The sequence below is a fragment of the Lepidochelys kempii genome, chromosome 1 (genome assembly GCF_965140265.1).
Source record: "Lepidochelys kempii isolate rLepKem1 chromosome 1, rLepKem1.hap2, whole genome shotgun sequence".
NCBI classification, from domain to species: Eukaryota; Metazoa; Chordata; order Testudines; family Cheloniidae; genus Lepidochelys; species Lepidochelys kempii.
The window spans coordinates 173,491,844-173,592,800 of NC_133256.1; the positions used below are offsets into that span (position 1 = coordinate 173,491,844).

The 100,957-nt window shown below is 40.0% G+C and overlaps 1 protein-coding gene across 1 annotated transcript; it reads left to right on the plus strand.

Annotated features, from left to right (window-relative positions):
* The first annotated feature begins 7,120 nt into the window (after positions 1-7,120).
* On the plus strand, positions 7,121-95,416 carry TMPRSS15 (transmembrane serine protease 15). Its single transcript, XM_073329227.1, is given in 24 exon segments — positions 7,121-7,345; positions 7,814-7,881; positions 12,123-12,319; positions 14,306-14,351; positions 20,516-20,643; positions 24,914-25,022; positions 31,686-31,795; positions 33,961-34,098; positions 35,238-35,387; positions 42,896-43,001; positions 47,780-47,930; positions 49,187-49,328; positions 63,489-63,578; positions 64,969-65,094; positions 65,577-65,717; positions 67,681-67,791; positions 70,641-70,773; positions 80,693-80,788; positions 85,371-85,420; positions 85,753-85,927; positions 89,502-89,683; positions 89,973-90,068; positions 93,572-93,711; positions 95,261-95,416. Coding segments are annotated over 24 exon segments (3,066 nt in total).
* The last annotated feature ends 5,541 nt before the right edge of the window (positions 95,417-100,957 follow it).

Consider the following 100,957-nt stretch of genomic DNA (forward strand, 5'->3'; position numbering starts at 1 on the left):
TCTTAAGTTTTTGTTAAATTGCAAGATTTGACATTTCTTTGAATCACATGGCCCTGTTCTCTCCTCTGATATATGTACCTAAGGGTATGTCTACACTATGAAATGAGGTTGAATTTATTGAAGTCAAATTTTTAGGAAGCGATTGTATACAGTCGATTGTGTGTGTCCCCACTTAAAACCATTAAGACCATTAAGTCGGCGGAGTGCGTCCACAGTACTGAGGCTAGCGTCGACTTCCGGAGCATTGCACTGTGGGTAGCTATCGCACAGTTCCCACTGTCTCCGCTGCCCATTGGAATTCTGGGTTGAGATCCCAATGCCTGATGGGGCAAAAAAGATTGTTGCAGGTGGTTCTGGGTACATGTCGTCAGGCCCCCCCTACCGCCCTCCCGACCTCCATGAAAGCAATGGCAGACAATCTTTCCGCGCCTTTTTTCCTGAGTTACCTGTGCAGATGCCATACCACGGCAAGCATGGAGCCCGCTCAGCTCACCGTCACCATACGTCTCCTGGGTGCTGGCAGACGTGGGACTGTATTGCTACACAGCAGCAGCTCATTGACTTGTGGCAGCAGATAGTGTGATACGACTAGTAGCCATCCTCATCGTCTCCTAGGTGCTCTTGGCCTGCCTCACTGAGGTTAGTTGGGATGCCTGGGCAGACATGGGTGCTTCTGGCAGACCTCAGTAAAATCTTTCAAGGGTGCCTGTACATTCAGGTCATTCTCTTCTTTAAGTTTTGTCTAATGGACATTCAGTCCTGCCTGGAATATTGGCAGGGGGATAGCTCAGTGGTTTGAGCATCGACCTGCTAAACCCAGGGTTGTGAGTTCAGTCTGCTGCCAGCCTACCCCTTGCTTCCCCCTCCCTTCCTCCATGAAAGCAATGGCTGACAATCGTTTCATGCCTTTTTCCGTGCAGGCGCCATATTGCTGTCAGCATTGTCATCCACCCGCCGCTTCCAGTGCCACTATGCTCTCCTGCTCATGCCATACCATGGCAAGCATGGAGCCCACTCACATTACTGTGGCAGTTGTGACTGCTCTAAACACCATGCGCATTATCCAGCAGTATATGCAGAACCAGAACCAGAACCTGCAAAAACAGACAAGTAGGCAATGGCTGTGCGGTGAGGAGAGTGATGAGGACATGGACACAGACTTCTCTCAAAGTACGGGCCTTGGCGATTTAGCCATCCTGGTGGCAATGGGGCAGGCTCATGCTGTGGAACGCCGATTCTGGGCCAGGGAAACAAGCACAGACAGGTGGGACCGCATAGTGTTGCACATCTGGGACGATTCCTAATGGCTGCGAAACTTTCGTATGCATAGGGCCACTTTTATGGAACTTTTTGACTTCTTTTCCCCTTCCCTGAAGCAGCAGAATACCAAGATGAGAGCAGCCCTCACAGTTCACAAGCGAGTGGCGATAGCCCTATGGAAGCTTGCAACGCCAGACAGTCAGTCAGGAATCAATTTGGAGTGGGCAAATCTACTGTTTGGGCTGCTGTGATGCAAGTAGTGAACGTGATCACTGAGATGCTGCTATCAAGGGTAGTGACTCTGGGAAATGTGCAGGTCGTCTCCAAGTGGGCTCTTTCCCTGTTCTTTGTTTAAAATGCTTGGTGGTGGCAGTATACTGTTCAAGGACAAGGCAAAGTTTGTACCTTGGGAAAGTTTTTAACCTAAACTGGTAAGAATAAGCTTAGGGGGTCTTTCATGCGGGTCTCCACATCTGTACCCTAGAGTTCAGAGTGGGGAAGGAACCTTGACACCACCTCTCCTCTCACTCATCCCTCCTGTCCTCTTGCTAGTCCCTCCTGTCCTCACATTCATTTTGTGCTTTCCTGGACTCTGACATTGTCTCCCTCCACGCATTGTGCTGGGCTCTTTCAGCGTGGGAGGACTGCATGAGTTCAGAGAACATTTCATCGTAAGTGCGGTTTTTTCAGCTTCTAATCTTTGATAGCCTCTGGGACGGAGATGATACGTGGAGCGATGAAACATTTGCAGCTATGGGAGGGAAAAAAGGGAGATTAGTCTTTAAAAAGAGACATTTTAGAGAACAATGGGTAGACTCTTTCATGGTTAACCAAGTTGTTAACATTACATAGCACATGTGCTTTCTTTACAAGGTCACATTTTGCCTCTTATATCGAGGGCCTGCCGGTATGGTGTGAGAGATTACACACGCAGGGCCGGCAGGCAACAGAATTTGGCTTGCAGGCAGACATGGTAAGCCACTGTCTTTTGGCTTCTTTAACCTTCCTAACATGTGGAAATGGTTTCAAAAAGCAGCGCCCTCATTTCACATACCAAGCACCTGTTGGGTTGGCCCTTTAAAATGGGTTGGCCATTTAAAAGGAGGTGCTGCAGTTTTCGGGTTAGCGTGCAGCACAAACCCAACTAACCACCCCACACACGCACACACACACCCCCAATTTCCTGGGATGATTGCTTCACCCCTCCCGCCACCGTGTGGCTAACAGCGGGGATGATTTCTGTTCAGCTACAGGCAAACAGCCCAGCAGGAACGGCCAGCTCTGAATGTCCCCTGAATAAAATTCCCCTATTTCAACCAGGTGACCATGAATGATATCACTCTCTTGAGGATAACACAGAGAGATAAAGAACGGCTGTTGCTTGAATGCCAGCAAACACCGGGACCATACGCTGCCATGCTTTGTTATGCAATGATTCCAGACTGCGTGCTTCTGGCCTGCCATGGTAAAGTGTCCTACCATGAAGGACGGAATAAGGCTGCCCTCCCCAGAAACCTTTTGCAAAGGCTTTGGGCGTACATCCATATATTTTTCAAATATTTTGGCATTTTGTCTTTTCGAACAGAGTTCTGATAGCACGGATTCATCTCCCCATACAGCGATCAGATCCAGTACCTCCCGTTCGGTCCATGCTGGAGCTCTTTTGCAATTCTGGGACCGCATGGTCACCTCTGCTGATGAGCTCTGAATGGTCACCTGTGCTGATCAGCTCATCACGCTGGCCAAACAGGAAATTAAATTCAAAAGTTCACAGGGCTTTTCCTGTCTACCTGTCCAGCGCATCTGAGTTGAAAGTGCTGTCCAGAGCGGTCACAATGGAGCATTCTGGGATAGCTCCCAGAGGCCAATACTATCCAATTGCATCCACACTACCCCAAATTGGACCCAGCAAGGTCGATTTCAGCCCTAATCCACTCATTGGGGAGGAGTACAGAAACCGGCTTTAGGAGCTCTTAAAGTCAGAAAAAATGGCTTTATAGTGTGGACGGGTTCAGGGCTAAACCTATCTAACGCTGCTAAATCCGACCTAAACTCATAGTGCAGACCAGGGCTAAGACAAATAGGGTATTGGCTGTGCTGCAAAGAAAACCATGACAATGAGTCTCAGAGCACAAGTCAAATGTTTGGGGTTCATGGGCCTTGAGCTGGAGGGCTAAAAATAGCATTATAGATGTTCCTGTTTGGGCTGGAGCCCGGGCTCTGAAACCCAACAAGGGTCTCAGAACCCCACTCCAGACCAAGTGGGAAAGTATATTTTTAGCTCCACCATCTGATCCCCATGCATAAGCACCGACTCCGTGGGTGCTCTGGGGCTGGAGCACCCACAAAGAAAAATTAGTGGGTGCTCTGAACCCACCACCAGCCAAGTTCCCTGCCCCACCCCTCCGCTCCACCTCCGCCTCCTCCCCTGACCGCACCACGTCCCAGCTCCTCCACTTCCATCCCAGCGCTTGCTGCTGCCAAACAGCACAAGCTCTGGGAGGGATGGAGGAGGAGCGGGAACCTGGCACGCTCACAGGAGGAGGCGGGGCTGGGGCGGAAATTTGGGGAAGGAGTCAAATAGGGGCAGGAAGGGGGCGGAATTGGGGCAGGGACTTTGGGGAAGAGGTTGGAATGGGGGCGGGACAGGGTGGGGCAGAGGTGTAGTCGGGGCAGGGCCGGTGGCAGAGGGGGGTTAAGCACCTACCGGCGTCATTAGAAGTCTGCGCCTATGGCCCCATGAGCCCAAGAGAATTGACCCGGGTTCTGAGAATTGGTGCCATGAGTTTTTCTTTGCAGTGTAGACATACCTTCAGATTCTAAATCTGATCTTTTATTGTCTGGCATGGGGTGGTGATAGATTAAAATAATTTTGGGCCTGATGTACAGTCCATTGAAATCCATAGGAGCCTTTCTATCAATTTAATAAGCTTTGGCTCTGGAGCATATAAAATCATTCATTTTTCTTGCACTTTCTTTGGGCTCCGCATTCCTTTTTATAAGTACTTTGGACATCTTAAAACATCCCCATGCAAAGTATTTCTTTTCAAACATCAACACTTATGAGACACAAACATCAGCTGCTCACACAACTTCTAGTAATTTAGTAATCCGATTTTAAATGATCGTTAATAGCCATGCTATTCTAAAGGGCTTTCCTTAAGTTAATGTACTAACAAAATTAGCATGGTTGTGAGATGCCTTTATACACCAGAGGGTTATGGACATCCTCCAAAATATTTTTGAGCAATATATATTACCCAAGACGGAGTTATCAGACACATATATATGAGTGCACCAAATCAATAAAAGTGTCCAGCAAAAAGGTTAATTAAAATAAAGATTAAAATATTGAAAAGATTAAAACTCATGAGATAATGAGGTGCTGAACACTCTTAACTCACGCTGATTTCAGTAGGAGTTGAGGATACTCAACCAGGAACAGGATTGGACCCTTAAAGTGACTGCCAACTGGATACTTTGGTTGTATTACTTATTGATGCAATGCTAAATTCAGTTTTATTTCTGGGTATTTACCCTAAAATAGTAAACCAAGCCGCAATAAACTATATTCGTAACATTTATTTTCAATTTAAAATTTGCAAATGACAGGTAATTATAAAGCTGATGATTAACATTTACAACTTTGGGTAGCTGTCTCCATAGATATTTTTTATCTTAGACATTATCATCTTCCTTAATGAGAGTTTTGTTTTCTGTTTATACCAGCATATACTGTACATTGATATAATCATTCAGGAATAATATAAAAACTACATCATACTGACTGAGTGTAAATGAAGATTAATGGTGCAATTAATTTACAAATATCTCCTATAAATATCTGTTCATGTGGATCGCTGCCCTCTTTGTCATGCTTATATGTTTCTTGCAGCAATTCTTAATTGATATAAACTTCCTAGCTGGAAATGAATCTGAAAAAATTGTTACCTAAGAGAAGTATCCCTCTTAGTGACTTTGAAATCTGTCTTGTTGTTTTGCTTACAATTTTTGTGTGTGTTTGTGCTGGATTAATTGCACTTGTATGGGTACAAAGCAAGGAGTTGCAACAAGGTAAGTAGTCAAGATTTAACCTTTAAAGGAGCTCTCTGGTAAGTGCTCAAACTTGGAAGCCAACTGTTGTTGTTATTGTAATTATTTTTCATGTTTCATGCTCTGCTGTGACCACTGTTGCTTTAAAAAGATTCATTACAAACAAGATATGCAAAAATTTAAACACTTCAGGCCTGATCCAAAGTTCATTGAAGTTGATGGGAAGACTCTTATTGTCTTCAGTGGGCTTTTGATCAGGCCCCTGGACTTTAATCTCAATAGTAAAGATTATAATATTTGATCAGATGTGTCAGAGGAAAAATTAAAAGCTACACTGGTTGGGGTATTTTTGTTTTCTTTTGTTTTTCATTAAAGTAGGCGGTATCATTTTTGTAAATGTCCTTTATCGAAATACCATTTTATTTGACAAGCTTCTGGCTTGGTCCTCTGAGGTACTGACTTCCATGTAGTGTTGCAGATTCTCCACGTGTCTTGGGATCACATTTTTTCAGAGACAAACAATATTACTAGTTTATGTAATACTTTGATTTCAAGTGCCATCCTGCACAGTACCTTCATCTCCCAACCTTGTGGATAGTGAGATGTGAGGGCACTCAGCTGGTAGTAGGAGGTTCTCGGCATATTGCACAGTCAAGCCCTTGATAGTCAAAGTAGGTTACTGTCACTGTCAATGCTAGTTAGTTTTTCATAGGAAAATGCACTTTCACTAAAATCAAAACAAGTCACAGGAATGTGTCAATTTCAATGACATTTCAAATGGGAAAGTGTAGAAATGAATCATTTTAACTTTCTTATTTCTTTTTAAAATACTTTTTGCAAAATCATTAGATGGGGTATGTGGCAGTGAACCTCTTTTTTTTTTTTTTTTTTTTTTAAAAAAGATAGGTGGGGAAACATCTAGTCTGAAGAGCCTGCTGAGACTTGGATGTGAGATAGGCACCTGGGTACCTAGACTGAGGCAGCTGTGCGCATGCTCACTAGTAGATTTGTAGGCACCGTGGGGACATGAATGGCAGAAATTTTGCTGCTCTAGAGGCTTTAGATGCCTACAGAGTTGGGCAGCATCTGGTCAGGGGGGTCAAGGACTTCACTGGTGCTGAAATGTTGGATTTAGGTGCATAAAGTGGCAGTGAGGTGTCTGTCCTTTTCTGAATCTAGCCTTTACTACCTACTTGCACATATTTTTTTTCATAGTTTATAAAGCCACAAGGGACCACTGTGATCTTCTAATCTGACCTTTTGCATACCACAGGCCATAGGATATTCCTTGAATTAATTCCTGTTTGAACTTGTTTTTTATAAACTCATCCACACAATCATGTATGTTCTGATAGAAAAGGTCAGTCACACATGTCATATAATAATTCGTTCAGTGAAAGCAGTATTTTCTCAAAGGGGTGTATGTGTATATAGAAGTTCACAGAGCTTTTACTTGTAGAAAGCCAACAGGGTGAGACTTGGTGCCTGCAGTCCAAGAACTTACAAACTTTTAATGGCTCATTGCCCACCATGCTTCCCTTGTATCAGTTAGTTGCTCTAGCTGGAGGAAGCTGACCAGTCATTGCCTCTTTCAGCAGGCAATATAGTGGTTCTAGGAAGCTCTGAAATGAAGATATAATTGAAAGTAATGGGATTATAAAAAAATAGCATGGATTTAAAGATGTTAGCATTGTGAAATAGTATCCTTTAAGCAGCAGAAAAGAATCTGACTTTTCTTTTGAAACCAGTGCAACACAAAGAAAAGCTCTGAATAGAATGTGAAAGGAGAGAGTAGCAATATTTTATGATGATCTTTATTGGAAAAGTCAAATGCAACCTCTTGCTTACATCTCTACATAATTCAACACTTCCACTGTTTTGTTTTTCTTTAAATAATCCAACTGAAGTATATGGAAACAGTCATGCAGCCACAGGAACATTTAAAATACTGTCAGGAGCATCATTCAGCCCTGGTTTACAAGACAACTCATCAGCTGACTTCAAGGCTCTTGCCTTTGATATTCAACAATTGGTAAGAGTCTGTGGTTAACTCAAGAGGATATAACAGATAACATGCCATTAACTGTATTGATTTCTTAAAGGCATCTAATATCGGTTATAACTTGTTGGGAAATTTCTGACAAAACATTTTTGGAAAATGCAGATTCATCAAATATGAGATGGTTCCATCGGAAACCTGCCTGGGGATTCAGCTAGACCAGGACACTGGGGATCCCTTGGTCCCTGTCCTCAATGCCATGGCCTGGCTATCTAGGAGCCCTGGCAGCTGGTGACTGAAATTGACATGATTCTTGTCCCTTTAACCACTGTTAATTGAATAGCAGCAGTGAAACTGACAAAAATGTCAATTTCAGTCACCTCAAGGAGCATATTTCATTTAGGAAGAAAAACATGTGTGGTGTTAAAATCATAATTGTAATGTGTAATTGTGTATATTTCTAACTTGTATTTCTTCAGAATTTTTCATATTTTTGTATAGATAAATGAAATCTATCAAGCAAGTCAGCTGAAGAATGAATATAAGAACTCTGAAGTTTTGCAGTTCAAGTGGGTATATACTGCAGTTCATAATTTTTAAATTTAAAAATCCTCATTAGATTATGAATCTCAACAGTGCCTAAAAAAGATTTTGTCTCTCAAAGGGGTCCATTGAGAACATTTCATCTCTCCCCTTCCTTTGATGAACACTATTGTGAGAAGCACAGTGTAGTTATATTCCTCCACAGTGTAGTTATATTCTTCTCAGAAGCTTTGGCCAAAGGGTGTCAAGCAATATACAGTAATTCTCTTCCACGGCCAGAAAATTGTCAAAATTTGAATGAAAAATAATTTTAAAAATCTGTAAATTTTTTCACAGAAAATGTGTTTGCCTTTTTTCAAGCTCTACTGAGCGTGCTTCATCCAGAGTGGTCCCAGACCCTGGCGGCTTAGAGAACTAGAGACAAGTTCAAGATTGAGGGACAGATCCTCAGCTGGTTTAAACTGACCTAGCACCAATGGAGATACCTCAATGTACGACAGTTTAGGATCAGCTCTTCTTGGTGGTGATAGAGATTAGGCTACTATTATAACCCAGACAGACCCACACCTCGTGCATTTTGAACAGTATAAAACATGTGGGGTATACTCTGTTTTATTAAAGGATGGTTAGCTTTATTTCCCTCATGCCAGTTATGCCACAAGCCTAACTAAACTTGAGTTCAGTCCAGTCTGCTCATGTTTCAGTGCGGCCCTGATTCAGCAGAGCATCTGCTCAGGACCATCCCTATTCACTAAACAACTTCAGGACATGCTCAAGTCCCAAACATTTCAATGTAGCTTCAAAGGTATACAGCAGAGCACTTGACCACATGCTTAGGGATGGATTGCTGAATCAGAGCCTGAGAGTTCAAAACAGGCTCAAAATCAGGTCATCAAACAATGTTCACTTGTACAGGGCAGGAGACATCAGTGCTATTGAAGCAGAAAGTAATGCTCCTGAACAATATTTGTAGGTGTACCATACATTCAGGGATTGTATCAGACAGACAGAGGAGTATGTAATTACTATGCCCCTAACAGTACTTTCTCCCACACAATCTTCCAAAATAATAAAATAAAGCATCTGATTCTCCATTACTCCGTTGCAGAGTGTGTGTACAACACTGCTTTTCTGATCTAGTAGCATCATAAACCCACTCTGCATTGGCATAAATGACTACAGAGAATCAGGCTTTCAGTAAAGAAAATAGAGGAAACCCAACACTGCATTTTCCTTTCTTTTAATACAACTGTGAGAGACTGAAATGAGACAAACAGAGAAAGAGAGAGAGAGAGGATACCAGAGCAGCACTATGAATATGTATTTAAAGAGTAGGGTATTCATATATTTGTAAAGAGCTGTTTTCTCCATTTATAAGCATACAGGAGGAGATGTTAGTGAGCATGAAATATTCTCCCACAACCATTTTCCTAATCATAGATGATTACATATCTAATATTATTTCTATTTTTATGAGCTTTAAAATAACATGGAGAGGTGTTTCATTATAGTTTCGGTCACTAACCATGGCTAGGCTATTATTTGCCAACGCTGGCTCAATCAAAGCTAGCACAGGTACATTTACCCAAGACAGAAATTACACCCCTGGAGCAATGTAGATTTACCCTAAGTGGGTTGATTTTCCTGAGGTTTGATGCTTCCTCTTCCCCTCCCCCCAATACACTCCTATTAACTTATGCCCTCTAGACATTTTATGGCAAAATAGATTTTTTTTTCCTTTTCTTTTCCTTTTGTACAGGTAAAGTGGGAGCCAAACCTCTGTGAAGTCACAGGGAGACTCCATTAACTTCAAAGGACTTTGTATCAGGCCCCTACATTCTTTGGAATAATCTCTATTCCTGTCCACTGTGCAAATACTTAAATTATTACTTTGACTCAGCAATTATTTTCTACTTGACTCTTCATAAAAAATTGTTTACCCTTTTGGGAAATCTGATTATTGTCTCACCCTTGGAACTCGGCTGAGTAACAAAGACAGCAATAAAAGCTTTTGTTTACTCAGCATGGCCTAGGGGTTATCAGAATCATTTAAGACATTAGTCTTTTAATATATTGCAAACTGTGCTCAGTGCAGTGATAAGATTAATCACCTCATATCAAAGAGTGCTGTTGAATCAGTGGCAGTCTGCTAGCACAAATACTTTGCAATAAGGGCGGTCACTGCTGTTTTTCAGCAGGGAGAGAAAATGTCCTTTTCTCCAATAAGCAACATTATATATTCAACTCAACCAAGATGTTGCTATAAGTATAGACCTGAATAACAGGGGTTACTAATAGAGCTGGGTGAATATATACATTTTCAGTTTGATAGCAGTTCTGAAAAATCAGAAGGAAATGGTTTGGGGCTGACTCGAAACTGAATTTGCGGGCAATTTTTGGTGAATCAAAAAGTCAGAAAAAATTGTTGCAGATTAAACTACACGTTGTTGTTTTTTTTCCGATTCCAGACAACTTTAAATGTTTCTTAATAAAAGCAAAAGAAATATAAGGGACTTAAGGCCACTCACAAAACAGAAGGAGGATGGGGTGCAGTCCTCCCTAATATCAAGGGCACTTACTTGGAGTGTTGGAAACTTGAGTTCATGTCTCCACTCTGGAGCAGGAATTTGAACCCAGGTCTCCTATACACCAGGTGACTGCCCTAACCACCTGGCTATTTAGTATCCCTTCAGTTTTGCCTCTTGAAGCTGTTCCACTTTGTATTCAATAGTGAACTATTCATTGGGCAAAAGAGAGAGAAAGAAACTCTCTATCTTGGTGATTAGAGTATTCACCTGGGAAGGGGGACACCCAGATTCCAGTTAATTTTTTTTTTTTGAAAGTGGGACAGCTTCAAGGGGAAAGACCCAGTATCTTGGTGGTAAGGACAGCTATCAGGGGATATAAGAGGCCTTGGTTCAAGTTTCATCTCCAGAGTGGGGATTCAAACCTGGGTTTCCTACAGTCCAGTTGAGTGTGATTGCTAGTGGTCTTAAGGGGATGCCACCACCACCTTCTGACTTATGGGAATGGCACCTAAGTCACCTTGTGAATCTAGCCCCCAGAATCAAACTTTCAGTTTGGACATGTCAAAATGAACCATTTTGAAATTTCTCATATTTTTTTCAAGTGAGACGATTTTCCAAAGTCGATAAAAATTCACCACGTTTTGGTTGTCACAAATCTCTATTTATTAGTGAAATAATGTTTCTGCAGAAAATTTTGCCCTGCTCTAATTACCAGGGCATCACTTTAAATGAAAGCCTGTCCCCAAAGAAATTAATGGAAGTTTTGCCATTGACTTCAGTGAAAACATGATTTCACCCTGTATTGTTTCATGCGAACAGCCCCAGTGCTTATTGAATCCACCTGTGACACAAACATACTTAACTTTGGGGTCACAAAAAGAAGTACTTTACATGATGTTTTATCATGTGGATATTTCAAGGCTATTGTCATTGTTATAAAGCCTAAAATGCGAGACCTAATCAAGACTCAGTGTGGGTTTAGCTAAACACAGGTCCTGATTCTCCTTTCATTTACACCGGTATAACACAATTGACTCCTTTGATTTAAATGGAGTTACTTTTGATTTACAGCAATGTAAGTGAAAGGACAATCAGGCTTCAAGTTTCTAAGGTGTTCAGTACTTTTTAAAAATTATCTCCCTTCACCATATCTCTAGTTGCTCATCCATTATACCCTGACAGTTTGAGTTTGGTGGATGGAACCTATTATTAGAATGAGATCCTCATTAGATTCATATATTCTATAGCCAACAGGGACCACTGTGATCATCTAGTCTAGGGATCAGCAATGTTTGGCAAGCGGCCCACCAGGGTAAGCCCACTGGCGGGCCAGGGCAGTTTGTTTACCTTCCATGTCCATTTACCTGCCACAGGTATCCCTCGGCCCATGCCACTTTCTGCAGCTCCCATTGGTCTGGAGCAGCAAACCATGGCCAGTGGGAGCTGTGATCGGCTGTACCTGTGGACGCAGCAGGTAAACAAACCGGCCCGGCCCACCAGGGGGCTTACCCTGGTGGGCCGCGTGCCAAACATTGCTGATCCCTGATCTAGTCTGATCTCTTATATAAACACAGGCAACAGAACTTCACCAAAATAATTCTTGTTTGAACTAGAGTATATATCTTTTAGAAAAAAAATGTAATCTTGATTTTAAAAAACAATATGTCAAATATGTTATTCACTTGGTATTTTGTGTAATTAACTTGTTTTTTTCTTCTGTGGTGTTTTCTGTTTGGCAGAAATGGCAGCATTATCGTAATATTCAACCTATACTTTGCACAGTGGGTATCTAATGAGAAAACAAAGAATGAACTCGTTTTAGGAACTAAAGCAAATAAAACTAGCCTTTTGCAGACTATTAACATTGATGTGAACAGCATAGAAATCACAGGTAACTATGAAAATTATTTGCTTTCTTTGAAACCTTGAAATGTAAGTCAATTGCAGACATTGGCACTCAATCCTGCAATGGCATATATGCAGGTATACAAATCCACCCATGAAAATTCCATTACAGGAGATTCCTTTACTAGCTGGCACAACAGAGGCTACATAAGTTGTAGGGAAGAAGGCCCAAATCCTCAGTGGGAGTTAGGTACCTAAATACTTTGGAAAATCTTGACCAATAGCCTGTGAGCTGTTCACAAGTGATCTCCTTTAGCCAACCTGGAAGGAGCATTCACAAACCACACTGGGAGCGATGCAGTCATCTTCACAGAAGGGTGTGTCAGTGTGATATATATGCTTTAAAAGGAAAACAAGAGGATAAAATAATGGTGGAAGCCCAGTGAAATTCCATAATATTAATCCTTTATTTATGGTGTCCATCATTTATGATACCTACCAATGTCCTTCAAGGTAACGTAATTAAGGCCCAACAATGTTATTTCATAAGTAAATGCAATTCTTTCTCCCAACATTTGGACCAAGGGTAGTGAGAGGTTCTAGTGTTCATAGAAAGTGAGATGTTCTGCTTTGCTTGTGAAGGCAGATAAGGGAAGGAAGTGGAATTTCATGTAAGTGGAAACAAACATTAAGAATGGAATTTAAAAGGATTTGATGATTCAGTTTCATTTAACCAGAAAGGAAAAACTCTGAGTTGTCAATAAGTGGATGAGGTGATTCTAAGCATCATAAATATGATTAAAAAGTGGTGGTGGGACCCTCGATACCCAGAGGGAAGAGGTGTATGAGTAATGGATAAGACCTGATCCAAAACCCAGTGAAATAAGTAGGAATATTCCCATTGACTTCAATGAGTTTCGGAACAGGCTGACAGTGAGGAAGAGAATAAAAAATTAATTTGAATCCCTTGAAGTGGAAGTTGATTAACTCACATTTTTAACCTTGTTTGAGACACTATTAAGTAGCTACTGATTGCCTTCATAAGGGGAGAGAGACATCTGGTGGATAAAGTTTCTTACACTCTATATACTAAAGGCACATTTCATGCTAGGTACTTTAGGTATTCAATGACTAAATTCAGAGCCATGACATCATTATTTATCTTGACTATTTGCACCATCTAGAAGTTTGTTTGTTTTTTTCTATAAAACAGCACATCATTGTGGAAAATGATTGACCACTATATCCCAGAAATTCTGTAGAAGAAAATTATGAACTGAAAGGGTGATATATCTACTTGTGAGCTTCGGAGTAGCCAAACTTTTGTTGCTGTGAGAGATTAACAGGTCTGACTTAAAATGAGATAACAGCTGTGTATTCCTCCAGGACTACTGCAACAATATGATATCAGTAATTGAACATCCAATTAATCATTAGAATGAAAATTGTACATAGCACTTTAACTTCCTAAAGCTCAACATACTATAGCAAGAAAAGTCTCATCTCCATTTTACAGATGAGGAAATTGAGGCACAGAGGTGAAGTGATTTGTCCATCATCCCACAGCTTCCATAGTGATAGAAAGTAACTTTCTTTTTGGAAAATTGCTGCCATACCACATTTTAATTTCAGCTCATTTAACTGATCCAAATATTGTCTTATGCGATGCAGGTGCCTCAAGGAGTACTGTGATATAAATGGTAATATGACTCAAGATGGCTGCTTGAAAAGATATGTCCCTTCTGACAGTCACAGATGAGTCCCCATGAGACCCCAGACACACATTCTCTATAAAATCCTTCTTGAAGAGGAGAAGGAATAGAGATTGAGGAGCCTGTGTGCATGAGAGAGAGTTGGGAGAAAGGGCTTGATGTGGAATGGTAATCCTTGGTGAGCTTGCAGAGTGGGAGGAAAAGCTGCAAGAGAGGTAGGATATTCACCAGGAGAGAACTGGAAAATTTCAGATGGCTCAGAGGAACATTCAAGTAAAAAATATTTGAGGTATTCCTACACTAATGTGAAACTCCAAAATACTTTATACAGAAAGTTTACACTTAACTTGATTTTGTTCCAACAGCTCCTGAAACTCTGACTACAAGCCCACCTCTATCATCATCAGGTCAGTACTTCTTGTAAATGAAAACTAGCTTGTGTGCCCAAGTAAGGTACAATAACAAATGTAGGGCCAGATATTCATCCTGTGTGAATTGGCATAGCTGCATTGACTTCATTGGAGATGCACTTCAGTACAGCAACTGGGGAGCTGGTCAATAAAGTGATATGTCACCTGAAGTAATACCCTAGATAATCTAAGACGCTTGGATTTGAACTCACCTATAATGAGGAGACAAACTTTTGTATTTTGTATGGAAGTCCTTGGAGTCTAGTGATTTAAACCAGTCTGGAAAAAAAATAAAAACAAGCATAAATCTTTGCCCACCCATTGACTCCAAACAAAAACTTTGTAAAGGTTCAGATTGGTTTAGATAAGGCCAGAGCTATCCATCCTTATGTTATGAGAGATGGTTAGTGCAACAACTTTCCTGAGCTTTGATTCCATTCTCAATGGAAATCTTATGGGGAAAGGCACACTTAGGTTTCGCTGGACACGGGGATGCTGCCACAGCTGCTGGGCCTTACAAATTTAGAATCAAAGGTGAGCAATTAAAGCCAGTTGGAAGAGGCTCAAAGGGAGAGACTGAGTTTCCAACACTGCATGCAATTGTAATGAGAGAAAATTGTACCCTAAATGATCAATCACTATGTACACACAAGCATCCTTGTTGTTAACTACACCACACACTTTGCACCTGATTTTCAACTCAGGTCTGTTCTTCCTCCAAAAACAAAGCCTCTATCTCTTGAGCTGAAAGATGCTCTTCATTGGCTGTGATAACACATCTTTTTTTGAGATGAGATGATCACACTGAGGTCTTGGCAATAGTACATACGCACAATAACCAATACCTTAATCAGCAGCCAAGGGCCTATGGTAGAGGAAGAAGGTGCTTTGGGAAGAGTTGGGTAAGAAGAAAAAAGTAGACTATTGTTAGAAAGGTTAGGAGGAAGGTGTTGATGGGATAACCAACAGATAAGCACCCAAACTTTTCAGATTTTTTTTGAGAACCATCAAAAAAGTAAATCTACACACTAGAGTGTTTACAGATATAGATTAGAACTAAACTAAGGGTTATCTCAACTATGTTTTGTTCTAGCAGAGCCTGCGAATCTCACTACAAGTCCCCTTCCATCAGCTTCAGGTCAGAACCTTTGCATATCATGAGAATACAAGATAATGCTATTGTTTGTTAATGGAAGAACCTGGTATCTACCTGAAGTCTCTCTCTCTCTCTCTCTCTCTCTCTCTCTCTCGCTCTCTCTCTCGGTTTGCATGCATACACAAATATATGATGAGATTAGCTTAATAAATCATGAGATTTAAAAATAACATATGTTGGATTATTTATGTTATGTTATGAATTGTTGACCTTTTAAAGTTAACATTTTCAAGCTTTTCTACAAAGCCAGGAGCAACAGAAACTTAACTATTTAGAAAATCAAAACTGAGATTCTCACCTGACTCCAGGAGCTGGAGTTTTGAGACTCATGAGAGTCGGTGGCTTTGCTTGACGCTGGACAATGTCAGAGTAGCAAATATGGGCTTCTTTAAAGCAATAATTAACACTTTTCCAATAGTGGGAAGATTTTTATTAGGCCTTTAAGGGATAGGAAAAGTGCTCCTGAAATGTTTTAATCTTGAGGTTGGTTTGTTTATATAAATTCAGAACCACTCACAACAAGCAAGTCTTCGGTTGGTAACTTAAATATAGTGAAAAGGTTGTTATTTTACATAGAAGACTTTGGTATCCATTCACTTGTACAAATTATGGGCCTGAGCCTACAAATACTTCATACATAGACTTTCCATTGACTGAAAAGGGAGAGCCATGCACAGAGCAGACCTTTCAAGATTGGGCCCTAAACACAAAGGATATTATATAGTATACGGTGTTGGATTAATAGAGCTATTTTTGCAAATCGTGGACTACAGGGGATATTTTGAAAAGCACAAATTACAGTCAGGTGCTTAATTCCCACTGGCTTTCAGTGGAAGTTTTGTACCTATCTGCCTGTAGCAGGGTGGTCACCCGCTCCTGCCTGGAAGGACTTAAAATGGTCCTGGGAGAGGGCCGGGGCTGGGAGCCTTAGGCTGGGCTGATTGGGAGGCAGCCTCAGATATGGCCACGCCCCAAACAGATTCAGCTGACCCTATAAAGGGGCTGCTGGGCTGAAGCTCAAGAGACTCTCTCTAGCTTCTGAGAGGGAGGGACATGGCTGCAGGGACCTAAGCAGAGTACCTAGATTAGAGCAGGGCTGGGGAAGGGCCTAAGGAACTAGGGAGCTCCAGCCAGAAAAGCCCCAGGCTGCGGCCTAGCATTAGGCCCAACAGGTACTGGGGCTTCAGGGGACAGCCCAAGGTGAGACAGAGGCAGCAGGTCCAAACTCAACCTTGCCTGTGATGAGTGGCTTATACTGCAGTCTGCCCCAGGGTGTTGGGGGCTAGCTGGTGACTGGCAGGAGCCTACGACTGAGGCGAGGTAGGGATAGGGGGTGGGAGGTCCCCCAGGGAGGGGAGACCCTGCAAGTGAGGGGTTACTGCCAGGGGTCAGCACCCCAGCATACAAGGGGCACCAGGTCCAGGAGGGACACGAGGGCCCGGTGTAAGCAGGACAACGGCCTGAAGAGGGCGCTCCAAGGCTGGAAGTGGAGCTAATTCCCAGGACACCAGCAGGAGGTGCCGCAGGGTTGAGTCCCACCTTTGAGCCATGTGTACCTTTGAAAATATTTCCCAGAATCATTAATTAGTGCAAAGTATGAGAAACACAAATGCATTTCAGATATGTCTAAGCATCTGCAATTTTTACATGTACAGTAGCAATTTATACTCCTCTATGGATTGTGATTTAGAGGTAATTTGTTTTTCAGTCTTAAAATAAAAAAAAGAAGCATTTTCAAACAAAATACCAGTTTTCTTATGCCCAGAAGATAGCAGTACAGTTTGTTTTTTTGAATAGGAATAAAAATGGAATTGAAGGTATCTTTTGTAAACACAACCCTCTTATTGCCTATTAATTTCACTCAAAGCATATCTCTGGATATTTGGTGTAGTTTTGTTCGTGTTTTTTTCATTGTGTCTAGAAATGTACTAAGTTCAAGCATCTCACCAAGGTTTGTGATCATTCCCTTTGCTGATAAGTCAGTGAAGAGTTAGAGTTGAATGGTATGTTTAAGGTTCTTCTACTTATCCTTGGTGGTTGTTGTGGAGAAAGTTGGAATTCCCATTTCACATTTGCAGTGCCCTGTCCAACATTCTTATTCTGCATAAAACAGGCTATGATATAAAGGCTATGAAGTGTATGGCCTATTGCTTGAGTGCAAATGGCAGATTTTCTTTCTTACACCTTCACTTTGTATTGCAAATATTTTATTTACAGGGTTGTTGCAAAGAAGCTAAATTAATTATTTGCAATTGGGCTTCACTGCAGAGGATGTAAGGATGATTCCTACACAGAAGTCATTCTTTTTTTAGATAACAAATCTGAGGAACTGTCTCAAACTGAGGTGTCAGTGGAGGAGGTTTTGAAACAAATTGATTATTTAAACAGTAATAAGTCACCAGGGTCAGATGGTATTAGGGTGACCAGATGTCCCGATTTTACAGGAACAGTCCTGATTTTGGGGTCTTTTTCTTATATAGGCTCCTATTACCTCCCACCCCCTGTCCAATTTTTTCACATATTCTGTCTGGTCACCCTAGATGGTATTCACCCAAGAGTTCTGAAGGAACTCCAATCTGGAATTGCAGAACTACTAACTGTGGTATATAGTCTATTGTTTAAATCAGTCTGTCTACCAGATGACTGGAGCAGGGCTAATATAACAGGTTTTTTTAAAAGGCTCCAGTTGCAATCCTGGCAATTACAGGCTGGTAAGCCTAACTTCAGTACCAGGCAAGCTGGTTGAAATTATAGTATAGAATAGAATTACCAGACACATGGGTGACAACAATATGTCAGGGAAGAGTAAATATGGCTTTTGTAAAGGGAAATCATGCTTCACCAGTCTATTAGAATTCTTCGAGGGTGTCAACAAGTATTCCGACAAGGGTGATCCAGTGTTATAGTGTACTTGGACTTTCAGAAAGCTTTTGACAACGTCCCTCACCAAAGGTTCTCAAGCAAAGTAAGCAGTCATGGCATAACAGGAAAGGTTCTTTTATGGATCAGTAACTAGAGATAAGAGATAGGAAACAAAGGGTAGAAATAAATGGTCAGTTTTCACAGCAGGGAGAGGTAAATAGCCAGGGCCCCCAAGGATCCATATTGGGACCCATGCTGTTCAACATGGTCATAAATAGTCTGGGAAAGGGGGTAAACTGTGAGGTGGCAAAGTTAGCAGACAATACAAAATTTCTCAAGATAGGGAAGTCCAAAGTGAAGATTTACAAAGTGATCTCAGAAAACTGGGTGACTGAGCAACAAAAGGTGAAATTCAGTGTTGATGAATGCAAAGTAATGCACATTGGGAAAAAAAACCCTAACTGTACACACAAAATGGTAGGTCTAAGTTAGCTGTTACCTCTCAAGAATAGTTCTGTGAAAACATCTGCTCAGAGTGCGGCAGCAGTCAAAAAAGCTAACAGATTGTTAAGAATCATCAGGAAAGGAATAGATTATAAAACAGAAAATACCATAATGCCACTATATAAATCAATAGTATACCCACACCTTGAATACTATGTGAAGTTCTGGTTTCTCCAGCTTAACTATATATAATTACAATTGCAAAAGTTGCAGAGAAGGGCAACAAAAATTATTAGAGGTATGGAATAGCTTCCAAATGAGGAGAGATTTAAAATGCTGGGACTTCATTTTAGAAAAGAGATGACTAAGAGGGGATATGATAGAGGTCTACAAAATCATGAATGGTGTGCAGAATGTGCATAATGAAGTGTTATTTACCCCTTCACATAACAAAATCACCAGGCGTCACCCAATGAAATTAATAGGCATCAGGTTTAAAACAAAGAAAAGGAAGTACTTCACTCAATGCATGGTCAACCAGTGGAACTCATTGCCAGATGTTGTGAAGACCAAAAGTATAACTGGGTTCAAACAAGAATTAAATTAATTCATGGATAGGTTCATCAATGGCTATTAGTCCAAAATAGTCAGGGATGCAACCCCTTACTCTGGGTTTCCTTAAACCTGTGATTCTCAGAAGGTGGAGGACAAGATAGATCACTGTCAAGATTATCAAGATAGATAATTGTTCTGTTCTGTTGATTCCCTCTGAAGCATCTGCCACCAGCCATGGTCAAAAGACAGGATACTGGGTTAGAGGGACCATATATCTGATCAAGTGTGGTCAGTCTTATGTTCTTATAAGTATTTTGCCCCTTTTTTCTTAAGTCAGATCTTTTCCACCTTCACTCATATGCATTTACTAACAAAAGCAAAAACAAATGTACGTAGAACTGAGTGATTACCCTTCTCCTCACCTCTATCCCGTGAGGTATGTACTTCCAGGATGCTTATCCAAAATGTCTTTATGGTTCAATCCTGCTCCATTGGCAGAATTTTTATTCACTTAAATGGGGTCAGGACTGCACTCTTTGGCCCTGATCCAACAATTAGACCCATGTGGAGGGACACTTACACCCTTGGGCAGTGCTGTTAGTGTGACTCTATACAGACTTAAGGGTCCACCCCCAGGGAGCTGATTGCAGAATCTGGGCAGAGAATTGTACAAAAATAGATTTTTTTCCTCAGAGATTTATAATATTACTAAAATTTGTCCTTTAAAGGGCTTTTTTATTAGTGCTGTTCAAAATGTGAGAATTTTTTTTCCATGACAAATTTTAAATTCTTTATGAAATGATTGAAGGTGAAAAAAATGAATTTCCAATTGAGTCAAATAAAAATGATTTTTTTTCATTTTGCAAAAAAAAGTGATAAAAAGATTTCCACCAACCCATCCTTTTGAGCTTAGTTCTAACAAGAAGTGAATGTTCAGTTTTCATATTTCTGAACTTATTCACCCTTCTGTACTAATATTCACCTTTCAGGTATTATTTATTGACTCAGAGGATGTAAAAAACCATAAGCAAGTTAGACATACCACTCACATAATTGTTGTGTAATCAGGTTTGTGATGGAGTCCCAAAGGCAAGTCAGTTCTCCTTTCTAATATAATTTTATTTTTCCCCTTTTCTTTTTTCAATTATTATTTCAGTGATATGTTTGCCTCCTGAAGAACCTTGTGCTGATGCCATAAACTGCATAAGTAAAGACTTATTTTGTGATGGAGTACCAAACTGCCCAGATGGTTCAGATGAATCTGAAAAAATATGTGGTAAGAATGTAAAGCTCTGAATCAATCTTTAAATCTGCTTGTACTTGTCAATATATTAAGCAGTAAAAGTATCTTCCAAACCAATCCCACTAGAAGTGAAAAATAGAATTCAAGAAGATAATTTACTCTTTAAGAAATGTATGAAACTATAGATTAGCTTGATATTTTTATGAATATTTGTATGCTTTAATGCTGAAGCAGCATAAGCCAGCTCTATTCATCTAATGGAAAAGCCGTTGTCAAATAATTTACCAATGATATCCAACATTGTGCTATCAAATGATGTTGCTATGCAGCTGCAGAACCACATATGCCATCTCCAGAATGCATTAACCTTAATTTCTTGGTGGAACCAGTACAAAGATGTCCCTTGTGATAGTTGATAATGGTATCCTACTTCAATCTGATGTTCTTCCATTGCTCACTGTTCTCAATTAGCTTTTAATACTGTTGACAGGGGGATTCTACTGCACTGAGGCAATTTATAGGTCTCTCTTTATTATCTCAAACCTGGTTTCCATCTTACTAGAATGTTTGCAATGGAACTGATCAAATATTACCAAAAATGACTCAGGAACATCTAAAGAATAGGTCTGACCTCAAATGGTGCTGAGCCCCTTCTTCAAATTGTTGACTGCTCTTGTTATGTGCTAACTGCACCTCTGACCCCTTTCTTGTCTCTCTGGTCCCTTGCCTGTACCTGTCTTCAGGTGGAATCTCATTCTTCTCCTCACACTTAGCTCAAAACCAAGTTATACTCCCTTCTGGGAACCACCACTTATCACTCTGCAGGTCCGTCAGAGTTTTGGACACTTGAGTTTCCTCCTTTTGGAAACCTATGACCAGTGTTAGTGACCTTCTTGGGGAAAAAATGTAGTTCTTTTACAATTGGAACAAAGCACTAGAGAAAAAAAGCCGCCACACATACTTAAATCTCTTGTAATCTTGCACTTCACTACAAACTTAGCCAAATAAATTTCATTCCAGCCATCAATTCCCATTAAATCAGTGGAAGTGAAAAGGAATTCAGGAGTTTGCGTAATTGGGCCTTTGACTCAGAAAAAGTTTGATGCAATAGCACCTGGCAATGATTTAGCTAAAGTTTGTACAGCGGTCTGAAGCAGTACATAAATATTCCACGGTATGTGTAATACAAAGTATTCTACCTGCAACATTTAAATAAATAAACCAATCATTTTTTATGGTTAACAGTAATTGCATATTTTTATTAGAATAAATAACACTTTTTCATAGCATCATAAAAATGCAGGGCTGGAAGGGACCTTGAGAGTCATCAAGTCCAGCTCCCTGCCCTGAGGCAGGACCAAGTTTGCTTGTGAGGTCAGTTTTGCTCACAGATTTTGCTTATGTTTTGTAGAGAACTAATAGAAACACTTGTAAAATAAGGGAGAATTCAGTGAAATCTTTGACTGCTCAGTTCCTTTGAAAAATCAGAACATTATTTCTTACTTAAAGCAACATTTATTTAGATTGCATTGAATATATAAAACTGAGTCCAAACTTGCATGGGTCTTTAGGACAGAGATGATGTGCAATTATGTCACACAGAAGCTTGATGTAGAGTATTCACAAAGCAAAATCCAGAAGTTACAGCCTGCTCTAGGGAGTTACTGGTGGTATCCTTTTCCTTTTCATTTGTGCTGGTGGATCAAGCATCCAACCTATTCTTTTCAGTTCACATTTTCACTGAAAGCTGTTCTTCACAACCTGGGGGAATATAAAAGTCTGGTTTCAGGATAACATGTTATTCAGCCCATCACCCTTATTTTAGATTTTGAATCTTAAATCTTATGCTCAAAAGTAAAGAGCTTTTCCAGGCTTCTATATTTAGGCTTCTTAGCAACATTTGCAGAGCCAGTGTACAGAAAGGCAATAAGCAATGTGCACATTTGGGAGAGCTGCCAAGTTTTCTACCTCTTTGATTTTTCACTCCTGTCCCATCCCCCAGAGTGACTTAATACAGCTGTATAATAGCTAAAGTTGTCTGGCTTTTCAGAAGTGCCACAGAGTTTTACAATGAGATTTACAGACAATTTATAATTCTTGTTCAAGTTCTTTGGCACACAAAATGTGCTATTTCCCTTTAAACAACTTAAACAACTAAACTACTTGATTCCTCCTCTCCTCCCCCCAGTTTATTTCTCCCTCTAGTATTACTGAATTTAGCATATGCTAGAGATGTATAGATACATTACAGGAAAGGTGAAATTCTAACCGTTTTTTCCTGCCTTTGACAAACTGTAGTGAAATCCATAAGCTTTTAAGCAGAGATTCAGACAACGGATGATGAAAGATACATTCATTTTCTAGTTTTATCAATAAAATTTCCATGAAATATTTCTTTCTGGCTGTGCTATGGGCAGCAACAGCAATAGGCAATACTGAAGGGCAGTTAGAAATAGTACTTAAGGGGTCTCCAGAGAAGTAGGGAAAGCCTAAACTATTTTTATTAATTAATTTTGTTGGAAAAGCAGCCATGTAGCACATCAGTCTAAAGAGAGGGAGTTTGGGCGCTCAGCACTTGGGGGCATTATTTTTCATGACGGGCGCGAAGACCCCTGTTTTTGTCTACCATAATAAACCTACTTCACAGCATCGCTACTTTGCTAACAGAGATTAACCTACGTTAGCAGTGAAGAAATAAACCTTCATCGACAAGTAAAGGCTCTGCACATGAAACAGATGGGCTGGATCCTACTCTTTTGAAGTTAATGTGAGTGTTGTCATTGACTTAAATGAGAGCAGGATTAAATCCTAAATGCACCCAGCCTCCAAGACAAGTGGTTGGAGCTGTCCAGATTCTCGCGGGGTGGAGAAGCAACAAGAGCAATTTCCAGGAAACCCCACACTGGACCAAAAGGTCCTTCTTCTGTCCCAGCAAGGGAAGCAGCTGGAGCTACCCAGGGGCTCCAGCAATGCAGCAGAAGAAGTCAAAAGAACAGCTCAGACTCTGCCTTACCCTGACCCGAGGTGCCTCCTTTCTCTGCAAGGGAAGTAGTTGAAGCAATCCGGAGTCACCGGTGAGGAGGCTAGGGAAATCCAAAGGGACAACACCATTAGCCCTGTGCCAGTACCTTTAAACACTAACTCTTTGTGACTGTTTGGGGAAATCTCCTGCTTGGATAAGTGGATTTATGTTTTAATGCTCTTGTGTTGTGTAGCCCTCTTACAGTCAGTAAGATCTGTGATGGGGAGGGTTGGATTAGGGGCAGATAGTGTGAGAGAGCAGATAAAGGAAAGGGGGATGGGAGACCAGCAAAAGAGAATTGTTGAACAAACAAAGCACATGCCAAACTTTGCCTTAGTCATTATGGGGTGATAACTCTACGAGGCTGGCATCTATTTTGCTACACATCTATAAGAAAATACCACACCTTTGTGCACTTGATAAATTTAGCACATTATTATTATTAATAATGGGGTAATAGTCACATCCATATTAATAAAGACAAAAATATCTTACTAACAATATATAACTTCTTATGATCTGTATCAAATTGAGCAACTTTCTCTTGCTCCCTGAGTAATATGTGGCATTGCATTTAAAATATAGTAGCTGTCCATTTTTCAAGTAAAATATCTAAATGGTAAATGGAAAGCATAGGGAAAAACATTTATGTTATTTTAAAAATAAGACTACCCTAATGATCAGTGTCAGTGAGGATACAGGAAAAGTATTTAATGTTAGATTTGGACAATGCCTCTGTTTTAGCAAAAAATACCCTATGGAATTCAAAATGTGCAAATGTAAAACTTTGTCCATTTTCATGTTCTTACTGGGCTTTTTGCATTTGTGTTTTTGGTTAAATTCACTGATTTTTAAAAAAGGTGTGAACCACATCCTTCATGAGCTCCAGGATGAATGAGCAGTAGGAAATATGAACTCTGAAGGCAAGATCCTGTGTCTATGTGAATGCACTTAATAATAATAAAACAGGGAAGGAGAATACAAAAAATGAATGGCTAGATAAGCAGTGTTGTCTCTGACTACTGTACAATGTTTTCCATAATATGTCAGTGAGACAAAAAAAGTCAAGCTTGTACTGTGAAATCATACAGTTATAGGAGTTAGAAATAGGAAAGATCTATTGGGTCATTTAGCTTATCCCCCTGTCAATGCAGGACTGTTCCCTATAATACATTTTACAAATTGTGGATATAAGTCTGTTTCTGAGCCCAGTTTCATTCAGGCAATACCTTCAAATTTCATATTGTACTATGGCAAATATTAATGATTATTTCTTTACAGCTACAACTTGTGATGGAAAATTTATGTTGACTGGCTCCTCTGGATCTTTCCACTCTATTAATTATCCAAAGCCTTATAATTCAAACATTGTTTGCCAATGGATTATACAGTAAGTAGCTTCAAAACATGTTGTTTCCTAGCATCTATTTGATTGTAAGGTGTTCTCATTTCCTGTATATCAGAACGTACTCCCTGTGTTTTGTATTCCCTGTTAAGATGTTCATGTAAAATGTACAATAGAAATTTCTTCCATTTATGTACACAGCTTTCTTTAAAACAAGGCACAAACTTCAAGAGTCAAATATACCATCAGTTTTTTCACTTAAGATATTTGATGCATGAGGTGGTAGGGATGGTGTGAGAAACCTCGGGTACTCACTTTCTATATATGTAAGTACTTGTCTGCTCTGGATAATTTGGGTGTATTACCACTCAGTTGACTCTCCATTCCACAGAATGTTATCTTTCATAAAAATATTACTGGAAATATTACCTTCAAAGCAATAGTTTTAGAAAGAGATAACTGTTGTTGACGAGCAGGATTTTCAGATGTGCCTAAGTGACTTAGGGGCACAAGTCTCTGCTGGAAGTCAATGGGACTTCTGTTCCTAAGTCACTTTGGCCCAGCTCTTCAAAGATTTTTAGACACTTAACTCCCACTGATTTCAATGGGACTTATGTGCCTAAATATCTTCAAGGATCTGGGCCTTAGGTGCTTCTGAAAATCCCACTCTATGCCAACTAGCACACTCAAAAGTACTTTGAGAAGCAAAGGTTCTTGTAATGTCTTTGTAAAATGGCAGTCTTGTGATCCTCATGTATCCAATGAGGGTGATTAATTTGGGAGTTAGACACCCAATTCTCACTGAAATTCAGTGACAGTTGGGATCCTAAATCACACAGGCTCCTTTGAAAGTCCCAGTTTTTGAGGTTGTTCTGGCAGGGCAGGTACTTAACTTGCCCATTTATCTCAACTAGTCAGCAGTGTATTTAAGTCTTCTGTTTTCCTTTTTATAAACACATTCATCACTCTCCAGCTTCTGATATCTGCAGTGCCATTCACTGATAATTGCTGGCAAACACTAATTATCAGTTATAGTAGATATTATATATTAAGGGTCAGGTGAAACTTCGGGGTAGGCAAGACAAATCAGACTCCTGAAAGGGCCACAGTAGTCTGGAAAGGTTGGGAACCACTGATCTAGCGATTTTGGACCAAGATTTTCAAAATTGGGTGACTAAAATAAGGCACCTAAATAAGTAGCCTGAGCACCCAACAGCTCTCAGTGACATCAGTGGAAACAGGTAGGTACTCAGCACTTTTAACAATCATGTACCTAAAAAGGGTTTAGGACCCAAACTGTAGCCACCTAATTTTTAAAATATAGGCCTTGGTGATGAATTTACCCAATTTAAACACATGAAATAAATTATGGCCCACATACCTACAAAAATGGAATAAGGCATAAGGCCCCTATTAGAGTCATTGGGGCTCTGCCTGAATGAAAGTACCCCTCTGTGATGGGGTGTCCATCCCAGACAAGGCTTGAAGGGGTAAGGTTGGCTATCAGGGCCAATGTGCTTCCCAGGCAGCACCTGGAGGAGGAAGCAGGGACCAGGAATTAATTAGGCAAGGCTCAGCTGAACAGGAACAAGCAGGGCCTGCGTAAAGCCCAGGAGCTGAGAGCAGAAAGGGGATACGTGGAAGTAGGCTCTAGTCACTCCCTGGAAGAAGGAAGGTGTGTTTGGGGGTATAGAGATAAGTAGCCGAAAGTTACTTCCTAGGAAGGAAGGAGGTGTGTGGCTGACAAACCCAGAGAAGGGGGTAGAGTCAAAAGGTAAGGAAAGTCTTTGGGAAAAGGCAGTAAGATCCAGGGTGGAGCAGAGCTTGGCAGCTGACTAGAGGGTCCCTGAGCTGGAACCCATAGTAGCGGATGAGCCTGGGTTCCCCTGCCAGCCAATGGGGAAGTGTCACAGACCAGGCAGTAGTGAGTAGACTCCCTTGGACAGTTTGCCTTGAAAGACTTTGATGCCCCAGAAAGGGAGGTCCAAGACACAAAGAGGAAGCTGTAGCTGCTGACGTAAGAGGGGCCACAAGGTGAAAGAGGACGATGGGTGGGGAGACCACCACAGATGGGGACAGCACCTGGAAGGAGCTAATCCCCAGAACAGCCAGGAGGATGCACCCCTAGTGGTGAGTGAACCCCATGACATCATCCCACAAAGGTCAGAGTAGGTCTGGATGAGAATGCTTTCATATTAAAATACTCCCATGTCAGTAACCTGAATCAAAATCATCCCATCAGTTATTACTAACAATAATACCTAGCCTTTATATAGTAGCTCTCTAACACTTCTCTGTCATGAAGTGATGAGATTGTGCTGCATAGTGAATTGATAGATAAAGGAGCATCACAGATAACATGCAAACATAAGAGGAAGTGTCCTGTATCTAAGGGTTAACCTTTGGATGCCACACCCTCCGGTGTAGTTGAGTCAAAGGCCTTTTAAAGGTTCATCTACTATGTCCAACATTACAGTAATGATGCATCAAATGTGTGTAGCTACATGTTTCTCAATGGGAAAAATAATTGTCTAGTTTTATTCTTCAGTTCTCTGCCTTAGAAAAGCCTAAGTACTCACAATGAAAGCCTGAAAAGATCAGCTGGGTATCTCCTAACTCAGACACTTGTCTTCCTTCAGGGTGCAATTGTTTCTTTGGGGAATCTTTTGAATTTTTCAGTCACCAATGGGATGCATTTTATGTTGTTCTTGTTAGAAAATATTTATTAAAAAAAATCAACCTGCAGCACAACCAAGTTTGATCTTTTTCCATCCTTTCCTTCTCTACTAAGTAACCAGAAAGTTCAGCAGTGACCCCTGATAAAAGATGTTTTCTGTGTTCCCTTTTCTAGTTGTTTCCTTAATAAAGATATAATTTCATCTTTTTTTTTACCTAAAGCATAAAAATAACATGATGGCAACAGTGTGGTCAGTTTCCCTCCATCATATTTAATTACACAAGCAGTCCTCCCCCAGTGTATTTATTTTTCACAGCATTCTTCATCTTTTCATTTTCATAAATATATATATTTATGTTTGTATCTGTGCACAGCCACAAAAGAAAAATAAAAAGGATTACAAGCTGTATGAAACCTTGTTCCATGTGTATCTCCTAACTGGTTATGACAGGCATGTTGCTTTCAAATCTGTATTTGGATTTCCGCTGGGAATCACAACCACAGAGAACAACAAATCCATGGTTCTGTTGGAATGATTAATTGATTTTGGCAGTGGACTTATGGATCTTGGACCACCATGTATTTCTGATGGGGAGAGTAGAGAGAGAATCATTTAGAAAAAATATGGAGAATGTGATGGAGGGGGAGGAATAGGATGCAGCACTTGTGATATTGAACTGATGCCAACAGACTGCTGTGCAACGCTTAGAAGTGAAGACATAGAGCCAACTCATAGGTTGGACAGCTCCGGTTCTCCTGAACTTAAATTGTGGTTTTGGAACAAGGAGGAAGGTAGCATGGACTAAGTCATAGATTCTGAAATCCTTTCTCTTGTTGATTATTGAAATACTCCACAAAAGTTCATTTGACTTAAATGAAGCTACTTGGGAATTAAAGTGATACTCATCATGAGCCAAGTATCAGAAGAGGGCCACAAATTAGCAACCAGTTTAAGAAAAAGAGCTACCCATTTCTACTTCTGATTCCAAATTATTAGAAGGTTCAAACCCTGAAGTGCATGTTTTATGTATGTAAGGAATCTGTAGGCTCTGGTAGTAACCAAGGTTATGAGTTATCACTATATAAGAATTTGCCCAATCATTAACACCTCTTAGAAAAGATAGAACAAATGGCCAAGAGAATAAAAACTCAAGGTCTAACACCTAGGTTTCTTCAATAGTTTGAGAAAAATCAGAGTAACATAAGAATGGCCATACTGGGTCAGACTAAAGGTCCATCCAGCCCAGGATACTGTCTACGGATAGTGGCCAATGCCAGGTGCCCCAGAGGGAGTGAACCTAACAGGTAATGATCTAGTCATCTCTCTCCTGCCATCTATCTCCACCCTCTGACAAACAGAGGCTAGGGACATCATTCTTTACCCATCCTGGCTAATATCCACTAATGGACTTAACCTCCATTAATTTATCCAGTTCTCTTTTAAACCCTGTTATAGTCCTAACCTTCACAAGGAGTTGCACAGGTTGACTGTGCCCTGAGTGAAGTTGCTGTAGCCTTTTGCAAGAGTTTACCGCTGATGGAGCTAAAGAGACTTCCCCTTTTTCCTGTCTGTGAATGAATAAATGAGTGAATGAAAAATGTATTTAACATCAAACATTGATATTATATGATGTGCCAGATACAGCAGTGAAATAGGAAACTGGATTAAATCTAATATTATGATTAATATGTATATAAAAGGAAAGGCAACTATAGGTGATACAGTTTTGGGCAAAATATTGAAGACTTTAATGACAGGGTTTATTCATGGGTGGTATTGTTATGAAAGAAAGTGGTTGTGTTCATACTGATCAATTTTAGCTTAAGTGATAAAATAAGCCTAATGTTTGCAATCAAGCATGCTTATGCTGTCAAGCTAGTGAAATACACCTGCAGTGAGAGAGACAATAAATAAAAGAAATTGAAACCAAATAGTGAGTTTATAGGGACACTTGAGCACAGAGTAGAATAATCAGAAATGTAACTGGTTATATATAATGCATGGGCTCAGCTCAGCCATACATACCAAGGTCTCACCATTGTTGTTGAAAGAAGAACAGAAATGGAAGATTTATACCGCTGTTTTGACCTGTTGGAGAACAACAGTTCTTGAACTGATTTGCATTGTATAATGGACTGTTATAACAAGTTTAAAGAGTATCAAAGAATATGGAGGGACTTTGTATAAATGATATGAACTTTGGAGATTTCAGTGGCTAGCAGAGAGTTGCTGGAGAAGCTGCAACTTGAGCAGGCATAACTGCAAAGCTAGTGAAGCTAGTGTTCAAGATACAACTCAAGTTGGTTGCACCAACAGCTATGACCTAACTTGCTGTACACAAACTGGTGTAACAAAGCATGTTTCATAAAGTGCCTGGAAAATCCCAATCCCAGTTGCAAGAACTCAAAAGCTTATGTCTCGTTCCCTGAGAGGATGATGAGAACTCTTATTTTGGTTGGCCATTTCTAATATTCAGAAGTAGTATGGGTCACCATCTGATTGGTCCATTCCAGCACCTCCAAGAAAAGGATAAAGTTGAACCACCCAGCAGAAATGGGATCAAAGGGCCTATCTCTTTCAGTACATCACTTCCTGAAAGCTAAAGACCTCTGGACCAGAGAAGACTAAGGTCCTGGACCAGCCACCAAGGACTCCTCCTGGTGACATTAAGTATCTCTCTCAGATAGAAGTCATTAACTGAATGTTTCTATTTTCCAGCAATTCTGGTTGCCTACTAGCGCACTGGGGAAAAACTATGGTTGTGTTTGTCTTTTGCTCCATCTGTGTTTGCAAAGTGAACACCTACTGTGAATGAAAACTGAACTAAAAAGCTGACCACTAAGCAAAGATCAGGTGATACAGACTTTCTCTTAGGTGATGACCCAAATTAGTCAATTGACCACTTCCTGAAACTAGGTACCTACGTAGTAAGGATGTGTACATGCTTGTATATGTGCTTTAAGGATTGTCAGAGTTATAGTGTGTGTATCCCTATTTTGTAACAGGTTCTAGTCAAGATTATTGTAAAGTAGTTTTAGAAATGAAAACGTTTCTGTTGTTAACTAAGATTGTAAAAGAAATGTGCATTCAGCTACCATAGTGAATGGTTGCATACTGCCTTTTAAATTCTAGGTGTATACAGACATAAAATGAGACCAAGTGTACAAGCTTCTTGTACTACACTCAGTCTGTACAGTTTGTCATAAAGGTATGAGTTTGTTAGATGGTTAGGAGTGTTAGTTAAATCCTGGGGCTAATATAATTAATTGGGAAATAGATAATAAGAGTTGACTACTATAGATCCATTGGGAAAGAGATGTTGGTGAATTGTTATGAAAGTAACTGATAAAACTGTGTTGTGATCTAGCTTTGGATTGTTTTTTCCTCTCTGTTAGCAACATCGGAATTGAGAAACAAATGACTCAAGGGGGGCCCTGTTCTGAGGGACTCTGAATCAAATATCTAAACTAAATCACCTTCCCAAGGTAGTAATTGAGGATAAATATTATTTTCTATTGTGGTTGTTTAATTTGATTCTGAAAACCTGAATGGTTATATCAACCAATTTTTTAGTTTGTGTTATCCAAATCATAATTCAACACTAGTTTTGTCTTCCTATATCCTATAATATTAGTTGCTACTGGCAAGGATATTTAATAAAAATCTATAAACTAAAATTCAACTCTCAGGTCCATTTCTTTAGTTAAGCAATCAAAATTAAGAGAACCTTAAAAAAGGTGGTCTGGATAATCAATTAAGCAGTTGCTTAAGTGAGGTTTGTTTCCTACAGTTTCCACAGGTGAAGAGGCTTCCCATCTGTTCTCTTTTGCTATTGTACAAAGTGTAATGCTTCATCTAAAATTTCACCATGATTAGCACGGATTAGAAAAGCTGATAATGCAATTCCCATAATTTTTCTGCACTATCCATTAAACAGTCTTCATACTAACAGTTCATTTACTACAGACAAGGAAAATTACTGAAGCATATAATCTTACTTTTTTTCTTTTGTTTTTTTTTGTTATTTTAGTACAAATCAAGGATTATCCATTAAACTAAACTTCACTTCCTTTGATACCCAACAATATGCGGACATTTTAAATATTTATGAAGGTACAGGACCAAGCAAGATTTTAAGAGGTAAGACAAGATTACTTTTCAGTCATTATTATATTTGAGGTGACTCAAATACATGCATATAGTTGTCCAGATTACCTTTTTCTTTGAAGATTTCTGATCTAAATATATTTGCTTACTCATTTAAAGTGGCTTGCTAAATGTTGTTCTAAGATACAAAGGAGAGAGTCACTTTTTAATGCTTTATTTGGCTTATGGTCTAAGTAAATCTGAAGATCACCAATGCATACTATTTACCACTGTGTCCTATTTTAAAGAAGTGAGATTCTACCTGTATTTTACTTGAATAAACCCATTTAAGCAACTTTTGATGCGGGGTTTTAATATATATTTAGAGAAAAAGTTGGGAGGTTTCCTTATCATTATAGTCTTTGTCTTTGTAAGTGAAGGGAAATGTGCGCTACAAATAGTGTCTGGATGGAGAAGGGGATATATAGTGAAGAAAGGTGAAATTCTGTCTCTGTGACATTATCTCACCTCACCCTTATACACACATGGTTCCTTAGTGGAGGATCAGGAAGCTTCAATTGAGTGATCCCTTGGTAGTATTGCTTCTGCAGCAGCTGTGCTTCCCAGGAGGTGAAGGAATGGTTGGGGAAAAGGTCTGGTGGTAGTATAAAGGCATTGGACACCTTAATGCATGTTACCACCACTAGCTCTCTCCAAAATCTGTAGATCAAGGCGATAAAACCTTGGTCTCTTCCAAGGGGCACTGCATGTCCCATGAAGGAAGAATTATAAGGGATTTCCACACAGAGTTTCCATTCCACTCAGAAGGAAAAAACTATGGAAGGGAAGAATTTGGTACATACATATCTATAAAAAGAAAAGGAGTACTTGTGGCACCTTAGAGACTAACCAGTTTATTTGAGCATAAGCTTTCATAAGCTACAGCTCACTTCATCGGATGCATGCTTATGCTTATGCTCAAATAAATTGGTTAGTCTCTAAGGTCCACAAGTACTCCTTTTCTTTTTGCGAATACAGACTAACATGGCTGCTACTCTGAAACCTATACATATCTATGTCATTCTAGTTTTTAATTATCATTTTGACATATTTTTAAAGATTTATAGAATTAAAATGGGCAAAAAGTTCCTCTGCAGCAGAGCGCACACTTGCTAACTGTATGAAATTGTCTAAAAATTGAGAGAGGAAGAGAGCCTAGCCTAAACTCCACTTAATAATGGAAACTGGGAGTCCAGGATTTGCCTCCCCTTGGATATATTATAATGCAGTGACTCATAAAATAGGACCTGACCCAATGCCAACTGAAGTTAATTTGAGTCCTTCCACTGACCACATTTGGGTATTGGCTCATGCTGATAACCAGGAGGCTAACTACATGACTAAGTTACTTATTGTATTACCCCATTAGTTTCATAAATAAATTTTAGAACTCACAGTCATATGTGGTTTTTGACTACACTGTAATTGCTTTTGTTATTTTTTCATACTTTTATGATGTATACATTATTAAGAAAATTAAACTACAATGTAATCATAGTGTATTTAAAGTTCTTTGATTCTAAAAATAAAAGTATTAATTACCAAACCATGGAGGTAAGCTCAAGTAATGAAATCATGTAGTCGACCTTCTGGTCTTAGGGGTTTGGAGTTTATACATGTATCAAAAACTCCAGAATATTTAGAGGGAAATAAGTGTGAAGTTGAAGAGCTAATATGTGAATAAAGAAAAGGAGGACTTGTGGCACCTTAGAGACTAACAAATGTATTTGAGCATAAGCTTTTGTGAGCTACAGCTCACTTCATCAGATGCATTCATCCACAAGTACTCCTTTTCTTTTTGCTAATACAGACTAACATGAATGCTACTCTGAAATATGTGAATAGTTAGATATTACAAAATACAATTAAAGCACAACCAGTTTAGTTACAGTCATTCACTAGCTGGTATCTGTGCTGAAATTAAAGTAAGATGGATGTGCAGATCTGAGGGACCTCACAAAAATAATTATATTTCAGCTAATTAGAAAAATGCTGTTTTGTTTTTTTAGATAGAGCCACCACTTCTGTAAAGAGGGATTTATTCAGAATTGAAAAAAACAGTCAGACTCACTCTCTTTTTATAATAGCACCACTCATTTTATGTGACATCGAATTACCTTCTGTAATTGACAGTTGCTTTTTTATTTATTTATTCTTAGCTTCGCTCTGGGGGACAAATCCTGGAACAGTTTACATTTTTTCTGATGAGGCTACCGCAGAGTTTATTACAGATTATTCTGAAAATTATAATGGATTCAATGCAACATATACCATTTTTAGTACCAGTGAGCTAAGCAGTAAGTGTCTTTTGTCCTTTGTTATTTCTCAACAGCAAAGGCTGATGAATCTGTATTTTGTGTTTGATAAAGGGAGAAAGTGGAGATGTTGAGAGCAAGGAACTGCTACATTTTATGGCCCAGTTCTGCAACTGGGTGGATCCTTCTGCTTCTTCGAAGCTCCATTTACTTCAACATGAGCCTTAAGATCGGCCTACGTGGAACTGATTGTAGTATCAAGGCATTATGATATTATTTATATTACAGGTTTAATAAAAATTAAAGCTCGGGGATACATCATAAGAAATATATTTAAGAATAAGCAATTGAAAATCATTGGCGTTACCATTTGTTCTTCAGTATCTGCTCACTTGAGGGTGAATTAAACTGTGGAGTTACTGGTGTCCTAACTCATTGCAATGAATGATGGTCCTAGAACAGTTAAAGCAAATGGAGGAGCATATCAGCTTCAGTCAGTAGAAATACTGGAAGAAAATCTGTTTGTAGCCAATCTGTTTGTGACAAATGAAGGACAACTACATGAGTTAAGGTTAGGTGTTTCCAGATATTCAGGGGAAAAATTAGACATAGGCTGGACAGGTGGCTGCCATCTAGGATGCTACATTTTGAGTAATGGGGGTGAGGAGGGCATGACCCTGGGGGAGAATATGGCTACACGAGGCAGCTGTCTGGCCAAGATTCCTGTGCTCTGGGAACCCTTGCATAAGATGTGAGCTGCAATAGAAAGTATGATGGCCAGAAGACACGAGGAATAATATTGAGCAAGATATTGTGGGAAAGAAAAAGAATTGTGGAAGCCTTCAAAAGGAACAATGCTGGAGTGAACACAGAGAAAGTAGAAGAAAAGAGAATGGGATATTGTTGACCTGTGGAGCATCAAAGGAATTCTTAAGTGCCTGAGCACTTAGTGTCAACTCCAGAGATACTGCAGCACATAAAGGAGTTTAGGCTTATTAGGAAAACATATACACTGTTTTAACTTTATAATGTTGCTCCTGAGAGGAGTGAATCAAAAATAGCCATATGTTGCAGTCCTCAAAGGCACTCTTAAAAATTCAAACTGTTTTTTCATAGAAATGCACAGTTGGACATGCTGATGAAACCATCACTCTTACGTTCTTATCTAATATTATTCACAGATAATGAAAAAATTAACTGCAATTTTGAAGATGGCTTTTGTTACTGGATTCAAAGTTTAGAAGATGATAGTGAATGGGAGAGAATTAGTGGGCCTACCTTTCCCTTTATGTCTGGCCCTGATTATGATCATACATACGGCAATTTGTCAGGTAAGAACAAATTATAGGAAAGAGTTTAATAGAAGGAACATCCAAAGAAAAAAAATAATTTTAAACAATTGGAGAATATTCATGGGCTGCAAATTTTGAATTAGTAATTGTGAATACTCATCCTAGAAATCTGAATCTGAAGTATATGCTTATTCAATGGGAAAACAAAAATATCCCCATATGATCTGTCACCCAATCAATGCTAATCAATGTAGTTTGAATTTCACTTTGAATAATCACAACAAACTGTTTGTGAGACTGAGAATTATTCAGAATTTATTCAGCCATTAATTAAATACAGATAATTGTAATCTGCTGAAATACATGTTACTTATAGAAAAAGAGGCAAAATTGCCTAATACATTATTTGGTATAAAGTATTCATCTGACTGTAATACATAAATGTACACTCCCTAATCAATGTTGAGAACAGTATCTTATTCTCAAATTCTGCATGCCAGATCAGTTGAAATAACAAAGAATTCATTTAGTAAAACATTTGACAGTGATTTTCAACTCTGAATTTTTCATTTATTCTAGATGTTTCCTCTTTCACCTCACTAGATCTAAACTGACAGTTCTTAGATGCAATATTGCCATTATTCAACTTTCAGATTTCTACTGCCTCAGTTTGATGTAAACATATGAGCTGGCATCATTATACACAGATATTAAAAATGTTCTGTTTTGTTCGCTTCTCTCCAAAAAAAAAGCAAAAAAGATAATACACATTCAACAAGCCTCAGAACCAAATCAGCATAATACTTCAAACGTACACTAGAAAAGATTTACTTTCAACTTAAATTAGACTTAAACCTCTGCTCACTTTCTTCACATCATATTGTATTATACAGTGCCATTCCTCATGCCAAAATGATGCATGCTACATAATAATACATATAAACAGCACAAGCACCAAAGAAAACTTATATGTATTATTAGACATGTTTCCCAAATTGATTCAGATTGCTCAGAGAATTAATGAACCAAGGATCAGAAAGAAGTGCATTGCTTGAAATATTTGCAGACATTTTCAAAATAGGGATGACTTGTTTCCATTTCATCTCTCATTCACATACTTCTAAAGAAAACCTTTTCAATATTGTTGAGGATCATGGAGTGGCTGATATGGGACTTGATTAATAAATAATTAAAGGAGGGTCCTCTGGTGTCCATGCCTTGTCGTGGTGAGACAGCTTGCATGCTCTAATGATCCCCAGAGTCTGTGTCTGCGAGGGCTTTTTGCTTCTGGTAGGTTCAACCATGCCAGATTGGTCTGTGCGGGAGGGACCAGACAAAACAGACACCCTGGTCCTCCAGGTTGGGGGTTAGGCACAGAGCTAACAACCCTGTCCCGTAAAAAAAACAAAATATGTTATGGAAACAGCGACGGAAAAATTGACCTTTACTGTGTGTGATAGCCTGGAGGAGTCAATGACCCATATGGCTGCCAGTGGTGAAAACCAAAAGGAAGCCACTGGCATGAAGACTGAAGTGCACAACACCAAGACAAAAACCAGACTTGGTTTTTGGAATGTACGGACAATGTACGAAACAGGGAAGCTAGCCCAGGTCACAGCAGAGATTAAATGCTACAGCTTATACACCCTGGGTGTCAGCAAGAGCCGATGGATTGCATCAGGAAGCTTAACAGCAGCCTCGGGAGAAACTTTGCTGTATTCTGGATGGGATGATGGACAACACCATGAGGCGTGTTGCCATCCTTTTGAAGAAGGTAGTAGAGCATTACCTGCTTGAATGGAAGTCCATCAGCAGCAGACTTATGAGAGCCAGACTGAAAGGGAAACATAATAATATCACCCTGGTTCAATTCTATCCTCTGACAAATGAAGTGATGAAGAAGTAAAGGAAAAATTCTACCTTACACTACAGGTGGAGTTATAGAGAGTACCATGCTATGACCTAACTATCGTCATGGGAGACCTGAATGCCAAGGTCAGTAAGGACAACACAAAAAATGACAGCGCAATGGGAAGATATGGGTGTGGCATCATGAATGAAAATGGAGAGAAGCTAGTTGATTTCTGTAATATGAAAGACTTAGTCATTGGCAGAACCCTATTTCAACATTGTGAAATTTACAAGCTGACATGGTGTTCTCCAAATGGCAGAGATAAGAACCAGGTTGACCATATCATGATCAATGGCAAATGGCAGTGCTCACTGACAGATGGGAAAGTGAGAAGGGGTGCAGATGTTGGCAGCAACCACCACCTTGTGACAGCCTCCATCAAGCTAAAGCTGAGAAGTGTGGGTCCACCAAACAAGGGACATAGACATTATGACATTGGCAAGTCCCCTGAAATACAGAAAGCCTTTGTTCTGCAGTTAAAGAACAGGTTTCAAGCACTTGCAGACAGTGAAGCCAGCTACAGGCAGAAGAGAAGGAATGAGTGGATTACACCCAGCACAGGGAACACCATAGAAACCAGACTAGCCCAGAAGAAAAAAGTTGTAGACACAAAATCCCAAAAGCTAAAGGACAAATACCGCAAGCCGTATAGCAAGACACATCGGGAGGTCAAACGCCTTGTAAGAGCAGACAAATGACATTATATTCATTATCTGACAACACAAGCAGAGGATGCAGCTGCTTGTGGTGAACAAGGAACTGTCTACAAAATGAAGCAGCTTATCAGTGGTAAATGGCAAACACCAACAAACACTCTCATCAGGAACAAACAAGGACACCTACTAACAACCGAAAAAGAACAAGAAATGTGCTGGACAGAGCATTTCAAATAATTGTTGAACAGGTAGCTACCTAAAGAGGAAGCAAACATCCAGGAGGCAGAAGAAGAACTTGATATCAACACAGACACCCCAAATAAGGAAGAGATCATTCAAGCCATCAAATCCTTAAAAAATGGAAAAGCTCCTGGCAAGGATAACTTAAATGCAGAATTGTTCAAGGTAAATCCTAAATTAGCAGCATTTATCCTGGCACCTCTATTTACATCAGTCTGGAAAAGGGAAAAAAGTGCTGGATGAGTGGACCAATGGGTGAAGTGAAATGAAGTGAAGATACCAAAGAAAGGAACACTCAGTGATTGTAATAACTGGCATGGTATCACACTTTTATCTGTGCCAAGCAAAGTATTGTGTAAAATCATAGTCCAGCATATATTAGAGGCAGTTGATAGCGTTCTCAGAATAGAGCAAGCTGGTTTTTGGAAAGTGCATGGATGCACAGACCAGATTTTCACTCTATGAAACATAATAATGAAACATAACAATGCTTAGAATGGCAATGGCTGCTCTACATAGACTTCATAGACTTTGAGAAGGCTTTCGATAGCATTCACAGGACCAGCCTATGGTGCATTCTGCAGGCATATGGAATCCCTTTCCATATAATCAACATCATCAAAAGCTTTTATTTCAACTTTACATGCAGTGTTGATCACAGTAAACTCAGTTTTGAAGTCAAAACAGGAGTACGTCAAGGGTGTCTCATGTCTGCAATCCTGTTCAACGTTGCCATCGACTGGGTAATGCAGCGTATAACAGAAGACATGCCAAGAGACATTAAATGGACACCCTTCTCATCCTTTGAAACCTGGACTTGCAGATGATCTTGCTCTTCTATCACATACCCAACACCATATACAAGAAAAAAACAACTCGACTCAATACATTTAGCCAACAAATTGGACAGAAAATCAACCACAATAAGACAGATATCATGACATTTAATATTTCCTCGCCATCATCAGTACGGATAGAGGATTATGTTGTCGCCAATGTAGAAACATTCACATACTTGGGCAGCACCATCAGCCAGGACAGTGGAACAAGCCAGGACATCCGGAAAAAAATCAATAAAGCCAGGAACACCTTCAGGAGCTTAAACACAGTCTGGAAATCATCAACACACAAAACCAAAACCAAACTCAAGATTTATCATAGCTGCATACTTTCAACATTACTTTATAGTGAAGAATGCTGGGGAATGAGAAAGTATGACATGTCCAAACTGTCTTCTTGCCACACAACCTGCCTCAGAAAAATCCTTTGTATCTTTTGGCCCAGAACAATCTCAAACCAAGATCTGTTGACACAGTGCATCCAAGAGGTTTTGAGAACCATAATTGCCAGGAGGTGTTGGAGCTTCAGAGCACATTGGTCATGTGCTTCAGAGAGAAACTGATTCCATCACCAGAGTGGCAATAAGATGGGCACCTGAGGGCAAGCTAAAATGAGGCAGCCCAAAAACAACATGGCAAAGAGCTGTGGAAGACAAGCTGAAAAACCTGGGGCACAGCTGGGGAACCATTGAAAGACTTGCCAGAAACAGATTGGAGTGGAGGAGCTTCGTCACTGCCCTAAATGCCAGAGGTGTAATAGGAACGTGATGATCATGATGATGATGAATATGATTAATGTCATTCAACATGAATTTATGGAAAATAGATCCTGTCAAGCTAGCCACATCATTTCTGGTGAAATTAACAAGTATGGTTAGTAAAGGTAATAGTGTAGATGTAATATATTTAGACTTCTGTAAGGCATTTGACTTGGTGCCACACGACATTTTAATTAAAAAAACTAGAGTGATATAAAATCAACATGACCCACATTAAATGTATTAAAAGCTGGTTAACTCTGATAAGTCTCAAAATGTAATTGTAATAGGGAATTATCTATGCCCCTCTGCCATGTACATTGGTCAAACTGGACAGTCTCTACGTAAAAGAATAAATGGACACAAATCAGATGTCAAGAATTATAACATTCATAAACCAGTCGGAGAACACTTCAATCTCTCTGGTCACGCAATCACAGACATGAAGGTCGCTATCTTAAAACAAAAAAACTTCAAATCCAGACTCCAGCGAGAAACTGCTGAATTGGAATTCATTTGCAAATTGGATACTATTAATTTAGGCTTAAATAGAGACTGGGAGTGGCTAAGTCATTATGCAAGGTAGCCTGTTTCCTCTTGTTTTTTCCTACCCCCCCCCCAGATGTTCTGGTTTAACTTGGATTTAAACCTGGAGAATGGTCAGTTTAGATGAGCTATTACCAGCAGGAGAGTGAGTTTGTGTGTGTATGGGGGTGGGGGGGATGTGAGAAAACCTTGATCTATGCAGGAAATAGCCCGACTTGATTATGTAAAGAGTTGTCACTTTGGATGGGCTAGCACCAGCAGGAGAGTGAATTTGTGTGGGGGGGTGGAGGGTGAGAAAACCTGGATTTGTGCTGGAAATGGCCCACCTGTTGATCACTTTAGATAAGCTATTACCAGCAGGACAGTGGGGTGGGAGGAGGTATTGTTTCATGATTTCTGTGTGTATATAAAGTCTGCTGCAGTTTCCACGGTAAACATCTGATGAAGTGAGCTGTAGCTCACGAAAGCTCATGCTCAAATAAATTGGTTAGTCTCTAAGGTGCCACAAGTACTCCTTTTCTTTTTGCGAATACAGACTAACACGGCTGTTCCTCTGAAACCTACAAAAGGATGTGTCTCTAATAGGGTCCTGCAGGGATTGATTCTTGGCCCAATGCTATTTAACATTTTTATCAATGATCTGGAAAAATACATGAAATCATCATTGATAAAATTTGGAGATGACACAAAAACTGGGGGAGTCGTAAATAATGAAGAGGATGGGTCACTGATTCAGAGCAACTTGGATTGCTTTGTAAACTGGGCTGAAGCAATAACAACATAAGAATGCCCATGCTGGGTCAGACCAAAGGTCCATCTATCCCAGTATCCTGTCTTCAATGGTGGCCAATACCAGGTGGCCTAGAGGAAGTGAACAGAGCAGGTAATCATCAAGTTATCCATGCCCTATCACCCATTCCCAGTTTCTGACAAACAGAGCCTAGGGACACATCCCTGCCCATTCTGGGTAATAGGCAATGATTTTTAATATGGGTAAATGTAAATGTATACATCTGGTAACAAAGAATGTATGCCATACTTAAAGGATGGGGACTCTATCCTGGGAAGAAGTGACTCTGAAAAAGATTCGGACATCATGGTGGATAATCATATGAACATGAGCTCCCAGTGCAGCTCTGTGGCTAAAAGGTTCTGTTGATCCATAAAAAGGGAAATCTTGAGTAGGAGTGGAGAGGTTATTTTCTCTCTCTATTCGGTACTGGTACAATCGCTGCTGGAATATTGTGTCCAGTTCTGGTGTCCAGAGTTCAAGACGGATGTTGATAAATTGTAGAGGGGTCAGAGGAAAACCACATGAGTGATTAAAAGGATTAGAAAATATGTCTTCTGTGCATAGACTCAAGGAGCTCAATCTATTTATCTTAACACAAGAAGGTTAAGGGATGATTTGATTAACATACATGGTGAACAAGTATTCAATAGTGGGGTCTTCATCCAGCAGAGAAATGTATAACACAATCCAATATCTGGAAATTAAAACTGGACAAAGGTGTAAATAAGGTATACATTTTTATCAGTGAGAGTAATTAATCATTGGAACAATTTACCTAGGGTTGTGGCAGAATCTCCATTGCTGGCAATTTTAAAATCAAGATTAGATGTTGTTCTAAAAGATATTCTCTAGGGATTTTGGAGGGGACGTTCTATGCCCTGTGTTATACAGTAGGTCAGATTAGATGATTACAGTGGACTTAGATTCTACTGATCTATGATTATGAGCATCTCTAAATCAATACAGAAATGAACAACCTGATTTGGATTTCATTCTACAAACCAATCTTTTATGTATTTTAATGAATCTTGCAGACATGAAGCATCTATATAACAAAGGTGAAATCCTGGCATCTGTAAGTTTTCTTGGAACCAGAATTTCACCTTTAGGACTCTTAATTCTGTGGCTAACATTGTCTTTCTGATCTGAAATTAAAGTGTTTCTCCACTTAATTTTACCCCATTTAGCATTTTCACATTGCAAAAGAAAGTTTGAGCTCCTAGCCTCAACGAATTAATGTAGACAACTCTAGCAAACACATTACCAAACAATGTATGTTCCATGTTGATGTTGCTTCCACCTAAGACTTATTGTCCCAATCTTTTTTCCTCCCCCCCATATCCCATTATGGTATGAAGGGTTCGGAGTGGTATGGAGGGTACGGAGCGGGAAATAATCTCCCTCCAAAAGCCTGTACAATTGTCATAAGGGCAGACTTTGATTCATTCACTATAAACTCCTTGGATTAAATCCTGCCCCACCTGGTGAAATTCCCATTGACTTCAATGGGACCAGATTTTCACCCCTTGAGTAGTTGCTCAGTCATTTTGTAGGTTAAGGGCCCATTAAAATATACAAGTTTTAAAACTATTGCTTACCAACATGCATAACTTTACACATACATTTTCACCTGCTATTGTGACATTCCCCACTCTTCCCGTGTATTTCGCTCTATCTGCAGTTAACACTGCTGTTTCTGATATTTTTTACTAACCAGATTCTTTTTATTGACTATAATAATTTAGTGTCATCATCAAACTTTATCAACTTGATAGCCAATGAAAGATATTTATTGTTTTACAGGATTTTATATTTCAACACCCACAGGATTTACAGCAAGACAGGAGAGAGTTCGGCTTTTTAGCTTGCCTTTAGTTCCGGCTTCAGATCAATTCTGTCTACGTTTTTGGTATGTTAGAAAGCATCTGCAAGTTATATAATTGCTAAATATCACCTTTTAATTAAGAATGATATCATATGTAAATGTATTTTTGTCATAAATTATTTGGTCAGTTGGTTCAAAGTCTAGAACCTGGCTTGACCATGCAGCAGCAGGAGTGCAGCACAGTTCTACAAAGAGTTTGGATTCCAGGACAAACTAGAGATTCCTGTGGTGAAATCCTGGCCGTGTTGTAGTCAATGGGAATTGTGAAGTTAGGATTTCACTCCAGTTTTCTAACTATCCAGTTCCATAAGAAATTCCAACACGGGCCTTGATCCAAAGTCCACAGAAGTCAATGGGAATCTTTCATTGACTTCAGTGAGCTTTGGATCAGGTCCTATGGTTTGGCGATAAAACCAGCTCACAAGGAAGAGAGTAGCCAGGTAATTAAGAAAAAGTTATGTTATCCTTGTACAGTTTCTTCTCTGGTTTAGGTTTTCTGTCTTGTCTGAAATAAAAACTAGAGTATACCAAGGATTATTAAGGGTGATATTTGTTATATTAGAATTCTATGACAAATATTCAGTATTTAATTGCCTTCAAAATAAAATGTCTTTTATCCTATTGTTTCTAATACAGCCTAAAATCCAGTCCCAAAAGGTCTTGTTTGGGACCATTGTTGATTTTAATGGAGAATTCAGATTAAGAATCAGTTAAATGTACTGGTCACTAATCCTTACTCAAGTGCAAAACTTCCACTGAAAATATCAATAAACAACTGAATAAGACTGAATAAGAAAGATAGGATGTATGACAAGAGACCACCCTAGCTTAACCAGGTGATCTTCAATTTTCTGAAACTCAAAAAAGTGTACAAAAAGTGGAAATTAGGTCAAATTACAAAGTCTGAATATAAACAAATAACACAAGTATGTAGGGACAAAATGAGAAAGACCAACACATAAAATGAGATTAAACTAGCTAGAGACATAAAAGGTAACAAGAAAACATTCTACAAATATGTTAGAAGCAAAAAGAAGATCAAGGGCAAGGTAGGCCAATTACGCAATGTGGGGAGGAGACAATAACAGAAAATTTGAAATGGCAGAAGTGTTGAATGACTTTTTTTTCTCAGTTTTCCCCAAAAAGTTTAGTAGTAATTGGACATCTAACTTAATGAATGCCAGTTAAAATGAGGTAGGATTAGAGACTAAAAATAGGGAAAGAACAAGTTAAAAATTACTTAGACAAGTAAGATGTCTTCAAGTCACTAGGCCCTGAAGAAATATATTCTAGAATACTCAAGGAGTTAATTGCTAATGGTTCATATATTTCCTCAGTTATCTTTGAAAAGTCATGAAAAAGGTGAGATATTCTAGAGGACTGGAAAGGGGCAAAAATAGTGCCAATCTATAAAAAAGAGAATAAAGACAACCTGGGGAATTACAGACCAGTCATCTTAACCTCATTACTCGGAAAGATAATGTAGCAAATAATTAAGCAATCAATTTGCAAACATCTAGAAGATAATAAGTTGATAAGTGACAGTCAGCATGGTTTTGTCAAGAAACAATTATCTCAAACCAATCTAACAACTTTTTTGACAAGCCTTATGGATGTGGGGGATTGGTAGATGTGGTTTATCTTGACTTTAGTAAGGCTTTTGATACTGTCTTGCATGACCTTCTCTTAAACAAATTAGGGAAATACAACCTAGATGGAGCTACTATAAGGTGGGTGTAGTGGGGTGGTCACCCCACTCCTGCCTGGAAGGGCGTAAAGCAGCCCAGGAGAAGGCTGTGCCAGAGAAAAGCTGGGCTGATGGGGAAAGCAGCCACAGCTGTAGCCAGTGCAATCAGGCCCCAACTGGCCCCTATAAGAGGGTAGTGGGCCAGAAGCACAGATACTCTCTCTCTAGATGTGGAGAGGGATGGGCCTGACTGCTAGGAGCTAAGCAGGACTCAAGGAAGGGCAGAGGAGCTTCGGCCTGGAACCTCCCCTCCCCCGCCGCCAGGCTGCAGGCCTTGTTAAAGGCCAAAGAAAGATACTGGGGTTGCAGAGGGCAGCCCAAGGGTAGGCAGAGGCAACAGATCCAAACCCCCCTTACCGGTGATGAGTGGCACATACACTTCAGTCTGCCCCAGGAAATGAGGCTAGTTGATGACTGGCAGTGACCATAGACTGAAGTGAGGTGGGGATAGAGGGTGGGGGTTCCCTTGTGAGGGGAGACCCAGATCTGTGGGGGTACTGCCTGAAAGGGGCAACGGGGTCCAGGAGGGACTCAGGCCCAGGGGCAAGTGGGACACTGGCCTACAGAGGGCGCTCCGGAGGCTGGGAATGCTAATTCTCTGGACAACCAGCCGGAGGCGCCGCAGGGGTGAGTCCCAGCCCTCTACAGTGGGTGCGTAACTGGTTGGAAAACCGTGCTCAGAGTAGTTATCAGTGGTTCACAGTCAACCTGGAAAGTCATATTGAGTGGCTCCCATACAGATCAGTTCTGGGTCCAGTTCTGTTCAACATCTTCATCAATGATTTAGATAATGGCATAGACAGTACACTTATAAACTTTGTGGATGATACCAAACGGGGAGGGATTGAAAGTGCTTTGGAGGATAGGATTAAAATTCAAAATGATCTGGACAAACTGGAGAAATAGTTTGAAGTCAATAGGATGAAATTCAATAAGGACAAATGCAAAGTACTCCATCTAGGAAGGAACACTCAGTTGCACATATACAACATGGGAAATGACTGCCTAGGAAGGAGTACTGTGGAAAGGGATCTGGGGGTCATAGTGGACACAAGCTAAATATGAGCCAACAGTGTAACACTGTTGCAAAAAAAGCAAACATTATTCTGGTAGGTATTAGCATGAGTGTTATAAGCAAGACACAAAAAGTAATTATTTCGCTCTGTGTGCTGATTAGGCCTCAACTGGAGTATTGTGTCCAGCTCTGGGCACCTTATTTCTGGACAAATTGGAGAAAGTCCATAGAAGAGCAACAAAAACTATTAAAGGTATAGAAAACATAACCTATGAGAAAAGATTGAAAAAAATTGTTTAGTCTGGAGAAAAGAAGACTGTGGGGAGGGTAAGGGACGGGGACATGATAAGTTTTCAAGTACATAAAAAGGCGGTTATAAAGTTGTGGGAGAAAAGATGTTCTCTTTAATCTCTGAACATAGGATCAGAAGCAATGGGCTTAAATTACAGCAAGGATGGTTTAGGTTGGACATTAGGAAAAAATTCCTGTTACGATGGTTAAGCACTGGAATAAATTGCCTAAGGAGGTTGTGGAATCACCATCATTGGAGATTTTAAAGAGCAGGTTAGACAAACACCTGTCAGGGATGGCCTAGATAATATTTAGTCCTGATTCCGTGCAGGGGACTGGACTAGATGACGTCTTCATGTCCCTTCCCGTCCTACACTTCTATGATTCTAAGAACTTCAGTATTAGACCTGGAGATAAGATGCAAAATTTTAACTGTGAGGGTAATTAATTGTTGGAACAGCTTACTAAAAGAATGAAACTTGGAGTCTTTAAATCAAGACTTGGTATTTGTCTAAAAGATATGGGGTGAAATCCTTGCCTCACTGAAAGTGAATGGGAGTTTTGCCACTGACTTCAATAGGGTTGAGATTCTACCCATACTAAAGTTCAACCACAACTTGCTCGTTCGTGGATGAAATTCTATGTTCTATGTTATACTGGAGCTCAAATTAGATGATCACAATGGTCCTTTCTAGTTCTGAAATCTCTGACCACTAGAAATTTTAAAAATAATAACAATATGGCCCATTTTTTCCACTTAGAAAACTTCAGGTAAACTTTTACACTCATTTGTTTGGATTTTATTGCAGAGTTTATTTCTGTTAAAATATCAAGATATTTACATTTTTAAAACTAAATCTTTAGTCTATAATGTCTTTATTTGTCTGGAAAAAAACAAACACAAAAAATGTTCTCTAAACTATATATCTAGCTTGAATTCTTTAAGACTTTTAAATATATTAATTCAAACAAGGAATCTCTGTTCTGCTTTGTCATTGATGTAGATACTACCTGAAGAAATTCTGAGTGGGAAGGAGAGAAAAAGACCCATAATGAAGTCATGAGGCTTAAAAACTCATATTATAATACCATTCTACCTTGTTGATCTTTCAGATGCCTGTCCAGGGATCGGCAACCTTTGGCACATGCCCGGGTAAGCCCCCTGGTGGGCAGGACCAGTTTGTTTACCTGCCACTTTCACAGGTTTGGTTTATCACGGTTCCCACTGGCTGCGATTTGCTGTCCCAAGCCAATGGGGGCTGCAGGAAGTGGTGGCCAGCACATCCCTCGTCCCACGCCACTTCCCGTAGCACCCATTGACCTGGAACGGCGAACCTCCCACAGTGGGAGCTGTGATCAGCCTAACCTGCTGATGCAACAGGTAAACAAACTGGCCCAGCCTACTAAGGGGCTTACCCTGGTGGGCCATGTGCCAAAGGTTGCCGATCCCTTTGCCAGTCCTTCAGAATGACACATGCTGGAAGTTATCAAAGTCTGAATATGATATTCTTTTGATACCCTGTATTGTAGAAATTTGCAAATATCTGTGGGATATTAGAAACAAATTCCCAGCATTTATTGGGTGAAAATACATTAAAACCTTTTAGTTTTTGACCTGTCTTGAATTCGTAAAGCTATGCAATGAAAAGCTTGAATTAGTATTTTCAGTATGATATTTCTTTTTATTCACTCATATGGATGAATTCCAGTCTGATAGGATAATATAAAATCTTGGTATTTCCCCTCCAGGTATCATATGTATGGTACTAATGTTTATCGTTTAAGTATTAACATCATGAATAGCAGTAACATGGAGAAGACAGTTTTCCAGAAAGAAGGAAATTATGGAAACAACTGGAATTACGGACAAGTAACATTAAATGAAACATCTAATTTTAAGGTTTGTTAAGCTATTACTCTTTTTTATTACTTGAAGCTAACTCTCTTTCACTTTATTTTCCATCAACCTTTGTAACCGTTTGCAGTATTCCACATCTGCCAAAGTAATATCCTTTGTTGTCTACTAACACTTACTGTCAAATAATTATTAGTATGCAGAAGACCGGGGCTTCAGAACTGAACTGTGTATTTTCTAGGGTTTAAATTGTTGTTGTTGTTATGGTAGGACAGGGAGACTTACTGCTGTCTGAGGACAGCCAGCTTTATATCCAAAGAAAGCTCTTGGTCACAGCAAGGGAAATCTGAGAACATATCCAAATCTGATTGTAAGTTGAAATACCTTGATCGTGAATAACATATGAAGCATTTGTCCCTAATGAGATTTGACCAGAAACTTTAGATTCCCAAGTAGTTCATCCAATTAATTACATAATTATATATTGGAATTTCCAATGTTTTGGAAATGTTTTTTTATATCCAGCTAGGTAAAAAAATGACTCTACTTGTATCAAAAATCAAAAGGAATTATTCTCTAGTAGAACTACTCTAGGTAGTTTTTTTCAGCTATTCTGAATTAGACAACAAATTCATTCCATAAGTATTAGGGATGACCAGTCATTTGAGCAAAATCACTTCTGGAAAAGAGTGCTAATGATTGCAGTTACCATCTGAGCAAACAAATGCTCTTGTAATGTGGGTATAGTCAGTTTTCCAGGAAACCTGGATTTCCTTTTAACACCATGAAGAATATTGCATTTGGCTGTTCAGATCACCAGCACTTAATATTTGGTAATAGGCCTGCTGGAGGTAATAGTAGGTTTGGGGCACAGCAAATTCTCTTCTGATTAAACTAGTTCACCTCCTTATAAATCAAAGGAGATAAGCCAATTAAGGCCAGCAGAGAATTTAAACCATAATGATTTCAGATTCTGTGTGTGGAAACTTCATTATAATAAATAATGAAATTATTGAACTGCATATTCAGTGTTCTGACTCATTTGATATATAGGGTATAGATGAGTGGATCTCTCCATTTGTAAGCATGAACCACAACCTAGTCTTCGGTAGCGCTGTTTCACAAAGTTTTCTAGCGGGGAATTATCTCTTGTCATTAGCGACTCACCAATGGAATGTCAGACCAGAGATTATGGTAGAAATTAAAAAAATGCATGAAACAAGGGAAAATCTGTTCAGAAGGCACAGATCGTTAGATCATTTAGCATTACATTCTAAATTTGTGTTTTTCATGAATTTCAGGTTATTATTGATGCCTTTAAAAACCCAGGTCAAAGTGATATTGCCCTGGATGACATTGGCCTGATAAGTGGACAGTGTAAGGAAAGCATTTATCCAGAACCAACTTTGGTTCCAACAAGCACTACTCCACCTTCACTTCCCAGTAAGTCAGTTTTAAAGTAAAGTACAGTATATGTTTATTTTCTATGAGTATATTTGTTTGTAAACATTTTCAACTCTTTGATTACTTAGACCTTTGTTTGTAGTTACAAATCAGAGGTCAAAATCTTAGCTGGCATATATCATCAAAGCTCTGTTGATATGCACAGGGCTATATTGATTTACATCCATTGAGGATCAGGGCCTAGATTTTGAAAGTATCAAAGAATAAATCATTTACATTTTTAAGGCCCACTAAAGAACTCTAATCCCATCTCAAAAATATGTAGAAAGGGAGGTTTCCTGGAATTTTATTTTAATGTTCATATTAGACTTTACATTTTGAAAGCAATACAGAATAACCAGGTGGTTTGACCATGCCACACACTGACATCAGTAAGGGATTACATGGCTAAAATTTCATGGAGCTCTGGCTGTGTATCTACATCTGTATTTTAACAGAGCTGAAAACTCTGTGCTTGGTAGGTAACTTTCTTGTTCAAATGGGCAAGCCTCTAGTGTTCCAAGCCTGGTTTTAGAGTCAAATACCAGCATGGCAGGACCACCCAAGTTTAGGGGCACCATCCAAATATTCCTCCCAAACAACAGTTTAATTTAAAGTTCATGAACTATTAAAATCCGTGGCTGTAAACCTCCTTTCTGGTGCACCAGACTCCTCTGTCTATATCATTCCTAGAAAGTTCACAGGGAGACATTGTGTGGAGACCACAGAGATTTAAAATTCCTGAATTTATATTGTTTGCAGGTTTTTAAACTCTTTTTCTTTAATGCAACCATAACTTTGTATTTAGAACATGCATATAACACAGTGTAGAATCAATATATCTGATATTAACTCAGTGGGCTAGACCCACCGATCCTTCTAGGTGCCTTATAAACATATGAGTAGAGCTGGTCAAAAAATGGTGAAAATTTATTTTGTTTTGGAGATGTTTTTGCATTTTTTTGTGGAAAAAAAGTCATGGGAATTTTGATAATTAAAAGAAAAAAAGCTTTATGTGTGCCCAGAAGGTCTGAAATAATTGAAATGAACAATAAGTGCATGAGAATCCTGTTTCATACTGGATTTACTGTCCTTTATAAATCCTTCTAGTTGCTAACTTGGCAACATATAGTAAATAATGATGGTCTTAAATGAAAATAACGGGGGTAATTTATTGGCTGTGTTTCCAATCACACAAAGTACTGTTTACTAATATTGACATTCCACTAAAAATCCCATCACATCTAAATGTAAAGCGTCAGTAATGGAAAGCAAACTAAAACTTTTTGACTTTTATGATAAAAGATTATTTTTAAACCTTCCTTGCAATAAATATAAGAGGAAAGGAAAGCTCAAAAGAAAGTTTGTGTCCAAAGTTAAACTTGGACAACAAATTAATCTTAATCACCATAATAAATTAGTTTTGTTCTTTGCTTTGTAGGCCTTCATTTATGTAAAATTCTCAGTGAGTTTTCAATAATATTATCTAGCAATATGGTATTCACTGAGTGTGAGAACATGGATCATTCTTGGTTCATGGAGCAGTGTGATGGAGCTATCTTAATCTATTTCAATCTGGATACATCCTTTTCCATTTGAGCTGCATTAGAAGTTGAAAGTTTTTGAGATTGAAGCACATGAGTAAACTTCCACCAGTTTTTGAAATAATGCAAAAGAACGTTGAAGGATGTTCTAATGGTAAATAAATGACCAATACACTGCTCAGTTCCATCTGTGGGATGATGGAATCAGTATAAGAATTCTGTTTTACCACTGACAGCCATGTGCTGACCTGGTTTTAAATCTATAACACATTTCCAAAGCTGAGTTTTATCCTTTTTCTTATGCCATTACACAAGAAATGAACATTTCTGCACAGTTGAAATATTAAATTTAATCATATATCTAAAGTATCAAGACCAACATGTAACATACAATGCATGGAACTGATGGTGAGCACCCCGATCGGATCATCTTGTCCTTCACAGTGAAAATAAAGCATGCTTTCTGAGGACACAGGATGGTAGAAAATTATGAGCATATCTTGTTTGCTTTCTTATAGCATTCCTGTATCTAAGGCATACTAAAAACTATCTTGTCTTTAAGCTGTCAAAGGTCCTGAGTGCTTCAAAGTAATATTGAACTACAAAAATAGACTTTGTGCAAGTTTAGTACTGATACTGATTTCATTACAAATTTCATGTCAGAAAACAAGAGATGAGAGGAATCTGAGTTGAGTCAATTTCTTCTGCTAGGCATTATGCTTCAGTAAAATGTGGTGTTGTCTTTTGCAGTAGCACAAAACACTATTGAAATGCCAAGCATTTCTGTAGCTTTTTTGCATGACTGTCAGTTCTACATTTTTATTTGCAATATTCATTGCTGTAATCTGTGAATGCTCATTTTCAAATCATGTTTTGACACTGAGCATAACACACAAATAGAGTGGAAATGACTAAGAGTAGTTTTTGCAACTGAGTTGGTTGTATCCATCTAGATTATGATTATGGCCAATGCACAAGGGAGCTTTATGTGAGTAAGGATTCAGGGCTGGGCCCATTTAGATTAATTAACAGAGCTGTCTTCAAAAGTGCTCAGAAAATCTTCTGTAGTGCACAGTTGCCAACTTTCACGCGGTAAATAAGCATCCCAACTTTCACAATAAGCCAAAAATCAAGCTAAGCCCATTTCAAAGCAAGGCCAAAACAAGCCAATCCCTAAGAACCCCAACACTCTATGTGACTCCAACACTCTATCTAGATCCCCCCGGTGTGGGGGGCTGTGGGACTGTGGTGGGCCTGCTGTGCACCCCTGACTCTGTCCCCCCCCCGCTTACTCCTGCTTGCCCCTTGCCCCTGCTTGCCAGGAGCCGATCAAAAAAAAAAAAGCAAGAAGATACAACAAGCTACAAACCAAACAAGCTACAAGCCAAAAACTAGCCAACAAGCAACTCACAAGCCAATTAAGCCAAAACCAAGCCCAATTTCTGCGTTTTTTTCCACGGGTTTGGCATGTCTGCTGTAGTGTCGTCATCAGCGGAAAAAAAATGTGTGATTGCAGTTTGTTACTGGTAACTAGCATCAAGCATAAAGTCCAAAATAACTGCATAATACTTTTATAAACACCACTCAGGATGTTGCCAATATTTTTTCTCAACATGAGCAAAATCAATTACTTTTCTACTGTATTTCCTTACCAGGGTAGTGCTTAGAGGATTGTGAAGAATGTGTCTTATGCTTAGACTTCACAAGATCAAATTTTGCCCCAAGCAACAACAAGCCATACCATTTTAAGGTAGCCGTTGTTGCTCTGCTAAAACCATCAGATGATATTGATTCAGAAAGCCAATTAACTATTGAAATCTCTGTGTGTGTGTGTGTTTCATAATAGAATGCTAGTGTCATCATTTGTTGTTGATCCTATCTATAGAAAGTAGACTTCCCTATAAACCCTTTGAACCATAACTCTAACTTGACATATTTTCTAACTCTACATAATTTCTACATAAAATGTCTGTCTTGAGACTCCTGGCACTATTTTTTCTCTTTTAGAGCTTTTGACATTTCTTGCCAAGAATAATAGGCAAATAGGAACCCGTTTAGTAGGGCTATCAAAGGAAAATATTAAGCCATTCCTTATGTTCCAGAGCTTCCTCCTGAGAGAATTTTGTGGACAATCTCAACAGGAACTTTCCCATTGTGCAGGCGGTCTCTAAGTGGCTGTGGAGGAATTCATTGCTTAATTCTGCTAAACTTGCAATGAAAAAAACAGTGCTCTGCATATTAGGTAATTAAGATCACATTCTTTCACTGTTTGCCCTTCTACAATGGTCATCCCTCTCTAACCACTGAGGTCCAAATGTGGAATGCAATGAGTGGCAAAGACCAAAAATAGGTACACAAAACAATTCTCCATGCAGGAAAATTAGAGTATAGTGGGAGTCCTTCCCTTAGGGTAAATGACTCTTCCTGTAACCTCAATTTCAATATTCTTTATTTTTGTTGTAAATAATTGTCAACAATAGAAGTGAGGAGACACCAAATTTGTTTTAATCATAGGTAACTCTGGGACAAAAATAAGTAAAATCCCTCAAAATAAGGTATACTTAAAAGATATGGCAACAATACATTTCAGACAGAAACCATCTTTTATCACCTCTCCTTCATTATCATTCTCATCTTTAGTTCTTCAGATGAATTTTGCAAAATGGAAATGTTGAAATATCCCAATAAATGCCATTTTCTTCTGGGCTTTTTCTTCACTTCATAGAGCTTCTTGTCTGGAGATGTTTAGTTCAATTTTGCAGACTGAAGAGGTAAATGTATTTTGATGCCAAAAGTTTGGATGCTTCTCTGAAATGAATGTACTAATCTTTGTAGGGTCACCAGTCACTAATGGAGAATGACCTCCAAGTATTTCTGCTGGTCCCTTATAGTTTTGACGATGTAAGTTTCACATGCTCAGAGACAGCAGCTCAATTTCTGCCCATAGTTAAAAGAACCCCACTTACTTAAGTGGGGTTGCATGGGATGTGACTAAGGGCAAAGTTTGGGCCAGTGAATGTTAGAAGAGATAAAATCTTGTAAAACAAACAAAGATCATATAGATATTGCCAAGCAAACAGAATATTGCAATATGTATTGTTTTTTCCAAATCCCTCATCTCCATAAAAAATTAAGGCGTGCAAGTTTCTTAGTCAATTGGCATTAATCATAAACCCTAGAATTGGCGACTGATTTACAAATGTAGCTTTTTATTATAGCCAAAATCTTTAATTAGATGTTTTTTTTTCTTGGTGTGCAGGATGCTGCATTCTTTTCAACTTGCGGGATCTAAGAATTTTATCCTGTGCAGATAAAATAGTATTATTAGAGAAACAGAGAGCCAGTTTCAACCAAGAAGATATATATATTATCACTTCAAATATTCTATTCTTTACACACATGCACACACAATTCGTATATGTCTTGTCTATAGAGTAGGTTTTTTGTCAGATCATAACTCATGAGAAAAATTGTTCCATGGAAAAGACAAATGGCTACTTTTAGCACTTAGAAAGATTATGTGAATGAGCTAATAGATATCCAATGAAGTGAAAGTAACTGACATAAGTATTTGAGAAATTCAACTATCACCCATTTTACACTTGTTCTGTTGTTGTGGCCCTTTTATCTAATAACACTGCTTATCAGGGATACTAAAGATCCATTATAATACAAGTCTTTTGTTGCTTTATTACAGAATACTTACCATCTTTTCTAAATAGGTGGACCACCATTAGTGTAAATGGTATCATCATAATTAGAATGGCAGATACTGTAAGTGCTTCTGCCAATTCCTTACTGTCATTTGTCTCTAGACAGCTTGTAATATATCTTGCTAGACCAAGTATAAAAGATGTCTTACTAGCCAGCTGTTTAATGTGAAATTATACTTGAAATTTATCTAAAATAGTAGCTCGTAAATATTTAAAAGCAGTGACCCTTTTGAAACTCTTCCATTTAGTGTATAAATACTATGAGTGCTATCCATTTTGGCAGGCTCACTAATGCCACTGAAGTCTGGATGTATTTTCACAGGATCCTGACTACTCACCTTAACATATATTTTATTAAAATATATTTTGAAAGGCTAAGATACACATGCAGAGCTCTCAAAACTCTGTTAAAAAAAAAACCTTTATAAGTAACCCCTACACTTGTTCAGTATAGTCACACTATAATAATACCCTGCACGTACATAGCCCTTTTCATCCAAAAAGTTGCAAGTGTTTTAAAAAGGTGGATAAGTATTCTCATCTCCATGTTACATATGGGGAAACTGCAGCATAGAGAGGTGAAATGATTTGTTCCAGATCACACAGTGAAGCAGTAGTTGAGCTGGGACTAAAATCATAGAATATCAGGGTTGGAAGGGACCCCTGAAGGTCATCTAGTCCAACCCCCTGCTCGAAGCAGGACCAATTCCCAGTTAAATCATCCCAGCCAGGGCTTTGTCAAGCCTGACCTTAAAAACCTCTAAGGAAGGAGATTCTACCACCTCCCTAGGTAACGCATTCCAGTGTTTCACCACCCTCTTAGTGAAAAAGTTTTTCCTAATATCCAATCTAAACCTCCCCCACTGCAACTTGAGACCATTACTCCTCGTTCTGCCATCTGCTACCATTGAGAACAGTCTAGAGCCATCCTCTTTGGAACCCCCTTTCAGGTAGTTGAAAGCAGCTATCAAATCCCCCCTCATTCTTCTCTTCTGCAGGCTAAACAATCCCAGCTCCCTCAGCGTCTCCTCATAAGTCATGTGTTCTAGACCCCTAATCATTTTTGTTGCCCTTCGCTGGACTCTCTCCAATTTATCCACATCCATCTTGTAGTGTGGGGCCCAAAACTGGACACAGTACTCCAGATGAGGCCTCACCAATGTCGAATAGAGGGGAACGATCACGTCCCTCAATCTGCTCGCTATGCCCCTACTTATACATCCCAAAATGCCATTGGCCTTCTTGGCAACAAGGGCACACTGCTGACTCATATCCAGCTTCTCGTCCACTGTCACCCCTAGGTCCTTTTCCGCAGAACTGCTGCCTAGCCATTCGGTCCCTAGTCTGTAGCGGTGCATTGGATTCTTCCATCCTAAGTGCAGGACCCTGCACTTATCCTTATTGAACCTCATCAGATTTCTTTTGGCCCAATCCTGCAATTTGTCTAGGTCCTTCTGTATCCTATCCCTCCCCTCCAGCGTATCTACCACTCCTCCCAGTTTAGTATCATCTGCAAATTTGCTGAGAGTGCAATCCACACCATCCTCCAGATCATTTATGAAGATATTGAACAAAACCGGCCCCAGGACCGACCCTTGGGGCACTCCACTTGATACCGGCTGCCAACTAGACATGGAGCCATTGAACACTACCCGTTGAGCCCGACAATCTAGCCAGCTTTCTACCCACCTTATAGTGCATTCATCCAGCCCATACTTCCTTAACTTGCTGACAAGAATACTGTGGGAGACCGTGTCAAAAGCTTTGCTAAAGTCGAGAAACAATACATCCACTGCTTTCCCTTCATCCACAGAACCAGTAATCTCATCATAAAAGACAATTAGATTAGTCAGGCATGACCTTCCCTTGGTGAATCCATGCTGGCTGTTCCTGATCACTTTCCTCTCATGCAAGTGCTTCAGGATTGATTCTTTGAGGACCTGCTCCATGATTTTTCCAGGGACTGAGGTGAGGCTGACTGGCCTGTAGTTCCCTGGATCCTCCTTCTTCCCTTTTTTAAAGATTGGCACTACATTAGCCTTTTTCCAGTCATCCGGGACTTCCCCCGTTCGCCACGAGTTTTCAAAGATAATGGCCAATGGCTCTGCAATCAGAGCCACCAATTCCTTCAGCACTCTCGGATGCAACTCGTCCGGCCCCATGGACTTGTGCACATCCAGCTTTTCTAAATAGTCCCTAACCACCTCTATCTCCACAGAGGGCTGGCCATCTCTTCCCCATTTTGTGATGCCCAGCGCAGCAGTCTGGGAGCTGACCTTGTTAGTGAAAACAGAGGCAAAAAAAGCATTGAGTACATTAGCTTTTTCCACATCCTCTGTCACTAGGTTGCCTCCCTCATTCAGTAAGGGGCCCACACTTTCCTTGGCTTTCTTCTTGTTGCCAACATACCTGAAGAAACCCTTCTTGTTACTCTTGACATCTCTTGCTAGCTACAGCTCCAGGTGCGATTTGGCCCTCCTGATATCATTCCTACATGCCTGAGCAATATTTTTATACTCTTCCCTGGTCATATGTCCAACCTTCCACTTCTTGTAAGCTTCTTTTTTATGTTTAAGATCCGCTAGGATTTCACCATTAAGCCAAGCTGGTCGCCTGCCATATTTACTATTCTTTCGACTCATCGGGATGGTTTGTCCCTGTAACCTCAACAGGGATTCCTTGAAATACAGCCAGCTCTCCTGGACTCCTTTCCCCTTCAAGTTAGTCCCCCAGGGGATCCTGGCCATCCGTTCCCTGAGGGAGTCGAAGTCTGCTTTCCTGAAGTCCAGGGTCCGTATCCTGCTGCTTACCTTTCTTGCCTACAGCCTAAGTCTCCTGACCTGAGTCCTCTGTTCTAGCTGTGCGTCCAGGAACAAAGGGAGAGTGCAGTGTCATAAAACAAATAAAAGCTCACATCAGCAAATGGTCCTATGGTGGTATACCAACGGTTCATGGTGGTATACACACTTATGGCTCTATAGAAATAATAATAATGGCATATCTTCAATGCTCTCTTTTAAAGCATAATCCAGTTGTGGCCTGTTGAATTATTCATCTTAAAAATAGAAGAACAGAGCTAGTTTTATGCACTGCCATGCAAGACAGCTAGGTTCCCTCTCAAGCTCTGAAAAAAGGAGCTGCACAGAAAACAGAGGGGAGAGAAAATCTAATGGCTTGAGGAAATGTTCTTTGTGGCAGGGAGACACACACTGAAATAGGTTCAGAAGGTCTATTGAAAGCATTGCTAAAGCTTTTCCTATAGGGTTAGATTAGATAATTTGTAATATTAAGTGGTCTGGGCTAAAATCTTCCCTGTGTTTCATTGGCTCACTGGGGAAGAATTCTTCCTTTCACCCACCAATGTATCTGCATAGGAGTAAGGAAGGATACACTCCTAGTGCTCTATTGAACACAATTATAACAATTCCTAATAATAATTCTAAGCTTTTCACAGGCCTTGGTTAGTACATCTGCTGCCACACAGGTCTCTTAGGGCAGGATCCACCAGTTTGGCAGTATAGTCAGGTCCCTGATTTTTGGGGTACATGCTCCAGTTAGTAGTTTGCAATAGAGGGGTAGAGGGGTTTGCAAGTGATCCTTTTGGATGAGCACTAAAGTGAGTTCCAGAACACAGTTCTCTTCTCACTCTCATCATCATCTGGAACTATCCTACCCTGTGCTGGCAACAGAGCTCCAGAGCTCACTGCACAGTTTACATCCCTTGTTCCATCTCTTGCATGGCCTTAGCCAACGATTGGCAGGCTTTTCCTTTTTACAGGTAATACCAGTGATTGGCAGTACAGTGTGGTAAGGGATGCTCTGGAATAGCTCACTGTATTCAAAGCTGCCTACAAGAGTCAGAACTCAATTCCTTTGGGAATTGGGTATCCAAATTCCTTAGGCGACTTTGAAAATCTCAGCCCTAGAATTTTTCTGTGGTATTTAAACAAGAGTGCAATACAGAAGTATAGGAAATCATTCAAGATATTGTGGTAGGCTAATGCTTTAATTATGGCCAAAGCTGAATGAAAAAGCATGAAATCTTTTCCCAAAAAATTTTCTTGGCATTATTTTTCACATATATATGAAATTTTGACATTATATATATAATTATATATATGTGTGAAAAATAATGCCAAGAAAATTTTTATATATAATTATAGAAAATTATATATAATTTAAAATTTGTCATATATATATACATATATGACAAATTTTAAATGGCTAATTATCTGACCCACTTTGTCATTTTAGTTCCACATGGTGTCCATTAATAATTTATTCAGTGGACAAAGAAAGGAAAGGACCTCTGTGTCTAAGAACAACAAGTATTTTCCAAGGCTAGCAAATCAAATACAAAGACATTTAGAAAGAGAGTAAATGACAGAGAGATGTTGCTAACTAAAATTCCAAGTTTCAGAGTAACAGCCGTGTTAGTCTGTATTCGCAAAAAGAAAAAGAGTACTTGTGGCACCTTGGAGACTAACCAATTTATTTGAGCATAAACTTTCGTGAGCTACAGCTCACTTCATCAGATGCATACTGTGGAAAGTGTAGAAGATCTTTTTATATACACACAAAGCATGAAAAAATACCTCCTCCCACCCTACTCTCCTGCTGGTAATAGCTTATCTAAAGTGATCACTCTCCTTACAATGTGTATGATAATCAAGTTGGGCCATTTCCAGCACAAATCCAGGTTTTCTCACCCCCACCCCCACCCCCGCCCACACACACAAACGCACTCTCCTGCTGGTAATAGCTTATTTAAAGTGACCACTCTCCTTACAATGTGTATGATAATCAAGGTGGGCCATTTCCAGCACAAATCCAGGGTTTAACAAGAACGTCTGGGGGCGGGGGTAGGAAAATACAAGAGGAAATAGGTTACCTTGCATAATGACTTAGCCACTCCCAGTCTCTATTCAAGCCTAAGTTAATTGTATCAAATTTACAAATGAATTCCAATTCAACAGTTTCTTGCTGGAGTCTGGATTTGAAGTTTTTTTTGTTGTAATATCACAACTTTCATGTCTGTAATCGCGTGACCAGAGAGATTGAAGTGTTCTCCGACTGGTTTATGAATGTTATAATTCTTGACATCTGATTTGTGTCCATTTATTCTTTTATGTAGAGACTGTCCAGTTTGACCAAAGTACATGGCAGAGGGGCATTGCTGGTACATGATGGCATATATCACATTGGTGGATGTGCAGGTGAACGAGCCTCTGATAGTGTGGCTGATGTTATTAGGCCCTGTGATGGTGTCCCCTAAATAGATATGTGGGCACAGTTGGCAACGGGCTTTGTTGCAAGGATAGGTTCCTGGGTTAGTGGTTCTGTTGTGTGGTATGTGGTTGCTGGTGAGTATTTGCTTCAGGTTGGGGGGCTGTCTGTAGGCAAGGACTGGCCTGTCTCCCAAGATTTGTGAGAGTGTTGGGTCATCCTTCAGGATAGGTTGTAGATCCTTAATAATGCGTTGGAGGGGTTTTAGTTGGGGGCTGAAGGTGACGGCCAGTGGCGTTCTGTTATTTTCTTTGTTAGGCCTGTACTGAAGTAGGAGACTTCTGGGAACTCTTCTGGCTCTATCAATCTGTTTCTTCACTTCGCAGGTGGGTATTGTAGTTGTAAGAATGCTTGATAGAGCTCTTGTAGGTCTTTGTCTCTGTCTGAGGGGTTGGAGCAAATGTGGTTGTATCGCAGAGCTTGGCTGTAGACGATGGATCATGTGGTGTGGTCAGGGTGAAAGCTGGAGTCATGTAGGTAGGAATAGCGGTCAGTAGGTTTCCGGTATAGGGTGGTGTTTATGTGACCACCATTTATTAGCACTGTAGTGTCCAGGAAGTGGATCTCTTCTGTGGACTGGACCAGGCTGAGGTTGATGGTGGGATGGAAATTGTTGAAATCATGGTGGAATTCCTCAAGGGCTTCTTTTCCATGGGTCCAGATGATGAAGATGTCATCAATATAGCACAAGTAGAGTAGGGGCGTTAGGAGATGAGAGCTGAGGAAGCGTTGTTCTAAGTCAGCCATAAAAATGTTGGCATATTGTGGGGCCATGCGGGTACCCATAGCAGTGCCACTGATCTGAAGGTATACATTGTCCCCAAATGTAAAATAGTTATGGGTAAGGACAAAGTCACAAAGTTCAGCCACCATGTTAGCCGTGACATTATCGGAGATAGTGTTCTTGACGGCTTGTAGTCCATCTTTGTGTGGAATGTTGGTGTAGAGGGCTTCTACATCCATAGTGGCCAGGATGGTGTTATCAGGAAGATCACCGATGGATTGTAGTTTCCCCAGGAAGTCAGTGGTGTCTCGAAGGTAGCTGGGAGTGCTGGTAGTGTAGGGCCTGAGGAGGGAGTCTACATAGCCAGACAATTCTGCTGTCAGGGTGCCAATGCCTGAGATGATGGGGCGCCCAGGATTTCCAGGTTTATGGATCTTGGGTAATAGATAGAATATCCCAGGTCGGGGTTCCAGAGGTGTGTCTGTGCGGATTTGATCTTGTACTTTTTCAGGGAGTTTCTTGAGGAAATGCTGTAGTTTCTTTTGGTAACTCTCAGTGGGATCAGAGGGTAATGGCTTGTAGAAAGTGGTGTTGGAGAGCTGCCGAGCAGCCTCTTGTTCATATTCCGACCTATTCATGATGACAACAGCACCTCCTTTGTCAGCCTTTTTGATTATGATGTCAGAATTGTTTCTGAGGCTGTGGATGGCATTGTGTTCTGCACGGCTGAGGTTATGGGGCAAGTGATGCTGCTTTTCCACAATTTCAGCTCATGCACGTCGGCGGAAGCACTCTATGTAGAAGTCCAGTCTGCTGTCTCGACCTTCAGGAGGAGTCCCCCTAGAATCCTTCTTTTTGTAGTGTTGGTAGGGAGGTCTCTGTGGATTAGTATGTTGTTCAGAGGTGTGTTGGAAATATTCCTTGAGTCAGAGACGTCGAAAATAAGATTCTAGGTCACCACAGAACTGTATCATGTTTGTGGGGGTGGAGGGGCAGAAGGAGAGGCCCCGAGATAGGACAGCTGCTTCTGCTGGGCTGAGAGTATAGTTGGATAGGTTAACAATATTGCTGGGTGGGTTGAGGGAACCATTGCTGTGGCCCCTTGTGGCATGTAGTAGTTTAAAAAGTTTAGTGTCCTTTTTCTTTTGTAGAGAAGCAAAGTGTGTGTTGTAAATGGCTTGTCTAGTTTTAGTAAAGTCCAACCACGAGGAAGTTTGTGTGGAAGGTTGTTTTTTTATGAGAGTATCCATTTTGGAGAGCTCATTCTTAATCTTTCCCTGTTTGCTGTAGAGGATGTTGATCAGGTGATTCCGCAGTTTCTTTGAGAGCGTGTGGCACAAGCTGTCAACATAGTCTGTGTGGTATGTAGATTGTAATGGACTTTTTACCTTCAGTCCTTTTGGTACAATGTCCATCTGTTTGCATTTGGAGAGGAAGATGATGTCTGTCTGTATCTGTACAAGTTTTTTCATGCAGTTGATAGATTTCCACTCCATACGGCTAAATGCAGTGCCTTGCATAATGACAGGTTTCAGGGTAACAGTACAAGGCAGAGTAATGCCCCTCTGCCATGTACATTGGTCAAACTGGACAGTCTCTACGTAAAAGAATAAATGGACACAAATCAGATGTCAAGAATTATAACATTCATAAACCAGTCGGAGAACACTTCAATCTCTCTGGTCACGCGATTACAGACATGAAAGTTGTGATATTACAACAAAAAAACTTCAAATCCAGACTCCAGCGAGAAACTGTTGAATTGGAATTCATTTGCAAATTTGATACAATTTACTTAGGCTTGAATAGAGACTGGGAGTGGCTAAGTCATTATGCAAGGTAACCTATTTCCCCTTGTTTTTTCCTATCTCCCCCCCCCCGACGTTCTTGTTAAATCCTGGATTTGTGCTGGAAATGGCCCAACTTGATTATCATACACATTGTAAGGAGAGTGATCACTTTAGATAAGCTATTACCAGCAGGAGAGTGGGGTGGGAGGAGGTATTTTTTCATGCTTTGTGTGTATATAAAAAGATCTTCTACACTTTCCACAGTATGCATCCGATGAAGCGAGCGGTAGCTCATGAAAGCTTATGCTCAAATAAATTGGTTAGTCTCTAAGGTGCCACAAGTACTCCTTTTCTTTTTAAAATTCCAAGGTTTGCATTAATTTTTTGTGGGTTTTTCTAGTTGTAAATCTTGAATGACAAGCATTTAAAATATTGTACAGCCAAACAATACAGTGTATGTTTAAAACTTTTCATGTATAAAGCCTTCAAGCTCTGCTCTCTTGTAATCTTAGGAATCCTTGATCAACAAATAAGGGACAGATTGTGACCATTTCCTCTGCCAGAGTTCAAGGGGAGGGCTTCACCAAGAGTGGTCACCGTTGCAGCACTTGTGTTCCCCAGAACACAAGAAGCACATAAGCAACAGAATCTACAAAAAGGCTTTTGATGGAAGCGCAGTACTGCCCAGCTCTGCATCAGCCAGCAGAACTGACTGGCTCTGGACAGTAGTGCATATTATATCTTCTTAAGGAGAAGAGCAGCTGCTGTGTTCCCTAGGAGCTCTGTTAGATACTCTGCTTCCCTGAGACTCAGTGGTCGCACTGGGGTTGATTGACTCCTCACTGCCAGTGGTTCACAATTGTGTATTAATAGCACCATCTGGCTCTGAACCTTCATACTGTTACTGTAAAGCTGAATGCAAGTTCATTCTCTTTATAAAAATGTTGCTGTTCTTTCCAGGTCTATAAAGCGGAAGGAAATACCATTAAGTGACCATTGAATGTATGACCTGTAATTTTATAGACTGGAACATGGTCTTTCTAGGTAATTGGTTGCACAAAGAGGCAATAGGTGACATATTTCTGAAACTCTTTCTCTTTTAGCTGACTGTGGGGGACCATTTGAACTCTGGGAACCAAATACTACATTCAGCTCTACAAATTTCCCGAACAACTACCCACACAAAGCTTCCTGTAAGTCTCCTCTCCCCCAGATCTTAGGGGAGGATTAGTACAATAAAAATGGAAATAGATTATAGGAACTATGTGCTGTGAGGAAGGAGAAGAACCCTTGCTTTATAATTGGATAACTGTTAATTGAGAGCCGTGTTGGCAACTTGCCAGGAGGCTGAGGTACTGGATGTTAGCTAGCTGATAAATTGTGAAGAAGATTGCATCCACTCTCAGTTCTGGTGCACACACCACAGCAATATGGGAGCTGTCATTTTTGTAGTCTGTCTAAAAGCAGTGAGGGTAGCAACAGGCCACACTGGAGAACTCTGTCAGCTTGCTGTATGTGGCCTGCAGGCAGCGTTTTAATCGTACCTCCTATAAAATAATTAATTTTAAAATATTTTATGTGGAAGAACATTTATGTGTATTTTGTGAGTGGTTTTGATTGGAGATTCTCCTCTCGCAGTGGTGTAAATCAGGAGTTACTCCACCGAAGTTAATGGAGGTAAAACTGGTGTAAGTCAGAAGAAAATGAGGCCACGATGTTTTGATAATGTACAATATTTGCTGCTGATGCTTGAAGTGAAGAAGAAAGCACTGTTGTTGCTTTTCAATTAAATTTAAATTTTGTTCAGTTGTTGTAGGAGAGCTGTGTGAATTCTCTGGTGTGCTAATCACATGAAATCAAATCCTGTTTTGTTTTGGGGTTTTTTGGTCACATTAAGGTATGGTATCCTACTTTCAGACACTAATTCCGCAAGATACTTAATCACGTGGCCTTACTTTAAGCATGTGCAATAGTCACACTGAGGTCACTGATGGTGAGGCCATGGTTAAAGTTAGGTATGGGCTTAATTACCTTGTTGAATTGGGTCTTAGTATGGGATCCAAGACGTTCTGAGCATTGCATGGTTCTCAGAAAAAGATTGCCAGTTACATCCTACTTATGCTTCTCTATATGTCCTTGAGCAATTCTGGTCACGAGTTCTCACTTTGTGGAGAAAGAGTACATGTAATCTTTTTTTGTTTGTTTGTTTTCTGTCAAACAAATCTTTCCCTTCAATACACCCAAAGCTGCAAAGGCTTTTTCCATAGAAGGAGCATAATTGGAATGACCAGACCTATGCCATCTGATTCTCTTAATTAAATAATGCTGATACTATTGCACCGAATTTAAGTGACAAGAAAAATCATTTGGAATTAGGCCCCTAAATATCTTTAAAAATATGACCCTTAGTAACTGATGAAAATAGGATTTAGGCTTCTTAATCACTGAGGTGCTTTCGAAAATTTTACCCAAGATCTTTTTCCTCATGGCCTGTCAAAATGCAAATACTATTGTAAATATAAAGCATGTGGGGTTTTTTTGTTTGTTTGTTTTTATTTGTTTTTAATTGGAGTTGTTTTCTAGGTGTGTGGTATTTAAATGCTGGAAAAGGAAAAAACATTCAGCTTCATTTTCAATATTTTGAGCTGGAAAATATCTATGATGTTGTTGAAATCAGAGATGGAAGAGGAGCGGATTCCTTGTTTTTAGGCAAGTACCACATATTGAATTATATGATGAATGAAATCAGGGACAATTTTAGCAATCTGATCAACATGATGGAAAAGGAATTAGGTGTCTCTAATTTTATCTGTATTTTGGGATGATCCATGATACTTGGGAGTTAAATTAAATATATCCTCATGCTTTCTGATTATGTGATCCTGTCAAGACTTATGCACATGCTTAACTTTCCACACAGGAGTACTCCCATTGTAGCTCAGCACACGTGTAAGTGTTGACAGGATCAAGGCTTATGCTGCTATATTAATGTGTCAGGTTTGGAAAATATACCTTCCTTGTTATAAATACTGCAAGGATGTGGGAGGCTTGGGAAATAATTACTACCCATATGTTGCTGTTGCTATCTCTCAATTTGAAGATGTAATACCTTTCATCCTACGGCATCCCAAAACATCTGACAATCCATCTAACACATCACTGCAATGTACTTATCTTTTCCTTGAGAATAGCTGTCTATACTGGACGAAACCCTGTTCCAGATGTCTTCTCCACCACTAACCAGATGACAGTGCTCTTCATTACTGACAAATTCGGAACTCAGAAAGGATTTCTTGCAAATTTCACTTCTGGTTATAATCTTGGCATGCCTCGTGAGTAAAGTTCACTATCTGTTGGATTTAAACAGGCACAATTACGCTCTAACAAAGTTAAGATTGTAGAAAAAGTTATATGAAATTGGGAACAGCAAAAGCAGCATGCAGCACATCAGTCTAAACTTTGGAGTATCTGATCATAAACAGCTGTTGTCACTGTAACATCATTTAAACAGGTTTCAGAGTAGCAGCCGTGTTAGTCTGTATCTGCAAAAAGAAAAGGAGGACTTGTGGCACCTTAGAGACTAACAAATTTATTTGACCACAAATACAGCATCACTTTACTTGATGAAGTGAGCTGTAGCTCACGAAAGCTTGTGCTCAAATAAATTTGTTAGTCTCTAAGGTGCCACAAGTCCTCCTTTTCTTTTATCATTTAAACAGAATAATAAGTTTAGCCAAATTCTGCACTGTCTAGAACTCTGTGCAGTACCACTGGATTTAGGGCAGAATTTGACTCAGTATTGTCAAGTTTACAATATTTTTTTTCTTTTTTTTTAATAAAAATAAATATATGGAAAGTTACCAGCATGTATTAATTATGTTCATGCCCAATAATCAGAATAGCTCTTTGTGAGTCATTTTGGTCCATCATGGGCTGTATTTAGGAAGCTTTTATAAAATATTTAATGTGGACCTGATAACTAAGAACAGATTAGTGTACACAGTAACTATGGGCCAGATTTTGAAAGGTATTTAGATGCTTAACAGTGCAAATAGGTGCCTACGGACTTCTGAAAATCTCCTAACTGCCACTTCAAACGTGTCTAGGTGCCTAACCTCCATTGAAATCAATGGGAGTTTGGTGCTTAGGCACTTTTGAAAATCCTATGTGGTGCCTATCTATATTTTAAGGTGCCTTTAAAAATCCAGGTCTTTTTGTTTACTGGGAATGGGCAAATAACTGCTCTTCCCAAAAGTGGTTCAAAAGATTTTGGCAGTGAGCAGCAGCTGAGCTATTTTCAAAATTTGGCCCTAATTGTGGGTGCTGAACACTTGAAAATCTGATCCAAAGAACTTTTGGAAACCTGGCCCATTGTGTGTATAATGTGTATAATTGTTTTAATCAATATTGTGTCAAAGGTCAGACGTGTTTGTATGACTCTCCTTGATTATTATATCCCTTATTTTACCAAAAGACAAAACAATGGATTCCCCTTAAACAGAGAGATAAAATTTCAGCTACAGTAGCCAGAAAGGCAAAGTAAACTGAAGTAAACACGCTTGTCAATAGACTAGGCATTTTTTTCCATTTCCTTGCTCCCTAATTTAATCTGTAAGCAATGCAATTAAAAAAAATGATATTAACTAGAGAAAACAAATGGTGCTGTATATTCTGAAGGAATGTAACCTTTTTCTGGTATGTAGTAGACTGAACTAGATTACACTTAGCTTGGTGCATGCATCCTTTCTTCCTATCCCCTCCATTCCCCCGCAATACTTCTCCCCAAACAATTTTTTTTTAAAGTGACTCATGATTTTGGGTGCCTCCGGATTTGGGTGCCCAATTTTTGAGATGCCTTAAAGAAGCCTGATTTATGGAAAGCGCAGAGCACCCAGTACCCAAAATCTCTAGTCCCTTTTGAAAACTGTCCTAAATCCATTGAAGTCAATGGGACTTTTGGCATTGACTTCAGTGGGACCAGAATGTCACCCATGGTCTATGTTCCTTTCTCACCCCTCAGACGTGTATCGTATTTAACAATTGAACACCAGTAACTAAACAGTATTAACCATAACTCTAAGAGATGTTACCATGTAGTTGTTTCCATTTAACTTCTTTGTATAAATTTTAAAAACCCATGTGTTTCCATAACAATAAGATACCAGTGAAGAGCCCCTGCTCATTTCATCACTGGATTCACAGTTTTGTCCCTTCAGTCAGGTTGGATGATCTGCGTGATTAGTCTTACTCTCTGATTATGGTTTTGTTTCCTTCACTGACCAAATCTTTCTGTAGAACCCTGTGGACCCAATGATTATCAGTGTGGAAGTGGGGAATGTATACCCCTTGCTAACCTTTGCGACAAACAATGGCAGTGTAAAGATGGCTCTGATGAAGCAGAGTGTGGTAAGTGTTTGTTTTCCTCTTACCCAAAGAGCACTACATGTATTTTCAGTAATGATAATTTCTTTTCTTTTTATTTTATTACTTTTTTATTGAAGGAAACAGGCATTCAAGAAAGAACAAATGTAAAGAGGCAGAACCTCTGCAGATGTAAATTGACATAGCTCCGTTTACTTCAATGGAGCTGTGCCAGATTACACAAGCTGAAGGTCTGACTTGAAGTCAGAGAGAGAGAACAAAGTGAGTCATTCTGTGACATTGCATCTGAATGGGCAAATATCCCTGTGAAAGCAGGGAGTGTCCTCAACACTTTAAGGTGTAGACTACTTAAAATGCCAGGAGATATTCTTTTTCAGTTGTACAGTTAGTTCTACCACAGTAAGCAGGCAGATTTCTCTTCTAAGAAAACCAGTCTGACTGCTGGTTACTGCAACGTAATTACTGCTTGCAAACCTCTGCTCCCAAGCCTGACCCACAGAGCTTGCCTAGCCTCTGTCTCATACAGGTGTTGGAGCAGCATTATGACTGCTTTTCACAGCTGCTCACGTGTGCAGGTTACCATGACAACAAGAGCAACAGCTCCTGACATGCTACCATCAGTGAAGATAATAAAAAATTAAAGGCACAGTACATAGTTTTGTTTCACGTAAAATGGAAATAATAGCTCCCAAATGACCATTTATATGCAAAAACTATGTTAAAATCATGTTGCGTCTGGCAAAAAATTAAATTGATATTTCTGACAAAGTGCTGTAGACCACAAATGGTAACACTTAAGGGCAGGCTTTTAGACTCAGATACACATTTTGTTGCCTTTGGTTGGTTTAAGGAAGACTTCTAGGGCCAAGATATGACCACAGACATGTGCTGGCAGCTCCCATTGACTTAAACTAGAACTGTGTGCATGCATCCAAAAGCAGAATTTGACTCTTTCCATTATTTCATTGTGTTCTTTTTGAGTGTGAGAATGTCGTTGTCTTTTTTTTTTTCTAATTTCATAAAATAAACTGACCTGCAGCCTCCACCTACAGGAAAAGCTGTGAACATAATTATGTAGCTAAGAACAGCTGGAAAAGGTTTTCAACCATTTATATTGCAGATTTAAAATATGGATAAAGCAGTCATTTCCTGTCCTGTTATATGTACTTGATCCCAAAGAGATGTTTTTGGCACAGATTGCTTTACACCTTCTATTGAGTTAGACCTCTAAGGCTGAGTGAGCTGTTACCAAAACAAAACAATCCCCCCTCCCCACCGCCCCAAGAACTGGCCTTATCCTCAGTCTAAGCCTCAAAAGGAAGTGAAAAGTCAACTAGCCCCCATTTAGTCCCCAAAAATTTTCCTAATTTTCCTGAAACCCATTTCAAGATCTCATCAGCTGTGGCAATCAAGCTAAACTAACTGCCATCTTCAAATACTCTAGTTCCTGGGGCTTCTCGAGGATCACAGAAAAGTCAACATATTCCAAAGCCTTTCTCACCTAGAGAAGCTTATTAATATATTGAAGATTGAGAGTAGCAGTTGTTTGGGTCCCAGTATCAGAACTCCCTTCATCCCTTACCAAAATAGGAGAATCTGTTAAGAGTCATGCGTGAATCAGGGATTACATGGGCTTGTTGGAGATGGGGGAAAGGGAATTGTAGTTCATGTGAAGATAAAGAATTTCAAGGGGATATTCAAGGGGAAAAGAGGAAGAGAGTCAAAAGAAAGGCAGAAAGTTCTGACTGAGACCGAAGAGAGGGAAAGGGAGCTCTCCCAGTGAAGATGCCTCTAATGTTTTCTGGGCTTATCCAAGCTTCCTGATGTTTTAGGTTTGCCAGTCACTAGTTACTATACATCATCTCTGCCTTGCAATGATATATTTCGCCAATATGAATACCAGAAGGATCATACTCTACTAATTGCATACTGAAGAAGACATTCTCAAAGCTCTGCTGTGTGATGTTTTAGATACAGCCAGTCAGGAATATTTAGCAGATTTTTTTTTAATGGAAAATGTGGTTTCTACACAATCAGAAATTTTCACCGGAAAATGTTGATTTTGTGGGGAGAAAAATGTTTGTTTTTCCACTGGGAAAATGTAAATGTAATGGTTCATTTCAGGTCAGGCTGACAATAATTTTTCATTGCCTGAGCTGCAGCAGTGCCTGCCCAGAGTCATAATTCGGAGTCTTCATGCTGTTCTTCTCCACTAGGGACAAGGTTGCTTAAACAGATTACAGCTCCAGTGAGCCTCCACAGCAACCCATGGAGATGCAGTTTAATGTTGAACAAAACCAAAACGAAGCATTTCAGCGTTTCCAGATTGAATATTTTTTTTAACTTTTTGCTCTGTGAAAAAATCTGACATTACAACTTTTAGTCCCAATTAACAATGAAAGCAAATGTTGAAATATCAGAATTTCTCACAGGATGAAAATTCCAATTTTCAGTCAGCTCTGGTTTTAACTTAATCTCCAATTGGTTTTCATGAAAATTGAGTAGCTAAATCATTGTACAATAGTTTGAAAAAGGGGATGATACTGGCCAGGAAGGGGCCTTGGATAGAGTGGTTGGAGCATTTGCTGCTTCAGCACATCAACTCAATAGCTTCCATTGACAAGATTCCTAAGATTCCCTTGGCTGTAAACTAAAACTCTGTCCCATGTCAGAAATGCCAGAGGAAGTGGCAGTAGCATGCCCTTTTTCCTGTTGGGTTGTGTCACCTCCGCGGCACAGGGTTCCTCATTGCTGCTAAACTGTGTAATTTACACTTTCTTCTGCCAGCACTAGTGAATCTGGCTTGCTGTCTGTTATATTTCCAGTATTGTAAGCCTAGCTGCCGATCCATGTGTCTGTTTTTTGGTCTACAGTGCGTCTGTTTAATGGTTCGCTAAGCATCAATGGATTGGTACAGTTCAGGATTGAGAATAATTGGTCTACAGTATGTGCAGATTACTGGAGTGAGCAGATTCTAAACAAAGTTTGTCAGCTGCTAGGACTAGGGTAAGTAATGTTGTGTGTTGTCTTTGTCAGCACCTCATTTATGCATCTATTGCATATGAAACATATTTGTTCTTCTCTAGGTGGTTTGAACAACTTCAGGATTGTCCAAAAAAGGAAGCATGCACATATCTGTGGAGCAGGGATTGGCAACCTTTGGCCCATGGCCCGCGCCACTTTCCGCAGCCCCCTTTGTCCTGGAGTGGCAAACCGCAGCCAGTGGGAGCTGCGATCACCCGAACCTGTGGATGCGGCTGGTAAAAATACTGGCCTGGCCCGCCAGGGGGCTTACCCTGGTGGGCCGCGGGCCAAAGGTTGCCGATCCCTGCTGTGGAGCATGACAATGATATATTTTTAAAAGACTATCCTTTGGATTTCCAAGTTCTAGCTGGATATAAAATGCTGGAAAAACTAAAATACTGCCAGAGAGGCTGTCTCCATGTTGTCAGTTTCTCACCTCACCAAAACCAGGAAATCCAGAAGTCTCATGAGAGAGCCTTTTTTTTTCATGAGATTTCCAGCCTGATGCCCAAATCTCTGTGGTATGGGAAAGTTTCTAACTATTATATATAGCACTTTCTTGAAATGAACCTCCTGTGGCTTGATCATTCCAATATTCTTTATTGCATCTGTCAAAAAATGTAACATTTTTATACCCACTTCCAACTGGGGAAAAGGAACCAGCTCTTATATATTTAATCAAAGAAACTTAAAATATGTTATAGGTATTGGTAAATTTTCCTAAAGTCCCATGAGAGTTCATGTAGTATGTTGCCAGCCATTAGAAAGAGTTCTCTGAAAAAAATGTAGGTTAAATTTATTTTAAGCAGTTTAATGTGTAAGAACGCCAGGGAAAAAAATTGAGTCATCTTCCTAAGATCTTTCTGGAAAGCCACAGATGAAAAAAATAAAGACTCCTGCTTCTATGTTTGTCTTTCAAGTCACTTCCAACTTATTTCACTTGATAAGTTGAAAAATAAAGTTTTTTAAGTTGGTCCTCCAAGTCACTACCTTCTGTACCCACTAAAATCTCTTTTTAAATTGCATTTTATTTGTTTGAGGCTTTCTCCAAGGTTCTTTCAGCATTAGTCTTTCTTCAAATGGCAAGGATCAGTCCTAATAATATTACTTGGCATTTGCACCGTGCTTTTTAGCTCAGGTCAAATCCTTCTGCAGTGCTTACTCAGGAGTGGGAGCACTCCTCTTCCTGGCCTCCAAGTGGTGGAGGGTCCTGCCATTGTATCCTGTCCCCTACTTCTCCAGGTTCCTCTCTTATCTTCTGTAACTAAGGGATGGGCAAAATATTAGTCCCCATTATCAAAATATTGGCTCTTCATCCTCCTTACTTCCCAAGAGCTATCACAGAACCCCAAAAACTCCAGTGTCCATTTGTAATATACCAGTGTTCTGTGCAATAATGGCCCATCTTACTGCACTTCTTTATGGTCATTTGGATATGTAATGGCAGCTCTTCAGAACATTTGAAAACAGATCATATTTGATTGAGGTTTAAGGCCAAATTCTTTGCCAATTTAAATCCATTGACTTCATTGTGCCAGCAGAAAATCTGGCCTCTTATCTGCTGGGAAATAGCTTCTAAATTCTAAATATAAAGACATCTTGAAATTTTATGATTTGTGAAAAAAAATGTGAACATTCATCCTACTTTGATCAGCTATAGAGCTGTTAAAAAAAAAGTCAAAATTGGAAATTGTAATGAAAACGTGAAGAATTTTTCACGAAAATTTGTACTGTGACCTGACCAGCTCTAGAAGTATCTAACATTGTACTTTAAAAAAAAAAAGCAAAAAAAAGCACCCTATGGCTAGAGAGGTTTTGCAAAAGCCACTGTTTTGGCGGGGGATGACCCACAGAAACAGCAACAATGTAGTTTATATGATCTGGCTCTGGCTGTCACTTGGCAGAGGTGAACAAGAAAAGCAGTGCTAATTTCAGCTACATTAGAAAAACTGGGGAATAAGGGACAAAGAGGGGGAATAATACCCTAAATGGAAGAAGGCAGTCAGTAGAGAAATAAAATACTTATTTTTAAATGTTGAAAGAGATATTGTAAAAAAGGGGATATATAAAAATGTAAACTCAATAGTGCAGCAGGGAGCGAAGAGAGGAGCCAGCAGCAGCTCCTCTTCTAAAGCAGGAACATCTTTTAAAAGAGTAAGCTTCAGCAATCAAGGTCCACAGGGAAATTTGGTTTCTTCCCACATCAACTTATTGCCTGAAGGAAAAAGACCAACCACCGATGAAAATAGAAAAGTCTGGCCTTCCCACAGTGGCAAAGAGGAGTAAGTCAGAGGCCTGAGTGTTCTTACATCCAACTCCCTTGATAGTGACCTGAGGACAGTTTTTGTCTGGCATCAAACTTACAAGGGAAAAGAAGTTGAGCTTTCTTATCCCTCTATGTATGACTTAATTAACTTCCTCTGTCACCTTGCTGTTTGAGAAGTTAGAAGATGGTCTCCTGAACTCTATTCTTACTCTTTAAAGAGACCTACTGTAGCATAGTAAACTGAACTCGGGTAAACTCTGACCTCCCCGTCAAAGCTGTGTGTGGGTCCTGCTGCTGGGAAAATACTTCAGTAAAGTGGCCTGGGCAGATTGAATAATAAAATCAAAGAAATTGGAGATGTATAAGACCTATTAGGTCATTTTGTCCATCCTCCTGCCAGTGCCAAATTGCTCCCTTTAGTATATTTTCTGTTACTTTGTCCAGTTTCGTATTATGACAAAAGGGTATTCCCCCCATTTCCTTAGTGAAACTATTCCACAGTCTATCATAATTCATGGCCTATGTTCTCCTTTTCTTCATTTCATCCAAGAAGAGGATCTGTTCAGTGCTGCTGCCATAAAATGGAGACACAAACAAAATTTGGCCTATATAGCCCAGTGACTCTAAAATTAAATATGGCTTAAATCAGTGGTACCTGAGATTCTCTGTGTGGTAAGATCCTGAACGCATTTGTCATAAACATACAGCTAAGGGTACCATAAAATCCCTCCTTTACCTTTAAAGGGTTAATCAGTTCCATTAACCTTGTTGGCACCTGACCAGAAGGACCAATGGGGAAAGAAGATACTTTCAAATCTTGGTGGGGGGCGGGGTGTTTGGGCTCTTTGTTGTTCTCTCCAAGACAAAGAGAGAGACCAAGCAAGTAATCCAGCTCCTACTGAATGATACATCTAAAATTACAGAAATAGTAAGTAATAGCAAGGAAATGTGTTAGACTATCTTTTGTTTTAGCTTGTGAATTTTCCCTATGCTAAGAGGAAGGTTTATTCCTGTTTTTTGTAACTTTAAAGTTTTGCCTAGAGGGGAATCCTCTGTGTTTTTAAATCTTATTGCCCTGTAAAATTACCTTCCATCCTGATTTTACAGAGGTGCTTCTTTTACTTTTTTCTTTGTAATAAATTTCTGTTTTTCAGAATCTGATTGGGTCTGGTCTGTGCTCACCTTGTTTACTCTCAAGCCTCCCCAGGAAAGGGGGTGAAGAGGCTTGGGGGATATTTTGGGGAAACAGGAACTCCAAGTGGTCCTTTTCCTAAATCTTTGTCTAACTCACTTGGTGGTGGCAGCAATACCATCCTAGGACAAGGAAGGATTTGTGCCTTGGGGAAGTTTTTAATCTAAGCTGGTAGAGATAAGCTTAGTGGGTCTCTCATGCAGGTCCCCACATCTGTACCCTAGAGTTCAGAGTGGGGAGGGAACGCTGAGAGCATTGCTCTTTTAGACTTTCAACATTTACAGTGCAGTTTTATGGGCCGTATTTTAGCCTCACTTACACTGGGAGCAATTCTAGTGACATCATTGGCACATCACTGAATAACCAGCACTATTTCTTGTAGCAGGCTGGTTTTCAATGGATGTCACTCATCTAACTACTAAGTGAAATCTTAGCTTGTAAGATCTGACAAGAGTACAGCCTAATGTTCCTTTGTGATAAATAAGCAAACTACGGAAATCAATCTAATCAGGAGCCCTTAAAGAAAATATTCAGGGTCTTATTTTTCATCATTAGCTGAGAAAATCTGTTGTTTTTGCCTGAACAATCACTGCATTTGTGTACACATCAGGTATCTGGATGTACAAATCATGATGGCAATTTGCATGTGCAATTACCTGATTGATGCATGCAAATATAATAATTGTATATGCATATTAGGCATACAGTTTCACAGCAAACTTATCTTAAAACAAACCCCATCATGTTAAGATTCTTATTTGTTAGTTCTTCTTCGAATAGCGCCTCTGCGGATGCTCCACTTCAGTGCGCTTGCACCCTGTCCCTTTGATCAGAGATTTTTGGTAGTAATGCCAATTTGGTACACTCATGCACCCCACACATCCTCATGCCCCATACAGTTCCTTCTCAACCACCTTTGGCCCAAGATGTAGTCAACTGCGTGCCTGTTCTCTAATATTTAGCTTTTTCTCAGATTCCTTGTAATTCCTTACCTTATAGTGTTATAGTTGCTAGAACAATTGTTCCTTTTTGTTTTTTCTTTTCTTTCTTAAAAAAAAAAACTTTTTATTCATAGAGATAGTTACATAGTTAGGAGATTTCCCTTTCTAGGGGGTAAATTTTCATTAGGTTTTCTTGGGAATGCCTGGGATTTGCCCAGGATTCAAGAGGTGCCTCTTCTGTTGTGAAGTTATTCCAACAAGTGACAGACTCTCCCAGTACCTCTGCTGTCTCATATCCCCAGCTAGTGGAGGATCTGTACTTCCTTCAAAGGGAGATCCCCCAAAAACAGAGAAATTAAGTTTAAACTCCTTGTGATGGAGCAAGATTTACATCCAGCTTCAGATCTGGGAGAGAGTCCCCACTGTACATAGACCTCCCAGTACAGCTAGTGCCCCATCCGCATCAATATCTCAGTCACCAGAGACCAGCAGAGAGGTAGGCACTACCATGACACAGAGTACATTTATGGTGCCGAAGTCCTCATCTACATCTGCCTCTAAGCAAAAGTATGTGAGGAGGAAGTCTCCAAGAAGTTATCAGTCACCACCCCACAAGAAGACTACGGAGACATCAAGTCCTGAGAGGTGTTCTGTGCAAGATCTGAGTGAGGCCAGTACAGCAAAGGCAAAGAGGAATCAGTCATCTAAGACAGACTCAGTACAGAGTTCAGATACCCATACCCAGAGGAGCAGAGACAGGCTTGAAAAAACCAAGTCCATCCCTGAACAACACTCACTACCAATAACCAGAAAGACTGCTCACCTATCTATGGTACCAAGGGAATCCCATGCCAAGTGCTTGGTGCCAGCTGCATTGTACTAAAGCCATCGTCCACGGTTTCCCACTTGTCCCAATCCTTGATACTGTCAGTACGGAAAGAATTCAGGTCCCTAAGGACCTGATAATATCTTCTGAGCCAGTATCTCCACTGTTAATAAGTGAAGGAGTTTGGGGAGCCCTGTAAGATAGGGATGTGCTATTTTTCCCATTTTAAAGGTGGGGAACTAAGGCAACTTGCCCAGGGTTACACAGGAAGTCTGTGCAAAAGCAGGAAATTGTACCAGGATCTCCCAAGTCCCAGTAAGCACCCTGGACTTCCTTTCTTTGACTGTAAGCATTTAATCACAGTTTGGGAAACTTCCAATAAACTGCTTTCATCAATTGAGGTTCCAATATTAAATCCCAAATCCAGATTTTAAGATTCAGCCCATTATGTTGAGAAATTAAATCATACAAGAAAGGAGTTTGGATTAGCAAAGGTAAGAGCAGACATATTTCTAAATGCTTATGGCTTTTTCCTTCATTTTAAATCATATTTTTCTCTGTTTCCAATTGTTGATCAGTATGTGACAGAACAATAGAAGAATCTCATCAGAACAGTTCCCTGAATCCTTTCAGGGCACACATGACCTGCATCACCATGTATATGTTCTCTTGCATAATGGAAATAATGTTGCTATATAACTGAAATCCTGGCTCTACTGAATGAAACATGTTATTACAATAATAGCTTTCCAATAAAGGCACTTGATTTCCTTTTATCTTTACTGAAAAGGAAGAAAGAATACAAAAGCTATTCATTGATTTTTAATGAGGTGGTGTTTTATTCAACAGATTACAATCCAGTACACATCTCATGTGTCACGCATAAATTCTTGGAATTTGCAGTTTTATGTCTTCCAACAAGATATCTAAGAACCTTTAGTCAACTAACTTGCTGTAATTTGATAAATCAAGAGAAACTCTTGAGGGTTAACTCAGAGAAGCACGTTAAACTTGCTTTCAGGAAGTGAGGGGACTATTATCTTGAGGAGGTGTCAAAGACTAGAGAAAAATTGAGAGAAATCTAGAACAGTAATCCGGACAGTATTGCATTAGTCAAATAGAGGAGCAAGAAGTAGAAATAGTTAGTTCTCACTTTGCTGAGAAAAGAGCAAGAAATGTAGGAGAAGAAAAGCACTGAGTAGATAGTCAGAGGTCAGTGGGAGTTTGAGTTAGAAAGGATTGCAGGTTTTTGCCCTATTACAGGATCTCTTTCAACCAATCAGATTTAAAATGTGTATTCAAAAGGATCATGAGACACTGCCTTCTCACACCCAGGGTGGCTGCAAACTAATTCTAGACCCAGAGGCCTGCACCAAAGACTATCTGTGCTCTACCCTGGCCAGAGGGCCAGAGACCCTTATAAACTGTTACTTGCGGTCTATCCCAGGCAGGAGGCTGTGGGCTAAAGACTGTTTGTGCCTGGCCCTTCCCAGAGGGCAAGAGCTTCCCCCACAGACTATTGATTACTGTCTGCCTGTAATGAGGCAGAGTGAGGGACCACTACAATTGTTGGAGAATTCAGGCATCATCCCACCCCTGAAACAAGGGGACAAGCCCAGAAAAGCAGCATATCAAATCCCCCCCATGTGCCGGATGATGGAACGGGGAACCTTCCAACCAGGAAGGATGGAGGTCAAGAAGCTCACAGAGTGGCTCACCAAGTGCCAACAGCAGAAGCATGTGGTGCAGCTTGAGCAGCAGCAGCAATGCCTGCAACAGCAACTGATTCAAGAGCTGGGGGTCCAACACCAGCACCAAGAATGGCAGTGCTTGCAGCAGCTGGCTGTGTTGGTACTGACACCCAGCAGCTCCAATCCTGGGGGAGCAGTGACCCCGACTAACCCCATGGTGCTTGGGAGCCTGACAAAAATGGGTCCCAAAGGTGACCTGGAGGCCTTCCTCAGTTTCAGCTGAGTCTGGACCAGGGAATCTTGGGCATGTAAGCAGCCCCCAGGGCCAAGTGATGACCCTGTTAGACGTGGACGGAATTTGGATCTCCACCCTCATGAACTCTGTGGACAGACTCTGGTATGTCAGGACCTTGTGAAGCCCCCAGACACGTAGTATGCTGCTGCTGTTGGCAGGGTTACACAGATCGCTATCCTCAGGCCTGGGTCACCTTGACTGTGAGGGGGGATATGAGGATTATGATAGTGGATCTGTCACCAAGGCTGGCCTAGCCCATGATCTTAGGTCGAGACTGGAGCAGCTTCTTGGGGGTCCTGCACACCATGAGCCTCGAGTCCCAACAGCCCCAGGGCATCTTTGTGGGAGAGGTCCTGGAAGGGACAGACTGGGCACCCAGGAACCTCAACCCAAGCAACCAGCAATACTTCAAGGCTGACCAGGACCTTCTTGATGAAGGGGGTGATCGCAGGCCTCCCACTCATGATGAACCCCCTGGTTTAGACTCAGACTTTAACCATGATTAGTGGGAGGACCCAAACCTCAGATGGGCCTATGAGCAGTTGGCTCATGTTGATGGGAAGATTATGGAACCCATTCCCCAGGAAATGCAGTATCGCCGCTTCTAGTTGACTGGCAACTGCCTCTAGCGAGTCGATCATGACTCCCAGACCCAGGACATCCAGACCCAGCTGGTAGTCCCCCGATGCCACTGTCAGGCCACCTGGCAGCTTTCCCACATCATTCCCACGGCGGGACATCTGGGGCATGAGAAGACCTTAGCCCAGATCCTGATATGGTTCTTCTGGCCCAGGGTACACCAGGAGGTAAAGGGTTGTTTGTGACTTCTGTCCAGCATGTCAACTCACAGCCCCATGAGGGGTACTGAAGGCTTCCCTTGTTCCCCTGCCAGTGATCGACACCCCCTATGAGAGAGTCACAATGGACCTGGTAGGACCCTCCTGAAGAAAGTCATGGGGTTCCAATATATCCTGACAATCCTCAACTACACCACCTGGTTTGAGGAGGCAATCCCCCTCCAGAAAGTCACAGCAAAAACTGTGGTTACAGAATCTTTCCCTGGGTGTCTCTCCCCCAGGAAGTCCTGACAGACCAAGGTACCAATTTCACCTCACAACTGTTCCAACAGGTCTGTGACCTGTTATGAATGAAAAAGCTCCAAATGTCCGTGTATCACCTGCAGACTGATGGGTTAGTAGAGCAGTTTAATCAAACCCTTAAAGAGAGGATGTTGAAGTTTCCGCCAGAAGATCTGTGCCACTGGAACCAGCTTATCCCTCCCCTATTACTAGCCATTAGAGAAATTCCCCAGTCCTCGAGAAAGCTGAAGATGTCAGGGAGGTTGCACAGAGTGTAAATCAGGGAAGAATTTTGATTCAGTGTATTTTGGTATAATTCATTATTATGTTCCTGCAAATGCCTGTGAGGCCAAGTAACTGCTAGGATGGAATTTTTCAGGTACATGAATATGTCATTACAGTAAAACAATCTGAAACAATGCTACTGTACTGTATTGTACTGAACATTGGGTGTGTAATAAGGGTGTATTCCCTTTCCAGATTGCTTTTTAGGCAAGTTGGTTTGAATGGACTTGTAACTATGAACAGACCCATGTTACTAAGATTGCCTCTTGAATTGAATCCAGAGTTAACCTTCTGCCAAATGTAGGGGGTTTAGTGTTCACAGCCCAATACCACTTTTACACTAGCCTGGCTCCGTTAAATTCAATAACGTGCAACTGGCATGGAACTGATGTGGCAGTGGAGAATCACACCCACTGGGTTCTGGTTCAGCTCATTAAAGAAACTGGCTCAGGATGCAGAAGTTCAGATCAGAATTTACCATTAGTTTGCGGGGAGTTAGTTATAGTTCTCTCCCAACTGCATACATAAGTACTGTAGAATTGCTTCACCTCTGCCTTGCGTCTTGGGCAGCCACTTATCCCAGTGCAAAGTGCATGTAAGATGCTCCCATATTAGAATGGCCGTATATTATTCTGACATTGCACAGATGTGATAATTAAACAAAGTGTGAGTCAACGGAGGATAAATGCATTTATTTTCTGCTCAGCTGAAATTCTCAAGCTGGCTAGGTTTTTATATGCCATTCTGAAGTCAGGTTTAAAAACACTGAGGTTTTTTTAGAAAAAAAGTTCTAACCACCAAGACATACACAGTAGCCTCCCAAGTAACTTGACAATCATATTATACTTGTTCTTGTCCATTGCTGTCCCTCTGGGTAGTTGTCTTTTCTGTTCTTAATTTAGCGCTAGGCTCTGCCATTTTCACATTAAGTAATATCTTATTTCACAAATAGCTCCATCAAGGCCTTTGACTTTAAACTCTTCTCCATAGAGAATGCACCTCTATTTGTTCTGTAAAGCCCAGTGTACATAATACTGTTTCCCCCCAAAGTACAGAACTGTAGTACACAAGTTTCAATTGACTATTGTTGAACATTGCATAATAAAATTTAACTCTCTATCTTTTAAAAATGGTAGTGCAGTACCTTTGAGTGGTGGCATTGTTTCTGTTCTTTTTCCTTTAGATTTCAAACCTCAAAAAATCTTTGAATAAATACCCACTATTCTAGGAACCAGTACTACCAGGCATAATCATTTTTAAAATGTTATTTAGTCAGAGAAACACAATGAGTATCTTAAAAATGTCTCATTTTTTCCCTCTTCCTAGAAATATGACTACATCATCAGCGATGTTATCCACTGGAAATGGGCCATTTGTAAAAATCACCAAAGCAGCTAACCAGAGCCTAATACTTACACCAAGGTAGGCATCAATGCATCTTTCTCACATTAAGGATCAAATTGATTATAGTGGTAAATAAAAATAAATATAATAATAAATGTCTTGTTCTACTTTACTTTAGTTGAAATCCAATGTGGTCTAGTATATAAGGCACTGCCCTGGGAGCCAGGAGACCTAGATTCTATTCCATCTCTGCCACTGACTTTGTGTGTGACCTGGGGCAAGTCATTTCATGTCTCTGTTTCCCCTGCCATGTGTTGTGTATTGTAAGCTTTTGGGGCAGGGACTGTCTCTATCTGTTTGTATGTTACAATCTTGGTTAGGGCATCTAGGTGCTACTGTGATTACAGTAATAAATAGTACTATTCTTGCATAGCATTTGTATCCGTAGATCTCAAAGTTTTTACATTAAGTATCATTAACCCCATTTTACAGATGGAGAATAAGGGGTCCAGAGAAGTGAAGTGACTTGGCCAATATCATCACTCAGATTGATGGCAAGAATAGAAGAACCCAGATCTGTTAACCCAGTCCAGTGTCCTATTTTGTAGCCCACACTGCTTCTCATATTAAATATAAAATGTTAGGAAAATACTGAAAACTGGTGATTTGTGACCAGTCCATAACAAGAACAGAGAGCAATACAAATGTAATAGCCAGCTAGAAAAAAAAAAAAAGCATGTCCTTCTCTTCCTGGTTGGCTATGTTTTAAGGCAAGTGGTAGTAACAAAAATAAAATGAGGCGTGTATAGTGCTTCTGGCTTTGTCTCCATATCTTTCTTACGGAAATCAGCTCATTAAGCGAGGAGCTGTTCAGAATCATATCCTAGCCCCTAATCTCTTTTACCTTATATCGTATCTGATGTGACTTTGAAGGATTCCTATGGGTTTGGAATAACTGGGAGCTTTTCTTGACTCTAGACCCTGAATTTAATGGTTTTAAAGAATTATGTTCACAAGAGGTGCCCGTGCTTTAGGCACACCTATAAAAGGAGAGGTGCTTGCCATTGACTAGCAAGACAGTTCACACCTCAGTTAAAACAATGCCTTAAAGGAGCTAAGAAAGCTTAGTAGTCCTATCACATTAACAGTTACATTTTCCTGGAACCTTGATGGATGCACTGACACAGAAAATCACCATATAATTGCTCAGTTGCTTAGACTGGATTGAAGATGGGATGCATCAATAGTCTTGTAGGCTTCACTTATGAGCCATATTGCACAATAGTAAAGCTATAGAGAATATTTAATTTGCTGCAGAGTTTTCTTTTTCCCTGCTGGGAGCTGATTGATACATTTTCTGTTCTAATTCTATTCTGTTAATACCAAATATTTATCAGTCTCACTGGTGGTGGGGGAAAAAAAACATCTTAGAGTAATGGAGCATCATTAAAAGCTATTTTTCTTTTTTTAATAAAATGTATGTCTAAACAAGCATTGCCATGAGAGATCTTAAAGAGCAGCCTATGATTTAAAGGTGTCTTCTATTACTATCAGTTAGACACTAAAGAATGAGGAGAACAAGAGGAAAAGGAAGAAGACCGTTCATCTTAACTGCATTCCTACTGCAGAAAGAGATTTCTTTTCTGTTTATCATCTGAACTCCTGATAAGGGTCACTGTATTGTGGTGATACCATTATACCCTCATGTAGTTTCACAGAAGTTGTAATGTTACAGAATGAGAGGACGATTAGACAGTGTTTTTCTTTTAGTAAAATAAACTAATAATAATAAAAGTCAACTGATAATCAATACATGAAGGCCAGATCCCACACTGCATTTAGTCCTTACTCAGTCAAAACTCCCTTTGAAGGTTGCAGGAGTTTTGACTGATTAAGGATAGTAAAATGTGACCCAGAGATGAAACCACTGTTCACATCCGGGACACACAGGGAATTTATTTACTGACAGAAGGATAACATTTGCATTGGGCCAGATCCTAGCCCTAGAAGCATTGGTGGGGCTTAACACGAAGCAGCTCTGTGGCATGGCAGGCTCCACAGCCAGAGATGGGTTAGAGATTTGGGGGGCCCTGGGTCAGAGCAAGTGGGGGCCCCTCTCCACCCCCTTCCTCCTCCGCCAGTGCTCCTACCAGGGAAATGGGGTAGGGGCATGGGGGCTTGCCCCCCCACAAACTCCTGGTGGGAAGCTGGGTCAGGGTTCAGGGGCTTCCCCCACTGCCCAGCTGGAGCACCGGGAGGACAGGAGGAATGGTGCAAGCAGCCATCAAAGTCATCCACCACCACCGCAGGAGTTGCTGCCAGCCCAGCTTCTATATACAGTGTGACAAGTGGGCCTTTTGGAGGTCACGCAGGGGAAGCAGTCAGCATGCACCAGGCCTCCCTGACATTTCAATGGGAGAGGAGGGGGATTAGAACTGGGCAAATAATTGATTTTTCTGGCTCATTGGCAGCTCTGAAACATTGAAAAACAATTTTGGTTTGAATCAAACCAAAATAAAAATTCTGAAAAATTTTGGCAAATTGAAAATGTCAAGAGATGTTTCATTTTGTATCAAACAGAACATTTCATTTGACCCAAAATAAAATGTATTGTTTCCTTTCCAGATGCTTTTAAAAATAATAGCAAAGGAAATGAACGGCTAGATTCACAAATGTGGGAATGAGGGGAAGGGAAAGAGCTGGTGCTGCCTATCTTATAACCTTTATCCCAGTGATTAGGGTGCTTACACAGGATGTGGGAGACCCAGGTTCATTCTCCCCCTCTGCCGGATGTAAAAAAGAGATTTGAACGCAGCTCTCCAACATTGCAGGAGTGTAACCCTAGCCACTGGACTGTAGCGTATGCCTCCGTGGGGCTGTTTCAGTCTCTCCTATTGAAGCTGTTCTATTGGTTAGGGCACTTTTCTGCAGTGTGGGAGACCCAAGTTCAAATCCCTTCTCCACATCAGGTACGGTGGGGCAATTGGATTCAGTTGAATGCCTTAAACACTGGCTAAAAGTTATTAGGTTGGTGGCACCACCTTCTCTCTGTCCATTTTGCGAATCGCACCAAATCCCAAATCATTGTTTTGGCCAAAAGCATTTGGCAAATTTGTTTCAAAATCAGGAATACTTTCAGGCTGGTCCAAACTGCATATTTCGGCAAATAAACCATTCAACTGAAAATTTTCATCCAGCTCTAAGGGGAATGGATCCTCCTCAGCTACCCAGCTGGCATCAATAGGAATGACAAATGGGATGAACAGTCCAAAGCCAGTCTCCAGACTGACAGCTCCAACATGAAGTAAAGGTGGAGGCCCACTAGCTTGAAGTCCCTCTGATCATGGCAAACAGAGGGTGTCAGCAGTGTAAGAAATATCTCAGTGAGTTGCCACTCCTACCCATAGCTCCCTGCTATAGATTAAAGAGTGGGAGATGCTAGATGTTGTATCACCATCATAGAAGGCATGGGCCCTGTCCAGATGAGCTAACGTTCTATCCCACCTCCCGCTGAACCTGCATAAGGAGTGGGCTGCATTAGTTCCTGCACCCTCTGCAGCTCCATGGAATCCATGTAAGGCAGTTTGGTAGAGATGGAGCTCCTATGCAAAAGTTCCCAGTTACTGTGCAATCCTGCTGGGAGCCGGTGTGTTCGCTGCCCTACCCTTTTCTGTGCCATGTTATTCATCCTCCCTGCCAGATGGCCCAATGTACAGCTGGTTTACAAGGGCTTATGAGTTTTCAATGGGAGTTTGAGTAAAGACTGAAGAATTTGGCTTCAATGGTGTAAACCACATCCTTGGGGTTATATGTAAGACTGAAAATAGGAGATATTTGCAATGTGAAAACTATACAGTGATTCTGGATTACAATATGAGAGTGTATGTTATTGTATAATAGGGAAATGTTGATAGCTACATTTATACAATCATGCTATATTACTCTGTATACATTTAAAAAACAAACTGTGCATTAAACTAGTCCTCCAGTGATATTCTTTCCCAGTATATTTTTGTATATATCAAATTTAATTGGTGGCACAGGCACTGTCCCCAGTGTTCAGATTCATTACAAGCTATGAAGATAATCTTAAAACCTCTGGGTGTCAGAAATGCTTGAGTAGTTTTGATCTGTGGCCTTGTGCTCTTCAGGCTTCTGGCTTTATGTCTCTTCTAAATAATTCCTAAGCCTTTATATGTGTCTATATATATTCTACAGTGCAGTGTTATCTCCATGAAAGCTAAACTGATATCAGACTAATATATATATTTTTTTAATTCTTTGGTTACACTGATCTCTAGTGGCAAGTTCCTGAAAACACCTAAGAAGGCAGCAAAAAATCCATAGTGAATTCAGTTTGTATTGGATTCAGAATTTTAGCAGATGACATTCCCCCCCTAAAGATTAAGCTACTTTTATTTCTATAATACGCTGTTTTTAATCAAATGCACAGCAAAGGAGAAATTATATGTGCAATATCCATTTAAGCATTGGGCAGTACAGGCAAATTACTGCATATTAACACCATGGTTTTACTTTAGAATAAGGAAACAAAACAAAAGAAGTTTTATAGTGATTCTAAACTGCACTTAAACATATGCATGTAATGTCACCTGGCATGCAGATACCTGTGTTTTTAACAACTGTGCTTTCATTCTAGCAAACAGTGTCTCAGTAATCTGGTGATTTATCTACAATGCAACAATAAACGTAAGTAAGTGTTTCATAAGAAACTTCCACTTCAAAAATAAAATTGTTAGGTCCATAAACTTCATGTATATTGTTTGAAAGATTTTGGCAGTGAAATATAAACTGTATTTTCATATAAACCATGAAGCAGGAACATTTACTATGTTCAGTTGTTTGCATACAACGGGTGCAAACAAAAAGAAGATATCCACCACCCCCTCCTCCCACCCTCCCACCCTCCTGAACTTTAGGGAAGATCAGATCCTGTTCCAGACTGGAACTTTGCATCTTGGGCACATCTTGAAATACGGCATAAATTAATTTCAGATCTCCCCTCCCCTTTCAAATTTCAGCTTGTGGAAAACGACTCATAACTCAGGAGATCAGTGCAAGGATTGTAGGTGGAAGTGATGCCAAAGAAGGAGCTTGGCCTTGGGTAGTCTCACTGTTTTTTAATGAAAAACCTATATGTGGAGCTTCCCTCATCAGTGATGAATGGCTAGTCTCAGCAGCGCACTGTGTATATGGGTAATGTTTACTTTCTCCTTAAGTTAATACATATACCATGTTGGCACTCCCAAATGTTCATGTATAATGATGGAAAGATGCTCATTCATAAAGCTGGGTTACGGAATGGCCCTGACCTGTCAATCAGATACGCATGGGGCAACACTGCTAGCCACATAGGGTATGTCTACACTGTGATAAAAGACCTGCGGCATTGGTCTGCTCACTTGGACTCACAGGGCTCAGGCTGCGGGGCTATAAAATTTCAATGTAGGCATTCAGCCTTGGGCTGTAGCACGAACTCTGAGACCCCGCAAGGGGAGAAGGTCTCAGAGCCTAGGCTCCAGCCCAAGCCTGAAAGTCTGCACTGAAATTTTTAGACCCTCAACCTGGGCCCTGCTGACATGGGCTCTGTGACTTGGTACCGCAGGTTTTTTATTGCAATGTAAACAAACCCATAAAGTCCCACTGAAGTCAATAGGAACCACATATTCACAGGGATCTCCCCTTATGTATCCTATGAAAGAGAATAGATATGGTTGCCTTTGATAGCAGGGAACTGAACTCATTGACCAGGAGGTACGTCCAATCCTATATTGTAATGTTCTGATGGATCTGACTACGGAATCAGGGCTTACATTTATGGTTTTAATAATATTCTGTTATTGTTGCCTCAGTAAAATGACTTTTTCATGCTAGAATAATGTTGTTTTGCCAAATTAATTGTTTATTTTCAAAGTTGAAAAAGAATTATTCAGTGGTCTGAAGGCCCATCAGATAAATGATTCAGATTAGGTATTTGAAAATCATACCCAATAACAAAACTGTTCAAATGGAGAATAGCCAGAGTCAACAGAAAGTATGAGGAAAAATTAATGTAGGGGACTTGAGACAGTTCTGTAGGATTTTTCAAACACGTAATCTCTCTTTCTCTCTCTCCCATCCCCCAATGTATAATATTGTGGTGAAAACTCATATACAGCAGGGACCCAGTTTTATAAAAATGACATGACCACTGAAGTCTGCACCAGACTAGGGAAAATCCTGAAATTAGTGATAGGTATAGTTAACAACCCAGCTCATCATTTAATTATTATGTACTGAATTATTCATTCACCTAATAAGAGATGGAGTCCAGCTCACAGCTCCTGGAGTTTTTAGTAGCCCCACATTTCAATGACTCCAGTAAGGAGTCACTGAAATCAAGAGACACTTTTTTGAAAATGGAAGGTAGTATACATTAAATATATGATACCTCATCAAGCATTTGCAGTTTATCCGTAATTAGTTGGGTGTCTTCATTACTCACTCAGAGCTTTCCCAATGGTGTGAGAGTAAAGAATGACATCTTATCTCATAAAGGTAAATTTAGTATTGCCTGTGTAATTATGACTCTCTGCCATACACTATGAGAGACTGATCAAGATTTACACTACTCTATACAATTGGAATGAATCTCAATTTGTCTGAATAGATGTGTTAATCAGCTCAAGTAGTCTCTATGGTGCACTACCCAGAATGTGAGGAGATGAGGTATATTTTAAAATATTTCCTACAATATGTCACCATGATGTCTACAATTAAAGTGCTGTAGGGAGGACCAAGAATAGGAAAACATAGTGTTTAAAAAATCATGGAAGAGCTATCACTATTGTAAGTAACTAAATTCCATTTATTTATGTCTGAATATTGGTGACATGGCAGAATTTACTGAAGCCTTCTCTATCTATTGCTACCTATGAGCACTTAGCAGATGATTTCCCAATAATCTGCTACACATCATCTATTCATCTCCTCAGTTATCATACCCTTTTACAATGACTTGCCACCATTCCTTTTGTGATAACTGTCTCAAAGTTATTTCCATCTCTGTGCCTGATGTGACCAAAGTACATAAGTTTGTGCCGGTTGATTTCTGACAACAGAGTCTGCTTCTCTCCAGCAATGTTCCGAACATAAACATTCCTCATCTTTTCCATCCAGGAGATATGCAAAAGTCTTTGCCAGCACCACATTTCAAAGGCTTCAGTTTTCTTCTTCTCAGAAGCCTTAATTTCCCACAATTCACATCCGTAGGTTGCTATTGAGAAAATTAAGTTTTTCACCAGTTGAAACTTTGTACGTTTTAAGATTCTATGGGTTTTTTTCCGAATTTTTGTTACGGGGTCATTGCAGAGCAAACCATCCCTACATTTCTTCCAATTTCTTTAGAACAGCCTCCTTGGTTGGATATGTATGATCCCAGATAACTCAGCAGGACAGTGGGGTGGGAGGAGGTATTGTTTCATGATTTCTGTGTGTATATAAAGTCTGCTGCAGTTTCCACGGTAAACATCTGATGAAGTGAGCTGTAGCTCACGAAAGCTCATGCTCAAATAAATTGGTTAGTCTCTAAGGTGCCACAAGTCCTCCTTTTCTTTTTGAAATCATTTACTATCTCTACATCTTGAGCATTAATTGAGGTGTTTGCTTGCATCTTGTTTTTGTTAATCGTGTAGATGTACATGAATTTTATTTTCACCATATTCAGAGAGAGTCTGTATTCATCACTGTGTTTTTACAGACACCAATATTTGCTGCATTTCAATCACAATAGAGAACTGAAGGAAATCTGGGTGCTCAGCTTCCACCAGCTCATAAGTATTTATATTGTTTGTAAATCAGTTCATTCAGTGGACATTTGATGATTCAAAACAACTTCAGCTATAAAGCAGGTCTCTAACTAAAGTACATCCTTTACAGCTTAACAATAAATACAGATTGTAGAAGAACAAACTTGTCATATTTCTTTTTTCATTTAAATGCTGTGTTTCTATTATGTTCAGATAGTCTTAACTTCTGATTTTCTAGATTTTTTCTTCAGCTGTAGGTTAAAAAAAAAATTAAAAATCAGATTTCTAATGGTATGTCTACTCTGCAATCAGGTACGATTGCAGCATGTCTAGACATACCTGAGCTAACTTTGATCTAGCTAGCCTGAGTAACAATAGCCGTGAAGGTGTGACAGCATGGGACTAGTCTTGTCCACCCTGAACCCTGGACACATACACTGTCCATGCTACAGTGGTTTCACTGCTATTGTAACTTGAGCTAGCTTTGAGCTAGCTAAATTAAAGCTAGTTTTGGTATGTCTATATGTGATGCAATCACACCTCCCAGTTGCAGTGTAGACATACCCTCAGTCTACCATCCCCAAGGTATTTCATGCTCATAATTTTCTATCTGAGGGATGATTATTAATTGCATGGGAATTTTTAATTTCAGCTGTTTAAAGGGTCATAATAATTAATGATTCTTCAATAATTGTACTATTGTCCAAGCATCTCGGTATAAATGTATTATTGGCTTAATACCAAAAATGAACTGATGATTCTGTGATACTAAACTTTAGGCCACTAGTGCTGTCAGAAAACCAGAGGCAATTTCAAATGATACTATGCTATTCCACTTAATCTGAAAAAATATACCAAGTGTGTGTATGTAAAATAATATATATTTTTGAGGGGATTAAAGATTAATACAAATTATACATGGCAAATTGTTCAAGTCCTTCATTTGATCATAAATAATTGTGAATATTCATTGCAATCTCTAGGAGGAATTTAATACCATCTCAGTGGAAAGGAGTGCTCGGCTTGCATACCACTTTGAATCTCACATATCCTCAGACAGTAATTCGAAAGATCGATCAAATTGTCATAAATCCTCATTATAACAAGCGCACAAAAAATAATGACATTGCTATGATGCATCTTCAATTCAAAGTGAATTATACAGGTAGGATTGCTGATCTTCTCTTATACATTTATTTACTCTGTATGAATTAATTTGAGCTAGCTCCAAGTGGACTAGTCAACCTGACTTTACTCAGTAATGACAGGTTTATGGGATACTTGGACTTGTCCTTATAAATTAGATATAACCTTGGGAAAACCAATCCTGCACTTGTTGGACATTTTGCCTGAGCAAGGAAGAGAGGGTTTGGATCAATGTGCATTTTGGTAACTGACATCACAAAAACCAGAATACTGGAATCAAGCTGAAAATAATTATTTCTCTTTCACAGATTACATACAGCCTATTTGCTTACCAGAAGCAAGTCAACAGTTTTTGCCAGGAATTAATTGCTCTGTTGCTGGCTGGGGTAGAACTACAAATCAAGGTGAGTCACCACACTTTTAAAAATACCACACAAAATAAGGAAGAAAACTTTGTTTGCTGTCAGAGATGTATTTTTTACTTTACATTTTAAAGACTTCAAGTGATGGGAAATCTACCACATCGCTTGGGAAGTTGTTCCAATGGCTAATTTCCCTCCCTGTTAACAAAGTATGTCTTATTTCCAGTTTGATTTCCATTATCATGTTTCTGATTGTGTGCACACAATAGAAATCAATGTGAACTGCCTGTACATATTTGTGGGCGGGATTTGTATGTAATAGTAATATCTGCCTCTTAAATAGCATCTTTCATCAGTATTTCTCAAAGCGGCTTACAAAGGAAGTGTTATAATAATTTTACAAGTGGGGAAACTGAGTCACAGAGTGGTGAGATGACTTGCACAATATCACCCAGCAGTTGAGTGGCAAAGCCACAGCTAGAATGAAGGTATCCTGAGTACCAGTCCAGTGCTCTCTTTATTCAGCCACCTTCTGTGACATGAAAGATCTCGAAAAAGGTCATATACTGTGACTGATTTTTTTGCCATTCACTATAATGGAGTACTCTTCATATGGAAAAAAATGTCCATCATTTCCTTGTTTTTGTAGATTTAAGGCTGAAATCCTGCTTTTCACTTCATTCCATCTTGCTAAAGCAACGGCAGATGCAGAGAGAGATAAAATTCAGATCCAGATTTTGAACATCCCTGCCTTCAGGAGCATTCGGGTGCAAGAAGTTGGTTCCAGTCCTTCTCTAGAGGAAGGCCATTTTCATAAAATCGGATTGTTCAGTTTGGATGAGCACCAGGCAGTTCATATGCCATACCACAAGCTCGTCAGAAGTGGGGGAAAGAAAAGGGGACTTTTCTGCTGTTGAGAAACTTCAGCGAAGGAGGGCTGTTTATCTAAATTTTTTTAAATTAAAAAAATATTTAGGCTCATTTTAGACAAAAGGCTGAAATTTAGGCCCAGTGTGAACATTTCTGGGGTTGTTGCCTGTTCTTAACGAAGATCCCATATTGTCATGGCTGGGTTGTGGGCAGCCAGACCTAGTAGCCAGAGCCAGAGTCACTAGACAGGAATCAGGGTCAGAAGACAAACTGGAGGTCAGAACCATGAATCACATGACAGGAAATCAAGCCAGAGGAGCAGGAGCAGGAGGGCACATAGTCCAGAACAGGGTGGAGCCCAGCTGTTTCCTGTGCCTGTTGCTGGACCAGCAGGCCAGTCAGCTGCTCTGGGATGCCACCAAAAGTACTGCAAGGGCAGAGCTTCAAACTGGGGCTGGGCTTCTTGGATCCCAGGTAAGCAAGCCTTAGCAGGCTGCCAGATGGAGGGCTGGAATATGGCTGTTCCTATAAACCAGGGATCATAGAATCATAGAATATCAGGGTTGGAAGGGGCCTCAGGAGGTCATCTAGTCCAACCCCCTGCTCAAAGCAGGACCGATCCCCAATTAAATCATCCCAGCCAGGACTTTGTCAAGCCTGACCTTAAAAACTTCTAAGGCAGGAGATTCCACCACCTCCCTAGGTAACGCATTCCAGTGTTTCACCACCCTCCTAGTGAAAAATTTTTTCCTAATATCCAACCTAAATCTCCCCCACTGCAACTTGAGACCATTACTCCTTGTTCTGTCATCGGCTACCACTGAGAACAGTCTAGAGCCATCCTATTTGGAACCCCCTTTCAGGTAGTTGAAAGCAGCTATCAAATCCCCCCTCGTTCTTCTCTTCCGTAGACTAAACATCCCCAGTTCCCTCAGCCTCTCCTCATAACTCATGTGTTCCAGTCCCCTAATCATTTTTGTTGCCCTCTGCTGGACTCTTTCCAATTTTTCCACATCCTTCTTGTAGTGTGGGGCCCAAAACTGGACACAGTACTCCAGATGAGGCCTCACCAGTATCGAATAGAGGGGAACGATCACGTCCCTTGATCTGCTGGCAATGCCCCTACTTATACATCCCAAAATGCCATTGGCCTTCTTGGCAACAAGGGCACACTGTTGACTCATATCCGGCTTCTCGTCCACTGTAACCCCTTGGTCCGTTTCTGCAGAATCCACTGTAACCCCTAGGTCAAGGCCAATGGGGCTGCAGGAAGCAGCGGCAAGGACATCCCTCGGCCCACACCGCTTCCCGCAGCCCCCATTGGCCTAGGATGGCAAACTGCGGCCAGTGGGAGCCGCGATCGGCCGAACCTGCGGTTGTGGCAGGTAAACAAACTGGCCCGGCCCACCAGGGGTCTTACCCTGGCGGACTGTGTGCCAAAGGTTGCCAGTCCTTGCTATAAACCTTGGAAACCCAGGTTTATGACTTGTGGGCCATGACACATACATGCTGCCATGCCCAATTCAACCACATCAATGACAGAGAATTCTCACGTACATGTTTTTGGTGGCAAACATTTTAAAATGTCCCAAATGATTATTTTAAAATTTAAAATTTGCCAAAATTTCAGCCTGCAACCAATTTTTATGATCCTTACATAACCCACCCAAAATAAAAATTGCCATTTAAAAATGAACACACCCTGAAATGTATTTATACTGTACTTCATAATAAAGCAGATTTCCACTTTTCAGAGATTGTTATTGCAGATGGAGCCAAATTCTGTCCTGAGACAAAGGAGGTAGCACAGGGGAATCTGATGGCAGAATGTGGCTCATAGGATATTATTATTACTGGTAAGGATGCATGCAGAGGAAAGAATGCAGCTTGACTGTTAGAGCCTAGGCTGAATTTCCAGAGCTGAGAATTTACATTTTCATTTGTAAATCAATCCTATTGATCTGGTGTCACAGAGCAATAAACATGGAACAACTCTGCCATTTTTGCTGACCTACTTTCAGAGTACAATTGCGCCATAAAACTGTGGTTAATAATTAATAACATACATTGGTGTAAGGGGTTCAAATGACCAACTGAAAATCATACAATGTACTCAAAGAATCTGGATAGTCGAAGCCACATTTTTAATTAATCCTTAGATCCATGCATCATAATATTCATTTATTTTAGTGGTCTTCATTAAGTTATTTGAAAAACAAAATTTAGTGGTGATCCCTATTATAAAAGCTCAGGGTGTCATTCACTACTGTTTACTCAAGAATAACTCCAATGACTGAGGAGTAAGGGGGGCCTAGTGCACAACACACTGGACTGAGACTCAGGAGATGGGTATTCAAATCCTAGCTCAGCCTTATTTCAATTTGTGATCTTGGGCAAGTCACATAATATACCCTGCCTCAGTTCCCCGTCTGTAAAATAGAGTTAATAAATTCTACCTCACAGAGGATAAAATCTATTAATGATAGTGAGCCAGGGCCTTTTAAGTTCCTAGATACATTTTAATGAGGTATAAACTGAAGTAATGACATGGCAACCCAGGCCCTCGATAGTGCTGTGTAATGAAAGTGAAATTTCTGAATCACTAAGAATAATGGCTGTTGTTTATGCTATGCATTTTGATCAGTTTGGTTGTGTATACTCTCTATTTTGATCAGGTTCCACTGCAAACATATTGCAAGAAGCAGAGGTCCCTCTTATAACAAATGAGAAATGCCAACAACAGATGCCAGAATATAATATTACAGAGAATATGATGTGTGCAGGCTATGATGAAGGAGGAATAGATTCCTGTCAGGTAAGTAAAAACAACCCATTTGCATTGCTAATATTATATTCCTTCTAATTACTGAACAGCTCACTGGTTGGTCCTCTGATCATTAAAAACTAGCCACTCGCTGTCAGAATATAATTTCTACTCAGAGCCTTACATATTTCATACTGTAACAAGATACATGCTTCAAAGATTACAAGCTCATATATTTTAAGGTCCGAAGGAACCTTTCTGATATTAAAAAACCCCACTACAGAGCGATATGGGGTGTTGGAAGTGCCACATGTTGAACTTCACACAGTTTCTGGTCAGCAATCTCCTCAAGAGGAAGAGATGTTTGTGGGTGAAAATGTGAGGTGTGAAGCTTAAATACCAAGCTGATACAAGCCTAAGAAAGACTTTAGCTGGATGGATGGAGAGCAGCAAGGGGGCATTACCTTCAAGCATTTAGACCCCATAGATCCTCAAGAAATGGAAGCTCCAACAACTTGCAGGGGCTGCCCTTCTCTGTGACAAGACAACATTGTTAGAATCATGAATCGTAGAATATCAGGGTTGGAAGGGACCTCAGGAGGTCATCTAGTCCAACCCCCTGCTCAAAGCAGGACCAATCCCCAACTAAATTGCTCTCTTATGATCTTCCTGCCCTCTAGCAGCATAGCTTCCTAAGGAGCCATTGTCCACCCCAGCTCAGCCTACAATGCACTCCCTCTCTATGGGAAGGCAGGCAGCACTGAATTCTGTGTCTAGCTTCCACTTAGTTCTGCTTGAACTCTTAGTTCTAGCGGCATGAACTCTGTTTTTGCTGACAGTTTTCATCACATTCTAATGGGAGCATGCTACGTAATGTGGTTCTCACTGGATCTACACTGTGCTGCTTCTGGCTTGTGCCCCATAACTGCAAGACTAGACCAAATGAAGTTGCCTTTAGGGAGTTACAGCAGACTCCCAGAAAAAAGGAGGTCATACTGCTTTGGCTCCACTCCACATTCCTTAAGCTTGTGTGGCTTTCCCTACCTGTTTTGCTTTTATTTGTTTCCCCTAATGCCACACTGAAGAGGGAAGAGCGGGGCCTTAATACTATACAGAGTGCAACAAATCAGTGTTGTAATCAATAACCAAAGAACCATGAATTAGGAAGGATATAGCAAGTGCAGACAGCCTGTAGCCTTCTGCAGCTCCTCTTCAGCCTTTGAGAGAGAGATTTTATTCCCCCAGACCTTTTTCAGAAGTCCCCGGTGCAAACCCCACTTATACAGGATTTGTGCAGGGTAAGAGAATATAACCTAAAGTTGATAAGTAAAACAATTAATGCAAAGGGTTCTACTATGCTTCATGGTTGATACAGTTCATGACTAACAGGTGTCTAAGAGCTTAAGATCACACATTATGTTAAAAAATTTAGTAAACAGTGTTCTCTTTTGAGTATTTCTCCATGTGGATCCCCTTCTGGGCACATCAGGAGTATGTGCACCAAAACTGGGATACACACAGGCAAAACAGCTTGAAGATCCAAAGTTACTTTAAGATCAAGAGCAGTTCTTTTTTTAACTTTTGAATTTCAATATTGCAGGGAGATTCAGGAGGGCCCCTGATGAGTCAAGACAGTAACAGGTGGCTTTTGGCAGGTGTGACATCCTTTGGCTATCAATGTGCATTGCCCCAGCGTCCTGGAGTGTACGTTCGAGTCACACAATTTGTGGACTGGATAAAACAATTCATACGTTAGCTTGATTTTAAAAAACAAAAATAGAATGTAAAGGCAAATACTAAGCAAGATTATAATATACCACATAGCATTCAAAGCTACTGGTGAGAGAAACTGAATAAAATCCTGTCATTCAAAATGAGATTTAGACATAACCAAACTTTTGGGAGGAAAACATTAAATATTAAGAAACTCTATCATATCAGAAAGCAATATTTCAAAACAGCCCCAGTTGTCTCTTTTTGCCACTGGTTCTTACCACTTTACATTGACAGCTCTATGAGATATTGTTTTACTATTTGTCCACCTTACAGACATATTATTGAACAAATACCAATGCCCAGTACATTATGGAAACCTGCACAAAGATTTAGAAGGAGTAAAATCTGTGATGTGCACAGGATACACTATTTATTGAGTAACAGCTATATAAATTATTAATCCCAGGCCAAACATTTGAACAGCTTTTCAAGGTTTTCATGCTTTCCTTCCCAATATTCATTCCCATTTCAATGCATAGGGAATGTTGTTTAATAATCTCCATACATCAAAATGGGGCTGTACCCTAACTGTTTATGAGATCATGAGAGCTCCTTTGTTCCTATTACGAACAGTTCTGGAATATGTTTTATACATGGAGATGGTGTGCAAATCAATCTAGCTGCTTTGTAATGGCTAAACTGACCTGGAGCCAATTTTTTTCCCTGGTGTCCCTGTTTTGGAATTAATGAAGTTACACCAGGGATGAACAGAGTACCATTTTTTATGATTATTTCTGGCAAACATCCTGGAAATTACTGCTAAGTTATCTAATTATAGACAGACAGTTGTGCACACAAAAAACAAACTCTTCTGTTATAAGATGTAATGCTCTTAAAAGCATAGAATATCAGGGTTGGAAGGGACCTCAGGAGGTCATCTAGTCCAACCCCCTGCTCAAAACAGAACCAATCCCCAATTTTTGCCCCAGATCCCAAATGGCCCCCTCAAGGATTGAACTCACAACCCTGGGTTTACAGGCCAATGCTCAAACCATTGAGCTATCCCTCCCCCAACAACAAGCATCTAACAACAAGCATCCTCAGACAATTTTGCAAGGAAAATAAACATGCCACTCAAGTTGCTGCTTGGTACATCACATGTTTACTTTCAGTCATCAATACAAGGGACTTTAAAAGAACGTTTTGGATTGTTTTGTTTTAACAATTAGGGTGAATCACCCACTAGAGGACTTCAATTGTGTAAAATATTAAATAGCCTGACTGCTTTAATTTCTTGGGTTCTTTTCAAAATAAGAATTTTTTTCTAAATGTAAACATAAATAACTGTGTACTCACAATGTATGTATGTTTGTATCTAATGATGTAATCATTCTAGTACAATATGACATGTTCCTTTTGTTTCTGCTTAGTGCCTGCTATAGAACAATTAAAATCTAATTAATTCCATGGTGTTACGTAAAAGTCTAAAAGAATTGTAATTATTTATATAGACACATGTAATGATGCCCATTGCCTAGGTGCCTTCCATCACTGAGTACAGCTATTAACAAGGGCAATCAAATCTTCAGAACAAGAGTCTCGTAGACCTCATCCCTCTCTCCCCCAACTCCTTGCTATTAACCTGAAGTAACACTAGGCCTTACTCAGTCTGGCCTTATACTGTGCCTGGAATCTTGCCAGACAATCAACCTGATCCTCTGTTGCCCCCACCTTGTGACATCATTTATGCCAACCTAAAGTGCTGCTATTCTGATTTGACTGTAGCAGACCACAAAAGGAAGGTGTGAGAGGTGTGGGCTCTCCAGTGAAAAGGGCCTGTGGCCCACTCTGGAATGTCTTGCTGTACAAGGTGATCCAGCAAAAGTGACCAAGTAAATCCTACCCCTGTCCCCCGACCAGGACAAAATCACTATGAAAGATCACAACCGATACTATGAATTGCACTAAGAAGCAAATAGATAATCAGCACATATCAGTAGGATTATAACAGCTCACCTCACCCATAGTGGACCCACACATTTCCATGCTGGTTGAAGTTTCACAATCCTTTTTAAAGGCAGTCTCAAACCAAGTGCATGGCATTAATCTAGCTTTGGGATTACAAAACCATGAATTGCTGTGACCATGATATGAAAGAATGTAATGCCAAGGAGTCTCTTCTCCCATCAATAGAAAATTCAGAACTTTAGCACCAACAGACATTACCAGCATAAATCCTTGCACCTCTGTGGGAGAATAGCTGCCCCAAATGGACTTAAAAATATATGCAGAAGAACAATTTCTTTCTATCATTGCTAAAGTACAAGCCATTGCTATCCCTTTGGTTGTGAATCAATCATTAAGATGATGTGGGGAAAAATTGTTAATGTCAAAGTCAAAGTCAAAAACTCCAGCTTTTCCAACTAATAGCAGAACGTGTTTTCCACATTCCGATTCTACTTTTCTTCTTTCTAATGAAATGCAGCCCCTGAGACACACAGGGCATTCTATACCAAGTTCAAAGTTTGATGTGAGTGAAGCAATTATTAAAATGTTTTAAAAAATGTTATTCCTAGTTAAAATCATGTGAAATAAATTTGCAATTAGTAAAAAAAAAATTAAGGTGTTGATTCTTACTGTCGATTTTTCTAAGGTCCTTATATTCAGTGGAAGATGCACGTTCAGAAAGTTAATCACTGGTATAATTTCCAATGGACAGTGCTATGTGTCATGTTACCATAAATGCTGTAAGTTTTACTCCATTAATGATTTATAACAGCCAGATCATTAGAGGCCCTGGTTGCTGGAAAACTTGCTTGCCAGAAACATTGCAGCATGTTTCTATTTTTTCATTGCATAGTTTTGAATTCCAAATGCAAGCAGCAGATACTCTGATGCACATACAGTACCCCTTAAAATAACAGATAAAGCCTTTAAATCATATTGTGTCCCTACTACCTTTAAATATGCAAGCAACATAGACTGTTTTAGACAAAATCTCAGGTCATTTTGCGTGCTCTTGGAAGCTGTGAAAAAGGCAGAAATGGAAGATATGGGCCTGAGCAGGCTCACATTGCTGAGATACTAACTGATTCAAGGAACTGGTAGGACAGTATTCTTTTGGAGCTGTGGCTGGTGCTTCTGGCAAATGGCCAGGGCAATTATGGAGGAGTGAGAAGGCACTTCGTTAGGGGGTGACATAAGTTTTCAAACATCTAGCCTCAGAACAATAGAATCCTTACTCTTTCTCTTCTCTTCTTCTGCTGTGGCTGTTTCTCTGCCCTCTGCCTCTTTGTGAAGACAAAAGAGGCTGGAGAGGGCTGAGCAGAATGGAATGTGACACAGTAAGTCAACACCTATATCTAACCGCCCCTCCTCAATTCTGACCAGCTTAGACCGCAGAGGTGATGAATAGCTAGAACTGCTTGACTTTTGATGGCATCTCTTCTGTTAACCATGGAAAATACCATATAATTACCAATAGTCTCACTACTGGATTCTAAGGGTGACAGCACGTCTGCCCAGGGAAACCTTGGGAACTATTGGTATCGCCCAATTGCTACGCACTCTCTTTGCAAATGAAAAAGTGGTTCTTCTCTCTCCCCCATGGCTTCACAACTGGTCCTTCACTCCCTGCACCACCCGCTGCCCTCCCCCTCTGTGAGCTCCAAAGAGTTAACTTTAAAAATAAAAAATAAAATACAGAGAAAAAAGAACAGTACTTATACACATATTGGATTTGTGTATATGATGCATAAAAGTATCATCCCTGTAAAAGAAGGCATTCTGGGAGCTTTGAGAGTTACAGGTTTCCCTAAGGAAACAATTTCCTTTCAGAGACTCAGGCCCACGTAAGGAGTCTCATGAGCCACTCCAAGAATCTGAATCCTGGCCAAGCGCTGAATCCTGACCAGGTGCTGGTCCACTGCATCATTAAGTTTATTTTTGCACTATTTGCATTTATGTATAATTTTATTTGCTTCTAAATGATTTTTCAAGTTCCTTTAGCCCTTTTGTCTGGAGTTATGGAATGTCTTGAAACAGGGTTTATGGAAACACATCGTCTCCCCAATCCAGTCTATACAGATGAATAACAAACTTGTGACTACTGGGACAAAATATCTCTGTTACCACTACGTCCACAGTCTAAGGGACCCTTTTTCTGAGATACAGGGGCCTGAAGGCCTTCGCATACCAAAGTGTTAGCTGTTGATTCCCTCTCCTCCTTGCCCCTTCAACACAGTTTTTCAGACTTATTGTTGCTGCTAAATGCCCAACATTCCCCATTACTCATTACCCTGTGGGCCAAAGAACTTGAAAGGAAAAGGTACTTGCATTCTCCAAACCTCCATGTGGAAACTCCTCCTCGGTCACCAACATTGTGTTGATCCCAATAGATATTGGTATGTCCTTAAGTGGTCATTTCAAGCAGAGAGAAATGCAAAGTAGTGAGACCATTTGGGACTTATTAAATCTTCATTCCCCCCAACATCACCACTCCATTTTCTTCAATAAGTTGTTCTTTCTTTGAAATCTTGCATATCTTTCTAAATATTGTTTATAACACGCATCCTCAGGAAAGACATCTCTCTCTTCTTCTGTGTTAGCTGGGTTCAGCTGTCTTTCAGGTAAGTAGGAAGTATGAACTCTGAGGTCATGTAGGATCATGCTTTCTTTGTTATAATAATTAAAGATAAAGTCAAGTAATGGATGGGGAGAAAGTGAAACCAGGAGAGAGGTTCCAAGAGATGGGGAAGACTATCAACAAGTGGGAGGATGTATAAATAACACTAGAAGGGAAATAATGATCTGAGTTGTAAAAGAGGGTTGTTATCCAGAAAAGGAAGTAAGCACAACCCATGGAATAATGCTAATTCTGATGTTGAGTGTCCGAATGTCTTCATGTGTGCACTAGCAATTGTGAGGTTATTGTGGGCTTTTCATTTTTGTTTATCATAAGAGCAGTCAATGGAAAACTTACCTCTGAACTTTAAGAAACAAAATTTAACAGATGACCCAACTGTTTTTCTAAATTCTGGTTCAAATTAACAGACAACACCATATTTATGAGGGACAAAGATAATTGGTGTGAAACCAAGGACAAAATAAAAAAGCATGGACATTAATGTCATTAAAAATGCCTAAAAGTACAGAATTTAAAGATACTAACACCATCAGAGTTATTCCTAAACTCCTATTTAGGTATCACCATGGCATATTAGGAGAAAGCAATTTTCTTGTAATATCGATATTAATATATCAATGTTATTTAAAAATATGTGTTTTCCTGTGTGATCCTAAAATGCATTATTACTTGCAAAAGCTATTAGCTCCTGTTTTTTATAAACTTTTGACTTTCATTTTAAGCATAATTTTTATATAAAATATTCACTGACATCTCAGACTTTATACTGCAGTGATACTTATCATTTTTGTCTTTTCAAAGGAAACAAAAATTAATAGTATAGCTATTAAAGGCTGCATTTAAATCATACCTTATGATTGGCAGAATGATTTATGTCAACTCTGGAGAAATATATCAAAAAGATAGGGCCATCTGCTAGCAAAGTGTACTCATTAT